Raw genomic sequence first — 134,360 nt, 5'->3', positions numbered from 1 at the left:
AGCTCGGAGAACCGGCAAATCCCACCTCTGACTGGCCCCGCCAACCCCATCTCTTCTCTGCCTCCCATTGAGTCCCATCTGATCAGCTGGGTCTTCTTTGGTTGCCCTGCACAGGAGAACGGAGCTGGAAAGCAGGTTAGTGGGGTGGGGGAGGGAATGGGCATTTTGCAGTATCCTTCCCCTGCCACGCCCATCAAGCCACGCCCACAGAACCGTTAGTTTTTAAAAATTGAATCCCACCACTGATTGGCACGGAGGACATACTGGTACTAAACTCAATCAAGACATACTGGTACTAAACTCAGGCAAACAAGCTAACAATAAACAACCACCCAATTAAAGAACTCCCAAGTCCACTCCCACCCACACTGACAAGGCAAGCCACTTGTATATAAAACTGAGCAATAACCCCCTTTCTCTTCTAGCACACTGATGCTGTTACCTAGTTGGGTAATGAAAGGTTTGCGAGAAAACATCCAAGCTCAAAAAGCACCATGGAACCCCCCCGCCATCCTTTCCTCCTCCTCCTCCTCCTCCTCCTCCTCCTCCTCCTCCTCCTCCTCCTCCTCCTCCTCCTCCTCCTCCCAATGATCTCCCCTCCCTTCTACACCAATAGCACTTAGATTTATATACCACTTCACAGTGCTTTTACAGCCTTCTCTAAGCAGCTTACAGAGTCAGCCATCTTGCCCCCCCCCCCAACAATCTGGGTCCGCATTTGACTGACCTCAGAAAGATGGAAAGCTAAGCCAACCTTTGAGCCGGTCAGAATTGAACTGCTGGCAGTTGGCAGAGTTAGCCTGCAATACTGCATTCTAATTACTGGGAAGGAAGGAAGGGAGGGAAGGGAGGGAGGAAGGGAGGGAGGGAAGGGAAGGAAGGGAGGGAGGGAAGGGAGGGAGGGACGAAGGGAAGGGAGGGAGGGAGAGAGGGAAGGAAGGAAGGGAGGGAAGGAGGGAGGGAAGGGAGGGAGGGAAGGGAGGGAGGGAGGGAGGGAAGGGAGGGAGGGAAGGGAGGGAGGGAGAGAGGGAAGGAAGGAAGGGAGGGAAGGAGGGAGGGAGGGAGGGAAGGAAGGGAGGAAGGGAAGGGAGGGAGGGAGGGAGGAAGGGAGGAAGGAAGAAAGGGAGGGAAGGAGGGAGGGAAGGAAGGAAGGGAAAGGAAGGGAGGGAGGGAGGGAGTGAAGGGAAGGGAGGAAGGAAGTAAAGGAAGGAAAGGCAATTACAATAGCCCTAAGCATTATTTACCGCTTCACAGTGCTTTACAACCCTCTCTAAGCAGCTTACAAAGTCAGCCATCTTGACCCCCCCAACAATCTGGGTCCTCATTGGACCGACCTCAGAAGGACAAAAGGCTGAGTCAACCTTTGAGTCGGTCAGGATCGAACTGCTGGCAGTTGGCAGAATTAGCCGGCCATATCGCATTCTAACCACTGTGCCACCACACCTCTCCAGCACTGATGATGCTACCTAGTCTGGGTAATAAAATGCCTGTAAGAAAACAACCAAGCTCAGAGAGCCCCACATTTCACCCCTCAGCTGCTAATATATGATGGGATTTAATCATGCATCGTACCAGCGGTTCCTAGCCAGCTGCTCCCGCAAATGCATCAAAATCCAATTTCTAGAATTTCCATCTTTTTGAATAATCCCAGATTTGGGGGAAGGGGGCGGAGGGAGGCCACTGGCACTGTGTCAAATTAAAATGAGAAGCGCGTTCTTCTTTTGTGCTCTTGACTCATCATTTACCAGTCAGCTGAATCGTTGCCGCTGTTGCCAGAAGCTCATGATTCCACAGCAAAAAGAATCGTGCTCGGCGAGCTGACATCCTAAACAGGCAGGGACGGGCTGGTCCTCCTTACGAATCAGTGTCAATTCCCAGCCAGCCTGCTCAGATGCCAATCGGTGGAACATTCTTTGTTGGATGTATACGTTCGCCCGTCTCATAAACCGTCATGACCCGGGGCGTGACACAAAAATCACACAGTCACAAAAGTAGAATAAATTCCCTTTAATGCCTCCAACTTGGGCCCCGATGTCCAATTATCCTTGGCTCAAGATCAAACCCTTCCAAAAACAATCTACGAAGGGAGTAAACGCAGTCTGAACCCAAAGTAAAGATAATTAGAAATTAAAAAACCAACACAAACCATACTGAAGTAATTAACACGGCAGGCCAGAATGATAAATTGCAGACTTTCACAAGATAATACAGCAACCACAGTTGGGAGGATGCCAAACCCCAGATAAACTTCAACAAAGATAATGCACACTTTGCTTCCAGCAAGAAGCCGTGTGCAAACAGCCCACTTATATCCTGTTCTCCCAGCTGCAACTAATGAAAGGGATCAGGGCCTTTTCCTCTCCCGTAAGCCACGTTGCTCCCTTCTCTCTTCCTCCCTGCATGCCTTAGGATGAAGAAGGGATGGCCCTGGGTTTTCCTCTGAATGCCCAGCTGGACTGTGCCCTTCCGCCGTTTTTTCCACAGCCACACTCCCACTCCCTGTCAGCTGTTCCATCTCCCCCTCAGAATCAGGCTCCAACAAGGGCATGACACATAAACATACGATTCTCCATCGACTTGGCTCACAAAAGGGGATCACATGACCCAGGGACCCTGCCACCGTCATAAATATGATTCCGTTGCCAAGCATCTGAGTTTTTGTTCACGCAACCCCGGGGATGCCACAACAGTCGTAAGTGTGAAAAATGGTCGTAAGTAAGTTCCCTTTTTTTTTCAACACTGTAACTGTCAAGGTTCCGACGGATGCTCTATGTCAGGGCTCTGGTAGTTACCTCCATTTAAATCATGAGTCTCTAGCCGGGTCTTTCAGACAGCTTAAAGAAGATTTATTAGGAGTGAATATGCTGGCACTACTTAGGTGCAGCCGACTCTGAGACACATCATTCATTGTCAGCTTTGACCCTAGTTTTCTCCCTCACCCCCCTGGGTGCATCATAATTCATATTCGCCAATGGGACACATCCATAGCCAAGAGTCATTAATCATTCTCTCCCGTAATAATCTTGCGTTCCAGAAGCTTCAGTCGCCTAGAAATTATCTATGAAAATAATTAAGGAATGCACTATTTCTCCCACTCCCTTCTCCAACTCTAAAAGACCAGAGAAATATTTTTGAGTTGACACCCTAATTAATTCATGAGCCTCAAGCCAAGTTTCAAAAGAAATCCAATTATTTATTAGGAGCAACATGTCGGCACTTTCCCCAAGTGCAGTCAGCTCTGCCGTACGTCATTTACTGCCCAACCTATGACCCTGTTTCCCCCCTCCTCCCAGGGTGTTGTCATAAATCACATTCTCCAACTGAAGCACTTTCCCAGGCTGTGGAAGACACTCCTCTCCATCTGGGCTTGGTAACCTGGGACACGACCTGGAGAAAGGCATTGCATGGAATGCGCTTCTGGTCATAGCAACCGAACTGGTCCATCAGATCTCTTCCCCCACTCCTTCTTATGGCAACTCGAGAGCAAGCCAGGAATGCTTTACGAGCTGACAGTAACTTTGAACAGTCACTAAACACGACTGTTGTGAGCAGTGGTGGGCTTCCAAATCAGTTTGGAGAGCGTGTTTCACACATGCATGCACAGGGCTCAAAGACCGCCCGTCTGTATCAACACGGGTGAGCTGTGCTGGTTTTTAGCTCAGCTGAGGCGCGGCAGAACGCAAATCAGCTGAGCTAAAAAAAACCAAGGGAATATAGGAGAGATAAGGGCAGGGGCAGGTGGGCGGGGCCAGCCAGAGGTGGTATTTGCTGGTTCTCCGAACCAGTCAAAAATTCCACAACTGGTACAGCAGAACTGGTCCAAACCGGCTGAATACCACCTCTGGTCATGAGTCAAGTTTGGTCTGGTAATGAAACGTTTGGAACCCAACCCACAAACTCAGAGGATGGACCTTCACCTGCGCTCCAGATATTTATTTATTTATTTATTTGTCAATTGCTTACAGGATAATAGGTATAAATATAAACATGAGTAAGACTACAGGAAAATAGATACGAATAAATGGGGACAATAGGACAGGGACGGGAGGCACAGTGGTGCACTTATGCATGCCCCCTTACAGACTTCTTAGGAATGTGTATTCTCTCCCTTTCTTTCTCTCCTCCCTCCATTCTTTTCTCTCCTTCCTTCCTTCCTTCCTTCCTTCCTTCCTTCCTTCCTTCCCCTTCCCTGTTCTCCTTCCTTCCCCTTCCTTCCTTCTTTCCTTCCTTCTTTTATTTTTTATTTATTTTGTTTATTTGATTTGTCAGTCACTTACAAGATCATAGGTATAAGTATAAGCACAAGTAAGAATACAGGAAACAGGTACAAATAAATGGGGACAATAGGACAGGGACGGTAGGCACAATGGTGCACTTATGCACACCCCCTTACAAACCTCTTAGGAATGGGGTGAGGTCAATAGTGGATAGTTGGATATTTGTCACTGTGGCCAATGTCTCCTCTTTCTAAGGAACATTGTGACATCACAAACATAATTGTATCCGATCGAAAGGTATTCTTTCTAGACATGGACTATCAATCATGGAAGGTCTCGGTGTCTGAACATGCAATGCATGAAGAGCAAAGCAAATATGTCCCAAGAACAAAAGCAATCTATCTCCATCTTGCAAGCAATGGTTAATTCTGCTCTTACGCTGGGTTTCGGTTGCCAGGGGAAGAACAGAGCCCAGTACTCAGAGGTTACGTTCGGCACTTGCTCCCACGCTAAAAAAAAACCCCCTGCAAAACCTCAAGTGTGGACATTGCAGAGGGCTTGTGATGACCTGGAGTATAACACAAACGTAACAAAATCCAAAACATAAATAAATGTCCTTTAATGCCTCCAACTTGGCGCCACTGTTCAATAATTCTCAGTTGGAGATAAAATGTATTCAAAACTAGTCTCCAAAAGAAAGCAATACAGTCCGAACTTAATGAGCAGACAGAGGTGAAATGAAAAACCCAAAACAAACTACAATGAAGGAATTTCCACAACGGACCAGGATAAGCAATTACCAACTTCAAGGAGATAACAAGGCATAGTCTGTTGGAAGGATGCCAACCAAGATAACTTCAGCCCAGAATAAAACACGTTTTGCTTCTAGCAACACTGTGTTTTAACCGTCTCTCTTATATACTATTCTCCCCAGCTGCAACCAATGAGGGGGATCATGGCCGCTTCTTCTTTCATAAGCCAAGTTGTTTCCTTCTTCGTTCCTCCCTGCGTGTCCTAGGATGAAGAGGGGTTGGGCCTGGTTCCTCCTCTGACTGCCCAGCCGGCCTCTGCCCTTCCCCAGCCTCCTCCACAACCTCCGGAGCCACACTTCCACTCCCTGTTAGCTGTTCCTCCTCTCCCTCAGAGTCTGACTCTAACAAGGGCATGACAGGGCTCTAATAAGAGTCTTCCACTAAAAAGTGTGGCCGAAGCTTTGTGGCCTCCTGCGTTTTGCTCCCAACGGCTCCTTCTACTTTTAAAACATAAGAAACAGCACAAACATTAGTTCCCATGGAAGAATGTAGGTTTCTCTTTCGTATAGAGGTAGACCTGGACGTACAACAGTTCATTTGGTGACTGTCCAATGTTACGACACCACTCAACAAGGTGACTTACAAGCATTTTTCACACTTACAACCCTTGCAGCATTCCCATGGTCACGGGATCAAAATTCACACGCTTGGCAACTTGGTTCATACTTATGACAGTTGCAGGGTCACAAGCTTCTGACAAGTCAAGGGGAAAGCTGGCTTCACTTAACAACTGGGATACACATGTCACAATTTCAGCAATTCACTTAACAAGCTGCCAAGAAATCTTGCAAAAAGGGGCCAAAGTCCCATAACAAATAGGGCTCACTTAAGAACATACATTTTGGGGTCCATTGCAATCGTAAATGGAGGATTACCTGTTTCGAACCAGTAGGAGGGAATATTTGTAGATCAGGGTTGAATTGTGGGATTATATGGAACCCCCATTCCAGTAAATTGGTTAAAATTACACTGGATTAGCCAAAATTTTAGAGAAATTAGGCTAAGGGTGTCCCTGCTAGTGCGAGTCACAGATTTTTTTGTGTGTGTTACTCTATTTCAGGAGTGTCAAACTGAATTTCATTGAGGGCCACATCAGGGCTATGGTTGACCTTGGGGGACTGGGTGGGCGTGGCCAACTGGGTGTGGCCAACTGGGTGGGCATAGCCAGCTCGACACCACGTGCTAGGCATGGTCAACTGGGTGGGTGTGGCCAGCAGAGTGGGCGTGGCCAGCTCAACGCCCCTCACTGTATGTGGCCGACTTGAGTGGGTGTGGCTGACTGGGTGGGCGTGGCCAGCTCAACGCCACTCACTGTGGGTGGTCAACTTGAGTGGGTGTGGCTGACTGGGTGGGCGTGGCCAGCTTGATGACAGTTATTGAGTGTGCCTGACTAGATGGGTGTGGCCGACTGGATGGGCCTGCCCAGCTCAACACCACTTTCTGGGCATGGGCGATTGTCTGGGTGTGTCCGACTGGATGGACATGACCAGTTTGACATCACTCACTGGGCATGGGCAACTGGGTGGGTGTGGCCAGTTTGATGCCACTCACTTGTGTCCGACTGGGTGGGTGTGGCTGACTGGGTGGGCCTGGCCAGCTCAACGCCTGTTGCTGGTCATGGATGATTGGGTGGGTGTGGCCGACTGGGTGGGCGTGGCCAGCTCGACACCACTCCCCAAACTGCTGATATGTTTCCTCTTGGCATTGGGTAGACCGGGCCGAAGCAATGTGGGCCAGCCCCTTACTTGTTCCAGGATGGGCCCCTGGGCTGGATTCAACCACAGCACAGGCCGCATCCAGCCGGCGATCCTTGAGTTTGACACCCCTGCTCCATTTTATCTACAGCTTTCGCGGGGATTTTCTTTTTTAAATGCTAAAACGTTAATCTATTTTTTCCCCCCAACACATATAATTTAGGTCAGCCCTGAACCCTGAGATGAAGCAAAGGTTGTGGATAACAAATCGAAATAGTCAAACTGTTCTTTGTGGCGACAAAAACAGGATCACAGAATAAATCATCCCTCATTGTCTATTTCAAGGCTCTGCCAACTGAAGACAAAGAGAAATGAGATGTGTCATTCTATAAGTAGCAAACTTTAGGTACAGGCAACCCTCAACATGCCACAGTTCATTTAGTGGTTGTTTAAAGTTAACAATGGCACTGAAAAAAAGTGACTTATGACCATTTTTCCACACTTATGACCGTTGCAGCATTCTCACAGTTGCATGAACAAAATTCGGAAGCTTGGCTACTGACTCATATTTATGACAGTCACAGAGTCCCTGGGGTTCCCTGGTCCCCTTTTGCATCCTTCTGATGACCAAAGTCAACAGGGGAAGCCAGATTCACTTAACAACTGGGTTACTCATGTAACAACTGCCGCAATTCACTTAACAACGATGGCAAGAAAGATGGTAAAACGGGGCAAAATTCCCTGGTGTTCCACTTAGCTATGGAAATGTTGAGCTACCCATCGTGCAATTTCAAGCGGTTGCTAAGTGGCTCATTTCAAATTCGAGGTTGTCCTCGTGCATGGACTCAAATCTGCAGAATTTCGGAAGGGATTTCATTTGCTACCTGGATCCAGTGTGTTCTGACCAAGGCTTCCTAGACTGTAACTACACACATGCTTCTTTTAAAAAACAAATCTTATTTTATTGCAACGCTGGGAACTGTTTTCATTCCCAGCTGGTCATGAATCTCAAACAGTCCCTTGAGATAAGCACCCACCTCTCAGTTCTGCGAAGTGCTGCCAATAACAGAAGCGTCCAATGAACTAGAACAAAAACCAACCAAAGTACAAAGAGCTTCAAGAATGAATATGAACCGAACAAACGGCTTTGCTTCCTGCAAAGGTTTTGTCATCTTGGCCTGTCCTTTATCCCTGATGGGAGGGGCCATCACCTCCCAGTCTTACTCCTGAGTTGCCCCTTTTGTTTCAGCTGCTCTCACCTTCTAGCAGCTCTGCGCACACGCGCCCTGGGAACAGGCTCCCTTGTTCCTCGGCCTCGCTGCTGCCAGACTCTGAAGGCTCCGGAGGCAGCACCCCACTCCCGGATGGTTCTGGTCTCATCTTTGCATCGGATTCAGGACCTTCGTCCGTGTCCTCTCCAGACTCCCTGACTGGCCCCCCTTTCTTCCTCACTGTCCGATTCCACTGCCGTCTGCACTGGCTGCTGGTGAACTGTAACACAGTGGTGGGATTCAAAAGTGACTCACCACCTGTTTCTGTGGGCGTGGCTGGGTGGGCATGGCTGCAGCGGTGGGATTACATGACTCGCGCACCAAACACATGTTAAAACAGGAAAAGCTAAGCTACTGCACCTCTCAGCTGCTTAGCGCAGCAATCCTCTCTGCTGTTTGGCACCGCAGAGAGGTTAAAAAGGACCTAGGAGCAAAGGATGGGCAGGTGAGTCCAACTGCAAAGCATCGGACAGGTTTGGAGCAAACCAGTTCTCTGCCAGCTGATCTTTGGCACTACCGGTATGTCAGAACCAGGCTGAACCGATAGAATACCACCTCTGCCTGGAACTAAATGTGCAAGTGTTTTCCATATCTTCACAATTGGATCCTTTAAAATAGTCTTCCTTTCCTCCACTGCAGAATTCCAAAAATGCTACCTGGAAATAAATGTGCAAATGTTTCCATACCTTCATAATTGGATCCCTTGAAATATTCAACTCCCCCTGCTCCCTCCTGCTGTCAAAACCATTATATTTCCTTGTGTTCCTTTGGAACGGCAGGATTTTAAAATATTTCAATATAATATTGAAAAATATTTCCACCCTTCATCGGTTCTCCAGGGAGCCCGTTCCTCTCTTCTTCCTACTTGATCCTTCAAAAAGAAAAGAAAAGAGAACCAGAAATCATCTTTTTGTTATTCTTCCTTACTTTGGTTTAATGCTCTTCCGTGAGTTCGATTTGTTCCCATGTTTTGCTAAATTGCCCACAACTTCAAGCCGAGGATGAATTGTGTTTATTTACCAATATGTGGCAGCTTTTCACAACCGAGAACTCTGCAGTAATTTAAAAGGGAGATAAAAGCCTGACGTTCTTCGAAATCATTATGAAATATGAGGCGGGAGATACCCATAATCCCTCCTCAAAGCTGGCCTTGAGCATCCTTTCCTTCCCGTAAACAAGCATCCGGATGATGCCACCTTTTTTTCAAGGACATTAAGAAAGAAAATGAAATGTGTGAAAAGCACCTGTTGCCATCCTTTTAAAAGTAACCACAAAGTCGGGGTGCAGAGTAGAACTGAAAATAAAGGGCCGGACATTAAGGAAAGAAAGGAAGTGATCCATGTGAGCAAAGGATCAGGGACTGTCAGTAGTGGACTTCAAATAATTTAACAACCGTTTTGCTGCCTGGTTGCTGGGTGGGCGTGGCTATGATGAGCATGGCCTTGTTGGTTTCCTGCATCATCCTGAGAGCAAAAACGGGCTGCGGAGGGCCCGTTTTCCACCTCTCCGGGCTCCAGAGGCTCTCAGGAGACCAGAAATAGGCCCATTTCTGCCCTCCACAAGCCTCCGTTTTCAACCTCCCTGGACTCCACCTGCCCCTGCACTTACCTGGGATCCAAAATGGACCATGTGGGGACTCCTGGGAGGGACAGGACTGGGTGGGGTGGGCCCAGCCGGTCGTCAGAACTACCAGTTTATCAAACTGGATGTACAATTAACATCCGGTTCACCTGAACTGGCGCAAACCGGATGAAACCCAACCCTGAATCTCACCCAAGAATGTCTTCTCTGATCTCCAGAAGAAGGAACGGAGAAGGACAGCTGAGGCAGCTTTGAAGACGATGAGCAAGGTTCCAATGTCTCAGGGGTTGCCCCAAAGAAGAGGGAGTCAAGCTGTTCTCCAAAGCACCTGAGGGTAGGACAAGAAGCAATGGATGGAAACTAATCATGGAGAGAAGCAACTTAGAACTAAGGAGAAGTTTCCTAACAGGGAGAACAATTAACCATTGGAATAGCCTGCTACCAGAAGTTGTGAATGCTCCAACACAGGAGGTTTTTGTGAAGAGGCTGGACAAGCATTTGTCTGAAATGGGATAGGGTTTCCAACCTGAGCAGGGGGTTGGACTAGAAGACCTTCAAGGTCCCTTTCAACTCTGTTATTCTGACACTCTTCTCCCAGAATTAGGTGGACCCTCAAATCTCTTGACCTTTCAAACAGGTGTGACAACACGGGACTTGTGGGCAGCCCTCCTGAGCTCCGTTTTCACTGGCAGAGGGTTGCAGGAGGCCATCACAGCTGAAAATGGAGCTCAGGAACCCATTTTTGCCAGCAGCACAGGTGCCCTTCCGACATGAGCTATGTTGAGCTGGCCATGCCCACCCTAGCCACGCCCCCTACACCCCCGCCAGGTCAAACACAACCCTGACGCAGTCCTCAATGAAATCGAGTTTGATACCCCTGCCCTAGGTAAACATGAGGGACAGATACCATGTTTCCCCCAAAATAAGACCCTGTCTTATATACTTTTTGCCACCAAAAAAGGCACCAGGTCTTATTTTTGGGGAATGTCATCCACTGACTAACCTCACTTGTGCGCATTGCCCTGGCCTCCTTTTCACTGTCAGAGCCTTCAGGAACTTCTTCTGCCGCCAACAAGGCTTTCCTGAAGGGCTCTGCAGCCAATAACAGAGCTCTGGATTGATTCAGAGCTTTGTTACCAGCTACAGAGGCCTTCAGGAAAGTATTGCCAGCATTGCTGGCTGCAGAAGAAATGGGCTGGCAAGGCAGGTGTCGGGGTGTGCGAGGCCTGGTTACACCTTTCCAAAGGTAAGTAGAAGGGCAGCTCCACTCCCCCATCCCTACCCTAGCTTAATTTTTACCCCTGCACTCTGGAGTGGGGTGGGATCTTAATTAGGGCTTATTTTGGGGGTAGGGCTTATATTGGGCCCACATGTAAAAATCAAGCTAGGACTTACTTTCGGGGTAGGTCGTATTATTGAGGAAATAGGGTAAATATATCAGCACTGCAAGTTTCGGAAGAGGTAGGAGAAGGAGTTGAAAGCCCCATGCGACTCTTTCTTTGAGTTCTCCCCCCCCCAAAGCATCCAACTTCTTCCCAATTGACATTTCAGAGTCGGAAAGCCAGCCAGTCGGTCGGTTTTCAAGGACATTTTCAAAGTATTAATTTCTCTGCCTTAATATCGCCCCCAGAAATGCCAGAGGGAGAGGATTGATGAGGATCAAGGAAGACAGCAAGCATCCATCTCCCCACCCAACCCCCGCCTCCGTTTCAAATCATTTTCCACCACGGCTGCCTGCTTGGAATTCTCAACCGAGCTGAACAATGGAGGGGGGGGAAAAGGACACTAAGATGTAAAAGCAGCCCTTGACTTACGACAGTTTACCTACTGACTGTCCGAAGTTACAATGGCACTGAAAACAAGGACCATGTTTCAGATTTATGACTGTTGCAGCAACCTCATGATGTTACTGAAATAAGAAGTGAGTTGGGAAGAAAGGAAGAACGGGCAAAATATTAGATTTGGATTCCCTCCTTCTCCCTCCCTCCCTCTTTCTCTCCCTCTCCCTCTCTCCTTCCCTCCCTCTCTCTTCCTGACTCACTCCCTCTCTCTACCTCCCTCTCTTTCTTTCTCCCTCTCGTCCCTCCGTCTTTCCTTTCCTCCCTCCCTCTCCCACTCTCCCCCACTCCCTCTCCCTCCCTCCCTCTCTTTCTTTCTTTCTCCCTCTCCTCTCTCCCTCTTTCCTTTCCTCTCTTCCTTTCCATCCCTCCCTCTCTCTCTTTCTTGACTTCCAGTTATAATAGCTATTAAACTGGCTGAACATTCTGGCAGTTATCGTCCCTAGACATTGAGATAACACTTATTGTGTTATGGAAGAAGGAAGTTAGGGGCAAAGAGAAGTTACGCTGGAAAGAAGGAGTTGTGAAAAAGATCTCACCAAAGAAAGCGCAAAATGTGATGTCCAAAGACAGCTATGAATTCCCCAGCAGCAAATGACAACATCCAAGCCAGGCAAACAGATGAAATCTCAATTTTTATGTAGCTAGATAGGTCTGGCCTGAAACTTTTTTGAGTACTGTCAGGTGAGTTTCCTGCATCCTGCTAAAAAAAAAAAAGTCAATCTCTACCGTGATGGAATTCAAAATATTTTACTGTTCTGACTAAGGCTTCTGAGACCGTAATTACCCACATGCTTGTTTTAAAACAAGTCTTGTTTTATTGCAACGCTGGGAATTATTTTCATTTCCATCCGGTAATGAAGCTCAAACAGTGCCTCAAGATAAGCACCCACCTTTCTTTCTTGTCAAGTGCTGCCAATAACACAAGTGTTAAATGAACTAGAACAAAAAACAACCGAAGTACAAACAGCTTCAAGAATGAATCTGAACCGAACGAACAACTTTGCTTGCTGCAAAGGTTTCATCATCTTGGCCTGACCTTTATCCCTGATGGGAGGGGTAATCACCTCCCAGCCTTACTCCCAAGTTGCCCCTTTTGTCTCAGCTGCTCTTGCCTTCTAGCAGCTCTGTGCACACACGCACTGGGAACAGGCTCCCCTTGTTCCTCTGCCTCACCGCTGCCAGACCCCGGAGGCTCCGGAGGCAGCACCCCACTCCCAGATGGTCCTGGCCCAACTCTGCATTGGATGCAGGACCCTCATCCGAGTCTTCTCCAGACTCCTGGGCTGATCCCCGTTCTTCCCCACTGTCCGATTCTGTTTCCAGCTGCACCAGCTGCCGGCGAACCACAACATTTACTACAGGTTCTGTGGGCACACAGAGTGTTCTAAAATGGGGAAATTTAAGCATGAAAACTTACCTTAACATCAGCGCTGGTGAGTAAAACAGCTGAGCCGTAACCCACTCTGCTGCACCTATCAGCTGAACTACAAACAAAGGAAATATAAGACAGGAAAGGGCGGCAGCGGGTGGGCAGGGCCAACTGCTGACTGGCGCTACCGGAACGCTACAATGGGTGCAACCCGGCAACATGCCACCCCTGATTCTCTACCACAAAAAATTAGAAAGAGTTTACGACTATACAGAAAGCACAAGATTATGAATATATTTCCCTTCAGTCTGCTGATTTGTGCGAGAAGTGCCAATAAAGCCAGAATGCAGCTATCAACACAATGTTTTATTTCTAGCTTAATGTTCTCTGAAAGTTACAAATAAATGTTTAGCGTGTTGCACAAATGCAGCCTTTTTTTAAAGAGGAGGCAACACTGTCTGTAAGTATAATTGCATTTGGCACGAAGGATTTCTGCTGCTTTCATTATTTGACATTTGACGCATTTTATCTGGGGAGGAAGCTTACATTTATTTTGATTATCGTGTGCATGTTTTACAGTGGGTCTCTTTCCACAGCATGCATATCTGATAAAAGGGTAAATTGACCTGTCATCTAATCCTGAAAGTATTATGTTCATCTGCAAATAGACCCAGTTTTGCTCATATCATAGGGGAAGGACTGGCAGAACCTGGTGGAGGAGTTGAAAGAGGAATCAGCCTAGAATCCCTACATAGCCACAAACAAATGAAGTCCAAGCCCCCTGGAGTGCTATTGGTTCTTATCTAACCTTAACCAGGTAATCACTGCTAGTAGAGAAGATTGTGGTGCATGGGCATGAGTACCATATTTCCCCCAAAATAAGACCCTGTCTTATATATATATATTTGCCACCAAAAAAGGCACCAGGTCTTCTTTTCAAGATATGTCATCCACTGACTAACCTCACTTGCCTGTGTTACCCCTGGCCTCCTTTTCGCTGCCACAGAGGCCTACAGGAACTTCTTCAGGTGGCAAGGCTTTTCTGGAGGCCTCTACAACCAATAACAGAACTCAGGATCGATCCAGAGCTTTGTTATCTGCTCTAGAGGCCTTCAGAAAGCCTTGTCAGCCTTGCCAGCTGCAGAATAAATGGCAGGTGTTGGGATGTGTGAGGCCTGGCTACAACTGTCCAAAGGTAAGTAGTAGGGCAACTCCAACCCCCATCCCCACCCTAGCTTAATTTTTACCTGTGCACTCTGGAGTGGGTAGGATCTTAATTAGGGCTTATTTGGGGGGTAGGGCTTATATTGGGCACACATGTAAAAATCAAGCTAGGACTTATTTTCAGGGTAGGTCGTATTTTTGGGAAAACAGGGTAGCAATAAACCAGTTTAATTGGACCTTCCCATGTGGACCTGATCATCCATGCATGACATATATGAAGCTAACATCAACCAAAATTGGATCATAGAAACCTCTAAAGTCAAACAATTGTCCTTCCACCTCCTCCAGGATAAAATTCACCATCAATGACTTCCAGAAAGTGGACTGATCCTCATCAGAACTCTGCTGTTGCTTGGCAAATTGATCCAAAGGGAGCAGACTCCCCATTCACCCCATGGTGAGCTTTGACCCAGTTAGTATTGATTTATGCATTGGTTTGTTTATTGATCAAATTTAGAAACCTCCCATCTCCCTTGCAGAGAGATGCTGGATGGCATGCAGATAAAATATTTTGTCAGAGTGCGCACAGTGTGACTATGTGAGACAACACAGGAGCAAATGTAAGCAATTGACAAATCAAATAAGTACATAAAGAAAAATAAACAAATGCAATAAATAGAGGTTTGTATTTTAAATAGTTTCATCTACAAGGAATATATACATGCACATACTTTAGTCAGACCTCAAACAAGCAGCAAGCAGCAATTTCAGCACAGAAGCAAACACGGATAGAGAGATACGTCCCAACAGGGCTTCTTCTTATTACAGGCTCTTAAAGTGATATCAGCCCCCCAAAAACCTTGCTGACTGATTCCTAGCATTACATCATCGTAGCAGCTGGTCAGCTCTTAAATAGGGGTGTCCAACTCAATATCACTGAGGGCCACATCAAGGTTCCGTTTGACCTTAAGGGGTGTGTAGCGAGGGTGGGTGTGGCCAGCTCAACGTCACTCGTGTCAGGGGCGCTGTTTTCAGTGGCAGAGGCACCACGATCCGGTCCTTTGCTGTTCCTAGGGTGGCCCCATGTGCCAGAGCTAAGCAACCTGTGGGCCGAATCTGGGCCCTGGGCCTTGAGTTTGACACCCCTGCTGTCAGCTTTGGAAGCCATATTGAGACCAGATGCTCCTACGCTGCCATTTTGAGCCTGGGAAAGTGGGAGGGTGGAGTTCCTTGGAATGTATGGAGTGAGACAAAGTAACATTCTGTTCTGACCCAAACCTTGTTCCAAGTAAATGAACACCAAATAGAGATAAAAGCAAAACCTTTTAATGCTTCTCTGTGAATTCCGTTCATCCACAGTTAAAAGGCTATTAAAACTCATTGTCTCTGTTAAGAACAAGCCTTGCCAAGGTTGTGCAAGGCTGCCAAGAACACTAGATTAAGTTGCCAAGGAATATTCCAAGCAAACAGTCTTCAAACACTAACCAAGATAGTCCAAACTTCCACAAGGCTTGAAGTGCAAGAACTTCTTTGCTTCCTGCAAAGAATACCAGTCTCTCAGGCTGGCTTTTATCCCTTAAGGGAGGGGCCATCACCTTGCAGCCTTATTCCCGAGTCACCTGTGCTGCTGCAGCTGCTGTTTCCTACGAGCAACCCTACACGCACTGGGCACAGGCTCCTCGGGTTCCTCTTCATCACTGCTGCCAGCCTCCACAATCTCCAAAGGCAGCACTCCACTCCCTGATGGTCCTGGCCCCATCCCTACCTCACACACAGGCCCCGCATCTGAGTCCTCGCTCTCCGAGACCTCAGCCATCCACACCTGCTGCCGGTGAACCACAACACATTCTTTTTGTAGTTCAAGGTCATGCTGTTGTGCGCATCTGTGAGGGGAATTCTTACGTTGTGGAGGATGGCGATTGAGGCATGTGATGGGATGATGGGTGTAGGGGTTGGATTTGTAGTTTTTTTAATTATTGCAAAGAAGCCCGGAATTTTCAGATTCCCCAGTTGTGCCAGTTACTATCCAAATAAGAAGAACTTTTGAGAAGATCTCTGTCTCGGAGTAACTGGTTGGAGTGGAGGATTGCTGGAACACTGACACCTGCTGTGATGACCCAGGGTGGGATACAAAACAAACACAGTCACAGAAAAACAGGTGAAGCCCCTTTTATTCCTTCACTTTGCTTCCAAGCTCCACATTTCTTTGATGGAAGACAAAAATCTCCCACACAATTACACAAAGAAGGAAAAAAGTAACACAAAGCAGGCAAGGTAAGGGCTGGAGAATGTCCACAGATAACAGAACACACAATGGGAAGGACGCCAAACTTAGAGAGGAACTATAAACTAGAGATATTTACATGCTTTGTTTCCAGCGTTCGCCAGTATGCAGATCCAAACTCTTATTCAGTTGTCACACCTGCAGCCCATGAAGAGGATCAAGGCCCTCTCCTCCCGAGGAGACCACGCCTCTTCCTTATCCTCTCCTCCCTGCGTAGCCTAGAATGGATAGGGGATGGGCCTGGGTCCTCCTCTGACTGCTCAACTGGCCTCTGCCCTTCCCCAGCCTCCTTCACAACCTCCAGGGCCACCCTCCCACTCCCTGTTGGCTGTTCCTCCTCTCCCTCAGAGTCAGTCTCCACCAGGGGCATAACACCTGCCTGAGCTTATCCTCTTCCTCTCCTCTCCTCCCCTTCCCTCCTGTCTATCCCATCCCATCCCACCCTCTATTCTGTTCTGTTCCGTTCTGTTCTGTTCATTTGAAAATGCAACCCTCTCAAAACAGAGGGGAGCTGTGGGTAAACAAAAGGAGATATACAGCCGCCCCTTTTGTCCACCATCTCTACTAGAGTGACTAGATCTTTCTTTCTGATCGATGGAGCTGCTTTTCTGTAACGCATGGCTTGATTTAATATGCACGGCAGAGAAAGCGCGGCTCCTCCTAGCGCGGCGGCAAAGATAACCTTGAATAGGATAAATGAATGCAGGCCTTGATGGCACAATTTGTGCTTTTATTGATTTTTTTTTTCTTTTAACCGCACCTTGCGGTGGGACGATAAGTGACTTGACTTAACAAGAAGGCAGGGCTTATTTTCTGTCCCAGAGTTTGAATGGATTATTTTATCAGATTTGGAATCGCTGATCGGAAAAAAAAATATTTTTTTTCCTCTTAAGATTGCTAAAACCAATGCAAAAGTCATCCTCCACATACAACTGTTCATTTAAGGATTGTTCAAAGTTACAACGGCACTGAAAAAAGGAAGTTATGACTGTTGCGTTGTCCCCATGTTCACATGATCAAAATTTAAGACGTTGGCTACAGACTCGTATTTACAACATCCCATCCCATCATATATCATATCATATCATATCATATCATATCATATCATATCATATCATATCATATCATATCATATCATCATATAATATTATATTCTAACCTAATTCTTCATTTTATTCTATTCTCCTCTACATTCTATTCTATTCCATTCCATTCCTAATTCATTCTACTGTTATTCCATTCCATTCTATTCTATTCCCTTCTCTATTCTATTCTTTTTCCTTATTCTATTCTCCTCTACATTGTATTGTATTGTATTGTATTGTATTGTATTGTATTGTATTGTATTGTATTGTATTGTATTGTATTGTATTGTATTGTACTGTATTCCATTCCATTCCATTCCATTCCATTCCATTCCATTCTATTCTACATTCTATTCTATTTTTAAAAAATATCTCAAATGAAAAACAAAATAAAAGAATACTCATCAGATACATCTTCCCCAAGCAAAGATTAAAAAAAAGCTCCTAACACAGGATCTGCTTGAAATTAAGAGGATAATTCAATTGTGAATTCAACTAATTTAAACCAAGCCAGACCGAGATGATTCCGGTGTCTATATTAGTGGATTTCTTTTTTAACATGGGTAAATATGGAGAGTTGAGATGACAAAACAGGGATTCTCACTTTATTGTGTTCCGTTGAAAGTATATTTGGCAGGAATTCATTAATATTTGCTTTAATCAAAACAGGATTTCTGGAAAACAGCTTATAGCATATAATATGGGGCAGGAGATCCTTCAGTGTAGGGGTGTCAAACTCAATTTAATTGAGGGCCCCATCAGGGTTGTATTTGAACTGGGAGGAGGGGGGCGGGGGAGTGTGGCTGAGATCTCGATGTCACTTGTGTCTTGGCCAAAGTCTAAGGCAGGACTTCCCCGAGACTCTCCCTCCCTCTCATTATAATCTCCTTCCTTCCTTCCTTCCTTCCTTCCTTCCTTCCTTCCTTCCTTCCTTCCTTCCTTCCTCCCTCCCTCCCTCCCTCCCTCCCTCCCTCCCTCCCTCCCTTCTGTTGGAAGACGTATCCGCCTGGGACAGTGGTGGGATTCATTTTTTTAACTACCGGTTCTATGGGGATGGCCAGGTGGGCGTGGCCAGGTGGTCGCGTGACTTGGTGGGTGTGGCTATGGTTTTTGTTTTTTTTCATAGCAGCACTCCCTCCCCATTTTTTGTGTACTGGGCCTCAGGGGAGCCTCTTGGCGAGATAAGTACAACAGCGAGATGGGGAAATCGGCGGTGCCCTATCATTTAGATTAGCTGGAAAGCAAGAAATCTGATGATGTCCCGGTTTCGGACTAATCTCAATTTTCTGGCGCAGCCGATTGTCGGAAATACCGGTTCGGCTGAACCGGTAGCATTATTCTTTTTTTTTGACTACCGGCTTGCCCAAACCGGTACAATACCACTTCTGTTCCTGGGCTCAGTTCTAAATAAACGTGCAAGCCGCTTGGAAAGATAGTTTATTGATGAACAGGATGGCTTCCTGGGCAGAAAAAAAAGGGGGAAGAGATGCTGAGGTGGGAGTCCATTGTGGTCGTAAGCGGAGGACTACCCGGTGTTTCTCTGACTCTGGCTTTCTGGAAAGGAGGCTCTTTCGCAGCGACGTTTATCTCCTTTTAATCTCTTAAAGATTGATTTTCGAAGGGACTCACGGGGCAGTCAAGAAAATCAGCTCCTTTCTGATTTCCTTTTTAACCTCTGCATTCCCTTGTCCTACTGCCGTTGAGAATGACGTTTGCATATTAAGAGGGGACGCTGTGGGGTTTGGGGGGTGTTTTTTTAGGAATAGAAGCGTCGTATAATAGAAAAGACGCTCCCTACAATGCTTACGGTCTTACGTAGCCAAGACACCGGCATTCACAACACAGAAAATAATAAGATAAGATAGAGGAGAGGGAGGGAGTGGGACAAAGACAAAGAGGAGGGGAGGGGAGAGGATGAGATGAGATGGAAATGAGATGAGATGAGGAGATGGAGATGGAGGAGAGGAGTGGAAAGGAGAGGAGAGAAATGATGGAATGAGGTATTAGAGTAGAATGAATAGAGTGGAATAAATAGGATAGAATAAAACAGAAGAGAAGGGAAGAGAAGAGAAGAGAATGATGGAATAAAGAATTATATTAGCATGAATAGAACAGAATACAATAAATAGAAGGGAAGGGAAGGGAAAGGAATGGAAGAGAAGCGAATGATGGAATGAAGAATTAGATCAGAATAAATAGAATGGAATAGAATGGAAGGGAAGAGAAGAGAAGCGAATGATGGAATGAAGAATTAGATTAGAATAAATAGAATAGAATAAATAGAATAGAAAGGAAGGGAAGAGAAGAGAATGATGGAATGAAGAATTAGAATTAGAATAGAATAAATAGAATAGAATAAATAGAATAGAAAGGAAGGGAAGAGAAGAGAATGATGGAATGAAGAATTAGAATAGAATAAATAGAATAGAATAAATAGAATAGAAAGGAAAGGAAGGGAAGGGAAGAGAATGATGGAATGAAGAATTAGAATAGAATAAACAGGATAGTATAAAACAGAATAGAAGGGAAGGGAAGAGAATGATGGAATAAAGAATTACATTAACACGAATAGAATAGAATACAATAGAATGGAATGGAATGGAATGGAATGGAAGGGAATGATGGAATGAAGAATTAGATTAGAATAAATAAAATAGAATAGAATACATAGAACAGAAGGGAAGGGAAGGGAAAGGAAGGGAAGGGAAGGGAATGGTGGATTGAAGAATTAGATTAGAATAAATAGAAGAGAATGGAAGGGAACAGAAGAGAAGAAAATGATGGAATGAAGAATTGGATTAGAATAAATAAAATAGAATAAATAGAATAGAATGGAATGGAAGGAAAGGGAATAATAGAATGAAGAATTAGATTAGAATAAATAGAATGGAATTGAAGGGAAGGGAAGGGAATAGAAGGGAAGGGAAGAGAATGGTGGAAGGAAGAATTAGATTAGAATAAATAGAGTACAATGGAAGGGAAGGGAAAGGAAGAAAATGATAAAATAATGAGAGGAAAGGATAAGAGAGGATGAAGATAAAATGAGATAAGAAGATAAAATAAAATAAGATAAGATGGGATGGGATGGGAAGATAAGATAATAAGATAAAATGAGATGAGATAAGATAAGATAAGATAGATAACTTTTATTGTCAATTTTTTCTGTGAACACACTGGCACCCATTAAAAAACCAAATTCTACACACACATACAACCTTACACATACATGCATATACCGGTATATATATGATACATGCATGTATGTGTATGGTTGTGTATATATGTATGTGTATATACTGCGTATGTGTATATATACTGGTATATAATGAATAACAACCCCTTTGCAATCAAGATGCCATTCCACATTTGAAGCTGAAAAGCTTTAAGCTGGGAAATTGTTTAGCAATTCTACTAAGATAGCCCTTCCCTTCTCCAAGCCCTCCAAACCAGCTTGCAATCTCTTCCCTTCTGGTGACCTTGGAGCAGGAGTGATCCATGCTCCCTGCAACCACATGAGTGCAAAGAGAGCTCACCTTAAAATAACAAAAACTCTGTCATGCCCCTGGTGGAGACTGACTCTGAGGGAGAGGGGGAACAGCCAACAGGGAGTGGAAGTGTGGCTCCGGAGGTTGTGGAGGAGGCTGGGAAAGGGCAGAAGCCGGCTGGGCAGTCAGAGGAGGACCCAGGCCCATCCCCTCTCCATCCTAGGGCACGCAGGGAGGAGAGGATAGGGGAGAGACATGGTCTACTTAGGAGGAGAGGGTCTTGATCCTCTTCATGGGCTGCAGCTGTGACAACTGGATAAGAGGACGGACATGCGTATGGGCGAGTGTTGGAAACAAAATGTGGAAGTATCTCTAGTTTATGATTCCTCTCTGGATTTGGCGTCCTTCCCATTGTGTGTTCTGTTATCTGTGGACGTCTTCCAGCCCTTATCTTGCCTGGTTTGTGTTGCTTTTTTCCTTCTTCTTCTTGTAACTGTTTGTGTGGGAGTTTTTTGTCTTCCGTCAAGAATATTCAGAGCTTGGAAACAAAGTGAAGAAATAAAAGGGGCTTCATTTGTTTTCTGTGACTGTGTTTGTTTTGTATCCCACCCTGGGTCATCACAAACTCTACCGCCTCTTACTGCAAACCAAAAGGTGAGGCCCTCTTCCCCGTTCACATTTTTTTATTTGGGTGATAATGCATCTGTTTCATCGTTTGCACATAGACACACAAAATTAGAAATCTGAGCACTTGCTAAGAGAGGAAGTGCTCTGCTTGCAAAGCCACCATTTGCAATATCGTACATTTTAAAAAAACCTTTTGAAAGCTTGAATTGTTAAAAAACCTAGCAAGCCAGCAACTTCACGAGCTGCGGTGGCACAGGGATTAGAATGCAGTATTGCAGGCTGATTCTGCCCAGTGCCAGCAGTTTGATCCTGACCCACTTAAGGTTTTACTTAGTCTTCCATCCTTCCGAGGTCGGTAAAATGAAGACCCAGATTGTTGGGGGCAAGAGGCTGACTCTGTAAACTGCTTAGAGAGGGCTGGAAAGAGATACACATTGCTAGTCCTTCCTCCCTCCCTCCCAGTGGTTAGAATGCAGTATTGCAGGTTGACTCTGCCCACAGCCAGCAGTTTGATCCTGACCAGCTCAAGGTTGATTCAGCCTTCCTTCCTTCCTTCCTTCCTTCCTTCCCTACAACAATGTTATTTAATTTCATTGTATGAGTTGCTATGACAATAAAGTAAACTAAACTAAACTTCCATGGTGCACAGAGGTTAGAAGGCAATATTGCAGGCTAATTCTGCCAACTGCCAGCAGTTCAATCCTGACCAGCTCAAGGTTGACTCAGCCTTCTGACCTCCTGAGGTGGGTGAAATGAGGACCCAGATTGTTGGGGGCAAGAGGCTGACTCTGTAAACTGCTTCGACAGGGCTGGAAAGCATTGTGGAGCTGTATATTGTATACATTTCTTTTCTTCTTTCTCTCCCCCACCCCCAAGCACCTGTAACCGTGGTTGCCTGTTTCTTCAGCCGGTGGAATGAAAGAAACGGAGGGTCTGGGAGTGGGAGATGGCTGGCTGGGGAATTCTGGGAGTTGAAATCCACAAGTCTTAAAGCTGCCAAGGTTGGAGAGCAGTCTGGCTACTTCACGAGCAGGTTGTTGTTCTGAAAACTGCAACCTTTGCAGATGCCCTTTCCCCTGAAAATAATGAAATTTAAATTAAACAATGATAACGATTATGATAACGATTATGATAATGACAATGACAACAATAACAACAATAGCAACAACAACAATAATAGCAGCAGCAATAATAATAATAATAATAATAATAAACTTCATCCACTTTGCATGCTCTTTCATGTCATTGAGAGATCCTATAATTTGTTTCTTCTCGTTTTTAAAGTTCACTTTTCAGTGTTTTCCCACCTAGGGGTGTTTGTGTGCAATTCATCATCGAGGGAGGGAGCCCTCTTTTATCTTTTCATGCCTGGTGACATTTTTAATCAAGGAGGAACTTCCTCGCGATGATTAAACCTCGCTCTGAATGGAAGAAAGCGCTTAACGCTTGTCAGGAAGATGTGGGCCGCCAACAGGAGAAAAAAAAGCCTGGGGGAAGCTACAAGGTTTTTACCAGGGGTGGGCTCCAAAAAATTTAGCAACCGGTTCTCTGCCCGGTTGTTGGGTGGGCGTGGCTATGGTGGGCATGGCCTAATCAGCCTCCTGTACCACCCGGGCCTGGGAGCAAAAGTGGGCCATGTCGCGGGGAGGAGTTTCCTCCCGCCCCGGGCTCCAGAGGCTCTCTGGAGGCCAGAAACAAGCCCATTTCCGGCAACCTTCTCACCCAATTGTCGGAAATGCTTGAAAAAGGGGGGTACTTACTACCAGGTGTATGAGTGGATAAAATTGTTTCGGGAAAGGAAGTGCCATATTCTGTTCTAATTCTGCTCTTCTCTATTCCTATTCCCATTCCCATTCCCATTCCTATTCCTATTCCCATTCCCATTCCTATTCCTATTCCCATTCCCATTCCTATTCCCATTCCCATTCCCATTCCCATTCCATTCCACTCCACTCCACTCTACTCTACTCTACTCTACTCTACTCTATTCTACTATATATTCCAATATTCTATTCTAGAATTCCATTCCACTCTACTCTACTCTATTCTACTATATATTCCAATATTCTATTCTATTCTTTATTACAATATTCTATTCTATTCTTTATTACAATATTCTATTCTATTCTATTCTATTCTATTCTATTCTATTCTATTCTATTCTATTCTATTCTATTCTATTCTTGTTGTTTCCATGTCTCTTGTCTCAGTTTAGCCTTGATTCCATGATAACATAAAACGGTGGTGAGACTTTCATAAGTAGCGGTACAAATGAGCCAAAACGATAAATAATGCACAGTCTAACGCTACAGGTACTGTACATTTCCTATTACTGCCAGCCAATTACGAGAGGCTGAGTGATGTAGACTCTGACCTCAAATAAGATTTGGTGTCAAAATAAAGCCAAATTGTTTCCGACAGTAAAATAATTTGCAAGGGCTTCTCGTGAGCTTCTAATTGGCTTGGAGAGCCAGAGCTCTGATTGCAAGGTAAAACAAAACACAGTCACGGAAATGAAGTTACTGCTGGCTGAACTAAATACTGATTTTTTTAAAAAAAGGCTCAGCTGAAGAATTGGATTGTTAGCTTTGACAGGTGGGAAAATGCATTTTAAAACAGATGCAAACTTTAGGTCTCTTCATCAGTGGCACACAAAAACACATGAGCGATAAAGCAAATTCCAATTGTTTCTTTTTTTAAAAAAAATAAAAAGGAAGGGATACAGCTGCATAATACGTTTTTTTTTTTAAAAAAAATAATGTTCTTGCCTTTTTAAATAGAAGCATTGAAACTTATCCATGATTGCTAACAGCATAGATAAATGTCTATGGAGCTACTCAGTCATCCAGGTTATCGTTGTCCCAAAGATGCTTTTGGGGTTTTCTTTGGCAGTTTTTTATTAATCAATCCAAAAATGATTAAGAAATTGTATAGCTACTTAACTAGGAGTGAAATTAGAAGAAGAACAAGTGAAGGAGATGATGATAGCTTGTGGAAAACACTTTGGCTATGGGATAGAATTAGATAAATGGCAGAAACTGTGGTATAGAAATTATAAACTAACAATGTCAACAGCATATAAAGAAAATCCATATAAGATGTTTTATAAAAGGCATTTTGCACCGGCAAGACTGACAAAGATGTTTAAACATAAATCAAGTAAATGCTGGAAATGCCACCAGACACCTAGAGCATATTACCATATGTTGGAGTCTGATTCTGAGGGAGAGACTGAGCAGCTGACAGGGGGTGGGAGTGTGGCTCCAGTGGCTCTGGAGGAAACTGGGGAAAGGCACAGTCCAGCTGGGCATTCAGAGGAAGACCCAGGGCGATCCCCTCTTCATCCTAGGGCACACAGGGAGGAATGGAGAAGGGAGCAACGTGGCTTACGGGAGAGAAAAGGGCCCTGATCCCTTTCATTAGTTGCAGCTGGGAGAACAGGATATAAGAAGGGCGTTTGCACACAGCACCTTGCTGGAAGCAAAGCGTGCCTTATCTTTGTCTTATCTGGGTTTTGGCGTCCTCCCAACTGTGAGTGGACCTCATTATCTTTTGGAAGCCTGCAATTTATTATCCCGGCGTGTTAATTACTTCAACGTGGTTCATGTTGGTTTTTTTTAAGTTCTAATTTATCTGTACTTTGGATTCGGGCTGCATTTCTTCCCTTTGTAGACTGTTTTTGGAAGAGTTTGATGTCCAGCCGAGGATAACTGGACATTGGGGGCCAAGTTGGAGGTATTAAAGGGACTTTACCTATTTTTGTGACTTTGGTGCTTCATCACAGCTAGAACATATTGGACAAGAATGCATACATGGCTGGAAAAGATGATAAAACAACACATAAAGCCTGAGATATTTTTATTGGGGATTTTGCCTGAAAATTACAGTAAAGAAAAAACATATTTAATTATACATATGTTAACAGCAGTTAGAATTGTATTTGCTCAAAATTGGAAATTGGATTCCGATAGAGGAAGAGATGATTATGAAAGTATTAGAATGTACAAAAACGAGTAAATTAACATTGGCAATTAAAGAACATCAATAAGCAAAATATTATATGATGGGATTTATTTTATAAATGGTTGGAAAATAAAGTAAGAAGTTAAATGAATATTGTTATAATGATAAGATATATAAGGTTGAGCAATTTTTAACATGAATGTAACCAGAGTAAGAAATGTACATTAAACATAAATATTTGCACAAGATATATGTACCCAATCAATACACTGTACAACTGAAAACCAAAGGGACAACTGGACTGTCTGTTTTTTCTTTGAAGATGTTTTGCTTCTCATCCAAAAAATAACTTCTCCTCCACCACCACCTCTTTCTCCCTCCCTTCTTCCTTCTTCCTTCTCTCTTCTTAAGAAGTTTCTTGGATGAGAAGTGAAACATCTTCAAAGAAAATCTGGCCAGACGCGAGAGCATAAACATAAGATGAAAAGGATAAACAATACATATTGTTTTTTCTTCTGTCTTTGGAATAATCCAGGTGACAAATCATTGTGACGTGAACACTGCTATCTCTTCTCTTAGTATCATATGCATTAAGACTAATTTTCAATTGGTTTCAGTTGGTTCGTATGGATTTGACCATCTTCAATGGTTTGTCCAAATAATTCAGAAATTGTCAACTTTAATGAGATTTCCCTGTGTGTGTATGTGTGTAAAATATGGCATATATTTTATTATTAGTCACTGATATATTATTTATTCATTTTGCATGTATTAACTAATCTGGTGTTTAGGCCTTGATATGTCAGTGTGTTAATAAATTAATCATATTTTTTAAAATTTCTTATTATCGCCTTTGAATACTTTATAGTAATAGTTTATAGCATACCACAGCACAATAAAAATTTATAATGCCGGTGAATCAGTTGTGACTGATTCTTAAAAGCTGCCCTGCGTTTTTTTTTTTAGCAAGCGTGTCCACCTCCATCATCTCTATCTCCATCTCCATCTCCATCTTTTAATTTACATCAAAAGGACATTTTGTCGAACAGGACTAAGATCTGACTAAAGCATTTTGGAGCCATCTTCTGTATGAAAAAAGAAAAAAGAGCATTCCTACCAAATGTAATTATCAAAAAGCAGAGCCATGATGTGGCTTCAGGTTAGGGTGCAAAAGAAGGCGATGCCATCGTTTCAGCACTAGATGGCAGTGTTCAGCTACCTTTGCTAGTTTATTTTGCTACGGACCCATGAAATGGACGTTTTTTGCTTGTTGACCAACAAAAGAGAAAGCCGGGGGGGGGCGTTTGAGGTCCTATTGAAACTGAAAGAATATTGAATCACAATTAAGGAGTGTTATTTAATGTGGGCTAGAACTAACGGGAGCACAGCACAGGCTAATCCAAAATTACATATAATAAATACAAACTGGCGTCATACCCCAAAAATAACAACAACAATAATAATAATTAATGTATGATGTGCATGCTGCCTCTAGGTTCAGGGGTGGGATTCAAAAATTTTAACAACCAGTTCTGTGACTGGGTGGGCGTGGCCATGTGACTGGGTGGGTGTGGCTTGAGTATTTTTTGCAGCAACTCCTCCCCTTTGGGGGCCTTTTGGGCCTGAGGAAAGCCTCCTGGGGGAGGGGCATTTTTGCTCCCCTGGGGCTCAGAAAGAAAGAAAAAATGCAGCACCCCCTCATCCTCCATTTTGGGGCCTTCTGGGCCTCAGGAAAGCCTCCCGGGGGTGGTGTTTTTGCTCCCAGAAAGTTTCCCAGGGGCCCAAGCAGGCAAAAAATGGAGCACATGAGAGGGAACAACCGGTTCTGTGGGTACAGCTAGATGTGCATGGGCATGTGACTAGGTGGGTGTGGCTATTTTTTGGTAGCACACACCCCCCCTCCATTTTTTTTGCCTTTCTGGGCCTCAGGGAAGCTTCCTGGCTGAAGAAGTAAGACGATGAGGGGAATCCCGGCACAGCTGATCATCGGAACAGCTGATCGTCGGGAGTGGAAAAAAAGAAATACTTTAAGGAGTGACTGGGCAAGGGAGAATTCAGTCAATGTTGTTGCGCATGTGTGTGATGTTGCGCATGTACAATAAGGACTGACTGGGTGGGGAGGGGGGGCAGGGAGGGAGGGATAGGGCCAGCCAGGGGCACAATTTGCCGGTTCTCCGAACTGCGCAGAATCGTAACAACCAGTTCTATAAAACCGGTCCGAACCGGTAGAATCCCAGCCTGCCCCACCAACTCTCATATCGAAGACCTGTTAAGACACAGCATTTATAAGTCATAGAAGTAACAGCACTGGTCATCCCCAACTTTCAACACAAAGTTACTACAGCATGGGAAAAAGGTGACTTATGACCGTTTTCCACACTTATGACCATTGCAGCATCTCCACAGTCAGGTGACTTACATTCGGATGCTTGGCAACAGACTCATATTTATGATGGTTGCAGTGTCCCAGGGGTGGGGGTCAGGGGGGTCAGGTGATCCTCTTTTGTGACCTTCTGATGAGCAAAGTCAACAGGGAAGCCAAGATTCACTTAACAACCAGGTAACTCACTGAACAACTGCAGTGATTCCCTTAACACGGTGGCAAGAAAAGTCATAACATGCATAACAAAACTCCCTTAACAAATTTCTCAGTTAGACACAGAAATTTGGGGCTAAATTATTGTGGTAAGTTGAGGACTACCTGTATTAATACATATATACATATATACACGTATGTATGTATATATGTATGTATGTATGAATAAATCAATAACCAAATTTCTCTCTTAGCCACAAAAATTTGGGGATAAATTGTGGTAAGTTGAGGATTACCTGTATTAATACATAAATAAATAAATGAATAGATGGATGGATGGATGGAATAAATAAATAAATTTTTCATTTAGCCACAGAAATTTAGTGTTCATTTGTTGTGGTAAGTTGAGGACTACCTGTATTAATAAATAAATAAATACATACATACATGAATAAATGAATGAATGAATCTCTGTGTGTGCATGTTTTCTTAAGTTTTCGCGAGTACTTACATGTATGGTATTAAGCTTTGTCGGGTATTTTCCCACGTCATTGTAGTTGTGCTTTTAAAGTTGTAGCAACGTTTCGGCAGAATCTTATCTGCCATCATCAAGCTTCTGTATTGTGTTCGTCTGTGAGTCAGACTTTCACAGCCGTTTCCGTTTTAAATTTGGGGCTAGCCTATTGCTGTGCCAGAATGGTTTTTTCTTCATCCTTATTGGTTGGGAGTCTTGGTTTGTGTTTATTGGTCTTGGAGTTTGCTGTGTTCTGCTTGATTGGTGTTTCTAATATCTTCTGTCTGTTTTGTAGCTTTTTTTGTCTTGATTGGCTGGCAACATTGTGTTCCTGTATTGGAGGCTTTTAGTGTGGCTTGGCTACAAAACCTAGCCAAATACCTAGCAAAGCAGCCACAGCCCCATGCTGAAGCAGCAGCTTCACATGTACAAAACTCATACCACCTCTTGGAAATGATCAAAGATCTATACATGGAACAAGAAGATCTGCTTGTAAGTTTCGACATGGTTTCACTATTCACTCAAGTCCTGATAAAAGAAACTCTTGAAATCATCAAAAATAAATACCAACTACCCAAACACCTAATGGAACTAACAGAACACTGCTTAACCAACACATATTTCATATACAAAGGACAAAGATACAAGCAAATTGAAGGAGCCCCTGTGGGATCACCACTGTCACCCGTCATTGCAACCTGATCATGGAAGAATTCAAATCCAGAGCCCTAGCCAATGCCACCCACAAACCCAAACTATGGTTAAGATCCATTGATGACACATTTGTGATTTGGCCCCATGGAAAAGAAAACTTAAACAATTTCCTAACACACCTAAACAGCACACACCCCAAAATCAAATTCACCATGGAAACGGAAACAAACAACTACCATTCCCAAATGTACTAATCTACAAAAAAAACACACTAGGATGGCACACTAGGACACACCATACACCAGAAGAAAACATACACCAACCGCTACCTCAACGCCCAATCCCACCACCACCCAGCACAGATAAACTCCATGGCCAAAACACTAATTGCCAGAACCAAACACCTGACAGACAAGACACACATTAAGACTGAACTATGCACCCTGACTAAAGTACCGACAGCCAACGGCTTCCACAAAAGAAAAATCACTGGCCTGATTCACAAAAACACACTGAGACATAATGGAGACCTAGAAGATGAACAGACCTATGGAACAGCTGTCCTGCCCTACATAAGAGGTACTACAGATAAAATCAGTAAGATACTACACAGGCATCACATCAAGACTGCCTTCAAAAAAGACAGAAAAATAGTAGCCATCCGTAGAAACCCCAAAGATAAAATTGACCTGGAAAACCAAGGCATATATGAAGTCCCCTGCGCATCATGCCCTGCTACATACATTGGACAGACCAAAAGAAGAATAAGTACCCACCTAGATGAACACAAAAATGCAGTAAAAAAGCTGGAACACACTTCCTCATTAGTCCAACACATGACAGCCACAGGTCATAGCATCCACTTCAATGGCACCAAAACCCCAGCCGCTATAGAAAACCCCAGGTACAGAATTATCAGAGAAGCCATAGAGATTGAAAAAAGACCTGAAAGCATGAATAGAAGAGGGGATTCCACCAGACTGTCAATTATCTGGAAGCCTGCACTCACAAACAAAAAAATCTCCACACCACAAGCCAGCCAAACACCTGGGCACAAACAAATCCCCCCTGATACTTCCAGCTCAAACACACTCCAACCAGGCACCTAGATGAAACCTAGCTTCCTAATAAACGATAGCTGTCCATTTACTCGGAGCCAAGCTGCACTAAAAGTCTCCAATACAAGACAAGACAAAAAAAAGCTACAAAACAGACAGAAGATATTAGAAACACCAATCAAGCAGAACACAGCAAACTCCAAGACCAATAAACACAGACCAAGACTCCCAACCAATCAGGATGAAGAAAAAACCATTCTGGCACAGCAGTAGGCTAGCACCAAGTTTAAAACAGAAACAGCTGTGAAAGTCTGATTCACATTCGAACACAATACAGAAGCCTGATGATGGCAGATGAGATTCTGCCGAACTTTAAAAACTTTAAAACACAACTATAATGACGTGGGAAAATACCCGAACAAAGCTGAATACCATATAGTCATATATCTATGTATGGTATTCAGCTTTGTTCAGGTATTTTCCCACGTCATTATAGTTGTGCTTTTAAAGTTGTAGCAACGTTTCGGCAGAATCTTCAGACGAACACAATACAGAAGCCTGATGATGGCAGATGAGATTCTGCCAAAACGTTGCTACACACACACACATCCATACACACACACATCCATTCACACACACACACACATCTCGCTTAGCAGACATTTGAGGCTCAATTGGTGCTCATTATGTCAATGGGCTTATCCAGTACCACACACCGCTTCAGTCTGGCCAGCTTCTCGTTCCTTGAACTGACAGCATGGAATAACGCAGCGGCCCTTAAATCCCCGCTTCCCGGTGCCTTATTCATCTCTGCACACTCCACCCCGGGAATCCCAGCAATGCAGGCACCAGAGCATTGCAAATAGGAAGTGACTGGAGGATGGGGGCCGGGGGGTGGGGGTGGGGCAGAGGTTGCCCCGTTAACCAAGCCGCTCGTTGCATGATGGCTGTAAGTCATAATTGCTCTGACAGCCAAGCAGGAGAGACAGGGAGGGGAAAAAACTTCGAGGGCCTCCAATTTGGGGTGTCTAGGTAAACTTTCAAGCTGAGATCAGATTCCCTCTCTGCAAAGTCCACTATGGGGCCCTTGGGGGGTCTCTGAGCTGGGTGGTTTTCTTGCAGACATTTCGTGACCTAACTAGGTAACATCATCAGTGCTAGAAGAGAGTTGGGCTACCTGTAGGTCTCTAATGGAGCATCTAGCACTGATATTACCCAGCTGGGTCAAGAAACACCCCCAGCCCAGCTCAGAGAGCCCCAAGGACCCCACAGTCTTCCTTCTCCTCCATGCCACAAAACCCACCCCTGTCTGACACCGGTGATGTTATCTAGTTGGGTCATGAGATGCCTGGAAGAAAACTGTCCGGCTCAGAGAGCACCAAGAACCACATAGTTTCCCTTCTTCTCCATTTCACAAAACCAGAGGTGGTATTCAGCCGGTTTGGACCAGTTCTGGAGAACCGGTAGTGGAAATGTTGAGTAGTTTGCAGAACCAGCAAATAACCACCTCTGCCTGGCCCTGCCAACCCCATCTCTTCTCTGCCTCCCCAGTTGATCGGCTGGGTCTCCTTTGGTTGCTCTGCACAGGAGAACGGAACTGGAAAGCAGGTTAGTAGGGTGGGGAGGGAATGGGGATTTGGCAGTATCCTTCCCCTGCCACACCCACCAAGCCACGCCCACCAAGACACACCACGGCCACAAAGCCATGCCCACAGAACTGGTAGTAAACATTTTTGAATCCCACTGCTGTGGGCCCCACGAGCACAGGGGCCACATACTAAAAGTGCTGAGAAGAGCAACCAAGAGGATTAGGGGACTGGAGGATAAAACACAATGAACGGTTACAGGAACTGGGCCTGGCGAGTCTAGTGAAGAGAAGGACCAGGGGAGACAGGAGTGAAGTGTTCCCAATATTTGAGGGGCTGCCCCAGAAAGGAGGAAGGGGTCAAGCTATTTTTCAAAGCACCTCTAGGCCAGACATGGAACAGTGGATGGAAACTGAACAAGGAGACATTTAACTTGGAAATAAGGAGAAAATTCCTGACAATCAACCAAATGGAACAGAAGTTGCCTTCGGAAGTTGTGGGAGCTTCATCCCTGGAGGCTTTCAAGAAGAGACTGGACTGCCCTCTGTCAGAAATGGTGTAGGATCTCCTGCTTGAGTGGGGGTTGGACTAGATGACCTACAAGGTCCCTTCCAACTCTGTTAGTCTGTATTCTGTTCTCTCTCTCTCTCTCTCTCTCTCCATCTACCTACCTACCTACTTACCTACCTGCCTATCTATCTGAAGAACGGTTGCAGGAACTGGGCCTGGCTCGTCTAGGGAAGAGAAGGACCAGGGGAGACAGGAGAACAGTGTTCCCAATATTTGAGGGGCTGCCCCAGAGAAGAGGAGGGGGGGTCAAGCTATTCTCCAAGGCACCCAAAGGCCAGACAATGAATAATGGATGGAAACTGAGATTCAACATAGAAATAAGGAGAATTTTTCTGACAGTGAGAACAATCAAACCCTGGAACAGAAGTTGCCTTTGGAAGTTGTGGGAGCTTCATCACTGGAAGTTTTCAAGAAGAGACTGGACTGCCCTCTGTCAGAAATGGTGTAGGGTCTCTTGCTTGGGTGGGTGGGTTGGACTTGATGACCTCCAAGGTCCCTTCCAACTCCGTTAAATCTGTATCCGTACCCTTCCATGCCCCTTGTATATCATCTTAGTATACATATATTATGCAAATAAATGCTTCCTTTGATCGACCCATTTACATTTTTATTCCTGTGAGGAGTTGTCATAGTAAGAGGCCCATAATTTGCCCGGTGGGGCCCATAAGAAGGCCCTGGCTGGATTGCAACCTTCTCAGACCTCTGGGGCCCTCCCTCCTTCTGTCCCACAAAGACCCCCCCCCCCTTGCTCTGGTCTTTCAGGGGCATGCTTTGGCCACTTCCCCCCCCCCACCCCAGTGGAAAACCACCCTTCCTATTGATGGCTGACCACTGCCCTTTCGGAGAGGTGGGGGGGGTCGTTTCCCTAAGGGGCTAGCTGGGTGTTCTCAGCAGAGGGGGAGCATTTCCACCCCCCTTACTCTGCCCATGGGCCTCCCAGGAGGGAGGGGATGGGGGGTGCTCTTTGCAAGCCGGAGCATCCCCATGGCGCAGTAGCCATGGGCGCCCGGTGGCTGCGTTGCCTGTTGCTGAGCTGCTGCCTGGCGGCGCGCTGGGGGCTCTGGGCGCAGAGACCCCCGCCCGGCGAGTACTGCCACGGCTGGAGAGACGCGCAGGGCCGGTCCCACGGAGGATTCCTCTGCCCGGAGCGCTTCGACACGCCCGACGCCACCATCTGCTGCGGTTCCTGCGTCTTGCGCTACTGTTGCGCCGCCAGCGAGGCGCGCTTGGAGCAAGGCGGGTGCGCGGACGACCCCGAGCCGCAGCCCCCGGCGGGAGCGCCCGTGAGTGTCCCGGGGGTGGGTGCGTGGGTCTCGCGCGCGAGTGGGAGTGTTATTTTGTTTTTGCCGGGCTTTCCTTGCGCGTCTTTGCAAGGAGGAGGAGGCGGAGGAGGAGGATACTACTGGCCGGGGATCTCGCCCGAAGAGTCGGAGGGAGGCTCGGTGCCAGTTGCAGCAGGCAACATTAGGTTGCATCCCCCGGAGGGTCTTTTGGAGAAAGGGGGGGTCTTCTTCCCCATCCGTGCATCTTGTGGACTGGAAGGTTTTGCTGGGCGGTCAGGAGCCATTTGGGGGTGATTTAATTGCAATGTCATTAAACTGCAATTAAATTACTAACTCTTGTATCTTTACCATTTATGTTGTTTTATTTGTTTCCTCGTATGATTTGATTGCTTATTTATTATCCTATGACTATCACTAAAGGTTGTATCATGATTTTTGATGAATGTGTTTTATTTTTATTTTTTATGTACACTGAGAGCATATACACCAAAACCAAATTCCTTCTGTGTCGCAAATCAAGAATTCTCTCTTCTCTTTTCTTCTCTTCTCTTCTCCACTCCTCTTCTCTCTTCTTTTCTCTCCTCTTCTCTTCTCTTCTCTCTCTTCTCTTCTCTTCTCTTCTCTTCTCTTCTCTTCTCTTCTCTTCTCTCTTCTCTTCTCTTTTCCACTCCTCTTCTTCTATTCTATTCTATTCTATTCTATTCTATTCTATTCTATTCTATTCTATTCTATTCTATTCTATTCTCCTCTCCTCTCCTCCTCCTCTCCCCTCCCCTCCCCTCCTCTGTTGTGTTGTGTTCTGTTCTGTTCTCTCTTCTCTTCTCTTCTCTTCTCTTCTCTTCTCTTCTCTTCTCTCTCTTCTTCTCTCTCTCTCTCTTTTCTGTATTCTCTTTTATTCTATTCTCTCTTCTCTTCTCTTCTCAAAAAAAGACAAAGAAAAATACAAAGAAAAATTCCTGGGCAATTTGGTTTAGTTATCCTAAAGAAATCCTAGTTAAAGCATTTTTTTCCTTTTTTTCCCCCTTTTAAACCCACTTTCCCGTCCTCGAGTCAAGAACCTCGTTTGGCGCAACTCGCGCACGGTGCGCCTCTTCTTGTTAAAAGTCGCGCGGCTCAACTCACAGCGCTTTTGGAAGCGGCTTCTTCGGATTTTGTGGAAGCCGCCCAGCCCGAGCGGCGTGGGGCGCCGGGCGAGCCGTAGTCAGCCGGAAACATGACTACAGAGTAGTCACGCCTAGGATCGCGCTGGAAAAATCTGCTAGATATTGGAGAAGAAGAGGATTTCTGCCTCTTCCCGAGCGCAGCCCTTTCTTGACCCAACCGAGGAAGAAGTTAGGAGCGCAATCCTTTTTCCTGGGTGCTGTTACAACTGGGGAGTAAATGTCACGGGATGCCGCCCAAACGATAATAACTCCGATGATTTATCTGCCGGGCAGGCAGAGTTTTTTTTTTTTAAAGGGAAAGCTGCTACCAAGCAGACATAAATGATGAGAAATCAAACTCGTGTCTTCAAATCCACCATCATCATCATCATCATCATCATCATCATCATCATGAAACTGAGTTGCTAAAATTCATTCACTGGAAACCGTGCCCAAAGTTTGGATTTGAGTATAGTAACAACTCCTGGGAACATCAGGCTGAGAAGATTCTGGAGAATGAAAAAGTCAAGATCTTGTGGAACTTCGAAATTCAGACGGACAGGCACTTTGGCCCACAACACGCCTGACATAACAATAGCTGAAAAGAAAAAGGGTTGGTTCATTGACATTGCAATACCTGGGGATGCATGAATTGTAGACACGCAGCAAGAAAAAAAATCACAAAGTATCAGGACTTACAAATTGAAGTTGAGCGACTTTGGAAAAAGAAATCGTGTGTTATCCCCATTGTAATTGGAGCCCTTGGAGCAACACCTAAAGGGCTGCCTCGCTATTTGGAAATCCTGAATTTATCAAATTTGAATACTCTGATTCTACAAAAAAACACCCTACTTGGAACAGCTTATATCCTCCGATGCTACCTGAACAGTTCCTAGGTCCTTAGTTAGGACTTGAGCTGTTGAGCTACCAACCAGAGAAAATTACGATGGAGGAGGAAGCAATTTTAAAAAATACTGGAATGTGCAGAAATGAGCAGATTAACATTAGCAATTAGAGAGCAAGAAGAAAAAGAGTATTATAAAATATGGGATTAGTTCTATCAATGGCTACGTAGAAAAATAAGAAATTGAAGTATATTATAGTAGTAATGATATGTTATAACTGCTTATCTTTAAATAAAATATAATGTGAATAAAAATTAGTAAGAATTGAGATGTGCTCTGAAGGATAATATGCAATTGAAATTAAAGTCTAATGATTGTATAGTAATAATATAATATGATATGGAAAGTTAATTAATACAATATGAATATAAATTTAAGGGGAAAAGACCAAAGATATTGTGCACAAGACATGTGTACCAACCGACACACTGTACAATTGAAAGAAGGTTTTATTTGTTGTTTTATGTGTTATGTGTTGTGTTTATGTTTGTTGTTAAAAATAAAAAAATATATATAAAAAAGACGGCCACCACATTCACTGTTTTTTAATGTATATACTCAATAAAGTTTATTAAATAAATAAATAAATAAAGACCGGTTGGGATGATATGACTGTGGGGAAGCACTTGATACTTGGAACAATATCTTTAATCATTGGATTCTCCATCAACTCAGAGGTTGAGCCTGATCATTTTGTTTCCTTTTCCTCAGAGCCCACCTACGTCCCTTTTCTCATAGTTGGCTCCATCTTCATCACTTTCATTTTCGTGGGGTCCCTCATCGCCGTTTACTGCTGCACCTGCCTGAGGCCGAAGCCCACCTCGCCGGCCCCTCTGCGCTTCTCTTTACGAAGCTACCAGATGGAGACCTTACCCATGATCCTCAGCTCCTCCAATTTACGGATCCCCTCAAGACCATCCAGTCCAACGATCAACTCCGGCTGTCTGGCAGACTCCCTCGGCCATTTCCCCCTCGTCAGGCCCGAACGTGGGAGCCGGGAGACCTCTGCACCGCCACCATACACAGCAGGTGGCTTGCCCGTGGGCCATTCTCTCAACCTCTCTCAGTCGTCTGGATTTGTGGCGTCAACCACACCATAGCAATTCATCCACTTATTGATCTGCCTGGGGGTGGGGAACGAGCAGTGGTGCGATTCAACTGGTGTAATAACTGGGTTGGTGAGCACGCGCACAGTGTTTAAAAAAGCCCATTTTTCCAGCTCTAAGACTTAACCTTCTACTGCAGCCCCAGTGAATAAAACAGCTGAGGTGCGGCAAGCAAATCAGCTGTGCTCAAAAACAAGGAAATAAAGCACGGGAAAGGGCAGGGCCCAAAAGATCACCAGAACTACCAGTTCACTTGAACCGGTCCAAACCGGTAGAATCCCACCCCTGGAAATGAGCCCAAGATTTCTTTCCAGAGCAGTGATGGCTAACCTTTTCAGCTTGGTGTGTCGAAAATCGGGAAAACGTGTAGCCTTCCTCGGGTCGTGTGTCACTTCAAGAAATATCAATAATTTGGTTTATGACGGACTGGGCTGGGGTGACCACACAGGGCTGGGAAACTCGTCTCCCTGGTCTCAGGGCTGCAGGTGTAGGATGTGGGGATCGGAAGGCCACCTTACAGGGCTGTGAACCTCATGGATCTCCTTTCCTCCTGTAGCGATCCTGAGGTAATGAAACTGACAAACCTCAGTTTATGGCGGTTAAAACTGGTTCTCTGGGCAAAGATCTTGTGGCAGCGGTGACACCACGCCTCCACGCAACAAGCAGGGAGCAGGGATTGGAGCAGAGCACAGGCAGCCTCTCAATGTGCAGGTTTTCCCCACACCAACAGGCGTGTCAGTCAAAGTGCCTCGGCGTGTCACGAGTGACACGCGTGTCATAGGTTAGCCATCACTGTTCTAGAGTCTTGTTGTTTTGAGGACAACGGGTTGACAAAAAAGCACAATCAGCACCCTGTGAATCTCAGTGATGTTTTCTTTGGTTTGGGGATTAAGGGATGATTGGAGGCTAAAACATAGGGTTAGGGTTAGGGTTAGGTTAGAGTTGCTTATTTCACCATCCGTGTTTTTGGCTGGGTTTGCCCCGTTTTTGCCCCTTTGAGTTTAAAACATCTCTTTCAGTCACCGATGAATGTGCACAGATAGTCCTTGACTTCCAACCACAATCGGGCCCCAAACTGCTGTCGCTCAGCAGAAACATTTATCGAGTGAGTTTGCTCCATTTTTACAAACTTGCTTGCCAGAGTGGTTCAGTCAATCACTGTGATGGTGTTAGTCTCCCAGTTGTTAAGTGGATCTGGTTTTCCCCTGGACTTTTGCTTGTCAGAAGGTCACCAAAAGGGGATCACCTGACCTTGGGACCCAGCAACGGTCATAAGTGTGAACCGGTTGCCAAGCATCTGAATTTGGATCGCATGATTATAGGGATGCTGAAAAGGTCATAACTGTGGAAAATGGTCATAAGTCTCTTTTTTCAGTGCCGTTGTAACTTTGAATGGTCACTAAATGAACTGTTGTACATCAAGGACTACCTGTACTTATTTTGCAGGCAGCTAGTCATTTGCATCTTTTTTGAGAGTCGTTGGAGGTTTATCTGTGTCCTCAGGATCACCAGAGTAGTGCAAATGGGTGTGGAGCCTTCTTGGAACTGCTGGAAAGATTGTGTAGTAGACTGGAGATACTTGATGTTGTATCCGTCCCTCTCCATTGAGAGAGGGCTGCTCAATATTTACATAAACGCCTCTTTGATGACAAAGATAAGCCTCCAAGTGGCCTCAAGAACTCTCTAAAAGGATGCAAATGACCAGCTGTCTGCCAGGAGCATAAATCCTTCCCTTCCCCAGCATCCAGTCAGAGCTGAAGAAGCTTCTCAGACAAGAAGCGAAACACCTTCAAAGGAAAACCAGAAAGTCCAGTTGCCTCTTGAAAAAAAAAAAAAAAGCACCTTTGGGGATAGAGAACTTAAGCTTGCAATAAATCTTTACACTCGTTTGAACTGCCTGCATTTCCCCGGTGCTTGACATGACTTTTTCTTCCGAAAAAACGCTAGGTCACACTCATTCTCCTTGTGCTTTCATGGACGCAACCGCGTCAACATCTTGGCAAGAATACACAAGTGGTAGTGCCTTTTTTTAAAAGATATATTTTGACTTCACAATCTTCTCGGCAGCCCTGAAATTTTCTAGTGGCTTCCATCCAAAGGCTGACCAGGACTGATCCTCCTTAGCTTCCTGAGACCAGTCCAATTGTTTTCATTTAGTTGTCTAAATGAATTACCACCCCCTGATTTAGATGTTGGTTAACTTCGGTGATGATTGCATGCTTATCTTTCTCCTTGAAGTCGGGGTTTTCTCCTTTGTCTTTTTTTAAATCAACCTTATAATCCTTTGCATTGAGATGGAGTCAGGGTGACTAAATGGAGCCGAGCATTTACTCACCGGATGCTCAGGGGTGGGATTCAAAAATCCCAGCAACCGGTTCTCTGCCTGGTTGCTGGGTGGGCATGGCCATGATGGGTGTGGCCTACCCAAACTTCCGGTTTGGCCATTTTTCACTTTCCTCAGAGTCCAGAAGCTTCCCTCAGGCCTCTGGGATGGTGAAAACGGCCTCTGCCCAGGCTCCGGAAGGCCTCTGGGAGCCAGAAACAGGCCCGTTTCTGGACTTCTGGAACTTCCGGTTCAGATGTTTTTCGCCTTCTCCAGAGTCCGGAGGCTTCCCTTGTGCCTCTGGGAGGGCAAAATGGCCTCTGCCCAGGCTCCGGAAGGCCTCTGGAAGCCAGAAACAGGCCCGTTTCTGGACTTCTGGAACTTCCGGTTCGGCCTGTTTTTTGCCCTCTCAGAGCCTCCGTGTGGACCCTGCACTTACCTGCATTCAAAACGGGCCCTGTGGGAGGGGAGGGGAAGGGTAGGCGGGGCCAGCCAGTTGGTTCAACTACCGGTTCGGTGAACCAGATCTAAATTTAACATCCGGTTCATGTGAACCAGGCTGAACCAGCTGAATCCCACCCCTGCATGTGCCCTTCACGACACCTAGGCTTCTCCTTGAAGTAGGTTACTTATAGGTTAATCCTTGCCTAGTTTCCCCTTCCCAATTAACATTAATTACATTTTTTAAAAGAGTAGTAAATTATTTTTTACCAGTAGTTCCATTAATTATTATAAAGAGAAGAGTTTTATAAATAGTTAGGGTATTATGCTGACACCCTAAAGAAAGCAAGTTGTAAAACAAGAGCAGCTCATATTCTTAAGGTACGTTACATTAAGATAAAGAGTCTAACAATGCAGCGCTAAAATTTAGCTACTTAGGGAAAAAAAATCCCATCGAGTTCAGCGAAGCTTGTTCTCAGGGAAGTTTGATAGGATTGTAGCCTAACAGCTAAATTCTAAAATTTGCTAGGTCAGGAATACAGATTTAAGACAGTAGAATTTCAGAAATACACTGGAGTCTACAAATGGTCAAACTTTTTAAAGTAGTTTTCTTTAAGCAGCTGCATCTTGTCCTGGGGGACCGTCTGCTGCTATCCAGCCTGGAAAAGACTTAGCTGCCTTAAGGAGTTACAGAGAGAGGTATTGTGTGCACTCTAAAGCAACTTTTTGCAATCAGGTCTAAAATGCTGTGCAGTCTTCTTAAGATCATAGAAAGACATCCCTTCTCAAAGCTAGCCAAATTTTCCCCGTTCCACACATTGGCGTTAATGGTTTTCAAGTAGGTATCAAGACTCTGGCAAGTTCATCTAATCTATATAGGTGAAATACCCCTCACGCATCATCACAAAATCTACAGAACCGTAAAGCCTACAAACTTGAAATTTGGCACATATGTTCCTCTTGGCTTCTAGGGGCTCACTAAGAAAGGATTTTTCAAAATGATCATCAGAGCATTTAGAGTATTTCCTATATTATTATTATTAACATGCTCTGATGCTAAGGAGTTGAGTAGCTTTGAGCCAATCACAAGGAGAGGGTGAATTATAGTTCCGCCTTAGGCATGAAAGCCAGCTGGGTGGCTTTGAGCCAATCACAAGGAGATGGCTGGATGACTTTGGGCCGGTCATTCTCTGTGAGTCCAGCTCCAACCCACCTCACCAGGTTATTGTTATGAGAAAAATAGGAGGAGCAAAGTGTGTTGGACTACCTTGAGTTACTTGTAAAAATGATAAAGGCAGGATATGAATGAATGAATGAATGAATGAATGAATGAATGAATGAATGAATGATAAAATTCTGGCCTCTTGCCAAGAATGTTTCACAGTTTAAAAGTTGCTTCTTAAAGGAATAGCGATCTCAAAGGAAAGTCCGTCTAAATGCTGGGATTTGGGTGGCCATTAAAAACTCAGTCATTCTGTTCTTAATTATGAGTTCCAGTATTTTTGGAATTTGTTTGTGATGTGGTGACAGGGATGTGGTGGCTCAATGGCTGAGCTTGTTGATCGGGAAGGTCGGCAGTTCGGCGGTTCGAGTCCCTAGCACCGCGTCACAGAGGGAGCTCCTGTTCCTTGTCCCAGCTTCTGCCAACCTAGCAGTTCGAAAGCAGGTAAAAAAAAAAACGCAAGTAGAAAAACAGGGACCAGTTTGGTGGGAAGGGAACAGCGTTCCGTGTACCTTAAGCATTTAGTCCTGCCGGCCACATAAGCACGGAGATGTCTTCAGACAGCGCTGGCTCTTTGGCTTTGTAACGGAGATGAGCAACGCCCCGCAGAGCCGGAAACGACTAGCATGGATGTGCGAGGGGAACCTTTACCTATGGTGACGGGGGGTTTAAGCTCACAATCCTAGTTTGTACATCTCACCCTCACTCTGCGATCCCAGTTTGTCCATCCTCAGAGATCCCTTGATTCAAATGAAAGTCTGGTGATCTGAAGATCTAAATTAACCTTGTTCAGTCAAAAGGGACGTTCTCAATTGGATCAGTTATGATTTGATAAGGGAAGATATTCACCATTTACCTCTACTGTGTTAGAAAGGCTCTTGGAAAGTTGGAAGAGATAAAGCAAGCTTACTAAAAAAAAAGAAAGAAAAAAGAAATAAGTAGAAATTCCAGCAATCCTAGTTTGTACATCTCACCCTCACTCTGCGATCTCAGCAAAATTTCAGCAAAAACAATGGAGAGAACTAACTTTAAATACAGTTAGTCAAATCTTAAATTCTGGAGGCTGGTGAATTAGGGAATGTATTTGCAAATACTGCTGATAACTCTGCTGATGTGTTGTCAGACTATGTTTAATAAGAGATAGGAGATTTAAGTAGGAAATCCCAAATAGGTAGATTTACAGAAACAGAAAATTAAGTTCATTTCATCCCCCCAAAATTTTGCAGGGGAAAATGGAGCAACTGACGAACTGTTTTAAAGACTAATTGAAGGGATGTTATAATTTAGGTTGCAACAAATTTGCCTTTGTTGCAATATATTTTTAATCACACCAATGAATCTGGTTCGAAGGCGGGCAAATGGAACAGAAATAGTTTCTGTGACCATTATCATTACGGACAAAATTTTATTCTCGATTTTTATTCATGAAATTGGAGGACAGGCAACAGAGAATAGTATTCCCCACCACTGAAATATGGGTCAAGAAAGGATGTTTTGTTTTAGATACAGTTTGAATATGCAAGGTTAAAAAAGGCCCACTGTTTCTTATATTTATGGACCTGTGAGATAGTTTAATCTGATATTACTGATTAGCTTTGCATGATAATGCAATAACGCAGCTAGAATTTCAATTCATTGCAGGTCAGTTTGTATTAATCAGATTTAAACTAGAACTGTCGGCACAGGGTGTCATAGAATAGATGAGATTGAAAGTCACCTCAACTTATCTCTAAAATAATTTAATTGAGGGTTAGTGTAAAAGTAAAATGCTAAAAGCAGCTATCAGCCTTACAGATTGTCTCAGTAATGTATTTATTTGTATTTTGTTGTATGCCTTGGATAACAGAAACGGGGTAAATGGGATTATATTTTTTATTTCTAAAATTAGCATTGCTTATAATAATGTTTCAGAGTTGTCATTTTATAATGAAACTGTGACATTACATGTTTTTGTGGTTATCGGTTTTCTACCAATAAATCATTTCATAGTGAAATATGTTTTATCTGATGTTGATCGTTTCAATTAACACTATATACAATTTCTGCAATTTTGTATGATTTTTTTTAATGGTATAAAATTCTGTTATCAAGCTGCTGAATTTATGCTGTTGCTTATTTTGCATTAAAAGATTAATGTCATCTGTGTAGAATGGCAGTATTTATGATTGACTTTTAAGTATTAATATGGAAACAACCCTCCCTTAAAACAAATGTTCCTTTTTCTACTAATTAGATTGCAATTCTATATCTAATGTCTTATCTTTATTGGGGATTCTTAATAAATGCCTAGGATTAAAGTCCATGCATAAAGATGACAAAAATAAAGTAACAATTTCTTGGTTTTATTTTTATATTAAAAATACAGTGGGAGCAGGCTGGGAAATGAAACGCAATGCAGATTCAGATTTAATAAATGGACCTGGACACTTAAACCCAGCAATGAAATTATTATCGAAAATGCATAGTGGATGTTTGGTATTTATTCCTTCCAGCCTACACACTCTTACACCAGGCCCTGGTTTAAATGTGGTTTGTTGAACAAATTATTAATCATTGCCAAAGCCATCATTTCTGTATGTTTGTATTTTCAAATTGAAGTCTCCCATCTGAAGATGGACTGTTTTGCAGTGCAGTATTTTGCATTTTGCATGAACGTGGTGGCTCAGTGGATTAAGATGCTGAGCTTGTCGATCAGAAAGGTTGGCAGTTCGAATCTTCAGCGCTGCATCATGGAGTGAGCTCCCGTTCCTTGTCCCAGCTTCTGCCAACCTAGCAGTTCGAAAGTATGTAAAAAATGCAAGTAGAAAAATAGGGACCAGTTTGGTGGGGAAGGTAACAGCATTCTGTGCGCCTTCGGCATTTAGTCATGCCGGCCAAATGACCACGGAGACGTCTCCGGACAGTGCTGGCTCTTTGGCTTTGTAACAGAGATGAGCACTGCCCCCTAGAGCCGGAAATGAGTAGCGTGTATTATGTGCGAGGGGAACCTTTACCTTTACCTCACCTTGGACTCACAACTCCTGCTCAAGCAGCAGGTGATAACGGTGGCCAGATTTTGTAACTTGTGTGCTATTGGCATCCCTTCCTAGATTGAGACGCCCTGCGGTGGTTGTTCCTTTGTGTGGCTCAGTGTCAGAGTTCCAGCAAACCTCCATTCCAGTCAGTAACTCCGAGACAACCATATCTCAAAAGTACCTTTATCAGAATAGCACCTGGCACATCTGTGGAATCCCAAATCTAAAAGTTTTTCGGGCTTCCCACGATTTCCCAAACTACAAATCCATCCCCCGCTTGGCCATCATCACATCACATGGCCCAATCACGATCCGTCCAAAAGTTAAGACCCTTATTTCATCCTGCGCCATACTTAATGACCTTGAACTAACAATTTTTTTAAATTTTGTCTACTTAGAGCTATTTAATTGAAATCAGCCCCCTCCCACTTTCTCGGGCTATGTGGCAGCGTGGAATATGGCTTCCAAAGCTGGCACTCAGCATTAAAAATAATAATTACAATTCTTCCATGGTTGCTTTCATTTTGTTGATTTATTGTTAGATGGAATTGTATTTCTGTCCTGTCTCACGCCGGAACCAACGAATCTTTTTAGTTTCTCTAGGACGGATTTTAAGTTTACTCATTCTTGACTTTCTCCTACAGCAGGGGTGTCAAACTCAAGGCTCAGGGGCCCCGGCCTGGAAAGAGCAAAGGACCAGCATCCAAGAAGGGACAGGAAAGGAGGAAGTGGAAAGACAAAGAAGGGAAGAAAGCAAGGAAGGAAAAAGGGGAAGGGAGAAGAAAGAAGGAAAAGTAAAAAGGAAGGAAGATTATGAGAGGGAGGGAGGGTCTCAGAGAAGTTCTGCCTTATCACTTGGCCACCACAGGTGCCCCCAAATAAGTGACGTTGACCTGGCCACGCCCATACCTAGCCACGCCCACCTGACTCTCTGAGGTCAATTGTTCCTTAATACGGTATGTTCTTATAACATAGCTCCTTAATATGTTCTGATAAGCACCATCCTCCTATTGACAGAAAAGAGCACGAAAAGCATAGTTTAGAAGGAAATTATTAATGGCCAATTTAGCAGTACAAAATGTGCTTATTTATCATTGCTGCTATATAATGATTTGAATCATGCAAACCAACTAGCCTTACAAGTTTACAGAGACATATTTTAATTAAAAATGGATATACATGTCACCGTCTGATAAGCTTTCATGATGTATTGGAATGCATGTCATGTTTCAGATCTGTTGGCTACACCATGGAAATAAATTCCAAAGACACTGTTATATATTCAAGATGCAGATACTGTAAACATCAGAGTGGATTTAATGGCAAGGTTTATTTTACTTTTTTTAACAATTAGAAGACAAAACAATTAAAATTTGCAGTTCAGAACATGCACATTCACCAAATGCCAATGACATGTAACACTGCATAGAAGTGAATATATTATTAAAATTTAATAACATTATAAAACAGTGCATTTAACATCCATTTAAAACAAAACCTGAGAAAACTACCATAAACACGGAGTCAAAAAATTTCTCTCCATTCATGCAGCATCACAATTTCCACAGGAGTTTCAGCAGTAATGATTTAAAGAGAGTGGAAAAATCCTAGCTTACCTCGATTGCAGTCCTAAGTGTTTTATATATATATATATATGTAGTCCCTATTTTTTTTTAATCAACACTTCATGAAAATCGCAGCAGAGAACGAAGTTAATGCATTATGGCTTTAAATTGTAGAACAGGTAAAACAACAACACTGAAACATGATTTTTTTTGTTTTTTTGTTTTAGCTTCTGGGCATCTGGGCCACGGTTTTTGCAATTACAAACTTTTAAATGGCTGCAAATCTTTGTTGAAACAACTGAAAAAGCGAGTAGATACATCACTTTCTATTTTCACCGTAATTCATCGAACTAATTCAACCAGTTTCATGGGTCTATTTTAGAATAATTTCACCATGCAGTTGCTTTTGAGTTGACATTCTAGGTTAACAAAATGAAGTCGGCAATCTAGCTGTTTACCAACACTTCACTTTTGCTTACCAAACATATAAACTTCGATGCCTTTTTCGGCTAACAAAGAAATAATGAGTTTTACAGCACAAGCATGCATCAGTTCAGATTCACACTGTGACATGCAGACAGATTACTAAAACTTAATTGAAACAATTGCTTTCCCACAACATAGAAACTCAGTAGGGGGAAAAATAGATCCTACGGTCCAATTGTCAAGCAAGTAAGCAAGTTAACATTAACTGATTTTAAACCAAGATGTCTTCCCATTTGAGATTGTATTATGTTTTTTGAAACTTGTCCTCTATTGTTATACAACTATTATATACTTTATTAAAATTTATTTTTGTAAGTCTAAACCTAAGAAAACAGGACTACTTATGGCTTCACAAAGTATATCCAATTGGTTGATTTTTCTGGTTAAATAGTACCACATTATTACAATCATTTAATTAAAAATAATATACAGTTGCAGACATTCTTTTGATTTCTGAATGGTACCAGATACTTTCAATGATGATTTCTTTTAAACCTTAACATAAATATTCCACAATACATAATATACACATAATGTACAATTTCCTTAATTTAGGCAACAAAGAAAAGTGTAAAAATTTTTATCACTTTGAACAAAATGTCAAAAATGGAAAATGCAAAAAAACAAAACAAAGCCGTAGCTGAATAAAATATGCACATCAACCAACATCCCTAAATATACATTATCTTATAATATATATTTCTACATTACAGTGTAATGAATCACTTTGAAAGCTTTTCTTTCAAATGAAAAGTACAGGCTTGCAAATTAGATATGCTTTGTACATCCTGATTTGTTCCAACAATTCTAGTTTACGTGGGTTTTAGCTTCTTAGAAATCTGGAAAAATGTCATTTGTCTTTAAATCCAATCTATACCCTTAAAGACAGCACAGGACAGACAAATAATCCCCTTATTCACTTTATAAAGCGCACCCTTGAAACATAAGTTTCTGCTAAGCCAATATCACATCGCACGTGTGAAAAAGTTTTCCTAGGCAGTTAGGAAATGGGAGAACATGGGAAAAACAACAACCCGAAGCCTGGGATCTTGGAAGAGCACGGCATGTTTAAAAGAAGAAAAGAAAAAAAAAGATATGTAATCAGTGGCAGTGGATGTGGTCTACCATTTTGGTAAGGGCTGGGCAGTTGGGAAGATTTTGTTTCCTGAATACATGAGATTTATGACTTCATCGGGATTCACCCAAGGAGATGAGAAGACGGCTGGAGAAGCACATCTTTGCATGCAGATCATTACTCTAGTCAGTTGCATGCAAGACGGTCCTTTCATGCTGTTGGGAATGGAGTGGTCAAATCAATTGATATATCGTATTATGTATATGTTGCCACTGCAGGCTGATCTAAATATTCCCTCTGTCAGAGTCCACAAGAGCTTGCATTACTACCAGGGGTCTAAGCTTGGAAACTCTGAAGACTTGTAGACTTCCAACTCCCAGAATTCCCCAAGGCTGGGGTCCACAAAGTCTTAAGACGCTGAACACCACTGCATCAGACTGTAAGCAACCAATGGGAAGCTATTCAATCGTTGCTCGATTATTATCTGATTTTATTTATTTTTTTGAGCCTAATACACACGGCTAAAAACTGTACTGTAAGCATGCTACAGTATTTAATTAAATAATTTGCTTCAGGAATCTTTTGTGGTGGACAAGCCACAATTAATCAATGTAAAACAATAATTCAGGGTTTGGGTTTTTTTTTTTTTTAAAAAAAGATGCTTTTAATTTTGTGTATATTTGATAATGTGAATGTGTGGGTGTATGTGTGCACTGCAGGTCAATTTATTTGTCTCTCATTGATGTATTAATCATCCATGCCAGAAATAACTTTCCTGAAGGCAATTTCAGGCTGTAAGATTGAAAGTCCTTTTTAGTAACAGGCTTTAATGATTATTGGTTTATTTTCTGCTTAGCCAGAGAAAGAGTACTTTATACTATGAGCGCAATTATGAAGTAAGTATAAAAGACTGTATACTTAAATCATATATATATTTCATAAATCTTTGCAATATTTAATAAACAGTGTTTCTATTACACAGTAGTTTTTAAAAATGGACTTAAGAATAGAAATGTGACCCAGAAATACTGAATTTATCATAACTTTTCTGCACATGTCACAGAAATTAGACATGGAACTGTCTATATCAAATATATTATAGATAAACTGAAATGGCTATTAACACGCAGAGTGGAAAAATGACTGCAATTTAATAGGCTTTCTCATTCTGATTTTACAAAATGACAAGATTTAAAAACATTTACTCAAAACATTTCAGTTAATGAGAAGGGAAAGTTTACATTACTAGCTAGAAAATCTTTTTATTTAAACAAGTTTTTAAATAAAATCTTTTTATTTAAACATTTAAACAAGTTTAAATCCTCAAACTTCTGCATACTTTAATTTGAATCAAATTTGGGGATGTAAAACAGAACCTATTAAATACCCCAAATAAACTGTTTTGATAGTGCAAACTGAATGTATAATATAGTAGTAAACTGATAATATTGATTTCTTTTTCCAGATTATCGTGACCAACAAGGTAAATTATTTTATATATAAAATGCTCTGTAAATAAAATCTGTATTTTCAAGTGCACCTCCACCCCAATCCACTAAAGACAATCACTTTCTGACTACTGTAAATATTACAAAATTCTGCATTGGCTTTTCTTTATAGGGCCTATAATACATCTGTAACCATAGTTGCAATGCACCATGGTCTTGAATTACATCTGAACAGTCACTAATCCAGCTGGCTTTTTCTTGGCTGACAGTGTTCTTGCCTGCTTGGGAAACAGGAAACTTAGTTAAGGCACCATCTCTGTCTCTTTGCCAATCCCAACAAGCTACCATTGCTTTTCTTTTAGAAATGAAAGAAAATTCTCGATGATATGCAACGGGGAGGCTGGCAAAGGAACACCTGAATCTTGCACACAAATGTTACCACACCGGGACTCTTAAGCAGGTTAAACAAGTCTCAAAGACACACACACACACACACTCCTGACAAGAGGAAAAAATGAATGCTGTGCTGAATGTACACCTTCTGTGAAAAAGAGCATGGACGCAAAAAGAAAGGCTTCTGTAAGGCCAAAGGTGAAAAGGAACCACAGATCTGAAATCAAACTCATCAAAAACCAAACCCTACCAGTTTTCGTATTATTGTAAAACTTTTCAAGTACAGAGTATCAAACATGCAATTTCTGATGCCAGACAACTATCGCTAATCGCTTAAGGTTCTACAAATGAGGACTAGGAGGAGACATGTGGAATTTCTTTGGCAAAACGAGCTCATTTAAACCCAATTCCTTCTTAGTATCTTGCTTTTGCGGTCTTTCTTCTGTCACATGAATTAAGGTAATTAAAATGGTTCTTTAGCACTTGTGGAAATCAAAGGCTCATTATATTTAATTTCACCATGTATAACACCTTGGCAAAGGCTCTGCTTCTCAATCTATAGTACATGCTGAGCAACCTGGTTGTTCACAATATTGAATATTTCTCTCTCTCTCTCTCTGTCTACACACAGGAACAGTACTCATCTTTACTGTAAATTAGCTGTTTGAAAAGGCTGCAGGTTAATTCTCGGCATCTGTTTACAAAAATCTAAGCCCCTTTTGAAAATTTTGTGGGATGGTGTTTTATGGAGTATAGTTGCACAGTGCTTATGTCTACTCAATACACGCGAACTTCAAGAAACATGAGTGAACAACCTACAACGGCCCCTAATCTTGTTACTCAACCATGTTGGCAGACGCAGGAAATATGCATTAATTTGACTGGATATGGCAAATACTGGAACTCTGGTGACTTTGGTCCTTCACCATTCATCGGTGCTTCTCTGTTTCGTTGTGTCATAGGCTCGTATTACCTCCGACTGCGAAACGATTCCATTTTCATCTTGCGAGAAAGCGTATCCATCTGGAAGTGAAGAGAGTTGGGTTGACACCAGAAACAAGTGGGGATCGCTCTCTAACCCTCTTGAAGCGTTTTGAAAGCATTGCGGAAACAAAAGAACAGGCAGTCCTCGACCTGCAACGGTTCATACAGTGACCGTGCATTTCGCCTAGCTGTCAGGATTCCGACAGTTACCACCATTTTAAATCATGAGTCTCGGGCCAAACTTCCAAAACTTCCAAAGGATTTATTGGGAGTTAACATGTCTGGCACTGCCTGGGTGTAGCTGACTCTGAGGCATAGAATTGCTTGTCACCCTTGACCCTGGTTCTCCCCCACCCCCTGGGTGTATCCTAATTCATATTCTCCAATGGGACACATCCATAGCCCAGAGACATCAATCCAGTTAGATATTTGCCCGGCAGAAGCTTCAGTTTCTGCCAGGAAATAAAGAGGGGGAAAAAGAAAAGAAAAATATGAAATGGTTATATGAACATCTTTGGAATAAATATAACATCTAATGTAGATTTGGGGGGGAATATACCATGTGGATCCTAAATAGATTAGTTTCATTTGATTTTTACTCTTTTTCGATTGTATATTATATATCAGTCTAAAGAAAGCTAAGAATAATGATGTATAATGTAAAATAAAATAGGTGGTAAGCTGAAAATAATAGGGGATAAAGAATTGAAAATATATGTGTGGATGAAATGATATTGATATTGAACTAATGAATTGAAATATGAAATTGAAATTTATCTAAAGATTAGTGGAATGGATATTGACTTGAGGTGATCTTAAACAAGATAGATGGAAATGTAATTATGATTATGCATAAATGTTATAATTTGGAACCATGTTGCTCATGTGAAGAGATGTGCAAAAAATAAAAATAAAAAACTTTTATAAAAAAAAAGAAACTTCAGTGACCTAGTTACTGTCTTTGAAAAACTATGTATGGAATGCACTTTCAGTTTCCAAGCTGCTGCACTGCTTTCCCCTCCCTTTCTGTTGGCAACTCTATAAAGACCATAGAAATATTTTATGAGTTGACAGGCACTGGGGAAAAAAAAAAAACGTGATTTGTGACTACTTATGACTGTTGCAGCATCCTCACGGTCGTGGGATCAAAATCCAGACATTTGGCAACTGGCTCACATTTATGACCACTGCAGGGTCCCAGGGTCATATGATCCCCTCTTATGAAAAGCAAAGTCAACGGGGAAGCCAGATTCACTTAGCACCTGTGTGGCTAACTCAACGACCGACTCGCTTAACAATTATGGCAAAAAAAATAGCAATAGCGCTTGGACTTATATCCTGCTTCACAGTGCTTTTACAGCCCTCTCTGAGCGGGTTTAAAGAGTCCCCATCTTGCCCCCAACAATCTGGGTCCTTGTTTTATCAAGCTCGGCAGGATGGAAAGCTGAGTCAACCTTGAGCTGGTCAGGATCGAACTGCTGGTTGTGGGCAGAGTTAGCCTGCAATGCTGCATTCTAACCACTGGGAAGGAAGGAAGGAAGGAAAGAAGGAACTACTGTAGCAATAGCCTTTAGAGTGATATACTGCTTTCACAGTGCTTTCCATCCCTCTCTAAGCGGTTTACAGCGTCAGCCTCTTGCCCCGCCCGCAATTTGGGGTCCTTATTTTACTGACCTCGGAAGGATGGAAGGCTGCGTCAATCCTGAGCCTGGTGAGACTCAAACTGCCAAATTGCTGGCAATCAGCAGTCGGTAGAATTAGCCTGCAGTACTGCATTCTAATCACTGCGCCACCACGGCTCTGAGAAGTTGTAAGATGGGGCAAAACTCACTTAATAACTGTCTTGCTTTTGCGACGGAAATGTTGGGTTCAATTGTGATTGTAAGTTGAGGACTACCTGCCCCAAGAAACATTTTGTTCAGGCTAACCTTAGGGACTCACACAGAAAAAGGAAGGAAAGGGTAGCAGATTTGGCAAGCCATTAGTACAAAGTTTCCAAACAGTACTCCAAAGAACATTTATCGTTGATGTGACACGATTAAAACAAGTCTGATTCAAGTTTTGATCCTTTTAAATATCAAATTCCAAGAAGGAATTAAAGTGCCAGGACATTTGACCCACTTTAGATCTGATCTAGTCCAAACTGAGTTCTCTAGGCTATCACCAGAGCACTCAAACTGCTCATGAAGGTCAAGATATTTTACTTATTAATTGATTAAATTTATATGTGGGTCATTTCACTGTCACGGTGATTCTGGATGGCTTACAGAATAATAAGGAGTAAAAAAAAGTGAATTTTAAAATGAGAGAAATAGGAAATCAAAATCCAATAGGGCCAGCGACATGGGATAGGGAATCTACTCTCTACCCCATCAGCCACTCCCAGGACCAGATTTGGAACACCAGGAGTATGGGGGACGACCTCACCTCTGGCAGGAAAATATTCCAAAGAGATGCTCTGAATCCATGTGAGACAGGTGAAGGTGAGAAGAAGTGAAAGATTTCACAAGAGTTTCTTTTGTTGAAGGCAAGGCACATCTCATTTTTTTTTTAATTTTTTTATTTACCCTTTATTCTCTTTTATGTAATTAATCCCTTAATGTTATAATCATAGATTGGGAAATTAATTTTCTTTAAAAATCGAATTTTTGAAAATTTCATTTGCTTATTTGTTTGAAATATTTGCCGTTTGCTCCCCGCCGCCCCCCTTTCTAAACCTTCAACGCAGCTGAAAATCAGTTACCGGGCAGCAGGCAGACGAAACTTTAGAATAATATGTGAGCTAATTGACATGTCAGCAAATTTCTGATAAGGAGACTCTGCTATTATTTCTGACCTTCAACTTTGTGTTGCTTTCTAGCACACCTCAAATACTTACGAAGCAAATTTTGTTGCAAAGATTCAGAGCGGTATAAGTTGACGTGGTTTTTCTTAAAGACGTTTTTCAATAGCTGAGCTTTTTCAGTTAAGCTAGGGGAAAAAAAAGAGACAAAATTTATGAAATGCACTAGAATTTGGGCAGGGTTAGGCCAGAAATCCAGACTGCAATAACAAATATTGAACAGAAGAGTGGAAATGAACAATGGCGGCAATCACACGTTCAACATTAATGTGTGACATATATTACATTAGCTACATACAGCTACCCAGGGGCTGCAAATGGAATTATTTATTGGCCACGTTACTTCAAGAGAAGTTTGTTCAGCTCCTACTGTCAAAGTCATTAGATTCATGTTACTACGGTAGTTCTGTATTTCACAACGATCAGGCTCTTAGTAAGTATTGTAACTGGAAAAATGGTTATTATTTTTGTTTACTTTATGCTTTAAATCAGTGGTCTACAACTCAATTTTAGCCTCAAAATTTAAGGCACCAAAAGCAAGCTTTTAGTATGTTTATACTAGGATGTAAATACATTTCTGGTCGATGATTTAACGGAATAAATCGAGCTTATTAGTGTTATCTTAAACATGTGAATGTTAGGACTTAATCAGCAAGGCCTGCAACTAATGATGGTCAGACTGCTGTCTTGGAGGTCATCCAGGAAGAAACTAGGGGGAGAAGTAATTTTGGATCTTTGGTGCCGATACATCCCCTTCACATCTTTTGCACCAAACTCCATGTTATTATCAAATCCGCAGGGATGGATTCCTGAATTCTCTGGATGAAGCTTGGGAATGGGGGCAGGGGGAGGATGCAAGCAACTCAAAATGGAGAAAGGGAAGTCAAACTTCATTGAGCGAGCAAGTCTCTTTGAAAATTGCTGGACTTAATAGGAATGAAACAAATTACATGATGGGGGTGGGGGGAATGCTGGAGGCTAAAGCATACGATGAGCGGTTGCAGCAGCTGGGACTGTCTAATCTAACAAAGAGAAGGACTGGGGTGTGTGTGTGTCACATGATAGCATCTTCCAATATTTGAGGGGCTGCCTTGAAAAAGAGTGCATTGATTTTCGCTCTGAAGCACCTGAAAGCAGGACAAGAAGCAACGGGTGGAAGACCATTAAAGAGGGATCCAACCTAGAATTAAGGAGAATTTTCCCGAGAGAGAGAACAATTAACCAGTGGAATGGCTCGCTTCCAGAAATTGTGGGTGCTCTATTACTGGTGGTTTTGAAGAAGAGACTGGACAGCCCTTTGTCCAGAGTGGTGTAGGGGCCCCTTGCTTGAGCAGGGGGCTGGACTAGAACACCTCCAAGGTCCCTTCCAACTTTGTTATTCTGCATATCCAGCATGGCTTCAAGATTCTTCCACCCTTTAACAATAGTTTCGTTCTAGGCCTTCCCAATTTCTTCCCTCTTTTACATCATTCCATATACCTTAGGATTCTTGGCTCTTGACAAATGTATCTTTTCTGTTAAATATACTGAGAGCATTTGCACCAAGACAAATTCCTTGTGTGTCCAATCACACTTGGCCAATAAAAGAATTCTATTCTATTCTATTCTATTCCATTCCATTCCATTCTTCATTCCATTATTCTATTCTATTCTGTTCTGTTCTGTTTTCTACTATTCTATTCTATTCTGTTCTGTTCTGTTCTATTCTTATTCTATTCTATTGAAAGTTGTAAAAAATAAAAAGAATAAAAATAAACACAGGTGAAACCCCTTAACTGCTGCAAGGTATTTTACTATACCTATACTGCGTTTGTAGTGTAGTTTGTAGTCTACCATCATCTTGTAAAAGGTTAGGAGGAGAGTTAAAGATATTAAAATGATTTTATTTAATTATAAACTATCACACAGGTAACATAAATTTGAATTATATGCTTATGAAGTAATTACTGTTAAGTGCTCTGTAGCTCCTTAGATATTATAGTTACTCTGTAACTATGTTATTATCATAATACATTATATCATAGTTACTCTGTGACTACGCTGTTGTTACTGTAATTACTTGGGGAGAGGAAGCCAAGAGAAAAGGGAGAACACTACATGGAAATAATGGTAGGGAAGAAATAACAGTATGAGGAAAGAAAGACTTGATAAGTTTTACAAAAAAAAATAAATTTGGGGGGTAAAGGGCTACTCCCAAGTTGAAGCTAATCTTCAGGCACACAATGCATCCTGTGTGCAGCCTTTTGAAGTCCCTTGTTTCCAACAGCTCCTTCTCTTCTCATTAGGGATTCAACCACTTCCCCTCCAGGCCCACTGACATATACATATCATAATTACCTATTAGTAGAAATAAGGGCCCTTAACTGGCTAGATGCAATAAGGACAGGCAGGCTACAAGCTAATCCAAGTTGCTCTTAGCATGCTGAATTAGTTGCATCGTTAGTTAAAGTGGATATTGAATTAAATTGGAAGAGAATGCTTAACTACGGCAATATTTGGTTCATTTTATGAGCAATATTGATCCAAGAACCTTTATGACTTTGGTTTTAGACTCCAAGCGATGAGGTCAAATCAGACCAAACACATAAACAGAATGCTAATATTCAAGGCTGGGGAAATTACTGATAGTCATATTCTACCTTTTCCCATGCAGAATTGCTCCTGGATCTTGTGATTTTGCTTCCAACTCCTGAACTTCATCTACTAAGGTCTTAAATGCCGCCCTCTTCACTCTATAAAAGAATAATTAAAAAAAAGTTAATTCGTTTTAAAATTCTAAGTCCTTTATCTGTCTGCAAATATCAGTATAAAATTAAATGTAACCCAGTAACGTTAAATTCAGTCCCACAATAACATTATCTAATCTAAGAAAGAATATAAATTACACCAGCAGAGCCCACAGAGAACTCAGATTATTCATTCATTTTTGAGATTAACCATTAGGGAACTAGGGAGGAATATTTTCCAAAGAAGCATTGTAGTCATACAGCTTTTAATATTTTATACTTTCATATAACAAAACTGTGACATATGATATATATGTTCTCCTCTGAAGAGTAATCTCAACTAGAAGAACAATCTGCAAAAGTAGGTCATAATTTAGAAGACTAAGGAATCAATTCTCTATACATGTGTAAATCTAATTGGGCTTGTATTTAATTAGGAAGATACGCCAATAATTATACTGCATCATTAAATGCACTTACTTAGGAATACGTCCTGTTGAACTAATGGGATTTTGTCCTGAGTAGCTGTGAAGCCTGCACTGTAATTTTAGGTAATTAACAAATGGACAGATTAATTATTTGGTAGACCATATATTAATTAGATCATACTTACACTTTATATACTACATCAAATATCAGTGCTGTCAGTGGAATACTAAATAAACCCATCCAGAAGACTCCAGAGCTGAACAACATCACCGCCTATATATAGATTATAAAAAACAACAACACATGCAATGAAACATTTGCAATGAGGGTGAATAAAGTATCTGTGGAAAGCTTAATCACCTACGTAGAAAAAAATTAGTACCAACAGAAGGGAATATTTGTAGCTCAGGGTTGAACTGTGGGGTCCTTGGTGCTCTGTGAACTTGGTTGTTTTCTTGCAGACATTTCATTACCCAACTAGGGAACATATTCAGTGCTAGGAAGGGTGAGGGTTTGTGGAGAGGAGGAGGAGGAGCAGAAGGGGGAGGACAAGCATGGGGTCCTTGGTGTTTTCTGAACTTGGTGGTTTTCTTGCAGACATTTCATAACCCACCTAGGTAGCATCATCTGTGCCAAAAGGAAGTGGTGTACACACACACACACACACACACACACACAGAGCCAATCCCACTCCTTTCTACCACTGATGGTGTTACCTAGTTGGGTCATGAAACATCAGCAAGAAAACCACCAAGCTCAGACCGCACCAAGCCCCCCCAGTCCTCCTCTTCTCTGCAAACCCCACTCTCTTCTGGCATTGATGAAGTTACCTAACTGGGTCATGAAACGTCTGCAAAGAAAACAACCAATCTCAGAGAGCCCCAGGGACCCCACAGCCTTCCTCCTCTTCCATTCTGCAACCCCCCTTTCTCTTCTGGCACAGAAGATGTTACCTGGTGCATACCCAGAATGCAGCAAGGACCCCACGTTAAAGAATGAGCTCCCAGCCATAAAAATGTATTTTATTTTCTCCAGGGATTCAGAAGTGAAGTAACTCTTCCTAGCTGCAGGAGAGTCTGTCTGTGACTGGGAGGACTGCCTGGAGAGGAAGACCATTGGCTGGTGGGGCGTGATTGTCCCAGAAGCAGAGGCAACACAGAAGGGCTTTATTTAGGTTTTAGCTAAAAGAAGACTTGCCTACTTTGGGAGATATTTCTTTCTCCTGAAAAATTTTACATGGCTCCTGGCCTTTAAAACTCAATAGAAAATCTCTGTGAGCATCTGGTGCAATAGATTGTTTCACTGTCTGAATTGTTATTTTCTTCAGGATTGCCATTTTTAATAGAATCAATGGCCAGTGAGCTGTTTTAGAAACTAAAATAACAATTAAATGCTTTTGGGGGGAAAACAATAATCATTACATCCTTTTATTGTTGGATACCACTGCTTTGAAAAATGTTGGGCAGTAGGAGAAAATATGCTGAGTAAAATCTGTAAAATAGTTGCTGGTGAACTAGAGAGTTTTTCATTTACCTCTCATAATCCTTTATTCACTCTCCAGAGAAGCAGACGGATTGCCTGAAAGCACTATAATATTTGAAAACACAATTAAGCCCTTCACTAAAAGTGGAGGTTTATAAATGAAATTTTCAAGATATTTTGAGCAATTTAAAAGCCCAGGGCTAATTAACACACCCTTGTGTTTCTTATTAGCTCCAGATGTACATATGGCCAGTGCAAATTTCAGGCCCCAGTGTGATCGTGTGGTACGAAGTACACACCAATTATACTCAAAACGAACAGATTTGGAAGTGAGGTTTTTTTGGCATTGTATCTGTTCAAAATCATGGGAACAGATCATTTCCATGCGGGAGCTTTTAAACTCTTCTACTGAATAAGTGGGAGGTCTGCTAATCCCCTGGAGCTCCAGCTTGGGGCCCCCCAAAATCACTCCAGACAAGACAAGGGACCCTTTTTCCTATGGATCAGGGAACGATGAGGCAGGGGAGTGAAATCAGTGGCCCCTCTTGCGTAGCAGTGGTACAGTTTGTGCTCGGAGAATGCATTTAAACCCAACTGAATGTCGGCTGGCCGTTAGCACCTTCGCCCTCCATCCAGTAACAACAGGGTAAATTATTTTGCCCAGATGTAAATTGTAATTTTTTAAAAAAAGACCGGTGACACAGTGGCTTTACAGGTGGAATGGAAGCTATTCCCTGTAATTTAATCTGAGTATTATCGTGCACAGAGAAGCGAAGGAGGCTCATAGAATTAGATCCATAACAGGTGAAAGAAAAGAGGACGATTACTTTTCTAAGGGTGTTGCGTAAGTGCTGAAGAAGAAAGGCCGAGCTGACGTGTAGCAAGCCAAGCCAAAATGATAAATACGACTTGATTTCTGAATTAAACATAAAGGCAAAAAAATAGCTGGGTTAGAGGGGATTTAAAGAGAATTCCTTTCTTTCTTCCTTCCTTCCTTTCTTTCTTTTAAATGGTTCTTAATGACTTTTTAAAGTTAGGGAAACACCAAAGAGCTATCCCTTGTCTAAGCCCCCTTGTATTAAAAGTTGCTTGGTGAAAACAGCAGAATTGATAATGTAGGTCTCAGGATGTTAATTCGGAGCATTGTGATGCTAACGATGAACGAAGGAACAACGGGTGCCCACATTCACTCAGTCCAGCCTTTGGCTTCACAAATGAGCAACCTGAATTGAAGGGGGAAGGAAAAACAAAAAAACAAAACCCCAAACGTTTTTTCTGCATCATATTTGAAAGCCTGTCAGATTTTTGTCCCCCGCATCCCCTTTGCAGAGTTAATCCAAAACCTAAAAGATGTAAAGCTGACATTCACATTTAAAGACAGAAAGCTTCTTTGTATGCGCTTTGGTTGAAGAGAGAGAAACCCACAATCCCACGGAGGTATTCCCTTCCTTTCTGTTTGTGGGTGGGTGGGAGGTGGTGGGGTGAAAGCTCCCTCTGGGCTCAGCTCAGAACCATTTTTGTCTCTAACTTTTTACACCTCCTTGCCCATAGACGGGTCAGCTGGGAATATAGCAAATGGATCCAGGAGAGACAATGGCCGCTAACAGGGACAGTCTGTTCTGGGGTTGGACTCCGTCTGCCTTTTCGCGATTTACAAATTCATCGGCCGGCCGCTGCCAAGTCTTCTGGCCCCGGCCCCCTTTCGGCCTTGGGAAATCAAACGCAACCTTGCTGAAAGAATAGCCTGGGTTCCCTGCCCTGCCACCCCAAACATGACGGAGAAATACCAATTGCCGGTGGGTCGGCCTCAGTTGAGCCGAAGGTCGTTAGAACCTGTTGGATGTTAATGGCGGAAAGGGTCCCTCTGAATTTATCATAGGTTGAAAACCGATTTTTTCAGAAACACTCAAGAAGCATTTAACAGGTAACAAAAAATCAGAGTTGGAAGGGACCTTGTAGGTCATCTAGTCCAACCCCCTGCCCAAGCGGAAGACCCTACACCATTTCTGACAGATGGCAGTCCAGGTCTTCTTGAAAACTCCCAGTGATGAAGCTCCCACAACTTCTGAAGGCAACTTTTGTTCCATCGGTTGATTGCTTTCACTGTCAGGAAATTTCTCCTTATTTCCAGGTTGAATCTCTCCTTCTTCAGTTTCCTTCTATTGTTCCTTGTCTGGCCTTCGGGTGCCTTGGAGAATAGCTTGACCCCTCCTCCTCTCTGTGGCAGCCCCTCAAATATTGGGAACACTGTGCTCCTGTCCTTCTCTTCCCTAGATGAGCCATTCCCAGTTCCTGCAACCGTTCATCGCATGTTTCAGCCTCCAGTCCCCTCATCATCCTGGTTGCTCTTCTCTGCACTCTTTCTAGAGTCTCAACATCTTTTTTATAATGTGGTGACCAAAACTGGATGCAGTACTCTAGGTGTGGTCTTACTAAGGCTTTATAGAGTGGTATTAGTTCCTCCCTTGATCTTGATTGTATCCCTGTTTAATGCAATTTAGGATTGCATTGGCTTTTTTGGCTGCTGCTGCACACGGCTGGCTACTATTTAGCTGGTTGTCCACTAAGACTCCAAGATCCCTTATTTGGGTCAGTGGCTTTGGCCCTTTTGCCAAACTGGCTTCTCTTGTTTGTGCCTTAAGATTTTTATCCTGCCTTCGTAACATTAAAAGTCACTCAGGAGGGCAAGCGTGGGTCATGCTTCGTCCTCCTGTTTTCCTCCCACAACAACAAGCCTGTGAGGTTGGTTGGGCTGAGACAAGTGACTGGCCCAAGGTCACCCAGGTGGCTTTCATAGCTAAGGTGGGACTGGATTTCACCATCCCACTATGTTTTTTCACCCTATTCTGGCCAGCTATCCTTACCGTTACTTGCTCTTGGTTTCTTTTCTTACCATTTTCTTATTTGAACATTCTAAAATATTTTTATCATCATTCCCTAAAGATGAATCTTCAGGTTTCTGATTAAATACTTTTCTGAATTTTTTTTTAATGCTAGCATGTCAAAAACAACCTTATCCAGGAGAATTCCTAAACTGTTGAAAAGAATACTAACAAGTTTTAAATCATCTCCTGCTTGAAAGAAAAACTGTTAACGCATATTTTCAAAATTGTATGTTAATTAAAAGAAATATTACCTCCCCTGACATATCCGGTGCCATAGGAATGACTGGCCATAAAGAAGAGTAGATGCCAAAAAATACTATCCAGAGCACAATGCTGCCCCATATAGCTATATGACTAAACTGGGAAAAAGAAAAGAAAAGAAAGAAACTCAATTAGTAAAAAATATTTTTAAAGATTGTATCTTTGTAACTTACATATAGTAATTAAAAGTGTCAGTGCATTGCCTCAATGGAAATGAACTGCTATCATTTATTGCATTACAATATTTTAAATATATCTTACCAATGTCCAATATGAAGTCTCCAATCCAGCTTTTAAGCACACAGTGATGACCACAAACTAAAAAAGAGGAGAGGATAAAGTTTAACTCAGATTGAAGTACGCGATTTCAAAATCAAAGAAATGTTTAACATTCTAACGTCTGTATAGACACAATTTAAGAAATTGCTATCTTGCTTCTCCATTTTCCGTCAGATATGGAGGGAGTGCACCCAAGTTACCTATATTCTGAAGCTTGTGAGTGAGTGTGCATCGCTGTGTGTGTGTGTGCACGTTTGCCAATGATGCTTGAGTAAACACAGAAAACACACCAATGAATGTCCGTGTGTCATCTGAGGCAGAAAACCCAGAGGTTTTGCTTTTTTCCACGTATGGAAAAAGAAAATGATTACAACAAATAATGAGTTGAAAGTAGATGATCAACAGATGACTGCTGTTATATAAATATGACACCAAGTCATTTGGCCTTTCATCGTAGCTAACAACAGCAAAAGCACCTAGACTTATATACCACTTCATAGTGGTTTACAGCAATAGCCCCACCCCCCACCTCTTGGGCAATACAGGACAAGGGTATGTGGTTTCACATATTACCTAGTTGTCATGCCCCTGTCAGAATCTGATTTAAAGGGGGAGGCCAAGCAGCTGACAGGGAGTGGGGATGTGGCTCCATTGGCTGTGGAGGAAACTGGGGAAAGGCAAAGGTCGGCTGGCCAGAGCAGGGGAGAGGTAGAGCAAGGGAGAGAAAGTTCAGGGGAAGACCCAGGCCCACCCCCTCTTCATCCTAGGGCCCACAGGGAGGGATGGAGAAGGGAGTAACATGAGTTGCATGGCTTACGGGGGAGGAAAGGGCCCTGATTCCCTTCATTAATTGCAGCTGGGAACACAGTGTATAAAAGAGGAAACTGCACACAGCAAACTGATGAGAGCAAATTGTGAATTATCTGGTATCGTGGAGGCTTATCTGGGTTCCTGGCATCTTCCCAACTGTGTATGTTTTGTTGGCTTTTGAAGTCTGCAATTCTTTATCCTGCCCTGTCCAGTTAATTACTGCAGCGTGGTTTGTGCGGATTTTTATTTACAGTTTGTATGTACTTTGTTTTCGGACTGAATTTCCTCCACTTAAAGACTGTTTTGGGGAGTTTTTTCTCCAGCCAAAGGTAACCTGGACATTGAGGGCAAAGTTGGAGGTATTAAAGGGACTTTTCTTACTTATGTGACTGTGTTGTCTTTCTGCCACGCCCCGGGTTATCACACTAGTCCATGCAAAAGGATGGAAGGTTGAGCCAACCTTGAGGATCGAACTCCTGGCAACGGGCAGAGTTAGCCTGCAATACTGCATTCTAAGTACTGCCTCACCAGGGCTCTTAAGCTGCTTAAGTAGGACTCAGCGAGGTCACTGTGGCACCAACTGCTGTTTCTGGTTTAAGACCCGAGCTGGAGTAACATGAGTAGAACTTACTGTATATACAGCATTTCCCAAAAGTAAGTAGTCTGAAGTTCTACCACTGGCAAACACAGTATCTATAAAATAACAACATTGCCAACGTTAACTAAGAGATCATGCATGCAATTTGTTTGCTTCTGTTAGGTTCATATGGCTGCCAACTCGCCAAGCCACTCTTGCCTATAAATATCTCAAGACTGGTGGTACTTCAAGAAAGAAAAAAGGGCAGCTACTATAAATGAATAAACCATCAACTATATCAGGGGTCCCCAAACTTGGCCACTTTAAGACTTGTGGACTTCAACTCCCAGAATTCTGGGAGGTGAAGTCCACAAGTCTTAAAGTGGCCCAATTTGGAGACCTCTGAGCTATATTAATATGTAAGCAACTACGTTCTATGTACATTGCACCTTTGTATAATAGGGCAAATAACTGAAGAAGGAAATCTAGAGTTAAGAGAAAACAAAGAATCCAGGGTTTCTCAACTTTGGCAACTTTAGGAATGGGTGGCTTTCAAACTCCAGAATTCCCCAGCCGGCATGTTTCTTTAAGTGGCCCCTATTCATTAAAGCTGCAGCCCAAGTAATTTATAAAGAGATTAAAAACTTCAACTGTTTAATCAAAATTTTTTGAATCGGGTCTTAGCTAAAGTTGGAGTTAAGGAGAAAGAGCAGTTGTCTTAACTGGTAGTCCTTGAATTACGACCAAAATAGAACCCAGCATTTATCTTGCTAAGTGAGATGTTTGTTAAACGGTCATAAGTCACTTTTTCCCAGTGCCGTTGCAACTTCAGTCCCTAAACGAACTGTCCTAAGTTGAAGACTACCTGAATTCCATTTTAGCAACCTTGCTTCTAATAAAAGGTGACAGCATATTTAGCTTATAAATGTATTTAGTATATTTCTGCACATTGTGAGATTACGGAGAGGAATACAGGGGTTGCTTGCCAATCATTAATAGTTCTATGCATTTGGATCTGTGTTACAACTTTCTGGGGCTGAGCTAGGTCAGGGACAGGCTAAAAATAAATATCTACCTTTCTTCTCCCCCCTCAGTTTTCCATCCCTCTTTCAAGCAAGGAAGGAGAGTATTGTATGCACATTTGCAACTACCAGCTGAAAATGTATGGATTCAATTTTATATTTGATTTCCGTTTGTCAGCTTTTGGAAATATAATCTTCCCAGATGATATTCAGATATAATCACTCTGAGTGGATTATTTAGATTATTCCGTCTGGCTAATGAGTGTCTGTATGAATTTGTTAAACAAACAAATAAATATGTACATGTCTAGTGTGAATGCAGTCTTTTTTATTTTTTAAATATTGACTTACCATACTGGATGGCTTTTAGCGGAAACCAAAACAGAATTACTGAATGAAAGAGGCCATTTAAACAATGGATCCAGAAAACCTAAGCGAAAACAAACATTCATGACAGTTATTGTGGTAAAAGTAACTCTATGAATTTTGAATTTTTATACACATTATATATTAAATATACAATATATAAAAACATAAATATATATTTTATACATACACACAAACACACACACACACATATATGCAGTTTAATTACATACATGAAGCATTTTTATTTATATAGTTTTCCTGATTAACTTGTTACAAATAAAGATTATAAGACAATTATATCGAACGAGTATAAGAAGCCTATGCGTTTTTATGTATTTATATATGGACAGAGTGAAGTCAAGAGTAAGTAAGAAAAAACTTTTACTATTTCTATAAAAGGAAAGTTGTTTTGTAGTAACGTATGACATACTTTTACAAATCGCAATCGTTATTGTGCTAAAAGATAAACATATTAATCGCTTGAAATTGTTCGAACAACAGAATTATGTTCTCTGCCTCAAAAAATTTTCTACTCTGCCAGTAACATCTTTGTAATATTATTTAACTGGCTAAGGTTGTACAATCCAATTTATGCCACAATACTTTGCATATTTGAACTTTTGTGTTACTCATTAACCTTTGTCTCTCCTTGCTGTGTCGTTGACAAAAGAATATTATTTGAGAAAAGGCTGAGGTGAGGGGCAAGAAAATTAGGACCGCTTTTTCATTTTTATGCTGAATACTCATTGTCCCACATTAATCCTTTAACCTCTTCATAACCCCTGAACCCTGACCCTTTTGATTGCAATGAATCTATGCATTTAGGGCAATGAAAATTCTAAATCTTCCACATATCAAACCAAAAATATCTGTCTTTACAGACCATTTGAAATTGTAAAACCCGTTAAGAATTAAAAACAATGAAAGATACAAGCAAGATCAGTTTCTAAAATAAAAATATATAATCAAAACATTTACAACTGAGTGGTTCATGGAATTTGACCACATTCATAACTGTGCAAAACAAAACTAAACAGGACACTGTAGAAATATAATAACTTAATTTGCATTCACTGAACTTTTTCAAAAATATATGTATTAACAAAAGACAATGAGAACATTGTGGCAGAAAGCCTATGTTAGTAAATTACTGAAATTATTTTTAATCTATCAGGCCTGCACAATTATTTATACCCTAATTTGTTTAACAAAAAAAAGGAATGTAAAGAAAAAAAATGTAGGAAGCATTTATTTTAAGAAACTCAGCTAATTAGTTTTAAAGTGGTACTAAAATAAAAAATAAAACATCAGCTACATTAATTTAAAACATGACTTGTATAATCATTCTGTTAATTAATTGATGCTAATTAAATTGGTGTTAATAAAATCACCAACACTAGTCCATATTTAAGTGTTCTTTCTATATGTATTTGTTTTAAGTTTACTTATGCAGTACCTAATGAAGAGAATTATGTACAAAAAAATAATATAATAACAACATGAACAAAGGCCAACACCAGCTAAAGATCCAGCGCCTGAGATTTTACTTTGTTTAGTGTATATAATCAATTATACTTAATTTAATTGGCAAAATATATATTCTCAGATTCAGATTATAATTACCCGTAAAATTCTAGCTAGTACATCAATATTTGGACACTGTGCATCTATTGTCCATACTGGCTTTTAAAATCTTTTTAAAGAACCAGGATAAATAATTTGAAAATTATTTATTATTATTAATTTACTCTTGGTATGAAAAATTCACTGTTCGTGTGAGCCCAAGAACATCTCAACCAACAAGCAAACACAAGAAACGCTTCCATACACATGATTGATTGATTTGTTTGCTGAAGGTCCTTTCCGCTACTTTTTACCGCATTAAATTCTCCTCTGAAAATTTTATGCATATTCATGAACAGCTTTTCTCTGGAAAAACTAGCTAGCTCAAAAAAACAAACAAAAAACAAGACAGGATTGGATTATATTGTTACTGGAAATTTACTGAGATATAGGGGACCATTATCATCAAACTCATATGTTAATAATTTTAATCACATTGTTGTAAAATAGAATCAAACAGGTGTACATGCAATAATTACTAAATATTTCCAACTACCTTTGAATTGAAATCCAGAGCATTTTGGGATGTCTTGTATAATTCAGGGTATTTTAGCATATTTTCTTTGTGGCAGGATCTCTCAAATATTCCAAGTGTCAATGGAGGCATAGCTGTAAACATCTAATATGCAAATCAAATACAATAACAAAAACTTGTAATGAACATGCAATATATTTAAACTGTTAGCATTGTCAAATAAATTAATTACAAAAACTTACCACATTATAAAGTCCTATGCACCATCTTTCAAACAGTATCTGTCCAGAAAATCCGTTAACAAATGCAAACCATATCTGAAGAATAGAGTTTTAAACATAATATCAGTTTTATGTATTCAAGGCCATCTTTTCTTGAATCAATCTTTTAAAAATGAGGGAAATTTTAATGGCAGAAAAGATAACAAAACATGTGAAGAGTCTTCAGCCTATAATTAAAAAAAAATACTTTCAATCAATTCTGATAAGGTCACAGCCTTCATGATATTTGCTCTGAAACAATGTTTTAGATAGATTATTTTGGTTCCACGTTATCTCTGTGCATGATTCTATCTGAATATTTTATGTAATTTGAACTATAATGAACATTTTTTTTCCAACTCTATTTCCAACTTGAAGGATTGTAATCACTAATATTTGCTAACTAAGTACGTTCACAACAGCAACAACATAAACTTTCCATCACAGGAAAGTTAATAATGAAGACAATGATATCTATTTAACTTTTATTAGGCAACAGAGCACATAATTCCTTTGTTTCTTAAGAGTACATTCCCATCCTTACAGATGTTAAATCAACAGATTAATTCTAATTACTAATAGATAAAAAAAATCCCAAAAGAATATTATTTGAATTTAATGCATTTCTCAGCAAGATTGTTACAAGTTTTTCATATCTGAAGGTATGCAACTGAATGTGCAAAATACTCATCAGCTATCATAAAATTTCTATGCAAATTAAATTAGCTGCCCATGATTAATGTTTTGATAACTAGGAAACATTACAGCGCATAGGGCAATGTTTTTACAAGGCTGTATTTTTTAAAAAGCATAACAGGGATTCTGTAGACACAACAAAAATAATACTGAGCTGACATTTGAAATAAAAATTATAGGCTTTGCTTTGAACAACTGAATTCTAAACAGATTAACTAATATGTAATAATCAGAGGGAAAGGAGAGGAGAGCCTGAAAGCAACCTCTCACGTAGTAATTAACATAAAGAAAATTGTTAGAATTTAATAGATATATGGAAATATTGATTTTACTTTAATCAAATGCATACAAACCTGTCCCAGCTGCTAGACTTATACATTATGGCTATTAATGTTAACCATAGCAGCAATACACTAAAAAAAAACCCCCACATCTACTCATTTAACTTTTAACAAAAGAACTCACAGTCCATAAACATACTTCACAAGATATAAAACATTTAAGCAAAACTCGAAGTATATGCTATGCATACACGAATCCTGAAATATAAGCAATTATTATATGTTCAGCATTTCAAGAAATTTAATTTTTTTAAATCTAGCATTGTTTTGTAGCAGAATTTTGCAATTTAATCGAAATGTAAAGAGTAGCTAGACATCACTTATTTGAGTTAAATATTGGTCAAGATGTTTTTCAAAATCCCAAGAGGGGAAAAAGAGAGTTGGGGCAGAACTAAGCAGCCACACAGATTTTCCTGGGTTTCAAGCATTGTAATGGGGAGTCTAAGATCCTTGGTCAGTTGCTTGCTCTCACGCTTGAACAATAAAAATGAGGTTCAGGGCAGGCAGTTGTCCTTGCTACAGACATGCATATTCTGTCCATTCATTTATTCATTCAGTGTTGACATTAGCTATTAACCACTGCATGAGCTGCAAAAGTTGAATGTAGGTTAAGTGATTGGCAGATATACGTTCGAAACCTTTCAGGGACTTTCAATGTCTTCTATCTCAGAAGCAAAATGCGCTAAAAAGTTGGAATTCTCAGATGAGGCAATAATAGTCACTAAGCTACTGCTGTCCTGTTGCTTAATTAAACTAAGATTGTCTGAAGTTTCAGTCACCCACTGATTTTAGTTGGCAAAACAGAACATAAAATCCAAGCGAAGAAATTTTGCAGGCAGCTGGGGCTTTTTGAGGCCACAAAAAATACCGATGTATTTAGGCAAAAAATACCAAGGTATTTAAGCAATGTATTTCCTAGTAAAAACTTTCAGGGAAAGAGGATTGATGCCCAGTCTAAGTTAAATATGTGCCACTGCAAAATGTTTTAGCCAATAACGTACCCTTAGCTGTGATACCAGAAGTGGGATAAAAATCACAAAAGGGAGAAATTTATAGAAATGGAGAAGCAGCTACTGAAAAAGAAGGTTCCATGAATGACTGAAAATATGTTGACTGCATGCTTTCAGTTAACATTTGTTATCTTCAGGAATGTTGTAATTCTTGGTCATAGGGTTAGGGTAATTCAAAAGATTTTGAACAAAACTTAAGGCTGTATGTACATCTCTCAGCAATCCAGAAAATAGGACTGGACATAATTTATCAATGTATAGTGGCAATTTGTTTTAAGTCATTTAAATAAATGAGAAGGATACATCCTAAATATAGCACCATAAAGAGGTTTTAAGAAACTAAATATTTTAGGGTGTGTTTCTCAATAATTCTTGCTGAAATAACAAATGAGACATCTTTATGATTATATTTATTCCCTGGCTTTGCTTTAATTTGTATTAAGGCATGTCATGCAGCCACTAAACCTACAGGATGCCAATTTCTCTCTGCATTGTGTTTCATAAATCAAAATAGGAAGTAATGTTTGAAATGGTTAAAGCCATACCTTTCAATTAAGATTATTTTTGGGGGGCGGGGGATTGAGTGGTGTTTTTTTTCTCTCCCCTGTGTAAAGCCATCCTTACCTCAATAATATAAAGGACAATATTCTTGTAAAAGCAATACAAAATGCATTTAGCAATTCTACTGTAATTCCAGGCACCGTGGACCAGCAGTAGGTTCTTCAAGTACTTGAACTACAAAGAAAGAAAGAAAAAAAGACATGCAAGATTTACGCCTTTTGATGCTTACAATCACCTGCTTATGAAATGCTTTAATATTCTCACCTGAGCTATTGAATAATCTGAAGAATTAGCAGCTTGGAGGCCTTCGTTTCCACTAATGCCAACACCTACGTGTGCCGTTTGTATCATGCTGACATCATTCGCTCCATCCCCGATGGCCAATGTCACTACCTTTACCTGTTTTTTAACCATTTCTACAATATCAGATTTCTGCAAAGGCGAAACTCTAGAAAAAAAGGAAAAACAATATTGTTATTAAACTTAAATAATGGTCATCAGGGGATAGAGATTAGCATTGTAATTTCAAATGGTCGCTAAACAAAAGTTAGTAGGTCGAGGACCACCTGTACAAGGGTCTCAATCCAGATGGAGAAGGCAAAGGACCGTGGCTTTCTGCCAGCTGTGTACATATTGAACAAAAATAAATGCTAATACTAATTAAAATACTATTTTTTTGTTTTAAAGGTAGCAGCCTAACACCAGCATAGACATTACGCAATTCCCATAAGCTTGGACAACTATACTTTAAATTCAACTGGAACCAAAAATATTTTGGAGGAATACTGCCTAAATTATATGAGCAAAAAAACAAACAAACAAAGATTTACCTGCAACAAATGACAGCTTTGCAGGACAGAGCCAAATCCAAGAAATACTGCCTTATACCGAATGTCAAAGCGTACTTTAATGTTTTGCCGTCGATGATTAGTGCAAAATCATTTTCTTTCCTCAAAGCCTCACCCAGGGTGCCACAGTGATGGGTTAAGGTCTCTCTTGTTGCCTGTAAAATACCACAATAAGCACCCACATCGCCTGTTCGTTGTTCCTATGGTTCTTCTTCCATTAAGATGTTTATTTTATTCTGTGCGACTTTATTAACATAATTATCAAAGGAATTAAAAGCACAATTAAAATTGTTCTTTAAAAAAAAGGTATAAAATCCAACAACAACCGGGATTGAAATCAGAACCGATTAAAAATAGGAAAAATAGAACTGCCAGAAAATAAAAGCCGGCTTAGTTCACAGCTAGTTCACTTGCCTGGGAGAAGGGTTTTCACCTGGCAAGTAGGAATGGCGATCCTTCTTATATGAATCTTGATACATGCTGGCACAACTAGGTTCCTATTTAATTGGGTTCGGGCTATATCAATGTCATTTACTGCATTTGTTGGAAAATATGAATCCTTTAATCGCTTTTTATACACTATGCACAAATATTCTATCTATACTTGTTTCTCAGAAATGAACTCTCTATTATTTTTGTCAATGAAGCTCTACAACCCAGTGGATCATTTAAAACCAATTGAAAAGCTTTGCTAGGGGATTAAATCAACTAGATGAGGCTAGTCGTTTAATCCACCTCTTTTTTTTCTGGTAAACTTGAATAAAACAAACTTGCAAGAACATTATCGTATTTTGCATTTTCCTCACAAAAGAAACATTAGCGCAGCTGAAGTCTTTTTTTTTTAATCAGTTGCTAGGAATAAACAATTTGAGATTATGTCTATTAGGAAAAATCTGTCAATCATAATTACACACAGTTCAGTGATCAACTGTCCGCACCCTCTTTTCTGCCTTCTAAATTCAAGGCAACCACTACTTTCCTTCTCAAGAACTCCAGTATCTGTTCCAATGCCTATCATAGGATTTGTTGAGAATGTATCTTGATTTCTCTTCAAATTGAGACATTTCCATACAATGCAATCATGTTTGGAGCTACGGGGAAAACTCTCTTGATGCAACGAGGCTGACATGATGTCATTTCACTTCCATAGCTTAAAAGAAGCGCAGGTGATTTAGATGTACAATATTTTTGCAGCCAAGAAAGTTCCCAGCATTAACACATTGTCCAAGTTCTCTTTTTAAACAACCAGAGGCACAGAACATGTATACGGGTTTCCTGCCTGAACAGGGGGTTGGACTAGAAGACCTCCAAGATCCCTTCCAACTCTTGTTATTCTATTCTACTGAAAACATGGCAGAACAAAGGCTAGGGTTTAAGAAATATTTTTTCATTGCATGTTTTCTATATTTTGAGATCTGAAGAAGTAAAAATGTTTTTTTCCAACTGCTTTTTCCAACCATATACCCCCTACATAGACCGTTGATACAAATTTAGATTATACTTACATCAAGGGAGCCTTCATTTATGACAATTAGCCCCATGTTTTTTTTCAAGAGTTTACATGAATGTCCTATTAGGAAAAAAATACGTTAATGTGTTTGGATTTTTAAAAGTTGTAATTGCAGATACATAAAGATATAAACATAGCTCCTAACACTGAGACATTAAAATGCAAGAATATTGTGTCCTGGATAAAAAAACTGGCATTAAATTACTATATGGAGGTTTGGTGGGAAATTCAAGGCCACTTGAGGGAATATATATTTAAATTGAACACTAGAAAGTTGAGAATTCTATTTGGTTTCGGGTAAACAAAGAACACACAAAATAACATACAGTACTGTGCTTTGCTTTTATAGGACATATTCAGCCAACATTCACTATCTTTATATGAACAAAATATGCTAAATCTATAGGATGATATTTTTTAAGAGGGGAAGTTGTGTCAGAAGCTGAAGTCAATGAGGTAAGAGTCAGGAGTAAATTTATTGTTTCTGGGACCATAAATACATTGTGTAAAGAACCCTTCTCAATGCACTTTTGTGTGTGTTGTCTAACCATAATCTTCTTCTATATTAATAAGAATTAGATTAGATCACATTTGTAGGTCACCGAATTGCAGGATTAGGATTAGGGAAAATTCTAAAGGATTTGCAAAACTTCTCACGCTAATGAAAATGCCAATATTCTTTATGTGACATCCATTTGACCTTGAGTTATTGAACAGAAATATGCCACGTTGCTATCACAGTATTGCAGGCAAAAGCCAGAAACTTGCTAAAACTTTTCTAGGGAATGTTATGCCACTTGGCAGAAGCTGTCACCGGTTGCTTAATTAAAAGTATTTTAATTAAAGTACGGCATGTATCTGTGTATTATTATCAATGATATATATTTATAAATGTAATCATTATCAATGTGTAGCAATGGTATCCAATACTGATGATTAATATATCCAATTGATATATTTAATAAATAATAGATTTATCTTAATTATTATTTATTAGTTGCTGCTATGTTCCATTCTGTGATTGCTGGAGTTATGTGAATACCGGGACATAACCAATTTCTTTAGTAACCCAAAATTGATTTCATATAGTCAATTCTTCCTTTCCTCTAGTTATCAGAAAAACATAATCAAAGGAAATCCTGAATAATTCCCAAAAACGTGCACCTTTTTTCCCCAATTATTTAAATATACACATATGTTTACGTTTATCAACTCAATTTAACATATTACCAATATTAATAGCTGTCTCCTGCTTGTCTCCAGTAAGAATCCAAATTTTGATATCTGCTTTCATTAGTGTTTCGATGGTTTCAGGCACTTGATCTTGAAGCTTATCTTCTATGGCTGTAGCGCCAAGTAACTGGAGATTCTTCAGAAGAAACACACGAGAGAATTAACTTCCTTTTCTTAAAGCAAGCAAGATATATAATTTAGATTTAAGACCTGGTACTATAGCAAACACACCTTAAACCAAGGTACTTACAAACAGAAAATTCCTAGTATTATAGTGAGGTGACTATTCCAGGTTTCCCTTCTTAACAAAGTCTATTTCTTGCAAGAAAAAAAAAATCTCCTAAGAAAAAATGGAAATGAGCTCCAAACAATTGCTCCTTGTGACAATGACACAATGCAGTCTTCTCTGCTGGATATTGAGCAATGAGAGATAACCATTTTGCTTGTGACTATGGTTGGTGCTTTTTAAATGACAATTGAAATTCTCAAACTTCCTTTTTTAATCATGCTTGGAAGCTTCTTATCAATTACTTTTAAGCTATTAGAGACCTTTCGATCGAGAAGTCTGAAAATATGAGGTTAAAACCCCCTTTTAAAAAATGTATTCAATCAGTGCTAAACTACAATGTTAATTTATAGTAAAATCTACATACAATTAACACAGATTTCAGTAAAATTCATTGCATAAAGTTAAGCAACACCTACTTTTTCAATTAGTTCGTAACTCTCTTCAAGTTTCAGAGCTCTGTTTTGGATAGAGGTTGTAGCTTTTTGATAGATGTTCAGCCACTCCTGATAATCACTTTCTGTAATCTCAGCCACAGCGAAACAGAGGGTCCTCAGACCTACGGGAACAGCCACAAAACGGTCCATAACTATTACTTCTCTATAAGTTTGGAATTTTGGATTCAAGCAGATTATAGGCAAAAAAAGAGGGTTTTTTATTTCTTTTTTTTTTTTTTTTGGAGAAGCTTGCAATCAGAATTCCGAAATGGAAATTCTGTCTGAATTTTCTGGATCTTTAAACCAGCAACAGAAACTGCAGTATGGGTAGTCCTCGACTTACGACAGTTCATTTAATGACCGATTGAGTCTGTTTAATTACAATGGCACTGAAAAAAGGGACATACGGCCGTTTCCTACATTTATCACCTCTGCAACATCCCCCTGGTCACGCGATCAAAATTTAGATGCTGGCTTACTGTCTTAAATGTCTCAAATTTGACATTTTCAAAGAGGCAACATCACAGGTTGTACGTGATGCTTTTCAATTGCTTGTTGACAAGTGAGAGTTAACTACGTATACAGAAATTAAGCAAAAGGCAGGGTTTATTGGGGCTAAAAGAAAATAAAACTTCTAATCTGCACTGTACTAGCTGAAAAAACAGAAGTAAGGTTTTAAAGTAGCGATAGCAATAGCACTTGGACTTATATACCGCTTCATGGTGCTTTAATGCCCTCCCTAAGCGGTTTACAGAGCCAGCCTCTTGCCCCCAACAATTTGGGTCCTCATTTTTCCCGCCTCAGAAGGATGGAAGGCTGAGTCAACCTTGAGCCGTCAGGATTGAACTGCTGGCAATTGGCAGAGTTAGCCTGCAATACTGCATTCTAACCACTAAGGGAGGAAGGAAGGACTAGCAATAGCACTTAGACTTATATCCTGCTTCACAGTGCTTTTACAGCCCTCTCTAAGCATTTTACAGCCTCTTGCCCCCCAACAATCTGGGTCCTCATTTGACCCACCTTGGAGGGATGGAAAACTGAGCCAACCTTGAGTTGGTGAGACTCGAACTGCCAAACTGCTAGCAGCCGGTATTCAGCAGAAGCAGCCTGCACTATGGCACTCTAACGACTGAGCCACCGTGGCTCTTTAATTGTCGATCAGCATCTATTTATTTTATTATTAATATGCAATTATTTATTACTGTGCTGTTATAATTAAACAGTAATACTGTACTCACCTTCAGTAGCAAACAGCTCTAAATGTTTCAAGGTAATTTCTTTGTATCTTGAATTTTCAGCCAGACGATCACAAATAACCGTGTCCTATAGTAATAATTAACAATAGTGAACAAGAATCTATTATGTTGAGCATTAAAGAAATGTAAAAAGCAAAACTAGGCCAGAAAATGATACTCTGTAACAGTGGTGGCTAGCCTTTTTCATCTCCCGTTCCGATTATTGCGCGCACACTCACTTGCACTCGCTCGTGTACCAGCCCCAGAAGGCAATGCGTGCTATCCCCCTTGCCCCCTGCACATGCGTGTGCAACCCCCCGCCCCCTGTGCATGCGTGCCAGATACCTGACAATCAGTTGTCAGGCGGCGGCACGCACATGCACAGTGGAGTGCTTCCGTGCAACCTCTCGTGTGCCAAGGGAAATGGCTCTGAATGCCACTTCCAGCATGCGTGCCATAGGTTCGCCAACATGGCTCTATAACGAAAATGCTATTTAATGTGTAGTATTACAGTTAATTATTATTTAATTAAAATGCACATCCCATTTTCCCTTTAAAAATTAGCAAAATTTAGCATAAGGAAACACTTTTTTTAAAAAAGAATCACCACTATGCAGCAAAAAAACCCCCACAACCCGCTGTATTTTTATATTAATGCAAAGACTGATTGAAAACAATACTGTATGTAACAGTTGCCCTTTACAATTTTTACTGGATTTTGAACTATGAACTGAATGTATAAACGTGCGGGCATCAGTTAAATCACTTTTATTTTTAAGAGTTGCTTACCCGAATACGGCAGTGTGCATCAAATAAATACAATTTACATACAAAAAACATACGTATAAATTTGTCTCCCGTGTTTTTGGCTCTGCATTGAGCACAGAATTATGAGTGAAGTATTTTGGATTGTGAATTGAAGCTTTAGGCTTTAAATTAAGCATTTTTTTTCTTTCAGAAAACTGGAGCTCTGTAAGAGCTCTGAGTTGAATGCTGATGGAACAGCACCACCTGGTGGTCTGGGTGGAGTATATTATACTTCATTTCTATTAGTTTTAAGTTGTGTGCAGTTTTTTTAAAAAACCAATTTACCAGTTGTTGCTTTCCCTGGAGTTGGACACCTCTGGAACATACATCTTTTCCTTAACTTTGAGTATTTGTGCGTTGTAAGTAAATAAGACTTTTATGTTTGCTTTTTTCTATTTCTTTTCTTTGAATAAAATTTGATTTTGTTTATGCAAGAAAGGAAGGAAAAAGAACCAGGGGTGATGGCCAATGCTTGAGCTCCTTCCTTCCCCTATCTGTTTCCTCATTGACAGTTTTATGTATCACACACACACACACACACATACACACGGCAGTTCTGTTTCAGGTGTAAGAGTCTGTGTGTGGAGAAGATGCAGTTAGGTACCCAAGCATCTTATTCATCTTATCCAAAAGAAAAATGAGCCCAGAGAAACAGAAAAAATCTGGAATCTTCTGGTGGTCAGGTTATCTTCCCTTAAATTATGGTGGATTCCCTCAGCACTGTATCCAAGAATTGGGATCCAAGGATGGGCTAAACCAGGGGTGTCCAACCTTGGCAATTTTTAAGACTTATGGACTTCAACTCCCAGAATCCCTCAGCCTGTCAATTCTGGGAGCTGAAGTCCACAAGTTGCCAAGGTTGAACACCCTGTGTGAAAGAAACAAACAAAAGGGGCAGGCATAAAACTGAAATTGTGGTAGGGTAAAATCAGACTTTGAAGAGGTGTTCCCCTCTCTCCATCAGAAAGGAGGCATTTCCTTCCACCTTTAAAACTGAAAAAAAAAGGACACAACTATACATCTTCCTCAGCTTAAAAAGAAGCCAACAAGAGGCAGAAGAGTTCCCTCCGTTGGCTTCAGCCAAAAATGTGTTAAGAACCGAAGAGAAAGGAAACAATGAGACAGACACGAGAGAGAGACGATGAGACTAAATAGGAAGCACGCAGATACCGGAACACAAAATAGAAATAATAATAATAAAATGGTTCCAAGAAGAGAGGCTGAAAAAATAGGACATTCACATAATAACAGGGAAACAGGGAAACAGACAGAACAATGGAAGTATGGAAGATAACTTAAGAGAAATGTAAAACAAATCTCAGCCATAGGATAAAAATTGCACAGATTTAGTGAAGACACCTATAGAAACCCAGAAGTACTATGAATTTTGAGTCCATCTAAGGGCCAGGAGACAAAGCTCTGGGTTTTTATGTACACATCGGGGTTAGAAGATGGGATAGCAAGTCGGGTGCCCCTTAGTGTATAAAACATTGCAGCACAAAACATTGTGAGCTGTCCTGATACCTCTAGATGACCTCCATAGGGCTTGCTGCCTTAGAAGAGTGAGGAAAATCATCAGGGATGACTCACACCCCGGTCAGCACTTCTTCACTCTCCTACTATCGGATAGGAGATAGAGAAGCATAGCCAGCCCCACCAACAGGCTGAAGAACAGTTTCTACCTGTGGGCTGTCAGACTCCTGAATGGGAAATAACTTCATGCAACAAGGTTACATAGTGCAATAAGATTGGGGCTGGGTTAGGGACTTCTGTCTTGAGAGTTGTGTTGGGTGTGTGTGCACGAAGGGAGGCTTAGCCAATCGCATTGTACCGATGATGTACTCTGACAATAAAGGTAATAATAATCTGGTCGTAGAGAAAGTACTAGTGGGTGTAAATTCCAATGGTTTCTGGGAAACAATGTTTGAGACCTACCACTCTTCACCCTACGGACACAGTGGTGCCATTACAAAACGTCGGTTCTATTGTTTTTACAAGTATTGGGGGGAAAAAAGAGTAGAAGAAAGTGGCATGACTAAATAAGTCACTATCTGTTTATTCCTTACAATCTTCCTTGAGAAAATACCACTGACAGTCAAGTTTCAGAAACTTACATCTGAAAAAAATAAAAATAATAACAACAACGGAGTGACAACTTACAGCTCCTTTGCAGTAGAGTCTTAATTTTCCGGATGGTGTACGCACAATCACAGACATTCTTTTTCTAGAACTGGAAGAATCGAAAAACTGTTAACATTTTTAAGGGACTAAGAAAGCAAAAGACAGAAAAGTAAAAGGTGCTAAAAAGGCCGATGTAATTACCTTGTAAATTCTAACACGTTCAGCAATTCATATCTTTCTTCTTGACCCAGCTGGGGGGGGAGGAAGCAACACTTTACAATTTCAAAGGCATTTCTAATTTCTCAATATATTTTTTTACTGAGAAAATAATACCCTTACAGTTTACTAATTTAATCCACTTACAGATTCTATAATGACAGAGTCTGGCGTTCTTCCAGTAAAAACAAAATGGAGATGCTTAGCTGCTCTGACTAAGGCTCCTTCATCTGTAACAAAACATCCACTATTATTTTTCATGGCCAAATCAATAAGAACAATAAACTCAAAACAATATGTTTACTGTTTTGACCACCAGAAATTAGATTTTTCACCGTCATTTTATTCCTACGCAATTTCATTTCATTCAAATATAATATCCGCTACATTTTTTCCCAAGTAAAAAGAAGCACATTTCATAATTTAAGAATGCTTCACAAGATGACTTTTTTTTTATCATATAATAAGCCTTTCATAGCTCATATAATTTGATGGGGGAATGAATTAGGACCGTGGAATTCCGCTTCAGTTTTCTTGCGTTATTGTTATCACTTCTTCTGTTTGTTTTCTTTTCAAAAATATTAATTAATTGCTTCCGAGCAGTACAAGAACTGTTGGGAAGCATCACAATGTCCGAATATATTTTTATGTTTGTATAGTTAAAATGCGTAACTAGAAAAACCACCAACCTTTTCCTACATAGTCTCTTTTGAAAACAACAAAAACCATGATAGCCTAGCAAATGGCAGCGCCTAGCCAAGCTTAGTTGATCTCACTGTATGGCAGACTAACAGACATCCCAGGGGTATAGGCTAGAGTAGTTAAAAGTTAATTCTTCAAATCAACTTGACTCCTAGTGATTTCATTAAATATATCTGTAAGGTAAATGTAAAAGTTCCCTTTGCACATAATATGTTCTAGTCATTTCCAGCTCTAGGGGGAGGTGTTCATCTCTGTTACAAAGCTGAGGAGCCAGCGCTGTCCAAAGATGTATCTGCGGTCATGTGGCCGGCATGATTAAACGCCGAAGGCGCACGGAACGCTGTTCCTTTCCCACCAAAGGAGGTTCCTATTTTTCTACTTGCATTTTTTTTACACGCTTTCGAACTGCTAGGTTGGCAAAAGCTGGGACAAGGAACGGGAGCTCACTCCGTTACATAGCACTAGGGATTCGAACTGCCGACCTTTCTGATCAACAAGCTCAGCGTCTTAGCCACTGCGTCCCAAACGTATTTGTTTGTAGTGTTCCCCCCCCCACTTTATTAATAATGCTCTTATACCTCTTACATATCTAGTTATTAAATTTATATGCTGCTCATCTTGTGGGAAAAGGCAACCCATAAGCGGCTTATATCACCGCAAGAATTTTGTTTGTGAGAAGAGGGTCCCTGGTGACAGCCCCAAAAGGCGATTGTAGTAATAACCAACATTACAAATTGGGCCCCTAAATACAACCAGAGCAGTGGCTGGTCAATCAATCGGTAATGCACAGTTAGTCCTCGACTTACGACTGCAATTGACCCCAAAATTTATGTTGCCAAGTGAAACATTTGTTCGGTGAGTTTGGCCCCATTTTGCGACCTTTCTTGCCACCATTGTTAAGTTAGTAACATGGTTGTTAAATGAATCTGGCTCCTTCCCATTGACTTGGCTTGCCAGAAGGTCGTAAAATGTGATCACGTGACCCCGGGATACGGCAACCCTCATGACTCAGTTGTCAAGTGGCTGAATTTTGATCACGTGACCATGGGGATGTCACAATGGTTGTAAGTGTGAAAACCGGACATAAGTCGCTTTTTTCGGTGCTGTTGTAACTTTGAACAGTCACGAAACAAACTGGTTGTAAGTCAAGAACTACCTGTAATTCCCTAATGGAGCCTGCTTGCCCACTTCCATTTCCCCAAGTTTCCTATCACTGGTGTGTCAGGATTCTGGCAGTTACCCCCATTTAAATCATGAATCTCGAGCCAAACTTCCAAAACTTCAAAAGGGTTTATTGGAAGTTAATGTGCCGGCACTGCCTGGGTGTAGCTGACTCTGAGACACATAATTCATTGTCACCTTTGATCCTGGTTTCCCCCCACCCCCCGGGTGGCGTCATCAATTGTGCTCTCCAGTTAGAATTTTGCACAGCCGAAACTTCAGTCACCTAGTTACTATCTGTGAAAAACTATTTCGGCACTTTCGGTTTTGCAAGCTGCCGCACTGCTCTTTCAAAACCCCTCCCCTCCCTCCCTTTCTATTGGCAACTCGAAAAAGACCACGGAAATATGAGTTGACAAGGTGTGTGTAAAATAAATTCCTGCTTAGAAAAATTACCAGGAGTGGAAAACGGAAAGGGGATGGCAAAGACATATAAAGCTAAGAGTGGTGGCTACTTCCCTATCTCTAACCTCCAAGGAACGCAGGCATAGATATAATCAAAGACTTTTCACATGGGCTTTTGAAGATCAGGATCTTCTGTCCAGAGCAGCCTGCTATTCCGATGAACGGTGGTGTAAATTATGGGCGTGCACTGTTGAACTAAACCGGTACGAATTCATTCTCTTCACATTACATTGCATGAGGAAATCCTATTATAGGCATGACTTGGTGCGCGGAAAGCCAAAATGCCCTTATAAAAAGCCCAAGCAACCCATAATCCTTCTGAGGATAATGTTCAGCCTACAATTAGCAATGCATCCTCTTTACAATAAACTCCAGGCTAATCCATCCGTTCAATGTCCATATATCTTTTAGCACGTTATTAAACGTAAAGCAGTTCAACTTTATTTAGTTGAAAGCGATTATAGTGCCGCCTAAGCCTTACCTGGAGATGCCGCTTGATAAACTATTCTGTCATCTTCTCTTTCTGGGACAGCTGTGTGACAAATCGCCATCATTGTCAAAAACTCACAAATGATAGGGGCCGTTGGCTGAAAAACAGGAAACAGTAGAATGAATTGTTCTAGAATTAAAAATTGTATGTACAGACAAACAAGTGCAAAATAGCTGTATACAAATAAAAACATTTTTTTTTAAAAAATAAACCTGCATTCATCTAGGAGAAACAAAATGGCAGGGGAAATGATAGAGAGAAAGAAAAGATATACATTTTCTTTATATATAAAAATCAGGTGCTTACTGAAGAAAAGGGATAGTAGTAGAAAAAAGGTTATGATCAGTGCTCCATTCTCTTCTTGATTACAGGCCTGTTTTTTATGCAAATCAAAACTCTACTTTGTGAGCCCTTAAGAGAAAATAAATATTTTTAACTCTTCTGATCATCAGGAATTAGTTCAGTTTTGATCACCATGATGCAATAAATAAATAAATACAAAAGTGGAGACTCTGGAAAGAGTGCAGAGAAGAGCAACAAAGATGATTAGGAGGCTGGAGGCGAAATTATATGACGAATGGTTGTGGGAATAGGGTAGTTTAAGGAAGAGAAGGGCTAGTGGGTGAAATGAGTCAAATCCTCGGCTACAGAAAAGACGACCAGGGGAGACAGGATAGCAGTCCTCCAATATTTGAGAGGCTGCCACAAAAAAGAGGGTGTGTGTGTGTGTCAACCTGTTTTCCAAAGCACCTGAAGGCAGAAGAAGCAATGGATGGAAACTAACCAAGGGAAGAGGCAACCTGGAATTAAGGGGAAAATTCCTAACTGTGAGGACAATTAACCAGTGGAACAACCTGCCTCTAGAAGTTGTGGGTGCTCCATCACTGGAGGCTTTTAGGAAGAGACTGGACAGCCACTTGTCTGAAAAGGTAGATGCTTGTGCATGGGGGTTGGACTAGAAGACCTCCAAGGTCCTTTCCAAATCTGTTATTCTATATTTATTTTATTAAGATTTTTACCCTGCTTTTATTACTTTGCAAATAACTCAAGATGGCACACATATATTAAGACCCCTTCCTCCTCCTATTTTATGTCAGCTTTGAAGTTATTTATTTTGCGTCGCCTTATTTCTGCATCTTACATGTTTGTTTTGCAGGTTTTCCAGTAATGAGGGGTCGCTAAATGTTTTTTCTTCCTTTGCTTGTGGACTCTGCCTAAAAATAAAAGTGAAAGAAATGAAAACATGACTACATGTAGTTACAATAAAAAAACCAAAACAATGTAGCTTCATTAAGCATAAATCATTTAGATTCTGTTTATATCTTTTTTGAAGTAACAATGTTTAATAATTACAATAATTTGTACTTAAGGAGGCAGCTTACATTTTAATTATCCTTCATCCACATATAGTTTGATTAACTATGTAGTAAAATGTAATTGGGTTCAATACAAGATGATGATATACATAATGAAATGAAGGAAATAATAATTAATTTACTCATATGAATCACATCAGAACCAAACCTTTTGCCCACAGATTAAAAACCAAAAGTCAGTCTCTGATAACAAAGTGTTTTCCTAGACTCAGAGGTTGAGTTTTGATGAACGTATATGGATTTTTTGATAATGTTGTAAGACCATACTGTAGTACAGTACTCTAATAATTCAAAAATGAACATTTTAAAACCAGATTATTTATATTTGAGCGAAGTAATCTTCAGTAAAGCTTACTCAGTCTAAAAAAAGGGATGAACAATAAATTTTCTTTGCAATTGAGGAGTCGAATTCCACTTCTCAACAGATGGAAATGTTTATTTGAAAGTATTGTTTCAAAATTACTTTCTCTATATACACCCAGTTTCAGTATGTTAATAATAGTTATAGATCATTGTGAGTAGAAAAGAAATAGCAGCAAAAAATAGTGCTTACCACTCATCCAAAGTACAGCCAAAATCATCGGATTCAGGAGAATGGCTGTATGAAATGTAAAGAAGGCAGAACATAGAAAAATAGCTAAGAAAGCTAAGGAAGGCTTGAAGCTCATCACAGAGAAATTAAAGCAAAGGAAAAAACCTCCACAATTAATCTAGTGATCCACTCATGTAATTGAAACTAAGTTTTTTTAAAAAAAGTTATCCATGTTATTTGGAATCCTACTTTGTTAGGGTCCTGGAGTGCACAGCCTGCCTTATATAACTCAAGCATGTAGCTCCAACAACTATAGAGCAGGGGTGTCCAATCTTGGCCACTTCAAAGCTTGTGGACTTCAACTCCCAGAATTCCCCAGCCAGCAAAGAAAGGGAAGGAGGAGGCTTTAAACACGAGGACAAGGCACAGCCAGGTATGGCATTATAAGGGAAGAGGAAGGAGGGAGGCGCCCTGAGAGGAGTCACATACTTCAAAATCTGTAGCACTGAAATTTTAGGTCCCAGTTTTTATCGTATCTTTTGAAAATCCAATAAATGCAAGTGTGCAGGTGTTCTTATAGAGCAAGGGTCTTCAAACTTGGCAAGTTTAAGACCTGTGGACTTCACACTCCCACAATTCCTGAGCTGACATGACTGGGAAGGAATTCTGGGAGTTGAAGTCCACAAGTCTTAAAGCTGTCAAGTTTGACGACCCCTGGAATAGATGGACTTTGAATGGAGCTAATTCTTTGCACTGTCTTTTAACTTCCATTATCCTGAAGATTTTTAGTACACGTCATCTTTGACTTGCGACCACAAATTGAGCCCAAAATTTATGTTGCTAAGTGAGAAATTTGTTAAGTGAGTTTTGCCCCATTTCATGACTTTTCTTGCCAGATTTGTTAAGTGAATCATTGCGGTTGTTGACTTAGTAGCATGGTTCTTAAGTGAATCTAGCTTCCCTGTTGACGTTGCTTGCTGGAAAGTTTGACCTTGGAATGCTGCAACCGTCGTAAATATGAAGCAGTTGTCAAGCATCCGAGTATAAATCATGTGACCATGGGGATGCTGCAACGGTCATTAAGTGTGAAAAATAGTCAGAAGTCACGTTTTTCAATGCCGCTGTAACTTCAAACGGTCACTTAACGGTCACTGTTGGAAGTCAAGGACTACCTGTATTAGTATGTTAGTATTTTAGTCTTCTGTATCTTTACTTTTAATAATTAACAATCTTTTAATAATTAACAATCTGACAATCAGTGGCTCCCAAGGAAAGAGCACCACGGAGGTTGCTAAAGTTTAAGTGAAAAACCATCCGTGGAAAATACCCAGTTTGACAATTCAAACGCCACGTCTAAAAAGATGAAGCTGACTTAAAACGCAGTCCCTGAACTAGTCTTGCATCAGAGGCTCCTGGTTCTCTTTTGAGACTTTTTTGTTTTTAATGTAAAGATCTTGAAGAGATCTTCGAGAGAATTTTAATGACATTGCCAATGTCCAACTCTAATTTTTTTTCAAAAAAAAAATAAGGTAGCAAGGTAGATAAAACCAGTAATGACGTAAGAGAAAAGAACTCACCCATAAGATATTCCTGCTATGGTACATTTCTTAAATTGCATAACGTTGCACGTCAAGGTACCTGTTTTGTCTGAAAAGATGTATTTGACCTTTAAAAGAAGAAGGCAAATGTTCATTAATATGTTTCATCAAGCATACATTAATGTTGTAGTAATACGTGATTTCTTAAATTATTCAATGTATTGAAAATGCTAGCAATATATATATGTGTATACACACACACACACAGTATTGGGTAGTTTAGATAACAGATCTGTAAACGGTCAGCATAGAATTTAGCACCATTTTCAACTTTATAAGTTAGGAGTATTTTGATCTCAAGAAGGATCATTTGAAGATTTATGTTCTCCCTACATTAAACCTAACAGCAGCTGTTAAGTAAATAGCATCCTCTCTTTTGGGGAAGTGTCCTTAAAGCTGGTGTATCTCCAGGAACTCTTTTTGTTTCTTTCGTAATATTTTATTGAAGTTTTAAAAAATACAAAGATGAAAAAGTAATTGTTAAGTGTTGCTTACTGAGTCAGAATATTTATGATATCTTGTAAATGGTTCCTGTAATGAGTCATTGCTAAAAATGGCACCTTAGGCTCTTTTTTTTTTCTTGCCAGATCTGTAGGACTCTTTATAAATGCTCTGCTGTTCAGAATAGTGGTTGAATTAGGATATTGATATAAATCTCATTAGACCCTGGCATGTTCTGGAGAATAATCCCTAGATCAGGAATGGGCAACTATGGCCTCTTTTATGACTTGTGGACTTCAACTCCCAGAATTCCCGAGTCAGGAATTCTACATGAGCATATTTGGGGGATAAATGTAAACATAATCCATTTAAACATAGGATAGAGAATATTTACATTTTACCAAGTTATCCGTTCATCAGATAAATGACAGTGAAAGGAGATGATTGTGTGAATTTAAATTAAGAAATTACACATTAACAACAGATCCCCCCCCTCCCCAAAAAACCAAAATACCTGGCCAAGTTCTTCATTAAGATTGGATGTACGTGCCATGGCAGCAGTGTCTGTAAGTTCATAATGCATGTCAATATCCTAATAAAATAATAATAAAAAAGCTGAAAAGGGTATTAACTTGTGCACACATTCCGCTGCAATCTGTTTTGAGCAAAACATTAAGCAAGAACTTGTTATTAACTAAACATTTACCAAAATTTTATTCCATGTGTGAATATTAAGGATAGGATGGGGATACTTCTGATATGAAGCCAGGTGTAGACTTCTACCACTGAGAATATGCATTAGGCTATTGATTATCTGTCTTTGTAGTTTTTATTAGGAGTAAACATGTTTTTGCAAGCTCATATCTTAAAACGTTTAGTTGTAAGGGATTTCATTAATCTATACCAGGGGTGTCAAACTCGCATCTTCATGATGTCACATGACAAATTGGGACTTTTTCCCCCTTTGCTAAACCGGGTGTAGGCGTGGCCAGCGCATCCGGTCCATGGGCCGGGAGTTTGACAGCCCTGACCTATACTATTTAAAGCCTGCAATCATCTAAGAATACATTTTGTGACATTTTATCCTGCAATTTAATCTGCACTATTTTAACAAGTAGCCTGTATTGTCAAATATTATCAAATAACATATATTCTATTCTTGAAATGAATTATTAAAAGGACTGCAAATAGCACAATAATTTTTATATTTACCCAATTTATAAAATATGCTTGAATAAATTTGACAACTTCCAGTGTAACTAACAGGCTGATTGGAATTAGATTATTGAAGAGAATGATAAATGTCAGGAAATTGAGTCCAAAATTATTAGCTCCACCATCTGTTAAAACAGGGAGAACAAAGATAAATCATACATGATTTATAACATTAAAGTACAATATTCTAGACATTTATTTAATTAAGTTTATTTTAAAAACTATATATAAAGGTCTCCTAATACCCTGGTTCCTATGAAACCTGCTCTTGAATCTGATTATTTGCCTTGGAAAGGAATCTGAATAGAGATGTCAAAAAAACAAATTGGAAAATAGAAGTTAAACTGGATCTCTGCTAAGATCACAGTGTGGTATAAAACCACCATACATGTGCTGGTGCTATTTAAGTCATTTAGCCTTGTGGTGCGACCGGAACAATCTTGAACTAAAAACACTCAAAACCATAGAAATGATGGTAGATTTTAGGAGAAACCCTCCTACACTACCACTACTCACAATACTAGACAACAATGTAGGAACAGTGGAGACCATCAAGTTTCGAGGTTCTATCATATCTCAAGACTTAAAATGGACACCTAATATCAAAAACTTCATCAAAAAAGCACAATAAAGTATGTTCTTCCTGCACCAACTCAGAAAGCTCAAACTGCCCAAGGAGCTGCTGATCCAGTTCTACAGAGGAATTAATGAGCCTGTCATTTGTACCTCTATAACTGTCTGGTTTGGTTCTGCAACCTAACAAGACAGACACAGACTTCAGAATATAATTAGGACTGCAGAAAAAACAATTGCTACCAACCTGTCTTCAAACGAGGACCTGTATCCTGCACGAGTCAAAAAGAGGGCTGTGGAAATATTTACAGACCCCTCACATCCTGGACATAAACTGTTTCAACTCCTACCCTCAAAACGATGCTATAGGGCACTACATGCCAGAACAATTAGACACAAGGACAGTTTTTCCCCTCATGCCATCACTCTGCTAAACAACTAATTCCCATAACACTGTCAGACTATTTAGTAAGGCTGTATTACTATTATTCTCCTCCTCCTTCCTATTACCTATCTCCTTTTCTACTAATGGCTATAATTTTGTTTGCTTGTATCTTTACGATTTATGTTGTTTTATTTGGTTTCCTAGTATGATTTATGTTGATTGCTTATTTAGTATCCTATGATTATCACTAAGTGTTGTATTTTAGGATTCACGATGAATGTATTTATGACTATGATCATGGTTTATTACTTATATCTTTATGTACACCAAGAGCTTATGCGCCAAAGACAAATTCCTTCCAATCACACTTGGCCAATAAAGAATTCTATTCTATTCTTCTATTCATTTAGACTCTTTGAAATAATGCATGAAATGCAACTACTGTACAAGGTTTCACATAATTTCTAATTTGAACCCGGACAAATATGTCTTCTGGTGAATTTGTATATGATTACGCAAGTGCACACAACACAATTTTGTGTGTGCAATTTTAAGAAGTTACAAAAAAAAGTTATTAAAAAACCATCAAAAATCTTTAGTCAGTATTAACCATAATACTGTTTCAAACAGGTATAAATACAAAGATGTATAATGCACTTATTTTATTTGGTAGACATAAAGTAAGACAGGTATCATTACAGCAGGAAAAATACGCTTGTTTTAAGGGCTTACAGGTTAGGCTGATGTACCAGTCTCTCCCTTCGTGCTTTTGATTCCATATAGCTGCCCCAATGGAACAAACCAGAGACATGGCAATAAGAATGCAGAACAAAAACAGAATTTGTATATTTGTGATCCTTTCCACGTTAGACAGCTTAAGAGGTGGGCTTGTTGAGTTCTGTGGATCAAAAGGAGGGTCCAAAAATAAATATGACATTCATATGCTATTTTGGTTTTTCTTTACTTTCTAAGGACATTTTCATGCTTGGATTAATCATCTTAAATATTCATGTCAATGAATGATATAGCTTATTTTATAAAGGCTTGAAAAACACCGTACAGTTTTAACGTGGGTGATACCTTCCATTGGAAGTGTCAGTAACAAACAATAGGAACTACTGTTAAAATAAATGCTAAAAAGAGCTATATTAGATTTTTGTAGCAATGAGTGTTGTGGCATTTTAAAAATTAACAAATATTGAAATGCATGTGATAAGAAGCTTGACTGTCTTTTATGTACCATGGGATTCCTATAAATTACTACTGATTTAATTTGACAGTAAAATAAATGCATACTTTTATTTATTAATTTATGAGTCATATGTTTATCTAGTGAACTGAGAAACCCAAAGATATAACCCTGATATGTGTCAAATGATACCAACATATTTACCCAATAATAATGATGGCCAACTATTTTTTTTTATCTGTATGGCAAGTCCAAGGTGTTAAGTGTTCATTTACGCAGGTAGTCCTTGACTTATGACCACACTGGAGGCGAAAATTTTTGTTGCTGAGGCAGTTAAATGAATGTTGCCCCATTTTATGACCTTTATTGCCAGAATCGTTAAGCAAATCACTGCAGTTGTTTCATTAGTAACATGGTTATTAAGTGAATCTGGCTTCTCCATTGCTTGTCAGAAGGTTGCAAAGGGAGATCTCATGACCCCCCGGGACGCTGCAACCATCATAAATATGAGTCAGTTGCCAAGCACCTGAATTTTGAGCGTGTGACTACGGGGATGTTGCAACAATTGTGTTTCAGTGATGTTGTAACTTTGAACAGTCACTAAATGAACTGTTGTAAGTTGAGGACTACCCATACGGCCATGCTTCTAATTTATTATCCAACCAGGCGTCTTTTGCCCCTGTCCATTATGGCATAAACATAGAGCAGAAGATCCAAAGGTCTTTAATATACAAGGGTATTCTTGGTTGAGAGACAAACCTGCATAAGTTTTGTATCGTGTCCTGTATAAACCACAATTCCATGAACCCACTGTGTATTTCGGAGCTGAGCACCACGCAGAAGAATCTGGTCAGGCCCCAGTGGGACAGTCCTAAAAGAGAAGATGGCAAAAATTAAGTTACGTTAACTACTTCAGAAATATTCATATAGAAACAGATTTTGGAGGGGGGGGGGGCTTTCCTGGGAAATTCTTAGGCATATTTAACTTTAAGACTTTTTAATGGGAGTAATAACAAGAACGTAATTAATAAGAGCATAATTCTATTATGTTTCTCTTTGCATTTTACGTATCCAAATTGCTATTTTGTGCTAATATTTTTATAGTCCTGTCAATCATTGCAAGTGATCATTGCATCCAAAATTAAGTCACATCCTGATTTAATAGAGGTCACATGATACTCCCCACCATTCTTCTTCTTCATCAGGGATGTTTTTTTAAAGAGTGAAAAAGACAGAGGTAGTACATATGAATCAATAACGCCTCTTGTATCATTAGTAACAGTAGTATAAAAAGCTTTTCAGTTTAGCTTTTGATCTTTATTTGCTGCCAGTGATTAATTTGCAAAAGGCCTTGACTTCTTTGTGCTGCTGATAAAATCAAGGTGCTAGCTATTTTTGTAGTGGAAATCCTGATATACTATGTTGTCTCCCCTTTGGTTCCTCCTTCAATGAGAAGTTTTGTGCGTTAGCAGAAATCATCCAGATATTAAAATGCTGCTGAACCCATTGAGAGGGAAATCTGCAATTCAAGACTTGACTTTGGATGGCCTGGAACCTATGCCAGAATCAGCTGAACTTTGCTTGCCTCTTTCTTAATTTCTTAACATTAGGTTTTAAGTACATTTCTACCAAATGGGAAATCAGGATACGCAAACCATTTCTAACACAAAACAGTCATCCAATCCCCTGCATGTAACATTAAAAAAACAAATAAACACCCTTTTGCCACAGAGACTTGGATTGTAGGCAAAGTTTAACCTCAGTTAGTATTGACTGGAACTAGTTAAAGGGAATAGAGAATATGGCATTAACCACATTTCTCAGAGTCTAGGCCATTTTGTACATCCAGGTTATCTTTATTGCTATTCAATTCTTTTATATGAAAATTAAGTTAATAAGTTAATATATGAAATTAAAATTAATGAAAATTAAGGATGGAAACTGAACAAGGAGAGATTCAACCTGGAAATAAGGAGAAACTTTCTGACAGTGAGAACAATCAACCCGTGGAACAGAAGTTGCCCTCGGAAGTTGTGGGACCTTCATCACTGGAGACTTCCAAGAATAAGTTTATTTATTTATTTATTATTTGGTTTGTCAATTGTTTACAAGATAATAGGTATAAGTAAAAACATAGTTATGAATATGTGGATACATATAAGAAAAATAAAAGACACAACAGGACAGGGACAGTAGGCACGTTGGTGCACTTATGCACGCCCCCTACAGACCTCTTAGGAAAGGAGTGAGGTCAATATTAGACAGTCTAAGGTTAAAGTTAAACTGGACTGCCATTTGTCAGAAATGGTGTTGGGTCTCCTGCCTGGGTGGGGAATTGGACGAGATGACCTACAAGATCCCTTCCAACTCTGATTATCTGTTAAATCTGTTAAAAGTTCATGGATTGTAACGTAATGTTGTGGATTAGGTATTTGCTGTGTGCTTCCTGTTTTCTTTTGTGGGCAAACACAAAAATGTGCATCGTCCATGGCCATCCATAGATAATTCCTGTTGTGCTTTTATGGACAGAGTGCCACTTGCAAAAATGTGCATGATGCATGACCATTTAGAGATATTCCCGCTGTTATGGTTGTTAAGATTTTCCAGAAAATTATGCTTTTGTATGTTGAGCTTTTCCAGCAAACAGCCAAATACAAAAAATGTGTGTTGTATATGTGAATAATAGATGCATTGTTATATTTGTTGAGCATTTCAGCTGACAAATGCACAATTGTGCTGCTTTTTTGTTTGTTTGTTGCATAACTGCCAAGTATGCTGTGCCTGCACAGAACAAGGTCTCAGGCTAATAAGGATTTTTCCTGTGGATTCATGAGCATATATTTCCCATTTCTTCATTTCTGGGTTCAGTTCTTTGCTGCTTGTGCAAGCAACATTCAGGCTTTAGAAATGTTTTTAAGTATTGCTTCTACAGTAGGCTATAAAAACACTTACAATAATCTACTCCGCCAATTTTTCTGAACATTGCATGATAGTTACTACTAAGTTTTGTTTATCATTGACTATCTTGCTTCCAAGCTGGAAAATTAAGAAAGCAACTGGTTTGTTTTGAGTTACCATAAATAGTGGAAGTTTCAAAATGTTTCAAGCTTTCTTTGTCTGAACTTAAGACATTTGAAACACTCTAACTGAATGTGCCAATTGTTTCACAATTTGTTTTACAAATTTATTTTTGTTTTGCACAAGCTCTTTGGGAAAGGAGATACAAGTAGTTCTTGACTTACAACAGTTTACTTAGTGATGGTTCAAAGTTATAGCACTGGAAAAAGTGACTTACGACCATTTTTCACACTTATGACTGTTGCAACGTCCCCATGGTCATTTTTTTAAATTAAAACGCAGCAACAATTCTTTCCACCAATATCAATATTTTACTTTTTATAGCTTTTAAAAAGAAGATAAAAGAAATTGTACTCAAAGTTTGCATACCCATGGCTGTCTAGTCTAATATTTCCAACAAAGTCATAGAGATGTCTATTAGGACTTTCACATTCAATTCTGCCTGAAAGTCTCACCAAGTTGTCAATGTCCTTTATATCAGAGGTCAGTGGTAAGCCCTGTTTGAACAAAAATTTTGGAAATGCAATAGTGAAAAATTAAGAATAAGTAACACAAGGTTACATATGTTTACATCTGTTAATTTATTAGTTGCATTCACTGGTAATGGCCAATCATTGTATACCATGATGTGTATAAGCAAATTCATCCTGCAGCAAATTCAACCATTAGCTTCAGTTTCACAAGCTCTTTTTCTCCTTAATTCCATATAATTATCAAGGCATTGAAAACTGACTCATTTTTATGTAACAGCAGGATGTCATATTGTTTGGAGCAATAAACTGGGCCTCATATGAATTATTGCCAGCTAGAAACACACAGAACTTTATATATATAAAACTAACCCTATATTTTTAATTATGATTTTAAATGGTTCACAATAAAGTTAAAGCCAGAAAGGAAAGATTCAGAAATATCACTCCAAGCCAAGTACAAAATGCATGATGACTGATTAAACTTGTATTGTAGTTGCTAATAACTGTTGATATTTGCCACAATTCTACTATGCACAGCTGATGTGACAAATTTAAGACAACTAAAAGCAAAATTTCAAATGTATCTTCTCTGCACTAACTGCATTCACACATGAATATTGCACTATCCCTAATTATTTATCAGCTGATTAGATATAACATGTTCATATTTTAATTATACATTTACATTATAAAAATTCTGTTTATCTTTTTATAAATGATACTGTTCTTTTGTTTTTCTTCCTCCCTCCCTGTTTGTCTGCAGTGCCCAATTTTCCATGTAAGGTTTTTCACAAAATTGAGTATAAAGTCAAATGCCTAATAAAACTGAAAGGATTGAGAAGATTGCAAACATAAAATTGAAGCGTTATTAATTTTTATACTTGCATTCTGAAAATGCATACACAGAAGGAATATACATTTGCAATATTTTACAGGTAAAACCAGGTTTCTTAAATTGCAGATGCTTCTTTATCTAAATAACAGACTAACACCAGTGATATGCAATACACTTTGGATCAGTGCCTACATCTCTTGAAGATTTAAATGAATGTTCCTATCCCTTAATGCATTTTTTTTTCCACTTTAAGTTTCTGCTTCATACTGTGAACTATGCACTGTGAATTATCTTGGAGCAATAGATGCTCCATATCAACACACATATGACAACCGAGAGGGGAAAATGTACTTCTTACCTGTCGTATTTTTAAATTAGTTTCACCATCTAAATTTGATGTTTCAATGTAGCACATAGCTTGAGGTTCACTGAAAGAAAAGAGAAGACCCATTTTATAAATTAAGCAGCCCAGAATCTAATTTCACTGAAATACAACATCATTCTTTAGTTTATATTATTGTCATTAAAAAAATTACTAATAATTTACATTTTCAGAAAATGGCCCTCAAAATATATAAAGAAAATAATCCATATTGCCTTCATTAATGCACCGGTAGAAACTCACTGATTCCAGAACTTAAAATCGCATTGCCAAGGTTTTAGGCAGAAAAAGCAGGCTAAATAATTTGACAAGAAACTAAGCTTGCAATCCATAAGTTTGAATAACATAAATTCTCAGGGTTTTTTTTAAATAAATAAAGTAACACAAAATAAACAATTATGCAGCACATAGGAAGTCCTTGACATAGGACTGTAATTGAGCCCAGAATTATGATTATAAAACATTGCAATCACAAAGCAGGCCAATAAGTGACTACGTCTGATTTTATGACTTTGTGGCAGTCGTTAAACGAATACGGCAGTTATTAAGCAGATTTGTTTTATCCAATGGCGGTTTTTTGCTGGAAGCAGGAAGTAACTGGCAAAAAAATGACAACCATCACGGGCAACATAATTGCAACTGAACGCACTGTATTGTAATTGTATTGTAATTAAATGCACTGTATAAAATACCAGTGTATTTTCCCCAAAACATATGTTAATCTTGCATTTATGTCATATATTTAATAAATGTTGAATATTTAGTAAAGTTGAAAAGCATGTCCATATTTAAACAGAAATTTCTTCAGTTTACACTTACTTTTTAAAGGTCAGTTTTTCTGAAAATGTAATTGATCGGTTACAAATTAGCAAGCGAATTATTTCAGTTTTAGTATATGAAACTTATTTAAATCTGGACATATTTCACATGATTTAACAAATATATGATGTGTTTGCAATCCTTTACATATTCATCTAGGAGTACATCTACTCAATTCAAACTAGCTTAGTTTTGAATAATCATGTATGTATAGGATATAATTTGGTATGTACATATAATTTAAAATAAGCCCTATTTATCAAATTGGGCTTACACTTGAGTGAATATTTTCTGAAGAACATTGAAAATAAATAAGTAGAATATCACAGATCAGGAAAATATGTTTCATTACAGAAAATACTATATATTGACATTCATCTCTCTAAACAAATCAAATCAATGATGGCAAACAAAACGCAATCCAAGTACAGACACTATATAAAAACTGCTTTTACGGAAGTAGCATGCTGTTCATCCATCAATAAATCCAAATACATGCAATATAAAACATGCAATGTTTAGATCTGTGCTGTGGGTCTTCTATAATTCTCAAAATATATCATTTGTTCACATCAAAAGTATTGTATAAAATTATTGAAAACATGAAGTTCTCGATGGTATGATTTATGATCAGATGATTTATTTATATTTCATGTTTCTAGACAGGCCATCTTACTCAAGAGAGTTGAGTCTAAAACTTTAGATAGCATCTATATAATAATTTCATCAAAACATTTTAGTCATTGGTTTATTTTATAGAATAAATCTGGAGGTAGATCAGCTATTTTTGTATTAAGTGGAATCCTAAGCCTCTTGACTTATAAGTAAGCCCAATTAATTTCAGCAGACTTTATGCTGAAGTACACGGGTGTCTAATTGCACAGGCGGCTTTTATAATCATACAGATTAGCTTAGACAAAGTCAAACATTCCCTTTTATTTCCATTTGAATGAATGTTTGTACATAATAAAACATTCTGCAATGTGTTCATAGCAGAATCCTTTTCTGCCTCGGTTTAATAGAAAGACCCAGAAACACACTTATTCCAGAACTGATTCATTCTAACCTTGTGGACAGACTGATGAGGTCAGCTGGGAGATGCTCCCCATTGGTCACCTTCACTATTTCCCCCACTGCAACCTTTACCAGTTTTGAAATAATAGTAATTATAACAGAATAATAAATAAAAGAGAAGAAATCAAACAGATTAAAAAAAGAAGAAGACAGAAAGTTGAAATTATTATATAAAGCGTGTTAAGGAAGAGCTGACATCTTCCCCCCCATAAAATCTATTTAATTTGGATCAGAAAAATGTGTTATTTAAAATATTTTTAGAGACAGCAAAAATAACCCTAAAATGTGGAGGTCAAAGCGTAACTTGTCAAGCACTGGGAAATCAGGAGATTCAGGCAGTTCAAATAAGTATAAAGATTTATTGCAAGCTATAAGAATCTGAGCAACTAACAGTCAAGGGAAATGAGCGGGAGATAAGAAGGCATTTAAGATGGACTGGACTTAGATGTCTTGTGGGCGCGCAGGGACTCGCAACTTATGAAGTGTTTGACCCCTCCCTCAGGCTCACCCAGGTCATCTCCAGTAATACAAATTCATAGTATTAGAAAGGAAATAGAAAATAATTATTTAACTTTAGCAAAATAATAAAAACAATCTGTAAAAGGAATGGAGGGAAATCTCTTGGTTTCCTTTTCAGATACTAGGAAACTCCTTTAACAGAATTAATAAATACTGGAATTCGTGGTTGTTCCACAATACTAGAGAGGTACTCTGATATTTCTAGAAATTCAAATTCAGCACATCTACCAGGAAGGCATGATGTAGATGGGAATCAAATAGCCATACCCGCACCAATTTCCTCATAGAAAATAACAAAATAGTGTGAGGTGTCAGCTTCTATTTAGAAAGGAAAAGCCTATTTATGTACAAGAATTACATATGCTAAAAATCTTCAGGTAGGGGTAGTAAAATAGTCTCTTTAAATATTTGTATTTGAAGATAATGACCCAATCAAATAGATTTTGAAGGGAAAAATGTTTCATATATTGAGTTGTCCAAGGAAACACAGATAAACAAGATTAAATTTTACAGAATTTGAATTCTGAAAGCATGAATTGAGGTTAGAACACTTAGAACATTATATTCTCAGGAAAATGTCAATAACATTTTGCAATGCTTCAATATTAAGACAACATTGTGCCGCAAACTATCATTTTATTTTCAATTGATATATTTGGGGTGATAAATTAAATAAAATTAGGAGGGAAGGCTTCTGAGTTTATTAATAATTAATATATTAATAATTAATAATATATTAATAATATATCAATAATATATCAATTATTAATATAATAATATATAGTAATATATAGTAATTAATATATCCAGCATTTCTGTTTATTCTTTATTTCCTTGGTGCAATTATGGATCAAAGTTGGAGAGAGAAAACAGATTCTATTCTGGAAGCATTTATAGCATCTCTACCTTGATGAGAGAAGTACAATGTCAGCAGGTATATATTCTTTGCCTTTTATTAAAACTATATCTCCAACATCTACCTGAAAGAAAACTGGGAATTGGTTAATGGTCTGAAACTAGCAGAATAATCCTTTCCTTTGCTGCATTTAAGTACGTATTGTGTAATAAAAGTAGTAAACTACTTAAAATGGAATTGATAGTATATAAGAGATTTAAAAACCTTAGATAAGGCATTCTCATCTAAGTATAGTTTTTCTCCCATTTAACAGAATGACCACATTTCTATTTTCATTTTATGACAGGAAGTAAAGCACCATTTCCTCATAACAAAACATAATGATCTGTTTTGTTACTTGGTATGAATACAAAAGACATCTTTGTAGTCAGTCAGCTCTTCACCTTATTTAGATCGTGTTGCACACTCTGAGAGTAATCCTCCAAGAATTAAAAACTTTTGAGTTGACTTCACTACATACATTTTACTAATGAATTATGGGCTTCTGTAGCACTTGTGCAATCACAAAATTACAACAATTTGGAACGTCTTTATTGGCTAAGAAATAAAGTTTATACAGCATAGAATCTGTACCTATATAAAATTGATAACTTGAATAATTTCTACTTAGAAATAATCCCCACTTAGTTCAATTAAATCAGCTTCTATGTGGGGCAAATATAGATTTATGGTTGTCATGAATTAAAAATATCTAAAATGAATTTGTATTACAGTTCTCCAGTGCTTATTTTCCCCTGAGTAAACACTGCAATCCATAAGGAATGAAGGCACTTATAAGAACAATTAGAAAACTATTCTATGCTAAACAAGAGAGGTAATATTTTTAATTCTTAATTATAAAGTTGTTAGCACTATGGTTACATTTACAGGTTTAAACAGATAAGATACACGTGCATTTTATTTGAGTCAACTCATTTGATTTAATGTATTGTGAGAATCCAGGATAATTATGCTGTGTGAAAATAACTAGGGTTGGATTAATATGATAGGGAAATGGCAATTTTGAGAACTACTGGCATAGAATAATAAACTATTCTTTTGCCTAAATCTTCTGTGTATCAGAGCATACAAATTAACCCTTTAGGGATCAAATGCACATTGAATTATTATGTAGGCAATAAAAATAAATCAGAATTTTCAATAAAACAATTAATGACAATTTAATCAGTACATTTAATCCTTTTAATGATAATCTATTCAATATGGTAAACACAAACATTTAATTTATTCGGTGTAATTAACTGTAACGTTATATAAAGATTTAGATCCAGAATTACTCTTCTCTGAGCAGAACTGCTTATATCTTATGTTATCTACAGGTAGTCCTCGTCTTATGACCACCACTGAACTCAAAAGTTCCGTTGTTAAATGAGTTTTGCCTCATTTTATGACCTTTCTTGTCTCAGTTAAGTTAGAGATTGTTCAGGGAAACTGGCTTCCCCACTGATTTTGCTTAGCAAAAGTTTGCAAAAAGGGGAACATGTGACCCCGGGACATTGCAATGGTCATAAATATGAACCAATTGCCAAGCGTCTGAATTTTGATTAGGAATTTTTATTATTTAACAGCCCTAAGTATGAAAAATGGTTATAAGTCACTTTTCTCAGTGCCGTTGTAAATTCAAATGGTCACTAAATGAAACTTCTGTAATTCGAAGACTACCTGTAGTAGGTTATATCACTGAATATAAAATGCTGAGATAATTTTTATAGTGGGTGGTGCAAAACGCTGCAAACACTATTAAATAACTTGACAACAAACATACTTCAGAACAGCATTTATCACACACTGTTGTCTGTTCAATTCTTTGGATCTAAATCGTAATTATACTTTACAATAAAAAAACACACATACCTTTTCCCAGTGTACAATCTCCCAAGCTCCATTTCTCAATACTGCATCATGAAAAGCAACAATAAAACCACAAATGTTCCATTAAATCCAAATGATTTTCTACTGATTTAACATTTGCTCTAAGATCCAATTATACAGAAACATTATATTCCAAAAGGACAAAATGAAACCATGTGGGAACAAAAGTTTATTTTATCAAAATTTTATTTTACTATCAACAGAATTCTGAATATAAAACCGTTCATTCGTGCAAGACTTTTGTCAGTCTTTTTGCATACTTTTTTTTCAACTTTTTGGCTAAAGTGCTCTCTTTTTCAAGTACATGGTTTGTGTTTAGCTACCACAATTGAGACCGGAAACTCGGTGGTCAACCGAAGTGAAACCCCAACTATGCTTGTGATCTTAGAGGTAGTCCCCTTAACTTGTGACCATAATCGAGCCAAAAATTATTGTCATAAGCTGAACCATCATGTGACGTGTTTTTTTTTTTTGACATTTTTGTGGTGGTTGCTAACAACCGCAGCAATTGTTAAGTGAACCCATATCCCCAAGGGCTGGGTTTTGCTGAAAAGCACAAGTAAATGGCAAAAAAAAGGCCACAAATTGCAGTCGCATGACTGCAAGAAGCTACCAATGACTATAAAAGCGAGCCGGTTGTTATATCTGGATATATTCGGGTTGCAAATACACCATTTCCTTTGGTTTAATCAAGACTAGAAGCTTCTATTTGGCTGAGGATTTGCAATCCAGTAAACAGTGATGTTTAAAGCCAGGCCAGCTATTTTTGTAATCACTGAATCATGCTTCAAAAATTCTTGTGGATAGTATACATTACAGATAAACTACCGACTGAAAGCTGGATATCATATTCTGAAAATAGTTAATAGTTTTTCAGTCAAGCATTGAATATACACGTGTATACACACACACATTCAATGCTTGACTGAAAACTATTAACTGTATACACACACACACACATTCACATTTTACCATTTCTTGTTTATACTTTGAACACCATTTAGATTCACTGCCATGAGATTCTGAGTGGCTATATAAATCATATAAATAAATAAAATGACATAAAATGGAAAACTTTATATGACTTCATTTTTACTGACTGAACAGTTAAAAATGATTATATATGAAGCTTCCTACCTTGTATTTCCTTTTTATTCACAGCATTATCAGCTTTCTGTCTTTTCTGAAACAAACCACATAGATTTTTACACTACTAGCATGGAATACTTTAAATATTAGGCAAGTTACAGTACATATGAAAGTAAATTATAACTAGGTTCACACAACATGTATAACAAATCAAGTTAGAGAACTAGTGCCTGCATATGCACAAGATACCACATTTGGTAATTTTGTTTTTTTGTGATTTATACTTCATGCAAACCCTTCAGGCAGAACTTTTAAGTTTTTTTTAAAAAAGCACTCTATTGTCTAGGCACACTGCAGAGAGCATCCTAAAATTGATGATTTGCTATGGGATTTGTTCAAAATATTTTTTTTTCCAAAACATCTTCCTTTTGTCCTATACAGATGGACAAAAAACTGTGGTCTCTGGATAAAGAACAACATAGCAAGAACTTGTTTCTATTATTCTCTAAAGATTTGGAGTGCCATTGGATCCTGGAGAGGACTGAGGAGGAGGCTGAGACCTGCTGAATGGGAAGCAAACCCCAGGGGGGAACCTGGGAGAGGAATAGATGGTGTGTGTGTGTGTGTGTGTGTGTGTGTGTGTGTGTGCGTGTGTAAGTGCTGAAGTATTTCTGCAGTGCCTCTTAAGGATTGGTGCCTGAAGAAGTGCTGCAGCAGCTGTAACTTTGAAATCCGTAGGTAATCCGTAGGTAAGAAGCTTTTGGGGTATCTGCTGTAAGTCGAGGATTCCCTCTACTGAACAATGAAAATGCTTCAGTTAATAAAAAGCATAGGAAGTGCTAGGCCCCTGGGAGGTGGAGAAAATCTATAGCATTTCTGTTTGTAGATTTCCTTCGCCTAAGGGCGCATCATCATCATCATCACATGTGTTGCGTGTATAAAACCAGAAATGCATGCTCCTTAACAAAATGTGAGGGATTTTTTGTTTATCTGTTAAAAAAAAATCAAAATGAGTATATTTGGTTTATGTCCCTTTAAATTTAAACATATATCTTATTGGGAGATGAGTAATTAGTTTAAAGTTATGTTGGAAATATTTTGCTACTTACAATATCTTCTATTATTTCTTTGACTGCTGCTACAACTAAAATAAATAATAGAGGAACCAATGTTGTATACCGTCCTGTTGGAGAAACATCTGGAATTTGCTAAAGCATAAAAAGAAAAGTGCATTTTAATATTAGTCACATTGGTTAACTGTATGAAAATATGTTCAATAAAATGTGATAACCGCAGAATCCACTTGAATGCTAATGAGGAAAATTTCTCAAATAGGTAACTAATAATTACAAGGATTATTTCAATTAACTATTATCTACCCTAGTTACAATTAACTGTTTCTTAATAAACACTGTATATTTATAATCACCAAAAATGCATTCCAATACTGATACTAATTTGAAAGTTTTAGGCATTATTGATCCATCTGGACTAAACTGTGAACTCAGGAGAAGTTTCATTGTCAGTTTTATTTCAGGTAATCCAAATTCCTTTTATCATAACTTAAATGATTTAAAAACTTGCCTGGCAATAAGTCTATATAAAGTATTGATACTACTAAAGGCCCGTGTCTTTAAACAAATTATCCCAGAATGTTCATTTATCCCAGAATAAAAATGTGTAATGTGAAAAAGTGTTACATTTAATCTCATTATCCTTACAGCCTTTAATACAATAAATATTACAGTGTAGAACTAGAATGCAAATAAAGCTTGACATGAGATCAAAGAAGTCAAATAACAACTTTCTAGCTGAGCATTTACTAGTCTTTTTACTTGTTATGTACTATAGAAACACAGAACTCAAAACATACGCCCAATTACAAAGTTCAGTCAGGAGGATTAAACTCCTTATCACATGACAGATAAAACTTAGATAAGAAATTACAGGAGTTGATCTTTCCTATACAACAAATGCTTGCATCATAAACATTCTTTATTATACCGACCATTAAAGGACAAGAAGAACTGGTAAAGCAACTTTCAGTTTAAAGTTTAGTACAGCAATACAAGTGTTTCGGAAAACATTGCTTACATTCTTCAAAAACGATTTGGAAAAAGTGTTTTGGACCTCACTTGAGTACATCTCTTTGTTAATAATTAAAGTGGGGTGCCCCCCCCCCCCGATTTTTGGGTGATTCTCAAAAAAGACGATGCTATGAAAGAATCTACTTATTATAAACTGAATGTGAATCTTAAAGCATTTTTTCTCATAACCTGGTAAATGTCAGGGAAAGTCCCTGATAAGTATCTCTGCTTCTGCTGGGCCCAAGACACTTCTTAGGAATCTTTTCATAAGAAAAGTGAGACAATATATTTGTCTGTTTGTTCCATTTCCATGGCCACCCATCTCAGCCAATCTCTCTGAGCGGCTTACAATTAAAAATATACATTATAGTTAAAAATATTAGAAAGAGTTTAAAACAATAACAACAATAAAACTGTATAGCTATATTGAGAGAGAAAAATAATCTCGCCCTAGTTTAAAATTTGACTCCCTAAGAAGTTCTGAGATTTTATCTGAACTTAAAGACATTGCATAATGAAAGCCTGCAACCACAGAGGACATTGCAATTTTACGATGTCTAACAATTAAATGTTACTGGAGGATAAAGGGAGGGAGGGAGCAAAGCACTTGAATGCATTCTTACCTGAAGCAATGCAATGAAAAGAAAAAAGGCATTAGCAGCTCTCCTGAACTGGGAATAGAGGAACCTAGGCAGGAATGTGATAATGTTGTATTTTGCAGTGCTAAGAGAGAGAAATTAAAAACACACGGAGTTAAGGGAAAGACATAAAAACAGATAAAATATGCAATCAGAGTACATTAAGAGAGATTTTTAAGAATTAATGCAGTATATGTCTAAATACACATAACTTCTGAGAGACCTGAGGACCTCAGAGTCTTCCTCTTCCTTCTTCTTTTAAACCCTCCACCCTTCTAGCCAGCCATCTTATCTGTCTGCAAGAAAACAGCTAAGCTCAGAGAACATCAAGGACCCCACCGTAACTTGTAACAAATCAGAGACATCCATGGGTGAAATTTAAGGACATACATGGTTAAAGGAAGCACAAGCACCACTCTTTCAATGTGCAGGTAGTGATATCGCACACACACAACAGGTCAGAGCTAATGATGCAATGGCAGAACAGTGCTTTGGCTTTCAATGAGAGTTGTGTAAGTTAATTGTACAAAACTTTGGTTACAAATACCTGACGTGATTGCTACAGAACTTAGAGAATTGTGGTTGATTGATGAATATAGTTCTCACTTCCTCTTGATCAGCTAATGAGGTTTTTTCCGAAACATCATCTGTCTTCTCATAGCCTAAAAAATATTAGAAATCTAATATGTACATTTAAATTCCATGATGATTTAATGAAAATAAAAAGCATTTTTAAACATAGTGAGAAATGTAAAAAAACAATAGTATATACTATTGTATCATTTGTACTGATAAAATTACTATTTTTAATTCCCATTTTAAGATAATTACATTTTTTAATCTTTTCCTGCTCTGTTAGTGACACGTTCAGGTAGATTTTTCCAGGTACTCAAGGCATTTAAACTAAATATTTTGACTTGACAAGAGAAATTACATTTTATGTACTTTAATTGTTATTTATGTTACAATAGTTGTAGCCTGTTCCAAGCTTAGTATACTCTGCCCAGGGACTTACTTGTTGTTAAAAGTTTTACATGGTTAAATCTTGCAGCTCTCAAAAGTTTTCAGTCGTATAAGCCAAAATAATAACAATAATAATATGCAGTTAAAATCAAAAACAAATGCCAAGATTACTAAAAGCATTACAATAAAAAGTATCAATAATTTTACTGACGGACAATATTAGGTAACATCACTCCTCCAAAGTCTCAATCTTGACTGATCATTGGTTCTTTTTACGCTATGTTCAATCCTTGGCTTTCTACTTCCTTCCTCCTAGACCCTTCCTTTTTGTGGAAAAAAACACTTCCCTCTTCTTCTAGCTGCTTTAGTTCAAAGACAAACACACCTTCCTTCTTCTCTCTCCCCCATATCCTCAACTGTTTCACAGCAAAGCTTTTGTAGACAACTCTGCCTATTAAGGTTGTACTATCCTCTAGTACTCTGGGAAGACTATTCCACAGGGTGGAGATCATGAAAGAGACCACTGCCTCTGAGCCATTAATTCAATCTGTTGTGAATCAATGATAACCAACATTTTCAGCTGAAATGAGCACGATGGATTGATTGCTTCTACCGGGAGAAGGTGTTCCTACCTAGAAGCAAAGCACTCAAGCACTTTAAACATTAAAACTATCACTTTGCGTGCATTAAGAAACCTGTTGGGAGCAAACATAATACCTGGAATATAATTATGAATATGGGTATCCCGTAACTGCTCTTGCCTGTCAGGGTGCAGACAGTTGCACATTACACAACTGGGGCTTCCAAGTAACTTCCAAAAGCAAACCCATACAGAGCACCTTGCAATAGTCTATTGTCATGGTGATAAGGCTTTGAGTTACTACCATTTTCTTGCTTTGGGAAAGGGTTATACAGCTGGAGTACAAAGTTGGGTAAAGGCCTCCCCAGTTATACCCACTATCTCTTTACCAAATAGTAGTTGTCCTGAGTTTAAAACACTTCGAATCACAGTCCTGCCTCCTTATAAATGGAGCAGAGGGAAAACTAGATAATTGTAGGGAAAACGGAATTCTGTTTTGTTAGGATTAAACTTCAACTTTGTTTTCTCGTAGAACTTTGTCCTACTTCCAAATACCAAGCCAGGACTTCAGCCTACTATACCTCCATTGTACTTCATTGTACAGGTAGTCCTCATTTCATTTATTCATTTCATTTTCCACAGTTCATTTAGTGACTGCTCAAAGTTACAGTGGCGCTGAAAAAAGTGACTTGTGATTGTTACAGCAGCTCCATGGCCACGTGATCAAAATTCAGAGGCTTGGCTACCGACTCCTATTTATGACTGTGGCAAGAAAGGCTGTAAAATGGGGCAAAATTCACTTAATGAATGTCTCACTTAGAAACATAAATTTTGGGCTCAATGGTGGTCATAAGTCGAGAAATACCTGTAGTTATGCAGCCCTTAGATCAACAATTAAAGACAGAGAAGGTTGAGTCCAATTAAGCTGTCAACAGAAAGGTGAAGAAATATTAATTTGATATGCTGGCAATGTTTCACTCAGGCGTCACCTGAAAGGTTAAAACATCTGAAACATTAAAAGAGGAATTGAGAAACGTTGAAGTTGGTTTAGGCCTACATGTTAACTTGTATGTTTTAATATTTTGTTAGAGGAAGCAGACAAATTTTTTAAAAAAGATTAGATATTATTTTGTATAATAAGCAGATTAGATATTTGCGTACTGAGATTACAAGCAACCTGAATAAATGGTTTCATGCTAATTATACTCCATTGTGGATATATACTTGCCAAATAGTTAAAAAAAAGAATAAATCTGAATTAAAGTAGTAGAATGTGAAAACAATGCTCCTTCTGAACCTTTTGTTGCAGAAGGGGATTTGTGCTACAGTCAGATAATTGATAAGCAGCTGAATAAGGGGGAAATTTACAAAATTATAGTTTTGTAAAAGGATCCAAACATAAAAGCAACCTTCAGTAGCACGTAGAACTGGGAGAGAGAGATGAAATGTAATTTACATGAAACTCTATTATAAGGACTATCAATACACCCTTTGGTCTCTAATAAGGTATCCTAAAAAGCTGTAAGTTCAAATTGAGGTTGTAGATATAAATAACAGATCAGTATAACACCATATTTTAAGTACTCCTCAATTTACAACTCACTCATTTAGTAACCAAAGTTGCAATGGTGCTGAAAAAGTGACATTTTTCACACTTATGATCATTGCAATATCCCCATGGTCAAGTGCTCAAAACTCAGATGCTAAGCAACTAGCATGGATTTATGATGGTTGCAATGTACCATGATCATATAATCTCCTTTTAGAACCTTCTGACAAGCAAAGTCAATGGGGAAGCTACATTCACTTAATAACAATCTTACTAAGCTAATAACTGCAGTGATTAATAACTGGGCAAGAAAGGTAATAAAATGGGACAAAACTCACTTAACAATGGTCTCACTTAGCAACATAAATTTTGGACTCAATTGTGGTCATAAGTCAAGGACTACCTACAAAAGAATGCAGTCCTTTTTAGAGAAATTGATAATAGATGTTAAAAGTGCAATTGAAATGAGACATGTGAAATCAAATCTATGTTATAAAATACAAAGTACAGGGATGAGAATCCTATTATAATAGAGGTTTTTTTTCCTGTTGACTGCAAAATGAATTCTTGTTTCTCAGTTAGAATGATAGTTTTAAAAAGTAAAATAACAGTACTAAGATTCTAACTGAATTAAAAAATATAGCTTAAAGCAGGCAGAAGAGAACCAGAATGAATTTGATATCAGTTAATTTATAAAAAACATTTTGATGATGATTTGTGGTACTTTAATAAAACATGAGAGATAAATTGAGAAATTTAGAGTAGAAAAAAAATTACCTTATAAATCTATTTGTCACAAATACAAGAAATGTCACAGTAAATCATTCAAGTGCAATATAATATTCCAGGCAAGATGACTATATATTAATAAAACAATCATGATGAATCATTCACAGAATGAGTTGAAGAACTAAAGCAATATATATTTACTTATTGTGGATCTACAATCAAGAAAGTGATTTTCAAGAAAAACTGGGAAATTGAAATGATTCCTCAGCTAGCATTATTAAATACTTCTGTCCTACAAATGCATCATTAAAACATATAATTGTTGATAAAGTTGAGTGTCTTATGGTAACTGCTTAGCATTTGTTAAGTTTTGAAAGAACTTGGATATAGCAAATACAATAAACCAGAGCAGGGATGACATTTGTAGTGGGTAGCTTTTAGAGTTTTGTTCCTTATATTTGCAGTGACAAAATGGGCATAGAATACAGATAGTCCTTGACTTACAACCATTCATTCAGTGACTGTTCCAAGTTACCATGGGGATGCTGCAATGCTCATAAGTGTGAAAAATGGTCAAAAGTGACTTATGACCATTTTTCACACTTATGAGCATTGTAGCATCCCCATGGTGACATGATCAAAATTGGCCCTTGACATTTGGCAACTGGCCTGAATTTATGATGGATGTGATCCCTCCTTTGAGACCTTCTGACAAGCGAAGTCAATGCAGAAGTCAGATTCATTTAACCACTGTGTTACTGACTTAACAACTGCAACAATTCACTTAACAACTGTGGCAAGAAAGGTCATAAAATGTGGTAAAACTCATTTAACAAACGTCTCCCCTAGCAACAGAAATTTTGGGTTCAATTGTGGTTGTAAGTTGAGGACACATTGTCGCGGACTAAAACATTGCCTCCTTCCAGACCAGTAGCATACCACGTATACTACAAGCTGATACTATGCCAGTACCTAAGCTAATCGATAAGGATTTTTTCAACTACAACACTTTGCAGATATTATACAATTAGTCATTTTCAAAGTAAAGTTTCTGATAGACACTCAAACTGAAAAGTAATTATTCAACAGTCACTGGATTTAAAATTGTACTTTGTAGTTCTATTTATTAAACACTATCTTTTCTTCCCTAAAGCATCAATTTGGCAAACAAACTCAAATATCTTATGAGACAGAAGGGGCTGAAGGACAAAAGGCAGTAAAAAACAGCTTTTCAATGGGATTATCAGAAGAGACCAAGGTTAAAGATCTCTACCCCCTGCAATCCTAATTTGGACTTCTGTGAAAAAAGAGGCTGTTCCTCCTACCAGCAATCTTGATCAAGAACAATGAAGAGGTTTTAACCTCATTTCCAGCTTCAAATTTCCTTCAGCAAGCATCACTGCAAGCATCATCAAGTTTTATGTGGCTTTCAGATAATAATTAGAATTTCCCAAGACCCACTATCTCGTACTGCTTGAAGAAAACGAAATGAAAACTAGATACAGGTAGTTCACAACTTATAACAATTCATTTAGTCGCTGTTCCATGTTACAACGGCATTGAAAAAAGTGATTTTGACCGTTTTTCACACTTACGGCCACCCCCTAGCCACGAGAACAAAATCCAGAAGCTTGGCAAACGGTTCATATTTATGTCCTGGGGTCCTGTGATCAGGCTGTGACCTTCTGACGAGCAAAATCAATGGGGAAGCCAGACTCACAACAACTGTCTTATCACTTAATAACTGAGGTGATTCAACAGTGGCAAGAAAGGTTGCAAAATGGGGCAAGGCCCACTTAACAAATGCCTCCCAGAAAGAATAGGCTTAATTGTACTGGCCATTCAGTCCCAAAGCTTCTTGCAGCTTCCTACTTTCAGTCTTTTCTTAAAACAACAAAATGCTATACAGCCTTGTCCTTCTGAAAAGAAAAATCTGCCTGAGTTACAAGTAACTTTTGATCTCATTTGCTTCCCGAGTAATCTTTGTATCCCATTCCTTTCAATGGCTGAGCTCACATGATTGATAAAAACAGATGGAAGCAAAGTTTAGCAGCCTCACTGCTCAAGAAAAGAAGAAAATTAATAGAACATGCCCAAGTGGCATTTTTGTAAAACTAAAAATAAATGATGAGCATGTGCATTTTATATTTCACAAACAGCTTTATTTCTTTTTTAATTTAGAGCGGTAAAAAAAGTAAGCACATTATTTAAAATGCTGTATTCAAAAATACAATAATTTATTCAGATGCATCTTTCCATAGTAATACACTCTACTTATATAATAAACATTAGGTACTAACACTAATAACTACAAGGAAGTCATTAGTAAAACTAATAAACAGAATATTGGACTCTGCTAAGAATTTTAAATTATATATTAGTTAACAAAGTCCAATAAACGTACATTTTTAATGTACTTATATAAGTACCGGTATTAATTAGATTTATTATCAGAAATGATTTATGAAGTAGATTCTTTTCAGATATTAATATCTAATATCTGAGGCATATATTAATATGCTTTTTCACAATTATGTAAGCATATTCACATCTTTTAATACTGTAATGATGGTTGTAGGTGTTTATCAAATCAATGCTAAGAAATATTCTATGCAGAAAAAGGGATACAACAGAAATATTTATGGTGGAATAAAGCATGACAAAAGCTTTTATCACAACATTTTGCTTAGTGCTGTATTACAGCAGATATATACAGATCTTTCTCTTTCTTGCATCAGCAGAACAAAAAGAAAGCAACCTTCATTTGCAGATATTCTGGTTATAAAAATAAGCTTCACATTAAGAACTCTTGATTGTGTATTTCAGACATACAAATTAGCGTAGTGCTATTTTTGACAAATTGAACTAGTATTGTCAATGTGGAATGCTGGAATTGAACAGGACTGAACTGTTCATCTATTACTTATTTACATTAAGAAAGGTTTGGTTGGGTTTTTAAGTTTTGCCTACCAAGCTCCAAAAATTGAAAAAAAAAATCTAATTAAAGAAGTAGTATAACAATTTTTATTAAGTATAATCTATGTTTAAAATGCATGGTGGCATCTAATTTCATTTTAAATATACAATATAAACTGAAATTATGACATGTTTGATTATTAAAAGAAAACAAATTATCTAATGCTTTTGATCAGGGTAGGAAAATGTTTGCAAATTTCCCCCCATATTGCAAGAGAGTTCCATTATTCAGTGTAATATCGTTCGTAGAGGAACAGCTTTCTGCTCATCTAAATCTGAATCCTGGCATGGAATGGAATGAAACTGCATTATATCACTGACGAGATTTGGAGGTAGGCTAACAGGAGCTGCTCATTTGATCACAAATCTAAGGGCTTCAGTCCAGAATGGGTTGTTTTCTCTTATTCCCACTCATACTGCAGAGAAGACTGAGCAATACGACATGAGATGTAATCTCATTGTGTTCAGCCAGGGTTTTCCATTTACCTTCTGCTCAGGATGGTCTTCCCTATAGTACAAATGCATCTCTTCATATGGATTCCTTTAACTTCAGCCACAACCTGGGCAAGAACAAGGCTGAGAGAGATACACCTGAGATGCTGTATATCTCATAAATTATCAAAGGCTTCAGCAGCCAAAATCTCTCAGCTTCAAATGTTAGCGACGTATCATTCTCTAAGAGCAATAATTCCCTTCAGTTTGTTTTAGGCTATTCTGTCCTTTTATTACAGTAAAGATGAGTTAACATCTTTCCTAATACCCCAGCATTCCAGATATTGAGGAATCTGTAGATATTTATCAGCATTTCTCAGGCCTAGGATTACCAAATCTAATCTCTATCATCATCTTATTCTGTGTCTCCTTGTAACATAAACTAGTTCAGAAAACATCTAACAAACAGCAAAAGCCATGAACACAGAACTGTAACATTCCAGGGAAAGCCACTTTCTACTGTTCTTGTGAAATATGACGCAAAGTTAAAGTAAAAAGGTAAAGGTTTTTCAGTGACACTTCTATAGCCTTCAGATCCATTCAAGAATATCCAACCCTGACCTGCTTAGTTTCCTCCCCCCACTAGGTGCTGCCATCCCCTAAGACCACCATCAAACATGATTGATTACTGGCATTTGCATGAAACACATGACTATTTAATTATGGGGAAAGAGCCGTTCGTTGTTTGGGAAAAGAAACCCAATTCAGGAAGGAGGAGGACCAAAAGATGGAATAGCGAAAAGCAGACACCAAGAAATGATGGTTATTTTCCCATTAGTGACTCAGTGTTTTATAGGAGCCAGACAATTGAAAATGGGCATTCGAGGTGGTCAAAAGAGTCAAAATGGCAGTCTTGCCAGGATAAGACCTCCCTTCTTTGCTGGGGTGTGTGTGTGTGTGCGCACAGCGGCCACCTTGCTGTGTTTTGACCCACCTTTGCAGATAGCTCAAAGTCTGGAGGCTCAATTGTACAATGAATGGGTTAAGGAACTAAGGTAAGTCTCTAGGCTGGGAGTCTTCAAACTTGACAGCTTTAAGACTTGTGGACTTCCAACTCCCAGAATTCCTCCTCCAGTCACGTTAGCTCAGGAATTCTGGGAATTGAAGTCCACAAGTCTTAAAATGGCCAAGTTTGAAGACCCTTGATCTATTCTATCTATTCTATCTCTCTATCTCTTCTACCTCTCTTTCTCTATCTATTCTATCTATCTATTCTATTTTTCTCTCTCTCTCCCCCTCTATCTATTCTATCTATCTCTCTTTCTTTCTCTCTATTCCAGGGGTCATCAAACTTGACAGCTTTAAGACTTGTGGACTTCAACTCCAAGAATTCCTCTTCCAGTCATGTTAGCTCAGAAATTCTGGGAGTTGAAGTCCACCAGTCTTAAACTGGCCAAATTTGAAGAGCCTTGCTAGGCTATTGAAGAGAAGGCTTAGGGATAGAACAATAGCGTCTTCCAATACTTGAAGGGCTGTCATGGGGAAGAGAGCATTAATGTATTCTCCATAGGCCCTGAGCAATGGGTAGAAACTCATTAGAAGGAGACCCAACCTAGGACTAAAGAGGAATTTCCTGACAGTGAAAACAATCAGCGGAACAGCTTTCCTGTTGGAGTTGTGGCTGTCCCATCCATGGAGGTTTTCAAGAAGAGATTGGACGGCTATTTGTCTGGGAAAGTAGGACTCCTTGCCTTGGACAGGGGTTGGACTAGAAGACCTCTCCAGCCCTATAAGCAGGAATCAATCTGAACCTCAGAGTGAACAAGTACTAAATTGCACAAATGTAGTTTTCAAGGAGAGATTGGACAGCCATTGGTCCTGGATGGGTATAAGGACTCCTGTCATGGGCATGGGGCTAGACTAGAGGACCTCCAAGGTACCCTCCAACCTTAGGATGAAGAGACATTTGAACAAGTACTAAACTGCCTCAGTGGAGGCTTTTGTGAAGAGACTGGACAGCCATTTGCCTTGGATGGTAGGAGGACTCCTGCCTTGGACAGGGGTTGGACTAGAAGATCTCCAGGGTTCCCTCCAGCCCTATAATCAGGAGTCATTTGAACCATAGAGCGAACAAGTACGAAATTGCCTCAGTTGAGGCTTTTGTGAAGAGACCGGACAGCCATTTGCCCTGGTTTGGTATAGGGTCTTCTGCCTTGGGCAGGGAGGGCAAGACTAGAGGACCTCCAGGGTGCCCCTCCAGCCCTTAGGATGGCGATGCTCGGAAAGGGGAAGGGGGAAAGGCCGGGCCAAAAGCGCAGGGACTGCGTTCAACCGAAAGGGAGCCCCCTCTCCTTGCCCCTCGGGGCCGAGCGAGCCTCCTCTGCGCCTGACTGGGAGGAGAAGCAGCGCCGTGAGGGGGGTTGCTGCGCCTCCTTTCCTCCTGCCCCCCCTCCCCAACCACCACCAGCGACCCTCCGCCAGGTTCGGGGCTTCTCCCTCGCCTTCCTCCCGAAATTCCCCCTCTACACTCACCCTCCGCCCTAGACCGCAGCTCCGACACGGTCTTCTGAACGGCGGGCATCTCCCTCGCTCGCCTCAGGCGCCTCGGCTGGCGCGGTCCCCTCACAGGGCTGAGGCGCTCTCTTTCTCGCGCGTACGCATGCGCGCGCTCCCTTTTCTCGCCGTTACCGGTGGTGGGGAGCGAGCGCTCACTCTCCCCCCGCCCAACTCTCCTTCCCTCCCTCCTTCCTCTTTCTAGAGGGGGACCCCCCGCGGCTGCGGTCGCGAGACCAACCCCCCGCCGCCCCCGCCCAACCTCTCGGACACCTGCGCCTGCGCGCCCAACCGCGAGCGAGCGAGCGCTTCTGGCTCGCGTACTCCTCCTTTCCCTCCTCTCCAAACTGGAATGTACCAACTGGGGGATGAGGTGGGATTCTTTTCGAACGGCCATTGGGGCGCGCGCATGGTAGGACAAAGAGACCCGCTTGCCCTTCGCGCCGCCTGTGTGTATGTGTGTAGGGGGGCGGGCAGGGTCCTTCTTTCCTCCACCACCACCCCTCACACACACACACCCCAACCCGACAAAGCCGACCGAATACCCCTGAGCTTTCAAGGATCGATAATGGAACAGGCCAGACTTGAGGCGAGGCGGAGCCTGGCAGGAAAAGGGGGCGGGGCGGAGAGTATAAAAAGCCGGGTGGCGCGGCGTTAACCGGCATTTGTTGAGTTGAAGGTGGGTGGAGATTTTAGGCTGACAGGGTGCCAAACTTCAGATTTGCGTGTTTGCTTTGGGTAAACTTGTGTATTTGCTTTGTCATGAATGCGCACACACCCTTTTAAGGTATAAAATCTTTGGGTCTTTTTGCATCCTATAAGGATCTGATAGAGCCTGGATGGGAGACTACCAGGAAATCCCAAGGCTCAACCAGGGAACCAGACCTCGACTATGCATCAGAATGGTCAAACAAATGGCAACTTCAAATCTCAACAAATAAATGCTCTGTCTTACATATTGGCAAAAAAATCAGAAAATAAAATACAAGCTGAATAGTCAAGACCTTGTTGATCCAAACTCTGCCAAGGACCTTGGAATACTCATCTCTAATTATCTAAGTGCTAGAGCCCACTATAACTTCATAGCTAAAAAGGCATTAAGAGTTGTTAACCTAATCCTGCATAGCTTTTTCTCTGGTAATATCACACTAGAGCATATAAAACATTTGCCAGACCAATACTGGAATACAGCTCATCAGTCTGGAACCCGCATTAGGTATCTGATATTAATACAGTGGAGAAAGTCCAGAAATATTTCACACGAAGAATTCTCCACTCGTTGCAGAATACCTTATGCCACCGGACTTGAAATTCTAGACCTAGAAAACCTAGAACTACACCGCCTTTGATCCGATCTAAATATAGTATATAAAATCATACATTGCAATGTCCTATCTGCCAATGAATACTTCAGCTTCAACCATAACAACACAAGAGCAAACAATAGATACAAACTCAAGGTTAATTGCACCAAACTTGATTGCAGGAAATACGACTTCAGCAACAGAGTGGTCAATGTCTGGAATACTCTACCTGACTCTGTGGTTTCTTCCCCAAACCCCCAAAACTTTAACCTTAGACTGTCTACTATTGACTTCACCCCTTTCTTAAGAGGTCTACATGAGTGCACCAATGTGCCTACTGTCCCTGTCCTATTGTTTCTTTTTTATTTTTCTTATATGTATTCATTTCCTGTATTCATAACTATGTTTATACTTACACCTGTTATCTTATAATCGCTTGACAAAATAAATAAAATAAAAATAAATAAATTGTGTCTGCTTGCAAAGTGCTGCAGGCATTTACATTATTGGAAATGAAAAGGAATCTTTGCAGCCTTCTGTATCTTTCCAACATAATATAAGAGCTGTCTGCAACAATGAAGCAATGATTTGATTCTGGGCAGTTTAAATGTTTAAGTATGTATGTAGTATGTATGTATGTATGTATGTATGTATGTATGGTATTCAGCTTTTTCGGGTATTTCCCCACATCATTTTAGTTGTGCTTTTAAAATTGTAGCGACGTTTCAGCAGAATCTCATCTGCCATCATCAGGCTTGTGTATTGGGTTCTTTTGTGTGTCAGGCTTTCACAGCCATTTCTGTTTTAAATTTGGTGCTAGCCTCATGCTTCATTATAAGAAAACATCACACACACACACAAACATAAATGTACTGTAATTGTCCTATGACAACTGGGCAGTAGTTGTCATAGGACAGGTTCTATGTTCTGCAGGACATGAAGTATAGCTGATGAAATCCTGTCACATACAGTTATATTAATGGTTATTTATAAATATTTGTTATTTGTAAAGATAAAGGCAGGAGATAGACACATGGTAGATAATTGATATAGATAAGAGGTAGATAGATAAGATCAATAGATGAGCGATTGACAGGGAGAGAGATACAGATAAACACACATGATGGATAATTGATATAGATAAGAGGTAGGTAGATACAGATCAATAGATGAGAGATTGGTAGGTAGATACCAGAGATAGGGATGTATAGATAGATTGATAGATAGGTAGATAGTGGTAGGTAGATAGAGGTAGGTAGATAGAGATAGATAGATAGATAGATAGATAGATAGATAGATAGATAGATACTGGTAGGTAGAGAGATAGATACAGGTAGGTAGGTAGGTAGATTTCTATCTATCTATTTCTATCTGTCTCTATATCTATCCAACTCTATAAGATGGATAGATATAGAGACAGATAGATAGAGAGAAAGAGAGAGAGAGAGAGAGAGAGAGACCAATAGGTAGATATAAATAGTTAAACAGATGATACATTGATGTTAGAGGTAAAGGGAAATGCAATGATATGATGGACGGATGGACACCTCGACTGTCAAGCGGCAATTACACAGCATACCAGCCTACAATCATTTTCACAGAAGTGCTGAAGAATATGGCTGCATCACCCTGTCATTACTCTGGTGACATGTCACTAATGAAGGCAGGTAGCCACAGCCATTCATGAGGCGCCATCAATCACTACTGTGGAACTGTCCTATCCATCCACTTTCAAAATTGGTTCCTCTCCTTGTACCACACGCCAAGCCACAACTGACAATCCTTGTATCAGTGAGTGGCTACAGCTGTTGCCATCTGGTCTTGCTCCCTGTTTGCTCATCAGAATGAAATTTTTGGTAAGGGAACAAAAGCTCCCCTTGTTTGTATCCGACTATATTGTGTGTATCAGTGGAAACAATTATAAAAGTGTTATCCAGACAAAATAAATAATTGGTTTTAAAGGTTACAAGTTTTACCTGTTGTGGTTCACTGGCAGTCAGTGCAGATGGCAGCCGAATTGGACAGTGGAGAAGAACGGGGACCAATCTGGGAATCTGGAGAGGACTCGGATAAGGGTCCTGCGTCTGATGCAGAGATGGGGCCAGGACCATCTGGGAGTGGGGTGCTGCCTCCAGAGCCTCCAGAATCTGACAGCAGCAAGGCAGAGGAACCAGGGGAACCTGTTCCCAGTGTATGTTTGCACAGAGCTGCTAGAAGGCAAGAGCAGTTAAGACAAAAGGAGCGACTTGGAAGTAAGGCTGGGAGGGGCAATCACCTCCCATAAGGGATAAAAGTCAGGCCAAGATGAAGAAACCTTTGCAGGAAGCAAAGTAGTTCGTTCGGTTCAGAGTCATCCTTGAAGATCTTTGTGCTTCGGTTGGGGTATTTTTTGTACTTTGGTTGGTTTCTTTTATAGTACATTTGACACTTCTGTTTTGGTAGCACTTCACAGAACTGAAAGGTGGGTGTTTATCTCAGGGGACTGTTGGAGATTAATTCCACCTGGGCATGAAAACAATTCCCAGCGTTGCAATAAAATAAGTCTTGTTTTTAAAAACAAGTTTGTGCATGATTATGTTTAGGAAGCCTGGGTCAGAACATTACCCACAACATAGATGGATGTCAAATCAGTTCTCAAAGCAAAGAGGATTATTATTAAAATAATAATAACAATAACAATAACAATAATAATAATAACAATAGGAGGGGAAGAAGAGGAAGACGAAGGGGAATGGGAAGAAGAGAGGAAGAGGAAGAGGGGAAAGGGAAGAAGAAGAAGAAGAAGAAGAAGAAGAAGAAGAAGAAGAAGAAGAAGAAGAAGAAGAAGAAGAAGAAGAAGAAGAGAGATAATTCTTAGAAAAACAAGATACTCTATTTTCAACAAAAAATTTTAAAAGAGAAAAAAACTTTTTAAAAGTATTGTTCTTTAAATTATGGTCCAGGAACACTGTGTATAGACATCACCTTTCCTTAGCTTCTATCACCTGAAATGCAGCATTTTGACATACGCAATACTTTCAATTCTGGAAGAATATGGACGTTTAAATGAAAAGATTGGGAACATATCTATAAGGTTTTTTTTTTAAAAAAAACTGATATTTATTTATTCACGTTTCTGAATCCTCCCATCTCCCTCAAAAAGGCCTCTTACCTAATATACTATTTAGATGCTTTTATAAAATTGAAAAAGAATATAAATGTCTCCCTTGGAATCATTAGAAATGCCAAGATAATGCCAAGAGGGGTTTTGTTTTTTTGTTTTGTTTTTTTGCCATCCTTTAAAATATTAAAACTTGAGGCCATCCTTTGAAATTAAATGCAGAAAACTGAAAACAGTCCAGGTTTGGGTCAGCCTGATACAGACAAGATGTTGAGACTCTAGAAAGAATGCAGAGAAGAACAACAGGGATGATTAGGGGATTAAAACATATGAGGAATGGTTGCAAGAACTGGATATGTCTAGTTTAATGAAAAGAAGGACTAACGGCGACATGGTAGCATCTTTGTTCTGACCCAAACCTTGTTCCAAGGAAACAAACATGAAACAGAAGTAACAACAAAATCTTTTAATGATTCTTTACAAATTCCGTTCCTTCCCAGTTAAAAGGCTGTTTCAAACTAATTGTCTCTGGTAAGAACAAGCCTTGTCAAGGTGGTGCAAGGCTGCCAAGAACACTAGATAAAGTTGCCAAGAAATATTTCAGAGACAAAGAGTCTCCAAACACTAACGCAGATATTCCAAACGTTCACAAGACTTGAGTGCAAAAACTTCTTTGCTTCCTGCAAAAAACTCCGGTTTCTCAGCTGGCTTTTATCTCTTTAAGGGAGGGGCCATCACCTTGCAGCCTTACTCCCGAGTCCCCGTGCTGCTGCAGCTGCTCTTTCCTTCGAGCAACACACGCAATGGGCACAGGCTCCTCGGGAACCTCCTCATCGCTGCTGCCAGCCCCCACAATCTCCAAAGGCAGTACTCCACTCCCTGATGGTCCTGGCCCCATCCTTGCATCACCTGCAGGCCCCTCATCTGAGTCCTTGCTCTCTGAGACCTCAGCTGTCAACACCTGCTGCCGGGGAACCACAACAGTCTTCCAGTATATCTCAGGAGCTGCCCCAAAGAAGAGGGAGTCAAGCTATTCTCCAAAGCACTTGAAGGCAGAACAAAAAGCAACGGATGGAAACTCACCAAGGAGAGAAGCAACCTAGAACTAAGGAGAAATTTCCTAACAGTGAGAACAATTAATCAGTGAAAGGATTTTCCTCCAGAAGTTGTGGATGCTCTATCACCGGAGGTTTTTAAGAAGAGATTGGACAACCATTTGTCTGAAATGCTATAGGATCTCCTGCCTGAGCAGGGGGTTGGACTAGAAGACCTCCAAGGTCCCTTCCAAGTCGTCTAATTCATCTTCCATGAATTTTTTTTTTTTCCAAATCACACCTATCTTATTGCCAACAGTTGTGATAATGGCTTTAAGCTGGATAGTTTTAAAAGGATTCCGGTCAGGTTTAGAGACGATGAGTCTTAGCAAAGGCTGTTTATATTGGTCACTGTTGATGATCACCAGAAAAATAGTCAGCAAAATATACTTTATACAGTGACTGCTGGGAAGCCGTTGTAGAAGGGACTTACTGTTATATTATTTAGGTTTCCTTCCCAAATGCATCCTATTGGCTATTACATGACTAACGTTATCCGAGATGGGCTTATGACTCTTACGTAGTCTGTTTATAAAACAAACGTCCTATATCTTTCCTCAGTTTTCAGCAATACCGTGTCATTTTTTAATTGGTTGCCAAGCAACGTGAGGGTAATATTGCTCTAATATCTTTCCCAATAACCATGTAAAACCTATGCTTGTCAAGGCTGCACATTTTGAAGATGGGGAGTTGGAAACTCGCAATTCCATACGGGGTGGGGAGTGTTAAAAATATTGCATTTATCGAGGTGATTGCTTAATGTAACACGTAACATAAACACGGTTGTGTTTATGTTAGGGAGATTGGTGTATAAGTAGAATCTGAGAGTCATTAACACCAGATATATTTCCATGCACAGAAATATTATCTGAGGGTTTTGTGTGTGTGTGTGTGTGTGTGTGTGTAACAAATTTGTTCCCACTAGGTGGGAGATTTTCATAGCAAGCTGCATGCACTTGGTCTCAATAATCTTATTTTCTTTTAGGTAAATTGAAGGCTTTCCTGCCTATATCACAAGGTCCGGTATTTCCCAAATGCTTTCATTATTAAAGTTAAGGGATTCAAACGGAGAGTGGAATAAAATGATCAGAACAGAGCACTAACAAATTTGACACCTTTTAAAGTATTTGCCATTTGCTGTCAAATGGACTTTACTAGTCTAAAAAAATGAACTATCTATATATAAAAGTGAAGTGCCACTCACGCATCATCACAAAATCTCCAGAACCATAAAGCTTACAAACTTGACATTTGGCACGTATGTTCCTCTTGGCTTCTAGGTGCTCATTGAGAAAGGATTTTTCCAAAGGACCATCAGAGCATTTAGAGTATTTCCTATTATATTATTATTAACACGCTCTGATGCTAAGGAGTTCTACCCCGCCTCCCCACCTGGAAAGAAATCTCTTCCAAATGCAAAACACAAGCAGAGGAGAGGAGTTTCAGTTTCAGTTTCACAGCACCAAGCAGCTTTACAGCAGAACAGTTGAGCTAAGCCACGCCCAGGCTCCTTGCTGTCTCCTTCTTGCTCACACAGCAAATACTGTTTCAGTTTCCAAACAGCTCTCAACTCCCTCACACACTGAACAGGACACTAGCCAGATGAATACTGATGGATGCTGGTAGGCAGAGGCAGAATTTTCCCCCCTTATTTTCCTCTCCAAAAACTAAGCCCGACCACATAGTTTCATAGCGAAGCACGGGTATAGAACTAATATTACACAATATACACATGCTTCACACCTCTTAAACTAGAAAAAAAAACCCCACCACAAATCAAAGTTACTTTGGTGACCACATAATATTTAGATCAGGCTAAACGTTACAATGATTTATGTTTTATTAAAAGGGAAACATTTGAAAATGGGAAGCGTGCTTGTGAAACTTACTTTCATTGCAAAAAGCACATTTGAAAAAAAAATCCATCGCAGTGTGAGGAATTCATCAGTGGAAATCAAGACAACGACTTACCATTTATGAGGATTTAAGAAGCTCAATCTGTCTAGAAGAATCAGAATGACAGGATCACGGAATTGGAAGGGACCTTGGAGGTCTTCTAGTCCAACCCCCCCTTCTGCTCAAGCAGGAGACTCTATACCCATGATGGCGAACCTATGGCACGTGTGCCACAGGTGGCACGCAGAGCCATTTGTGTGGGCATGTGAGCTCCAGCCAAACTTACCTGCACTGCAATGCGTGTGCCTCCCAGCTGATTTTCGGCCCATTTGAGGCCTTTTTCACCCTCCTGGCGGCTCGAGGGAAACCTCTGCAGCCTCGGGAGGCCGAAAAACCGGCCTTCTGGAAATACCGGAAATGCCAAAATCGGAAGTGCCAAAACCAGAAGTGCCAAAACGGGCCCATTTTTCGGCCTCCAAAGGCTACAGAGGTTTCCCTCGAGCCCCCGGGAGGGCGAAAAAGGCCACAAATGGGCCAAAAATCAGCTGGGAAGCACATGCATGTGCAGTGCAGGTAAGGGGGCGGGGGGGTTGTGCGCGCATGCACGGGGGGGGCAGGACACATTGCATTGTGGGTGCTGCCCCCCCTGCGCGCGTGCTTTCGGCACACCACAAAAAAAAAAAAGGTTCACCATCACTGCCCTATACCATTTTGGACAAATGGCTGTCCCTTCTTAAAAGCCTTCGGAGTTGGACAACTCACAATTTCTGCATCGGTATCAACAACTTTTATTTTTGATACTAACGCAAACAATTTGCACGGTAATTAATAAGTGACAGATTAGTTGCGTCAGAGTAAAATGAAGACTATTTCGGAGGGAAGGAAGGAGACCTGAGTAATAACACTGCAGGCTGTTGCAGTTCCTGTTTAGCTAAGCGAAAAAATACAGTTGAGTTGATTGTTTGACCACAAAAGACACAAACTGGGACAAACAAAAGGTAAAGCACGCGTTGTACTCCAGATAATTTTATTTATTTATTTATTTTATTTTGTCAAGATTACAGGTATAAGTTTAGACATAGTTATGAGTACATGAAATGGATACATATAAGAAAAATTAAAGAAACAATAGGACAGGGACAGTAGGCACATTGGTGCACTCATGTAGACCTCTTAAGAAAGGGGTGAAGTCAATAGTAGACAGTCTAAGGTTAAAGTTTTTGGGGTTTGGGGAAGAAACCACAGAGTCAGGTAGAGTGTTCCAGACATTGACCACTCTGTTGCTGAAGTCGTATTTCCTGCAATCAAGTTCGGTGCGGTTTACCTTGAGTTTGTATCTATTGTGTGCTCTTGTGTTGTTATGGTTGAAGCTGAAGTATTCCTTGACAGGTAGGACATTGCAATGTATGATTTTATATACGATACTTAGATCGGACCGAAGGCGGTGTAGTTCTAGGTTTTCTAGGTCTAGAATTTCAAGTCTGGTGGCATCAGGTATTCTGCAATGAGTAGAGGAGTGGAGAACTCTTCGTGTGAAATATTTCTGGACTTTCTCCACTGTATTAATATCAGATACGTAATGCGGGTTCCAGACTGATGAGCTGTATTTGAGTATTGGTCTAGCAAATGTTTTGTATGCTCTAGTGTGATATTACCAGAGAAAAAGCTATGCAGGATTAGGTGAACAACTGTTAATGCCTTTTTGCCGATGAAGTTACAGTGGGCTCTAGCACTTAGATCATTAGAGATCAGTACTCCAAGGTCCTTGACTCAGTTTGGATCATCAACAAGGACTTGACTATTCAGCTTGTATTTTATTTTCTGATTTTTTTTTTGCCCATATGTAAGACAGAACATTTATTTGTTGAGATTTGAAGTTACTATTTGTTTTTTAATTTTATTGCTCTTAAAAGCAGAAGTATCCTAAGCAGGCTGACATTGTCACTTTTCATAAATAAACCCTGTCTGGACATGATTAAAAGAGCCATGCATTTCGTTAGAATAGGCATAAGTTAATGGCAGAATTCCAGCTAAATGTATATCCTGGCAAGTTCTTTTGAACTGATGGAATATTTTTTTATACAAGTCACTTCCCTCCTAACCCCCGAAACATAATGAAACAAAAAATTGGGGAAGCTGTCAACTAAAAGGATACTCCTTTGGTCTTTTTAGCTGCCAGCAGAAAGGGAGTGGGAGAAAACAGTGCATTCCTTAAGTGCCTAGATAATTGCCCTGACAACCCAAAGTTGTTGGAGCGCAAGAATATTACTGGAGAGCATGATTGATGGCTCTTGGCTATGGATGTGTCCCATTGGAGAATATACATCCAGGTGGGGTGGGGAGAAGACCAGGGTCAAGGGGGAAATGAATGATGTATTTTAGTATCAGCTGCATCCAGCTAACACCAACATGGCCACTTCTAATAAATCAATTTTATTTTCCCTGAGAGATGTGGCTAGAGACTTATGATTTGAATAGAGTCCTGACAAAAGCATTATTGTCGTGCCCCTGGTGGAGACTGACTCCGAGGGAGAGGAGGAACAGCCGACAGGGAGTGGTAGCCCTGGCGGTTGTGGAGGAGGCTGGGGAAGGGCAGAGGCTGGCTGGGCAGTCAGAGGAAGACCCAGGCCCATCCCCTCTCCATCCTAGGGCATGCAGGGAGGAGAGGATAAGGGAGAGACGTGGATGGCATGGTCTATGGGGAAGAAAAGGGTCTTGATCCTCTTCATGGTCTGCAGCTGTGAGAATTGGTTAAAAGGATGGACAAGCCCTTATCTTGCCTGGTTCCCTTAATTGCTTCAGTGTGATTTGTGTTTTTACTCTTATAATTTATAGGCATTTTTAGTTTAAACGGCATTTCCTCCTTTCCGTAACTGCTTGCGGGGGAGTTTTTTTGTCTCCAGTCAAGGATATTTGGAGCTTTGAAGCAAAGTGAAGGAATAAAAGGGGCTTTCCCTGTTTTCATGACTGTGTTTATTTTGTATCCTACCCTGGGTCAGCACAATTATATGGAAGAAACTCAAGGTTTTTTTTTTTAATGATCTTTTTTTTTTAAAAAAAAGATCCTCGGTTATCGTTAAACAAGAACTTGTGTCATCAGTGTGACTTGTAGGATTGTGGTTTAGAAAGTCCACCAAGATTTCCAGCCAGGAAAACCTGCTTACCCGCCTGTTGCTAAAAAATAAAATAAAAAAATAATTCCTCTGCATCATTAGCCTGCACTGCAGTAGTTGGTCTTCTGCAGTCTCTCCAGTCTATTAAGTTTAATGCCACACTCGATCATTTGTTGAGAAGTCTAACTGAAAACAGGAAAGGCACCTGGGCAATAAAAAAATAAAATGTAATAGTGATTCCACGCCCCCCAAAAGGATCTGCAACAAAGCCTATCTTGGCCTCTTAGTTAAGGGTATTGTATTTCTCCTACTTAAAACCTTAATCATTTAAGGTTTTAAAAGGTGTATTTAAAAAAAAACATCAGTTTTGTAAATATCAGAGCTCTTCCTAATTGCTGATGCCTCCTTTTTGTCTTGTGGTTCTATTTTTGCCAGAATTTAGATCCACTATTAACTTATGCCAACATAAACTTTTGCAAAATGTTTACAAGTGGCGCCCCCACAAATTTGCCCACTCTTCAGTTCGAAGTAAGAGATCTAGCTAAAGTTCTCATGTAATCAGCGTAGAATGAATTGCTGAGAATTTCCATCCTAGTTTCCATCAAGTCATCATTGTGGCAAATAAGGGAGCATTCCTGGTTTATTTCCACTGTGGTGCCTGGATTTTATTATTATTATTTTTGTACAGATTTTTATTGTGGAAATCCTAGTCGTTCAATAAGGAACATTAGAATGCTATGTATAAGGTAATTTATTTGGTCTTTCAGATTTGTAAAGTTGGTAATCTCTGTTTGAACGGGGTCAAAATTTCATTGAACGTCGTTGAATTTCAATGGTGAAAAATGTAAGGTTCTACACTTAGGCACAGGTAAAGTATATGTGGTACCTGGCTCAACAGCAGTAACTGTGAGAGGCATCTTGGAGTCCTAGTGGACAATCATTTAAATACCCATGTTTCCCCGAAAATAAGACCCTGTCTTATATATTTTTTTTGCCACCAAAAAAGGCACCAGGTCTTATTTTCAGGGAATGCCATTCACTGACTAACCTCACTTGCGTGCGTCGCTCCCAGCCTCCTTTTCACTGTCAGAGGCCTTCAGGAACTTCTTCTTCTGTGGCTGGCAAGGCTTTCTTGAAGGCCTCTGCAGCCAATAACAGAGCTCTGGATCGATCCAGAGCTTTGTTATCAGCTCCAGAGGCCTTCAGGAAAGCCTTACCAGCCTTGCCGGCTTTAGAAGAAATGGGCCGGCCAGGCAGGTGTCAAGGGTGTGCAAGGCCTGGCTACAACTGTCCAAAGGGAAGTAGTAGGGCAGCTCCACACTCCCATCCCCACTCTAGATTAATTTTTACCCTTCCACTCTGGAGTGGGTGGGATCTTAATTAGGGCTTACTTTGGGGTAGGGCTTATATTGGGTGCACATGTAAAAACCAAGCTAGGTCTTACTTTCAGGTAGGACATATTTTCTGGGAAACAGGTTATGAGTCAGCAGTGTGCGGCAGCAGCTACTAAAGCCAACGCAGTTCTCGACTGCATTAACAGAAGATATAGAATCAAGGTCACGTGAAGTGTTAATACCACTTTACAATGCCTTGGTAAGGCCACACTTGAAATTCTGCATCCAGTTTTGGTCACCACAATGTAAAAAAGATGTTGAGACTCTAGAAAGAGTGCAGAGAAGAGAAACAAAGAGGAAGGCTTAAACAAATGATGGATTGGTGTTTTGTTTTTTCTTTCTCTGAAGAGATGCCATCACCCATTCTGCGTGCCACTCTCTATCTTCTCCATGGAGCTGAGTCTTGCAAACTTACACACCCTCGGACCTTCTGTGATGAAATGAATGAGTGGTTGGCACCCCAAAAAGCTGTACTGGCAGACTGCATGTCAGCGGTAACATTCCCCAGACATATGGCCAGCACCTGGCCTAGCACAGCGTAATTCTGATCCCAGCCAATTTTTTTCGTCTTTCAGCAAATGGCGAACAGCTTGCACTAAAAAATCCTAGAATTGAAGACAGGATCCTGTGGGCCAAAATCTGCGGGCCAAAGGTGTAGAACGGTAAAACTGCACAGCTTGGGATTTCTCCAAATTAAGATACTGGAAGTATGAAGAATAATTCAGGAGAGCCAGCTTGGTCTAGTGCTTAAAGCAACAGGCTAGAAACTGGGAGACTGGGAGTTCTAGTCTTGCCTTAGGCAGGAAAGCCTGCTGGGTGATTTGGGGCGAATCACCAGGAGACAGTGAGTTCTAGTTTCACCTTAGGTAGGAAAGGCAGCTGGGTGATTTGGGGCCAGTCACCAGGAGACGGAGAGTTCTAGTCCAGCCTTAGGCAGGAAAGCCAGCTGGGTGATTTGGGGCCAATCACCAGAAGACAGTGAGTTCTAGTCCCGCCTTAGGCAGGAAAGCTGGCTGGGTGATTTGGGGCCAATCACCAGGAGATGGGGAGTTCTAGTTTCACCTTAGGTAGGAATGCTGGCTGGGTGATTTGGGGCCAATCACCAGGAGACGGACAGTTCTAGTCTTGCTTTAGATAGGAAAGCCGGCTGGGTGATTTGGGGTCAATCACCAAGAGGCTGTGAGTTCTAGTGTTGCCTTCACCATGAAAGCCAGCTGGGTGACTTTGGACCACCCCCTCACTTTCAGCCCAAGTTACCTCACAAGGGTTGAATTTCCTGACAGAACAATTAATCAGTGGAACGACTTGCCTCCAGAAGTTGTAAAGACCCCAACACTGGAAGTTTTTAAGAAGAGATTGGAACCATTTTTTTTGAAATAATATAGGGGTTCTTGCCTAAGCAGGGGGTTGGACTAGAAGATCTCCAAAATCTCTTCCAACTCTGTTATTCTATTCTGTTCTAATCTATTAGATACATCCACCTCTTTAAGTTCTTTTTGTAAAAACAATAAAAATGGGAATACAAATAAGTATGGTAAGTGGTTGGGGAACAGCTGACTCAAGAATAAAATTAGTGTGGGTAGTTGTTCTGGTTCACTGGCAGCCTGTGCAGAGGGCAGCGGAATCGGACAATGGGGAAGGATGGGGACCAGTCCAGAAGTCTGGAGAGGACTCAGACGAGGGTCCTGCATCTGATGCAGAGATGGGGCCAGGGCCATATGGGAATGGGGTGCTGCCTCCGGAGCCTTCAGGGTCTGACAGCAGCGAGGCAGAGGAACAGGGGGAGCCTGTTCCCAGTGCGTGTGTGTGCAGAGCTGCTAGAAGGCAAGAGCAACTGAAGCAGAAGAGGTGACTCAGGATTAAGACTGAGAGGTGATGGCCCCTCCCATCAGGAATAAAAGTCAGGCCAAGATGAAGAAACCTTTGCAGGAAGCAATGTCGTTCGATCGGTTCAGAGTCATCCTTGAAGCTGTTTGTACTTCGGCTGGTTTCTTTTCTAGTTCATTTGATACTTCTGTTTTTGGCAGCACTTCACAGAACTGAAAGGTGTGTGCTTATCTCAGGGGACTGTTTGAGATTAATTCTGGCTGGGAATGGAAATAATTCCCAGTGTTGTTTTTAAAATGTGTGTGGATAATTATGGTTTAGGAGGCCTGGATCAGAACAATAGTTACCTTTAAGAGTCTTAAAGGAATCTTAAGGGAATTAGAGGAGTCCTTTTCTTGGATCTTTGGAGAAGTGACTGTATGGATGATGGGAATAAAGGTAGAGAAGGAGGAGAAATATTTAGAATAGAATTCTTTTTTATTGGCCAAGTGTGATTGGACACACAAGGAATTTGTCTTGGTGCAAATGCTCTCAGTGTACATAAAAGAGAAAATACATTTGTCAAGAGTCAAGGATCTTAAGGGGCAACACTTATTGATAGTCATAGGGTTCAGTCAGCAATCAAATCATACTAGGAAATAGTCAATAGAAATCGTAAGGATACAAACGACAAAATTACAGTCATACAGTCACAAGTGGGAGGGGATGGGTGATCAGGAGTAATGAGAAGATTAACAGTAATAGTAGTGCAGACTTTGTAAACAGTTGAACAGTGTTGAGGGAATTATTTGTTTAGCAGAGTGATGGCATTTGGGGGAAAGAACTCCCCTTGTGTCTAGTTGTTCTGGTGTGCAATGCTCTATAGCATTGTTTTGAGGCAAGGAGTTAAAACAGTTTATGTCCAGGATGTGAGGGGTCTGTAGATATTTTCACAGCCCTCTTTTTGACTCGTGCAGTATGCAGGTCCTCAATAGAAGGCAGGTTGGTAGTCATTGTTTTTTCTGCAGTCCTAATTACCCTCTGAAGTCTCTGTCTGTCCTGTTGGGTTGCAGAACCAAACCAGACAGTTATAGAGATGCAGATGACAGACTCCATCATTCCTCTGTAGAACTGGATTAGTAGCTCCTTGGGCAGTTTGAGCTTCCTGAGTTGTTCCTCTCTTCAAAGTTGGAAAAGAGACCTTGTTTAATCAGGCATGATGGTGTTAAGCAAAACTTTGGAACAGATGGAGTAGCAGACGGCTGGTAAGGATTTAGCAATATTGCCTGACTTGCTCGAAGCCTTCGTGAGTTTATTAAAAAATCAGTCATGCCAAACCAAGCTGATTTTGATAATGTCCATTTTAATTGATGTCAGGAGTGCTGTGCGGTTGGACAATTATGTACCCAACTCACAGCATTCACCACGAGCTGGGAGATCCCATCAAGTGACAAATGATCATAAGATTCCCTGCTAGATTCCGTATTGGTCAATGTAATTCATGAACAATTTCACAATCTGCCCAAATACGGTTGTGCAATTTGGAGATGACAAAGTTACATAGGATAATAACAATAACTACAACTACAACAATAATAATAATGGTTGTTTATGGCTGACCAACAGAACACTGAAGGAAGAAACAGAAGGCTTGATTCTTGCAGCCCAAGAACAAGCCATCAGAATGAATGCAATCAAAGCCAGAATAGAAAAATCTGCTGATGACCCCAAATGCAGGCTCTGCAAAGAAGCAGACGAAACCATCAATCACATACTGAGCTGTTGCAAGACAATCGCTCAGACTGACTACAAACAATGTCACAACAGAGTCGCTCAGATGGTCCACTGGAACTTGTGTCACAACTACCATCTGCCTGTAGCAAGGAACTGGTGGGATCATAAGCCTGAAAAAGTGGTCAAAAATGAGCATGCAAAACTACTGTGGGACTTCCGAATACAGACTGACAAAGTTCTGGAACACAATACCCCGGATATCACGATTGTGGAGAAGAAAAAAGTGTGGATCATCGACATTGCCATGCCTGGTGACAGCAGAATCGTCGAGAAACAACTTGAAAAAGTCACCAGATATCAGGACTTGAGAATCAAACTGCAGAGACTCTGGCACAAACCAGTGCAGGTGGTTCCAGTGGTACTCGGCACACTGGGTGCTGTGCCTAAAGACCTAGGCAAGCACTTAGAAAAAAACTGGCGCTGACAAGATCACCATTGGTCAGCTGCAGAAGGCCACCTTACTGGGATCTGCTCACATAATCCGCTGATACATCACGCAGTCCTAAACGCTTGGGAAGTGTTCGACCAGTGATTTGTGATAGGAAACCCAGCATAGTTATCTCGTTTGCTGTGTACACTGTCGTTTTTTGTGTCAAATAATAATAATAATAAAAACACTATTAAGATTCAGGATTAGATGCTGAACAGATGCCAGGGAACTGGCAGGATAAATTGCAAGAAGGAGAAATGCAAAATCCGACATTTGGCTAGGAAAAAAAAAAAAAAAAGCAGAGGCAGAAATACAGAGCGAGTCGTGGTGAACCTTACTGGACAGCACACAGTCGGTGGGAGAAGGAACTAGGTGTATTGGTGGTTTAGAAATGGACGATGAGCCAATAGTATGATGCAACTCACAAACTCACATAGACACACACACACACACAGAGTTACACACACACAGACACAAAACACCAGGTGCCATCTGCAACGATGGAATTATGACGATGTGAGCAAGAGAAATTGTTGTTTCTCTTTATTTTGTGGTGAAAATCATGCCTACAATATTGGTACAGGTAGTCCTTGATTTATAACAGTTTGTTTAGTGCTCAGTGTTGGAACGGCACTGAAAAAAGTGACAGGACCGTTTTTCACGTGAATGTTGAAAAGGACAACTGCATCGCCAAAATGACACCACCATGCTGTCTGTCTCTCTCTTTCTCTCATACCCCTTTTCTCTCCCTCCTTCCTTCTCTCTCTCTTCATGCTCTCTCATTCTCTCCCCTTATCTCTCTCCTTTCTATTTCTCTCCCCTTCTTTCTCTCTTTCTCCTCTTTCTCTCTCCTTTCTCTCTCTCTCTCCCCTTCTCCCCTCTTTCTATCTCTCAACCCCTTCTCTCTCTTTCTCTCTCTCTTTCTCTCCCCTTCCTTCTCCTTTCTATCTCTCTCCCCTTCTCTCTCTTTTTCTGTACTCTCTTCTTTCTCTCTTTGTCTCTCCTTTCTCTCTTTTTCTCTCTCTTTCTCTCCCCTTCTTTCTCCTTTCTATCTCTGTCCCCCTTCCTTCTCTTTCTCTCCCTTCTCCTTTCTATCTCCCCTTCTTCTCTCTTCTTTCTCCTCTTCTTTCTCTTTTCTCTCTCTTTCTCTCCCCTTCCTTTCTCCTTGATATCTCTCTCTTTCTCTCTCTCAATTTCTCCCTCTTCTCTCTTTCTTTCTCCTTTCTCTCTCTCTTTCTTTCTCATTCTCTCCCCTCTCTCTCTCTTTTTCTCTTTCTCTCCCCCTTTTATTTTGATCACATTAACAGGTAGTCCCTGACTTAACAACAGTTCATTTAGTGACCATTCAAAGTTAGAACAGCGCTGGAAAAAGTGGCCTATGACCATTTTCACACGACTGTTGCATCCGTAGGGATCAGAATTCAGAGGCTTGGCAACTGACTCATATTTACGACGCTTGCAGTGTCCTGGGGGTCATGCGGTTCCGTTTTGTGACCATCTGACGAGCCAAGTCAAGGGGGAAAGCCAGATTCGCTGAACAACCATGTGACTAACAACTGCAGCAACAGGTCGTAAAATGGGGTGAAATTCATTTAGGGGACATTTGGGGCTCTACTGTGGTCCTTGATGCTTTCTGAGCTTGGCTCTTCTCTGTTGACATTTCATTACCCAACTAGGTAACATAATCAGTGTTAGGAGGAGGACTGTGCGGTCCTTGATGCTACCTGAGCCTGGTTGGCTTTTTGCAAACATGTCATTACCCAACTAGGTAACATCATCAGTGTTGGGAGGAGTGACTTATGACCATTTTCCACACTTCTGACCATTGCAGCATCCCCGTGATCAGTTGACCCAAATTCAAACTCTTGGCAACTCTTGGCTCATATTTATGACAGCTGCAGTGTCCCTTTTGTGACCTTCTGACCAGCGAAGTCCACGGGGGAAGAAGACTGATTTGCTTAACAACCGTGTGACAACAGCCGCAGTGGATTCACTTAACAAACATGCCAAGAAAAGCAGTAAAATGGGGCAAAACTCGCTTAACAAATGTTACTCACTTAGCAGCCTAAATTTGGGGCTCGATTGTGGTGAGGACTACCTGTATTTTATGGGCAGATGCAGCCTTGCTGTGTTTTCTTTCAACTCATAAAATATCTCTCGGGTCTTTTTAAAGTTGCCAACAAAAAGGGAGGGGGAAGCAGTGTGGCAGCTTGCAAACTGAAACTGCGTTCCATAAATAGTTTTTCAAAGATAGTAACTAGGCGACCGACATTTCTGCCGCACAAAACTCTAACTGGAAAGCCTGATTGATGACTCTGGGCTATGGATGTGTCCCATTGGAGAATATGAATTACAATACACCCAGGGGATGGGGGGAAAACCAGGGTCGATGACGAGGAATGATGTGTCTCAGAATCGGCTACATCCAGGCAGTGCTGGCTATGTTTACTCACAATAAATCTTTAAGTTTTGGAAGTTTGACTCGAGACTCATGATTTAATTGGGGTAACTGCTGGAATCGTGACATCCAACTTTTAAAAATCTGTACAGCCAGACTTGTCTTTATAGAGCACCTTTTTTTTTTTCTTGATCATCCCACCAAGGAAAAAGAAGGGAAGAATATTTTCTCCACTAAACCATGCACCGTTGCAAAGCAGGCAATTGGTTAAAATATCAATTTTCAAAAGAACCAGCTGGCCTTCAGCTCCGGAGATCTCCCCCCCCCACCCACCCAGAAAGGACAGGAATGATGTGGACTTTCTCATGGCAAATGCTGAAATCTGTTCTGACCTAAGGCTTCCCAAAATCATGAAGCCGACTCCTCGTCCCAATAAAACTTAGGTTAAAGGGAATTCCTCTCCAGCAAAGTCCCGGCCAACGGTCTTTCATGAGATTTCACAACTACAGACCTTTATCAGGCTGGGAGAGTTGCCAGGCTGGTATCTTCCAAACGCCACACTGTAGCAGCAATTACTTGGCCAGAAGTCAGGAACAGATCTTCACCCTAATGAATTGAACTAATTGTGTCCTGCAAACCCCACTCCCCTTTCTCTCCTCTTTATTCCCTATGGGAGGGGGCATTCACCACCCACCTGTGGCTTTACTTCTGAGTCAGCCCTTGTTCCTTCTCCTGGCAGCTCTGCGATGTGCACACTGGGAACAGGCTCCAGCTGTTCTTCTTCCCCACTGATCTCCGAAGGCAGCTGATAACTGTTGGACGGTCCTGGCTCCATCTCTGCCTCCAATGCAGAGCCCTCATCAGAGCCTTCCCCAGACTCCAGGACTGGTCCATCCTCCTCCCCAATCTGCTCATTGTCCAAATCTGCCGCCAGCTCTGCTCGCCGCTGGTGGGCCACAACAAATCCACTGAACCTCCCAATGAGTTCCCGGAGGAAGTTACGACAGATTTTCTTTTAAAAACTTGGAACTTTAAAAAAAACCCGATGAGGCTTGCGGTACTCTGGGCTGAATTAAATAGGGCATGATTTTTAATCTTGCAAAAATCTCCTTATCTCTTTTGGGGAGGATTGGGGGAAAGCATTTCTTTTTTTTTTTGTCTTTCTTTTCTTTTCTTTTCTATTTCCATTACAATAGATTGTTTATTTTCCATGCCAGAAAAATCTCAACTCTGCTGTCAAAAATCTGAGGCTGCAAGTGAGGGAAAAATTGGTCTCAGTCAGTACTTCTTGTCCTCTCTTGCTGAACTAGAAGTTTCTGGCTTGTGCCTATTCTGATCTAAAATTAATGTAACTCTTGGCTGGTGGAGGAAAAGAACCCAGCTTTCTGCAGTTCCCAGCAAGATGGGGAAAAATGTCAGTCCATTCATCCTGGATGTTTTTTCTGTTTTTCTAAATTTTCATTTTTAAAAAAAAATAGTTTATATAATATAATCTACATATATAAAATTCTCTCTCTCTCTTTCTCCCTCTCCCTCTCTCTCTCTCTGTTCCAGCATAACTCTGCAACGCTTCGAGCAATTTCAACCAAACTTGGTACACAGATGACTTACTCTCTGGACACAAATACTGTGGGGGTAAGACACCTCAGCACTCCTTGCTGTTAAGATACAGCCTGTTGTGCCTTCAAACGGCTTCTACTGTACTTCCTTAAAAATGGCTTCTACTGTTCAGTGCTGTGGAATTGCCACGGTAACAGCTTCACAGGACTCCACCAGAGGGCTCTCTCTGGTAAGGGGGAAAATCCAATATTAGAAATTATGTTTGTTCCAGGTTGCCGAAATCAGGGCTTTTCCTGTCTAATACAGGATTAGGATAAATAAATACCTGGGCAATGCCGGATTATCAGCTAATATAATATAATACAACAGTCTCGCAAACTCTGCAGCTTGGCTGCCTGGCTGGAGGTGGGGTGGGCTTAGAGGGGAATTGGGCGCATGAGCAGTGGATCGGCGTGCATGCACACACACAGCTTCACTCATATGCCTGTGTGTTGTGGCTCCGGGCTTGGATTCAGCTCCTGTGACTGATATGAGTTCAAGTGAGGAGGTCATGGCAGAAAAATATGAGCCGGCATGGATTAGTGATTGGACTGATAACCAGGATGAGGAGATGGACATGACAAAGGACGACAGACCTGATGTATTAGAATTGTCAGGACCTTTGACCTCCTCTGGTTCCTTATCTGATCAACAGCCGGGAATGGCTGACAGGGAAGTTTTGAGAGAGTCTTCTAGTGGAGATGAGAACTTGGAAAATTTCTGGTTAAATGTAAAAAATAGAAGACGGTTGAGAAGGCAAAATCAGCTGGAGCGAATGAGGAGAGCGAGTCAGTAAATTAGCACGTTGCCTCAATGAGTATAAAAGGACACAGCTGGGCTGGTATATTTTGCCAGGAACAAAGTGACTATTTGAGTGAGGACGTTACAGCAGGAAGCTCTGAGACTGGAGATTTATTGCCAGGACTGGTTTGCCGGACAGAGTAAAGATTTATGCTGTGGTTTCTGCCAGCCGTTATCTTGTAAGACTTCTTTCCGTTTGATTTAATTGTGAAACGGCTGCTTTCTGTTTTGTTCGTTTGAATTTCAAAGGGGAGTCATAACACCTGTGTGTGCTGGCCCGCCTCTCACATGGCCTGGTTCCAAATAGGCCTGGTACTGGACCACACCCTGATATAAAACATAAAAATGCAAAAGAAAATAGTAGGAAAATAAGAGCGGGAGGAAGGAAGGGAAATGTGTAGGGAAAGTAGGGAAAAAGAAAGAAAAAGCATTGACTTCCGACTCCCTTTGGTGCAATAGAATAAGATAATAACATCAAACCTCAACTTTTTTACTTTTACGTAATAGTATAAACTAACATTTCTGTAACAACAAACCTGTCTCATTGGTAAAACCCAAAATGAAAGGTTTCACCCCGAGCACAAAGTCCAGAAGGGGTTTCCAAGTAGAAACAAAAAGTCATTGTATATTTTTCTTTTCTTTAATCAAGCCATCTCTGCTAAGTCCATCAACTTTTGCAGCCCTTTTGCATCCAGGGGTGGGATTCTATCAGTTCGGACCAGTTCGAGCGAAACATATGTTAAATTTACATCTGGTTCGCTGAACCAGTAGTTGAACCGACCAGCTGGCCCCAGGCAGTGAACTGGTTGCTGGGATTTTTGAATCCCACCCTTGTCTTCGTCCATTGTGGGAATCCAAGTATCCTTCCATCTGGCTACCATCAATGTATATAACATCAAAGTTTCAAACTCCCCGCCTCAAATCTTTTTCCAAGAAACACCAAACATAAAGTTTCTGGTTTTAACTTTATATTCACTTTGAGAATGGATATTCTCTCTCTCTCTCTCTCTCTCTCTCTCTCTCTCTCTCTCTCAAAAGATTTGACTGTAAGGTCACTGTTGGGGATCTAGATATCATGCCCCAGTTGGAAACTGATTCTGAGTGAGAGGTGGAACAGCTGACAGGGAGTGGAAGTGTGGCTCCGGTGGCTGTGGAAGAAACTGGGGAGGGGCACAGGCTGGCTGGGCATTCAGAGGAAGACCCAGGTCCATCCCCTCTTCATCCTAGGGCACGCAGGGAGGAACGGAGAAGGGAGCAATGTGGTTTACAGGGGAGGAAAGGGCCCTGATCCCCTTCATGGGCTGCAGCTGGGAAGACTGTTTAAAAAGGCAAACTGCGCATGGCAAAGTTGCTAGAAGCAAAGTGCGCATTATCTTATCTGGGTTTTGGTGTCCTCCCAACTGTGGGTGTTGCATTATCCTTTGGAAGTCTGCAATTTATCATCCTGGCCTGTCATGTTAATTACTTCAGCGTGGTTTGTGTTGGTTCTTTTTATTTCTAATTATCTTTACTTTGGGTTCGGTCTGCATTTCTTCCCTTCGTAGACTGTTTTTAGAAGAGTTGGATCTCCAGCCGAGGATAATTGGACATTGTGGGCCAGGTTGGAGGCATTAAAGGGAACTTATCTACTTTGGTGACTTTGTTATTTTTGTGCCATGCCCCGGGTCATCACACCGGAGGAGAACTGGCAAAAATAGCGATAGCATCCGTTGAAAAAAGAATTGTGCCTTTGTTTTATTTGACTGAATGTCGTTCTTGTCAGTATTCTTGGGGTGTCAAAGCTCCATTTTTTGCCCCAAGAGTTCAGGTTCCTCTTGGTGTATTTCCTGGTGTGTCTTCGGAGATTCTGCTGATGTCACCCAGAAGAGTCCAAGGCAAGAAAATGCAGTAAACAACAATAAATCTAGCTAACATTCCTGGCAACAAAATGGAAAGAAAAAAAAAAACCCACAACATATTTCAAATACATTGCAGCTGCGATAACAATTGCAAGGCCTGTTACTTCAATTTGCTTCAGTGGAATAGACCGATCTGGAGCTGCGATATTTCAGCCACGGCTTTCTGGTTTCCTCTGTTCTTGTTTACTTTTCCATTCTTCCGTCTCTTAAATTTCCTTCCTTTCCTTTTCTTCATATAATTAATCAGATAAGCTGCTGGTCCCTATACAATTCCGTTCCGATTGTCTTCACAGCCATTTAAAATCAAGCATTGTAAACCTGTCTACCTTTTGTAATGAAATCTATTTTTCTATATCTCGATCTGTAGTCTTATTGTTATTGGGTTTTTTTATTTCTCATAAAAATGCAGAATATCAGTCAGGTGTCTTTCAAATGTTTTAGACTTACTTCACTCTCTCTCTTGGTCGTTTTCTTCTGCAAATATATCTGTTCCCTTGCTATCTTTCCTTCCTTTTACTTATGTTCAGAGACAACACCGGATAATATCTCACTGTAGGGGGAAAAATGAAAAAAAAAGGAAAGGATATTTGGGACATTAACGTGCTGGAAAGAATTGTAACATACAAAATATTGTGGGAAGAAATATCTATCTGGTTCAGTTCCAAGCCGGAAGAGACACTGGAAACATGGACGGTAATTGGAAAGATGGTTTAATGAGGAAGCAGAACCACCTGGGTTTGTGGTTCTGGGAAGCTGACCAACTGGTTTGAAGAGTACATAGATTTTTTATTCATTTCCTGGTTTTTTTTATTTAAGCTTCCTGTTCCTGTGCAAGGACATGTATTCTATTGGCTGTTATCAGTCTCCCATGGGGTCATGTAGGGGTCATTGCTGGCTCTATAGGCAAAGTACAAATCCTAGGTGTTTGTCTGATCCAGTGGTGGGATTCAACATTTTTTTTTCCTACCAGTTCTGTGGGCGTGGCATGGTGGGCATGACGTGG

General features: G+C 40.3%; 2 protein-coding genes across 6 annotated transcripts; one reads left to right on the top strand and one right to left on the bottom strand.

Moving 5' to 3' along the window:
* Nucleotides 1-33,277: 33,277 nt before the first annotated feature.
* On the top strand, nucleotides 33,278-36,834 carry SHISA3 (shisa family member 3). Its single transcript, XM_087936816.1, has 2 exons — nucleotides 33,278-33,598; nucleotides 36,353-36,834. Exons 1-2 carry the CDS (start codon nucleotides 33,310-33,312, stop codon nucleotides 36,739-36,741), a joined length of 678 nt encoding a protein of 225 aa, XP_087792942.1. The 5' UTR covers nucleotides 33,278-33,309; the 3' UTR covers nucleotides 36,742-36,834.
* A 10,675-nt stretch (nucleotides 36,835-47,509) lies between these two features.
* On the bottom strand, nucleotides 47,510-111,073 carry ATP8A1 (ATPase phospholipid transporting 8A1). 5 transcript variants are annotated; one of them, XM_026699793.2, is made up of 37 exons: nucleotides 110,710-111,073; nucleotides 101,496-101,610; nucleotides 100,934-101,033; nucleotides 99,333-99,431; nucleotides 98,272-98,317; nucleotides 97,117-97,157; nucleotides 95,253-95,326; nucleotides 91,911-91,980; nucleotides 90,614-90,741; nucleotides 87,926-88,037; nucleotides 86,710-86,875; nucleotides 85,017-85,144; nucleotides 84,319-84,396; nucleotides 83,343-83,431; nucleotides 81,787-81,831; nucleotides 80,999-81,071; nucleotides 79,849-79,954; nucleotides 77,187-77,269; nucleotides 77,025-77,074; nucleotides 76,863-76,932; nucleotides 73,899-73,983; nucleotides 72,643-72,782; nucleotides 71,935-72,073; nucleotides 70,700-70,764; nucleotides 69,177-69,349; nucleotides 68,611-68,794; nucleotides 68,410-68,520; nucleotides 65,721-65,795; nucleotides 65,500-65,622; nucleotides 63,363-63,441; nucleotides 62,044-62,105; nucleotides 60,585-60,641; nucleotides 60,314-60,421; nucleotides 55,880-55,968; nucleotides 55,180-55,272; nucleotides 52,577-52,668; nucleotides 47,510-49,737 (listed from the first exon to the last, which is right to left on the bottom strand). In XM_026699793.2, exons 1-37 carry the CDS (start codon nucleotides 110,756-110,758, stop codon nucleotides 49,637-49,639), a joined length of 3,498 nt encoding a protein of 1,165 aa, XP_026555578.1. In that variant the 5' UTR covers nucleotides 110,759-111,073; the 3' UTR covers nucleotides 47,510-49,636. The 5 variants fall into 5 exon arrangements, with proteins under 5 accessions (XP_026555578.1, XP_026555579.1, XP_087792889.1 ...); XM_026699794.2 differs by lacking the exon at nucleotides 95,253-95,326 and adding an exon at nucleotides 93,820-93,893 and having other exon boundaries at nucleotides 110,710-111,005; XM_087936763.1 differs by lacking the exons at nucleotides 81,787-81,831; nucleotides 95,253-95,326 and adding an exon at nucleotides 93,820-93,893 and having other exon boundaries at nucleotides 110,710-111,011.
* Between the last annotated feature and the right edge of the window lie 23,287 nt (nucleotides 111,074-134,360).

The sequence above is a fragment of the Pseudonaja textilis genome, chromosome 6 (assembly GCF_049901715.1).
Source record: "Pseudonaja textilis isolate UNSWEBS1 chromosome 6, rPseTex1.2, whole genome shotgun sequence".
NCBI lineage: Eukaryota > Metazoa > Chordata > Lepidosauria > Squamata > Elapidae > Pseudonaja > Pseudonaja textilis.
Note: the sequence above shows the minus strand (reverse complement) of the source record. Positions and strands in the feature narration are given on the sequence as shown.

Bases quoted from the DNA above. Each gene is read 5' to 3' on its own strand.
- ATP8A1 (XM_026699793.2), bottom strand. From the start codon at position 110,758: ATGCCCGCCGTTCAGAAGACCGTGTCGGAGCTGCGGTCTAGGGCGGAG. The intron at 76,933-77,024 runs GTAATTACATCG...CGATTCTTCCAG, and splicing joins AACGTGTTAGAATTTACAAG to TTCTAGAAAAAGAATGTCTG. The intron at 49,738-52,576 runs GTAAGTATTTGA...CTTCACTTCCAG, and splicing joins TTTGCAACAAAATTTGCTTC to ATGGATACGCTTTCTCGCAA.
- SHISA3 (XM_087936816.1), top strand. From the start codon at position 33,310: ATGGGCGCCCGGTGGCTGCGTTGCCTGTTGCTGAGCTGCTGCCTGGCG. The intron at 33,599-36,352 runs GTGTCCCGGGGG...CCTTTTCCTCAG, and splicing joins CCCGGCGGGAGCGCCCGTGA to AGCCCACCTACGTCCCTTTT.